Source organism: Rhamphochromis sp. 'chilingali' (genome assembly GCF_963969265.1).
Source record: "Rhamphochromis sp. 'chilingali' genome assembly, chromosome: 2".
In the NCBI taxonomy this organism is placed as follows: Eukaryota; Metazoa; Chordata; class Actinopteri; order Cichliformes; family Cichlidae; genus Rhamphochromis; species Rhamphochromis sp. 'chilingali'.
Window position 1 is genome coordinate 69131464 of NC_137930.1, and position 114111 is coordinate 69245574.

General features: G+C 43.4%; 4 protein-coding genes across 10 annotated transcripts in view; 3 read left to right on the forward strand and 1 right to left on the reverse strand.

Annotated features, from left to right (window-relative positions):
- The first annotated feature begins 36356 nt into the window (after positions 1–36356).
- On the forward strand, positions 36357–39484 carry setd6 (SET domain containing 6, protein lysine methyltransferase). The gene is made up of 9 exons (XM_080876120.1): positions 36357–36432; positions 36724–36804; positions 36889–37033; positions 37108–37249; positions 37804–37998; positions 38093–38225; positions 38527–38707; positions 38791–38927; positions 39051–39484. The coding sequence occupies exons 1-9, from the start codon at positions 36406–36408 to the stop codon at positions 39387–39389; spliced, it is 1380 nt and encodes a 459-aa protein (XP_080732246.1). The 5' UTR covers positions 36357–36405; the 3' UTR covers positions 39390–39484.
- A 4306-nt stretch (positions 39485–43790) lies between these two features.
- cnot1 (CCR4-NOT transcription complex, subunit 1) lies at positions 43791–74928 on the reverse strand. 4 transcript variants are annotated; one of them, XM_080863735.1, is made up of 49 exons: positions 74772–74928; positions 73086–73384; positions 72521–72628; positions 69542–69640; positions 66543–66611; positions 65992–66046; positions 64391–64594; positions 64080–64248; positions 63621–63747; positions 62917–63027; positions 62604–62774; positions 62356–62483; positions 60869–61109; positions 60584–60703; positions 60147–60269; positions 59861–60012; positions 59168–59318; positions 58769–58967; positions 58574–58687; positions 57050–57174; positions 56656–56942; positions 56492–56570; positions 56092–56331; positions 55818–55958; positions 55547–55726; positions 55217–55333; positions 55017–55127; positions 54814–54891; positions 54297–54474; positions 53846–53979; positions 53329–53625; positions 53095–53235; positions 49418–49522; positions 49147–49266; positions 48692–48886; positions 48389–48531; positions 48158–48266; positions 47785–47954; positions 47213–47444; positions 46878–47126; positions 46620–46783; positions 46387–46504; positions 46190–46291; positions 45896–46069; positions 45649–45798; positions 45383–45563; positions 45049–45181; positions 44833–44967; positions 43791–44741 (listed from the first exon to the last, which is right to left on the reverse strand). In XM_080863735.1, the coding sequence occupies exons 2-49, from the start codon at positions 73185–73187 to the stop codon at positions 44663–44665; spliced, it is 7110 nt and encodes a 2369-aa protein (XP_080719861.1). In that variant the 5' UTR covers positions 73188–73384; positions 74772–74928; the 3' UTR covers positions 43791–44662. The 4 variants fall into 4 exon arrangements, with proteins under 4 accessions (XP_080719861.1, XP_080719859.1, XP_080719860.1 ...); XM_080863733.1 differs by having other exon boundaries at positions 53846–54000; XM_080863734.1 differs by having other exon boundaries at positions 56092–56340.
- A 4498-nt stretch (positions 74929–79426) lies between these two features.
- Positions 79427–88534, forward strand: LOC308386912 (uncharacterized protein). Its single transcript, XM_080866742.1, has 9 exons — positions 79427–79629; positions 79739–79825; positions 81380–81453; positions 81629–81752; positions 83932–84131; positions 87236–87514; positions 87633–87803; positions 87976–88215; positions 88305–88534. Exons 1-9 carry the CDS (start codon positions 79568–79570, stop codon positions 88340–88342), a joined length of 1275 nt encoding a protein of 424 aa, XP_080722868.1. The 5' UTR covers positions 79427–79567; the 3' UTR covers positions 88343–88534.
- Positions 88535–108057: 19523 nt separating this feature from the next.
- Positions 108058–114111, forward strand: part of znf423 (zinc finger protein 423) — a 132622-nt gene continuing 126568 nt past the window's right edge. For 3 of the 4 annotated variants that reach the window (XM_080867900.1, XM_080867898.1, XM_080867899.1), the window contains exon 1: positions 108058–109138. In XM_080867900.1, the coding sequence (XP_080724026.1) occupies positions 109099–109138 (40 nt within the window). In that variant the 5' untranslated portion in view covers positions 108058–109098. The remainder of the gene's footprint in view (positions 109139–114111) is intronic. The other variant, XM_080867897.1, reaches the window with a different exon arrangement.

A 114111-nucleotide genomic window follows, 5' to 3' on the forward strand; every position in this document is an offset into this window, starting at 1 on the left:
ATCAGATCAGAATTCTGTGCTCCTAAGGACTACCACATGATCGGCCCACGGTGTCTCTACGTTTATTTTATTAGTAGTTTAAAAAATAAAATAAAATCCCACCACCACCAACAACAACAACAACAGGCGTTTTAGTAAATAAATAAATACATTCTGACAACTAAGGATTCAATTCAGTGGGACAATCTCAGATTTTTCATTGAAAAGGTGTAGGCGGAAACTTAAGCTTGTTACATCTGCACTTTTTACATACATAATATCATAAATGAATTACACTAACACACGTAAAACAAAACACAACCATGAAAAAACATCTATAATAACTTTGCCACTTGGTTTTTGAACTTTAAAAATTGAAGAAAAACTTAATAACTTAACTCCTCATCAAATTTTCCACTCAAAATTTGTAAGCAATATACATTTTTTTTAACCACTTACTTCTAAATTTCTATTTTCTAAATTTCTAATTTAGAAGTACTGATAAGTTCTGTGTGGTTAGAGAATAATTAAATATGTTAAATAACTCTCTTCACAGTCACAAAAGTCAAGTCCAACTGCATGAGAAAAGTAATGATTGCTGTTGTTGTGTGTTTTCATAAAGTGATTATCAACAGTCTGTCTTTGTAAAAAAGAAAAAGAAAGAAGAAAAAGTAAGGGCTCGTCCGGGATTTGAACCCGGGACCTCTCGCACCCAAAGCGAGAATCATACCCCTAGACCAACGAGCCAGTTGAGAACCATACCTGCACCTGGAATTTTTAACTATAAAGACGTGCTGTTGAATTCTTCAAAACTTGTGATGTGGCACTTTGGCCTCGTCATTTTAATCCGGTCAAACATTACCCTCTGGTGGTGGACAACAGTATAGCTTCAACTTGTTCCAATCCCGTCCAACCATCCAGTTCGGGGGGGTGGGCACGTGAAACAGAGTCAGAGTCATCCGGTCGTTAAGTCTGACGTCACTAGCCGTGTCTGGGCCTAAACTCCGCTGCAGGTCCATATATCAAACGATCACTGTGGCATTACTGAGAGTTGAAAAACTGTCTAAAGTCTTTCCTCTTTAATAAAATGATCAGCGTTCTGCTCTACCAGGTGTAACAATTGAGTTTAACATCCAGGCATCCATGAAAACGGAATTTATGACATTTAACGGAGTTAGAAGTTAGCAGGGAGTTAGCTCGCTAGCTTCTATCTAAATACAATATAGCATGTCCTGACTGCGGGGTTTTGGAAACAAATTAAAACGTATAGCTCTAATTAGACTAATTAGTTTTGATAAAATGAAAGATAAATATTCATTAGAAACACAGGATTTTTATAGATATCTACAGATGAGGCATTTTGTCAATAAAAAGCTAAAAGCTAAGGCTGGATTAAGTAAACAGCTGCTAGACGTATTTAAAAGGGCAGTTCAAATAAAAATAGAGGTATTATAGGTGACCTCTATAAAGGATTAACAAATATGAAATTACACTCAACCTTATATAGCAAAGCAAATTGGGAAATGGAGGGAGGAATAAAGGAGGAAGAACGGACAACAATATGGGCATATCAATGGAAATGTAGCAGCTCACAGAGCTGGAGGGAATTTGGGTGGAAAAGCCTGATAAGATATTTTATTACACCTCACCAAAAATCTCACTATGAAGGTAAGCCTCCCACTTGCTGGAGAAATTGTGGAAATACAAATGCAAATCACTATCATATTTTCTGGGACTGTCATGTTATTAAAACTTGTTGGAAGGGAATACATGCAGCAATACAAGAGACATTTGGAAGATATTTACCTTTGGAAAGTAAAACTATGTTTTTGGACTTATGCCAGAAGGATGGACAAAGAACAATAAATACTTGTTTAATATTTTACTGGCAGCAGGCAAAAAAGCCATCACAAAAAAATGGCTTTCTTCAGAGAGCCCAACTATGAACATGTGGATGAACATCACAATGGGCATTTACAGAATGGAGAAAATGACAGCAGATGTGAACTACAAGAGGGACCTGTTTGTATCACGATGGAAGAAATGGATAGACTACATTAAAAAACGCAGGCCAGTTTTTGCTTTTGCTTTAGATTTTGACTTTGTTAACTACTAGAAGACTAGACGAAATATTAGTTACATTAATGGAAACAAAAACACACTCCCTACATTTATTTATTTATTTTTCTTTCCTTTTTCCTTATGTATTTTTTATTTATTTATTGTTTCCTGTTTTGCTTCTTTTTCTTTTCTTTCTCTTCTTCTTCTTTCATTCTTATTTTAGTTGTTTAAATATAGGGAAAAAATATATATATGTACTGAAAAATTGCTGAAGTTGATGGTATTGTATAGTGATTCCAAAATGTCAATTAAATAAAAATAAAAAAAACCATACAGCTCTGCTATCACTTCCAACATAAATGAAGACAGAAAACTAAACAGCAGTGACGTTTGTAGGGTTACTGAAGTTTGGCTAGCTGCTATATAATGATGTGCTACATGACCGCTAGCGACACAGCTATGTTAGCATAATATAAACAAGCTAACTTTTTTCCACTCGATAAAAGTTAACGTGAGTGTTCTCGGTGGTCAGGAACAAATGTAATCGCATGGCAGGATGCTGTAAAAGGACCAAACTTCAGCCAGGAGAACACCCCCCCGTCCCCTTCTGGCTGCCTCTGCCTCAATTTTATCCCACAACTTAGACATTCACATTAGTCACACTCTCATTACACATACATATAGGATCTTGGGGGTGGGCACGATACACGGAATCCAAAGTACCATCAGGATGTACACCCCACCCCTGGCGTCGTTGCCCACCTCTCAAGGTTAAATACACGTAGACATTGAGGGCTAGCAGGAGGGACCATGCGCTTACCTGCTGCTCTCTGGCAGGTAGCTCCATGCCCTCCTGGGTTTTAAATGCACCTTAGAACACACATGCATCAACACTACAATGAGCAGGTGGAGGGAGGTTTGGAGTCTTCTCCCACCCCCATTCTCTGCGACCTGCGGAGTCGGGGCGGTCTGCCTCCCCCCACCGCAGGGAAAAGGGTAACACCACCTGGGTCTGGGTGCAGTTCCCCCCTCCAGGGGCAAGGGTACCTAGACCCGGTTTGTAGAGTACGCTTGGGGAGTGTGATCGTGTGTACAACGTCTCTTTATGTCTGTCTCCACGTTGGTTGAGTGTGGAGTGAGTGCATATGAGAGCATGAGGGTGGGAATGGATGTTTGTGTCTGTGTGTGCCTGTATGTCTGTGTCTATATGTCAGGTTGGGTATCAGACGCCACCTCTCTGGGGACATCTCAGGCCCTCCAAGGTTTGGAGGCCTATCTCCCCCTACCACCACTTCCCCTGCCAGTGGCAGACCCCCTCAGACATCGGTGCGTTGGTGGTTCTTTGTGTCCGGGGATGGGCGTCCAGGTACACACCGGCTCACTCCTTGGCGGCCGCTTATCGGGGCCTGGAGCCTGGGGCTCGCTCGGGCCACTTCGGAGGTGGGGTGCCCCAGGCCGAGAGGCCGGGGGCTCGGTCACTCAGGCACGGCTGGCTGCCGGCGGAGCTCACGGGCGCGTCACTGCAACCCCCCCTGGCTTCTGCTCCGCGGCTGCTGAGTGAGCCCTCATCTGGGACTCTCCTCAGCTCTTTCTGGGACAGTGGCGCGGCTGCCCCTCTGTTGGTCTTCCTTGGTCTCTTGTGTTCTGGGGGCCTCTGGATGTCTGGAGTTTTGATCTCCTCCATACCTGCTTCACGCCCTGGAGGACGGGGCTGTGGCCCCCCCACACCCTCTAGCAGATCATTACATGAAGGAACCTTTTAAAAACAAGCGCGTCCATGCTCACAGGTGTACACACGGGTGATCACACCCACAAACTACACCCTTTTTGGCTCCTACCTCAAAGCACACTGTGTTCTGTTGATCTTATGTGCTGCACAATAATGTTTAACATTTAGTATTTACTGTCATATTCCCATATATCATTGTGATGTTGTTTATTCTATTACTCTTGTTCTCTTCTGCTTGTTTTCTTTTTTCTTTCTCAGCAGGTGACCCAGGTGATCGATATATGCATTTTTTTTTCTTTTTTTTTTTTCTGCCCGTTCTGTTGGTTTTTGTCTTTTGCCCTTCTCCCCCGTCCCTCTTCTCAGCTGTTTCTCTTTCCCTCTTTCTTTCTCCACTTCTTTCCCCCAGTCAAGTCTGTCCCGTATTCAGTAAGTGAAAATAAAATAAACAATAAAAGGTGAATCAAATGGACCATTACGGCAAGGCTGGGATGGTCAATTTGGTAAAGTAAATCCGTTGGGCATCTTTCTTTGCCTTTAGACAATAATTCTGATGCAAAAGAGCCAAACGGGACAGGCAAAAAGAAAAAAAAAAAAAAAAGGAGAACAACTGAGATAATCCATCCACAATACGAGGTTAGTCATTCATATACTGCTGCATGGGCTGGGCTGTAGTTACATCCTAAGGTTTTAAAAACTGAGCTTAAATAAATGATTAGTGGTAATAAAAGCCGAGGGATGTCAACAGTGATCACTGACTGTTTTAGGAGCTTTTTGAGATCAAATAGAAGAAAATACAAAACATTAAACATGTTAACAACACAAAAGCCATATTAAACGCAGACTACTTTAGACCCGGAAGTAGGATTCATCACTTAACGACCGGATAGCTGGACTGGCCATAGGCGCTAGTGATGGGATTTCCGGCTCTTTTTAGAGAACCGGCTCTTTCTGAATGAGTTGAAGTTATGAACTGTTTCTGAGAGACAAATAACACCAGGATCCTTTTCTATGTAGCTGACAGCTGGTAACTGTGCAGGGGCGGATCTAGCAAAGTTTTTGCCAGGGGGGCAGGTAGGGCATTAACAGGAAAAGGGGGCACAAAGACATACTTTTCTTTCTTATTCTCATTTAAAACGTTTCACTTTTATTAAATAATCATCTGAATCTTGCAACCAAAGTTTGTATCTGACATACAATGTATATAAATCATACATATACCAACAAGACAGTGTACATCACTGTCACAACAGCGTCCGTTTTCATTCAAAGGCTTTATGGCTTTTCCTATAATACCTGGGGTCCGTTCTTCGTACCTCGCTAAGTAAGTTAGCTGGATTAGATTGTTGACGATTTCGCGTGATCTTGGATCGTTCGGTTCCCCGAAGCTCATCCGGGACTTGCTGTCATAGCAACAGAGCCGTAAGCGTAAACCTGCTCGGGAGCAGGCTTACTTTATGTAAACAGGATTAGATCGCGGGCACGCAGGTATGTCCGCTTCATTTATACGAAAGCAACAGCGATATTCCACCACTGTTTCACCATAAATAAATAATATCAATGTAACTAAAGATAATGCAGCACTTGATCCTTTTATTGATTTCACACAGATACATACAGGTCATTTCCTAAAAAAGGGAAATGTACTATTAACATTCTATTACATGTATGTGATTATTACAGATGTAATTCATATTTCAGAGTAGTAATTGTAAATTACTTCGTGTAATCAAGATGAGAGACCACGGCTATAAAAGCGAAGGTGGATTTGGGAAGCCTGTCGCAGCCATGTCCTGTCCGTTTACGCGAGCAGCCCATTGCGGAAGGTGCAAGATTGATAAGGAGAGTTTTCAGAATTCAGCGTATATTGCGGGACAGACAGGATCCTTTAGCTCAGCGCGACAGTGTGCTCATAGAGAGATATCGATTTTCCCGTGAGGGTATTATTTAGGCCTACTTAACCAACTTGTTGACGAGGGGGTGCAGGACCACCACCTGTCGTTGTTTGCTCTGCCCTTTTCTTGGTTGCTGTTATAAACAAACAAACAGAGTATTCCAGGGTCTCTTTCCAAGAGACGAAAAGCAATATAAGTGATAAATATTACCATTCTGTAGAATATTCTTATATTTCCCTTTTACTTGTTCCCATGTTCTAGTGGGTCCTGTTGTGGCGCTAATGTGAAAGGGGATATAATATAACATAATGTAATATAATATTGGATAATATAGTGTGATATGATAAATCTACCCTACCACCTACTGGTGTTGGCCAGAGGGGCCGATGGCGCGATATGGCAGCCTGGCTTCTGTCCCAGGGCAGCTGTGACAGCTACCAGTGTGTGAATGTGAGAGTGACTGAATAGTGGCATTGTAAAACGCTTTGGGTGCCTTGAAGAGCGCTATATAGATCCACTCCATTATTATTGTTATTATTAAATTACTTACGAGTTTAATTTGTCAGCAACTTTCTGCCAGCCCTCTCTCCTTGCTTTTGCAGCCTTTGCAGTGTTCCCTTGCGTTTTAATTAGACTCTGAAACTCCTAAAATCCCTCACTCAAGAGTTCTTGCTCTGCTGCCGAAAAATACCGAGCGCGCTCCTTCGACATTTTCGCCGACCAATCAAAGGGTTGCCGATCAATGTTTCTACTATCGATGCGTAGCCCCTGTTGGGCCACCCAGTGATCTCACATTACTTCATCCAGCTATACTAATCGTCAACAACAGGTGTGTTCGGGGAACCGGAATAGCGAGCTCAGAGTTAGCGCGATGATTTGATCTTGGATGTGTCATTTGATCTTGGATGTAGTAAGCGACGTACGAAGAACGGGCCCCTGGTCTCTAGTCAAAATGCCCGGGCCCATTTTTTGTCCCAGTCCAGCCCTGGTCAAAGTAACAGGTAACAATTTAGAAACACCAGCTGACCTAACACCACAAATTTAAACTTAATAGCATTTTAATATATTTGCAAAAGATGCTCACTGCAAATGTATTCTAGTTAAACTGTTGCACCGACACAAATGGTCTACTATATCAGCAATCATATCAATAGTCCAATGAATCACAACAGAAAAGTTTTGACCTCTGAACTTTGGCTTCATAGAGACCCACTGTTGGGCTTCTAAATTTGTGATATATGATACTCTGGCCTCAGCACTTCATCCAGTCCCCTACCACCCCCTGTTGGTGGACAACATTATAGCTTCAACTTCTCCAATGTTTCTATACCACAGAATTATAAACATTCTTAATAAATCAATCAATAAATAAATGGAAACAAAACTTAGGTTTTGGTAGATTTGTCACACTTAAATGTCAATAAAATTCTAATAATAGCCAAAGAAAACCGAATGAACTACAAAATGCTTTTAAAAAAATATGATTTGAGTGAAACAGCAAAGAAACAAGGTCAGTGACGTCTGTCAGTCTCCAAAGAGCTAACGGTGCGTTCACACCGAACGCGATAGACGCGACCAGAGTGTCAGGTTTACATGTAAAGTCAATGGAGAAGCGTAATGAAGCGCGACTGGGGTTCCCACGAAAACGTGGTGGTCGCGTGTCCTAGTAGCGCAACTGACGCGTTTAACGCACGAATAAAAATACACACGTCAGTTTGTGTGGTGCATTTTGTGCATTCGCGCATATCGTGTCAACCGCTCGAGTTGGAAAAATCTGAACTCCAGCGTGAAGTCGCGCCGCGACAACCAATCAGGAGCCTGGTGACGTGGCTCTGACCTAGGTCAAAGGGGCAGGTCCAGCCAAAGCCCTTCATTCTTCATTCAATATGTGCCGCACCCACAGCTATGTAATTGTAGCATCAGATGTACCGCAGCACTGATAACTTTTTACTCGCCCCTTGTGATCACCTGGCCATCCTGGTGTCCCTGAAGAGGCCACACCAGTCTCCAACGGAGCATTTCCTCCTCAGCCTTGTTCCTGCTCTGGAGAGCATGCCGCCTCAGATACGAGTATTAGTGAAATTTCAAATTTAGAAATTAGTTTTTGAAAACAGCTAAGCTGTGTTAAATTTGGAAACATTGGACCCGAGCGATCAGTAGTTTTCTGATGAGGCAGCAGCTCTGCAGGGCAGAAACAATGTTCGTAGTTTTCTCCTCCTTCTCCCTGAAGCTCTAACACTTTAAGCTGGGTCCTTTTTATTCCTGTCTCTCTGTAAATACTTATTGTGGCATGAATAAGACACGGCGGGACCACGGAGCGACGTTCAGAGCCAACTTTATTTGATTCACGTCACACCACACCACCACCAACCCCTGAGTCCCCGTGTTTTAACACGGCGGGCGTGATTGCGGATGCCGTGCAGGTGCGTCCGCACGGCCCCGCAGACCACGCCCCACCACATACCCCCGTCGCCCGATTGAGGCCGGGGAGCAATCTGGCCGAACCTACTCCCCCCCCCCCCCCCCCCAAACTGGGGCGAGACTCGGCCCAAAACATCGGCGCCCCAGCCCAAGCGACGGGGAAGCGTCCATTCTGGTGGCCGCCCGCGCATCCAGCGGCAACGGCGAAGTTGGTCCGGAGGTCGGCCGCGTAGCAAGCGGACACGGCCCCACAGGCATGGCCGTGAGCTCCTGTACCCAGGCGGCTGGGCAGACGTCAGGCGCGCAGAATCGACTGGTGGCAGCGAGGCTGGACTAGCCAGCCCGCCGACCCCCAGCTTAGCGGGGCTGTCCCGCTCCTCTGCCTCCAACTCCGGCTGCGCAGGCTGCCCTGGAACAGGGACCTCCGTCTCCTCGCACAGCTGCTCCGCCACCGCCTCCGCCACTCCCGTTTGGAGCGGCTCCCCGCACTGCGCCTCCGCCTCCAGCAGGCACAGCCCCTCGTCCACCTCTGGGTGGAGCGACTCCTCTTCCTCCGGCAGGTGTAGACCCTCGCCCGCCTCGTCCTCCGCCTCCGATTGGAGCGGCTCCTCCACCGCTCCCGGCAGGAGCAGCCCTTCACCCGGCTGCTCCTCCTCCTCCGGCAGGCTCGGACCCCCGCGTGACTCGTCCACCACCTCCGGCTGCCGAGGTGCCCCACACGGCTCCTCCATCGCTTCACTGTCCTCGGGACACACTTGTGGGGGTGGCGCCCAGGCCCAGAGCAGCGCTGCCAGCTCTGCCATCTTCCCCAGGTGGCGTTCGCTCTCCTTCCGCAGCTCTTCCTGTTGGCGACGCACCTCCGCCGCCTGCTTCCGCTGGGTGGCCGCTATTTCGGCCGCCCTCTCGGCCAGCTCTTTCCTTTCCTGGCTCTGGTAGGTACCCGCCATGCCGCCTCCTGGGTTTCGGCACCAATGTGGCATGAATAAGACACGGCGGGACCACGGAGCGACGTTCAGAGCCAACTTTATTTGATTCACGTCACACCACACCACCACCAACCCCTGAGTCCCCGTGTTTTAACACGGCGGGCGTGATTGCGGATGCCGTGCAGGTGCGTCCGCAGACCACGCCCCACCACACTTATATTTGATATATTTATGTTTAATGTGTTTCTGTTTGAGAATTTTAATATTATTTCAAATAAAAATTTTTAATGACTAATGTCTCAGTTCAACTACACAGCAAATATTGGCACACAGCTTGAAACATGTAGAATTTATCTCATGTTATACTAATGAAAAAATATACTGCTATATAGGAACATAGTGAAGACCAATTATTTAAAAGAATAAAGAGAGGTTAGTTTATTTTGGAGTCAACCTCCATTTATTAAGAATATTTAAAAACAGGCAGGAACGCTCTTCAGAGGTTTGTGGGTGGCTCAGAGCCGTTGTGGGGAAGTTGCTGGGACTTCAAACGGGCTTCTTTTGGCTGCCAAGACGCTGCCCCCTCCACCGAGAAGTGGGCCCTGAACCTCTCCCTCACCAGGACGGCCTCTCTGGAGGAGTTTTGGCTGCTACACGACCCAGGCCTGTTTTGAAAAATTAACCTGTGATAAGACAGCATATCAAGATATATTATCATATAACTAAAGATGAACTGTTCACAGTTTTATCTAGCTCTCAGTTTTAAGAAAGGCTGGTGACCCCTGCTATAGAGTCTGACAGCTGCAGGGATTATATACAAATATTCAACTGAATCTATACCAGAATTAAACCAGGTCTAAATAAAAAAAGGACTTTATAAGATAGACCTGAGTATCACTAGCAATCAGAGGTGGAAAGAGTACTCACTCAAGTACAAGTACTGTTACACTGGTTAAGTTGTACTCAATTACAAGTAAAAGTACTGGTGTTAAAAAAATACTTGAGTAAAAGTACAAAGTACTCTTCTCAAAAACTACTGTAAGTATTAATAACTTTTTAACAGACTGTTTTATTCTGTCGTCAATAGCAGGCATTCGACTCGATTCACCAGTATAAATATTTATGTTCAAAGCACATTTCTCAGATGAACAAGGTATAGAAAGGTAACTTGTTTTGTAAATAAATGTAGATATAAAAGAAGGAATTTTGTTTGTTAAAACAATGACAAAAATGTTTCTGAACATGCGTAGAACCGTTTAAACTTTTCCCCATACACTGAACAACAGGCAGGAGTGTCTTAAACTCTTAGCATTTCTTTCACACTTTACTTTCTGAACCTTTTGTTCAGTTTCAGCACGAGCTGGTTTTCTAAATTAACAGAGGCAATCCGACTTCGTTTGGCTGTGAAGAGTAGACCAGCACAGCTAAAAAGTCGTTCACACGCAGCAGAAGCAGGCAGAGCTGTGTTCAGTTTAAGAGAGAGGCTTTTGATGGCTGAGGAGTGCAGCAGCTCCATGGTGTCTGTGGCACAAGCAAGGTAACCATCAAGCTCAGCTGCACTTTGGTCTGGAGAAGAATTCATCTTCATCAGATGACTCTTTGCTGATCCTCACTCTCATGCTCTGTCGTTTCAAGATGTTGTTTGATGTATGTCAAGGCTGTAATTGCAAGTAGATAACACAATTTTGTTATTTAAATTTCAGTGATTATTCCTGAACACAAATTTAAAATCGGCAAATTCTCAAAAAGGATTGTTTAGTATTCAGGACAGACCATCAATAACTTACAATGTATTAGGTGAAATACTCACTTAAGCATGTGTTCAAATGTAAGATTACACAAAAGTGGGATCACATGAATCCTTACCAGCCTCTATTACATCTGCTCTGTCAGTCCAGGAAGTCTTGAACTTGGGTAAGAGGACTGCAGCTGCAGCCAACTCTGGATCCTCCATCATCGTCCAAAACGCTTTTGAAGGCCATTTTGCAGGGCTCTGATGAGTGGCACGCATGTCATGCTTGATGTCTCCAGCCTGCTAAGTTTGGACAGTAGTTGTTGGATTACTGGCAGGAGCCATCCCATAAAGGAAGTGGACTCAGACTGAAGGATGTTTGAAGCTTTCACCAGTGGCTTCATGGTGGTACAGTACTCCCTTAGGAATGCAACTTCTGCAGGACTCAACCTGTAAGACACAACAACAAAACCCACCATGACTATAATAGGGATCTTCTGATTTAATATTAAGAGTCTGCTCACGTTTTTAACCATCCATTAAGGAAAATTCACAAAATTTGCAACCATATTGGTAGGTGTCCAATTTTACTCACATTTTCACCTTGAACTCACAAATGCTCCTGATGGCATCTTCCTCCTTCTCATCAATGATGCGTATTATCCTTTCAATGGCAAGGTAGGTTGAATTCCACCGTGTTGCATTGGGACAGATGATCTGTAGCTCACACTTGTCCTCTACCACTTCATTAGCCAAATGAGATCGGCCAGTTTTGTTCCAAATGGCCTGGCATTTTGCAAAGGTTGCACGGGAGAGCCTCTTGTAGGTGTCACTCATGCTCTCTGCTAGGGCAGCGTCAGATGTTGCCACAAGGTTTAGCAGGTGACATGCACATCGCTGATGAGGCGGGAGTTGATACTCCAAACCAGAGTCTTCATCAAGAATTGCACTTGCCTCATGGTAGTCAATATGGTCAGTCAGGTCAAGAGTTTCTGGGTCTGCTTCATCTTCAGCTTCATCTGCATCATTTTGTGCCCCAAACACGTGGAAGGCCTTGACAGAGTTGGATCCATTATCAGTTGTGGTTCTTACAACTTTGCCTCTAATCTTGTATTGACAATGGATATCATCAAGCGCACCAGCAAGCAAGTCAAATGTGTGAGACCCTCTCAATCAATTCCCTTGGCTGGATTGGTAAAGGGCAGAGAGCTCCAGTCCCACTCAGACGCCAGCAAGGTGGAGGTGGAGTACTGGTTTGGGCTGGTATCATCAAAGATGAGCTTGTGGGGCCTTTTCGGGTTGAGGATGGAGTCAAGCTCAACTCCCAGTCCTACTGCCAGTTTCTGGAAGACACCTTCTTCAAGCAGTGGTACAGGAAGAAGTCTGCATCCTTCAAGAAAAACATGATTTTCATGCAGGACAATGCTCCATCACACGCGTCCAAGTACTCCACAGCGTGGCTGGCAAGAAAGGGTATAAAAGAAGAAAAACTAATGACATGGCCTCCTTGTTCACCTGATCTGAACCCCATTGAGAACCTGTGGTCCATCATCAAATGTGAGATTTACAAGGAGGGAAAACAGTACACCTCTCTGAACAGTGTCTGGGAGGCTGTGGTTGCTGCTGCACGCAATGTTGATGGTGAACAGATCAAAACACTGACAGAATCCATGGATGGCAGGCTTTTGAGTGTCCTTGCAAAGAAAGGTGGCTATATTGGTCGCTGATTTGTTTTTGTTTTCTTTTTGAATGTCAGAAATGTATATTTGTGAATGTGGAGATGTTATATTGGTTTCACTGGTAAAAATAAATAATTGAAATGGGTATATATTTGTTTTTTGTTAAGTTGCCTAATAATTATGCACAGTAATAGTCACCTGCACACACAGATATCCCCCTAAAATAGCTAAAACTAAAAACAAACTAAAAACTACTTCCAAAAACATTCAGCTTTGATATTAATGAGTTTTTTGGGTTCATTGAGAACATGGTTGTTGTTCAATAATAAAATTATTCCTCAGAAATACAACTTGCCTAATAATTCTGCACTCCCTGTAAAGCTCTGACTTGTATTATGAGTCTGAGTCTGTGGTCTGGGAGAGAGTCTGTAACTCGGTCTGCAGAATACAGTAAATAATGACCAATGTTGGGCAATTAATTATATAGTTACTTCTTCAAAAAAGTAACGTTGTTGTTTGTTATACAAACAACAAAGTTTTTGCAGCTGTTTACCTAAAAATGCAGCCAAGGCGTTTTTTAAACAAACATTTCAAACTATTTACAGAACAATCAGCTGTTCTGCATCAAATCTGATGCCACACAAATTATTTGTGCCACTCCAAAAATAATTTCTGTCCACTATGAGATGAAGGAGAACAACACCTGATACCTGCAGGCCTGACAACAGGAGATGTATCACTGCTGTAACACCTGTAACACTCAGCAGTCGCCTCATTGTCCTGACACACAACAAAACTATTGACTACACTACACACTAACTACACACTAACTACACAAGATTTGCGCTAAACGTCACAAATCTCTCACATCTCAAACACGCCGTCACTCCTAAAACTTCCCCCTCCCTAAACAACTAAATGCCATGTTGCCATATCACGTTTTGATTGATCCACATAGTACATTTGTTCACAGGCTTTCGAGCGTTTTCCTTATAAAACGCCGTTTTTACCGTTTCTTCCTGTAGTAAATATAAACAACGACAGTATTCAGGAAGAAAACCAAACATTGCAGATATTTTTATCATAACTCTGGTTTTACGTGGCCGATCAACACAATTTAAAAACTGGTATAAAGTCCACACTTTGTCCGTCAGTTGTTCCGTCTGTCCTGCTCACATCTCCAATGGTTGTACATGCTGTCATTAACGTGGCTTCACTCGCCGCTTTGCTCGCTAAAACACCGGTGTCGGCACATAAGGACGCTGTCATAGCCTTTCAACCATGTGGATTAGCTGCGTATATACGAATGTGAATCGCATGATTGGCTGGACTGTGGGATAAGGTAAGATAAGAGAGAGAGATAAGATAGAACTTTATTAATCCCTCGGGTGGGTTCCTCTGGGAAATTCGACTTCCAAAAAAAGCACAGCAACGACCGAAGTTAGTTACAGAACTGTTATATATATATATATATATATATATATATATATATATATATATATATATATATATATATATATATATATATATATATATATATATATATATATATATACACACACACACACACACACACACACACACACACACACACACATATATAAATACAGAGACAAATATAAATAAAATATACAAAGGGGATAAATAGAATAAATAGGAATAAAAAATAAAAATACAAGTGAATTGCACATTTCAAGTATTGAGTCTATTGCACTGTTGACTATTTACAAAAAGTATTGCACAAAGGTATTGCACAGTGAGGTGAAGAGGCACTACAGCTTAGTTGTTCCCCCCTCCTTTGTCCTCCTGTTTCCCCTCCCTCTCCCCTCCAGAGAGGAGTTAAACAGTCTGATGGCGTGTGGGACAAAGGAGTTTTTAAGTCTGTTAGTTCTTGTCTTTGGGAGAAGCAACCTGTCACTGAACAGACTCTTCTGATTGTTTATGGCCGTGTGCAGAGGATGCCCAGCATTGTTCATAATGTCCAGCAGTTTCTTTAATGTCCTTTTCTCTGCCACTGTCACCAGAGTGTCCAGCTTCATGCCGACCACAGAGCTAGCCTTCCTGATCAGTTTCTCCAGCCTGGATGAGTCCTTCTTTGCTGTGCTGCTCCCCCAGCACACCACAGCATAGGTGGCATCGTTCTGATCCCATACGGGAGCAGCCAGTCACTGACTAACACTGCAGAACGGAATTGTTAAAGTTTTAATGTTAATTTCAATTCAGGTTAGATTTTTTTCTGTGCGCAGAGACCGTGCCAGAAGTGCGCAATTGCGCACGCGCGCAGCTTAGAGGGACCATTGGTGGTGAGGTCTAGTTTCTTTCATCTGAGGCAGCTGACCAAAATTAAGCACTTTCTTGCATGACAGCAATTTGAAGTAATTCTCTTTATTTTGGGGTGAGTCGATCTCCTGCTTGTCGACTGCAGCTAGCTCAGAATGCTGCTGCACGTCTTTTAACTGGCACTCGTAGATGCGAGCATATCACCCAGTTTTATATTCACTTCATTGGCTGCCCGTGCATTTATTAAGCTGCTTTTATTTGTTTTTAAATGTTTGTCTAATGCTGCCCCTCTGTACCTCTCTCAGCTTCTTCATCCATACATACCTTCCCGGTCCCTCAGGTCGGCAGACCAGCTCCTCCTGAGCGTGCCCAGGACTAATCGTGAGCTCAGAGGGGATCGGGCGTTTGCTGTGCAACACTGTGGCAGCATCAAAACTGTGGAATGAGTTGCCTTTACATGTTAGACAGGACCTTCCTTATCTGTTTTTAAATCACGTCTTAAAACATATTTATTTACTTTGGCTTACAGCAGCAGGACTTGTTGATGTCTCTTCATATGTTTCTTATTAATCATATTATTTTTCAATTTTAAGATATTCTATATGTAATGTAAACTGCTTTCTCTTTGTTTATATTTGTAGTACGTTGGCCAACATTGTTGGATGTAAAGTTCATTATAAATAAAGATGCTATGCTATTCTAAGCAAATATGATATTGAAAATGTGATAAATAAAAATGAATAAAAATAAGACTGCAAGTTTTTTACAGCTGCAAAGTTCACGGGCAGCAGCCTTTTGTGTGTCTCCGTGTGTGCTGCATGAAAAGTTACAAGAAATACATTTTTCAATTATCACAAAATTAACTTTGACACAAGGGGATAAAAAAAAGCAAGGGCTCGTCCTTGACAGTTGACAGATGACTTGACAGTTCATGTGCAGTCACTTACTATACTTGCTTTGATAGCGTTTGTCTTCAAACATCTCATTTTGAGTACAGCTTTTTACAGGAGTTCAGTTCACAGGCAGCAGACTCTTTTGTGTCTTTGTCCATTTGAAAAGTTGCAAGAAAGTCATGTTTCTATTCTCAAATAATCCATTTTAACTGAATTGATTAAAACTTAGGGCTCGTCCGGGATTTGAACCCGGGACCTCTCGCACCCTAAGCGAGAATCATACCCCTAGACCAACGAGCCACAGAAAGCAGCGGCTCACATCTGGACTTCTGACATATACTTGTGTGTGAATCCTGCAAAGTTGTGATGTGGCATTTGGTCCTCACTGCTTCATCCAGTACAACACCACCCTCTGCTGGTGGAAAACGTTATAAGTCTTCATCTCGTTAACAGACGCCCCCACTATATGCTGTAGCATTTTTATGGTATCTATGTACCTTTTTCACTAGAGATGTGTAAAAACAGCATTTATTTCTTCAGTTGCACAAACGTAATTATACAAAAAACATTAAAAAGTTTTTAAGGGACAGGAATACACCCCTGTGGATTCCTGCCTCATCCCCGTGGTCTGCCAGGATGGCGCGCCGCTCCTCCGTGACCCCTGTCCTCCACAATCTGAGGCCGCTGTGTCGGACTCCCTGTAAATGACTTTTCAGAATTTCTAGCTGGGATTATACCCAACTACGATCATGTTCTTATTGTGGGAGATTTTAATATCCAATTCTCATGTTTGTTTTTAAATGTTTAAACGGTCTTGCCCCAATTTACCTCTCTGAGCTTCTTCATCCTTACTCACCCCCAGGTCTCTCAAGTCAGCTGACAAGCTGCTCCTGGAGGTACCCAGGTCCAAGAGGAAGCTCGGAGGGGGCGGGGCCTTCTCTGCCCCAGCACATTAGAGAGGCCCCCTCACTGTCCACTTTTAAAACACGTCTTAAAACCCATTTTTACTCCTTGGCTTATGACACAGTCTGACCCTGATTTTATTGTTTTAATCTAATGCCATGATTTTTATTGTTTTAAATGCAATTCTAATTATCATTTTATTCAATTTTATTATTGTTTTTGCTATTTGTGCCAATTTTATTACTTTAAATGTTATTTTAATTGTCATCTTATTTTTTAAAAATATTTCTCTATTTTATATTATTTATTTTTTTTAACTTGTTTAATGTATCATGTTTGGCATGTCAAGTGTACAGCACTTTGTGTTCAGCTTGGGGCTGATCTGAAAGTGCTATATAAATAAATTGCTTGCTTGCTATTTAAACAAAACACTTATTTACCGAGTAAAGAGAAATTTCTTGATGCATTCTGATTAACGCACTGTCACAAGACAAGCTGTCAGTTTGATAGTACGGTAATTCTTGACTTGACAGTTCATGTGCAGTCACTTACTATACTTGCTTTGATAGCGTTTGTCTTCAAACATCTCATTTTGAGTACAGCTTTTTACAGGAGTTCAGTTCACAGGTAGCAGACTCTTTTGTGTCTTTGTCCATTTGAAAAGTTGCAAGAAAGTCATGTTTCTATTCTCAAATAATCCATTTTAACTGAATTGATTAAAACTTAGGGCTCGTCCGGGATTTGAACCCGGGACCTCTCGCACCCTAAGCGAGAATCATACCCCTAGACCAACGAGCCACAGAAAGCAGCGGCTCACATCTGGACTTCTGACATATACTTGTGTGCAAAGTTGTGGCATTTTGCCCTCACTGCTTCATCCAGTGCAGCACCGCCCTCTGGTGGTGAAAAATGTGATATCTTCAACTTGAACTTTTAAACGTTCTTTTTTTTTTTCTTTTTTTTTTCTTTCTTTCTTTTCTGTGTGTCCCGTTTGGATCTTTAGCATCAGAATTGTTGTCTTAAGGCCAAGAAAGATGCCAAGCGGATTTATTTTACCTAGTGGATCATCATGGCCTTGCCATATTGGTCCATTTGATTGACCTTTATTATAATTATGAATTTATTTTATTTTCAGTTGCTACAAACGGGACAGACATGACTGGGGGATAGGACAGGGAGAAAGAATGAAAGAAAGAGAGGGAGAGAAAGAAAACCAGAGGGGAGAAGAGACGGTGAGAAGGGGGGGAAGAAAGAAAAAAACAAACAAACAAACAAAAAACAAAACACCTGGATCACCTGTATGGAGAAAAAAAACAGAAGAGAAAGCAAACAACAAAGAGCAACATAATAAAAAAAACAGCACCATCACAATAAACTAGCTAGCAGTAGATATCAGTAGATACTAAATAATAAACGATATTGTGCAGCACGCAAGATAGACAGCGCACAATGTGCTTTGAGGCAGCAGCCAAGAAAGGTGTAGTCCACGTCTGTGAATACCCGTGTGTACACCTGTGAGCATACCTGTGTGGATCAGCATGCTTGCATTCCAAAGGTTTCTCCATGTAATGATCTGCTAGAGGGTGTGGGGGGGCCACAGCCCCGTCCTCCAGGGTGTGAAGCAGGTATGGAGGAGATCAAAACTCCAGACATCCAGAGGCCCCCAGAACACAAGAGACCAAGGAAGACCAACAGAGGGGCAGCCGCGCCACTGTCCCAGAAAGAGCTGAGGAGAGTCCCAGATGAGGGCTCACTCAGCAGCCGCGGAGCAGAAGCCAGGGGGGGTTGCAGTGACGCGCCCGTGAGCTCCGCCGGCAGCCAGCCGTGCCTGAGTGACTGAGCCCCAGGCCGAGAGGCCGGGGGCACCCCACCTCCGAAGTGGCCCGAGCGAGCCCCAGGCTCCAGGCCCCGATAAGCGGCCGCCAAGGAGTGAGCCGGTGTGTACCCGGACGCCCACCCCCAGACACAAAGAACCACCAACGCACCGACACCTGAGGGAGTCCGCCACCGGCAGGGGAAGTGGTGGTGGGTGGAGATAGGCCTCCAAACCTTGGAGGGCCTGAGATGTCCCCAGAGAGGTGGCGTCTGATACCCAACCTGACATATAGACACAGACATACAGGCACACACAGACACAAACATCCATTCCCACCCTCATGCTCTCATATGCACTCACTCCACACTCAACCAACGTGGAGACAGACATAAAGAGACGCTGTACACACGATCACACTCCCCAAGCGTACTCTACAAACCGGGTCTAGGTACCCTTGCCCCTGGAGGGGGGAACTGCACCCAGACCCAGGTGGTGTTACCCTTTTCCCTGCGGTGGGGGGAGGCAGACCGCCCCGACTCCGCAGCAGCAGGAAGGCTCCACACTCCAGACCACAGATGAACGGCCAACTCCTCCTAGCCCCCCCGCTCCAGCAGGTCGCAGAAAATGGGGGTGAGAGAAGACTCCAAACTTTTAAACGTTCTTAACAAAAGAAGTCAAAGACTTTATCTTTGATGTGCATGGTATCCATTATTGCAGATCATATATTATATATCCTGTAGTGTTTGTTTTTCACAATAGTACACGTGGAAGTATTAGTAAAACTGACTATGATGTTAACAAAAGGTAGAAAGAATAAACAGGAAGTGGTCAACGTTCCTGCAAGACCATGGTGCTACATATTACATATAGCAGACAATCAAAACAGGACCACATGTGCAATGTGCAAAAAATGCAAAAAATGCATAAACAAAAATGGTGCAGCACCGGACAGAACAGAACGAGACAGACACAAGACAGTGCAGGAACAAGAGTACAATAGAAATTTGCAAAAGACTTTGTATTGTGCAAAAAGTCACATGTTGTATGAAGGTTTGTGTGTGAGAGAGAAAGAAGAGTGAAGAGGTGATGTCATGTTCTCGGCTTTTTAGGAAACAAACATTTGTTCCACATGACTTTTCCGGTAATTTGTGCCCCACCAGTGAGGCATGCCACACACTTTGAGAATTGCTGCCCTATAGCCCAACAAGCAAAATGAAACCTTTATGGTGCTGTGACATGAGAATCTATTCCAACATAATCTTCTGCTGGTAAAGTTTTTCTTTATTGTTTTTTAATTTCTTAAGACATTGGAGACCTACATAAAAACGATTCAATAAGTCGCTGAGTGGATTTCCCACTGTATAGACTATGTGCACCTTAGCATATGCTACTTCCGGTGGGGAAACTCCTGTAGGGCTTCGTTTCCAGTGTGATATTCGCGTCTTGTTTACGGTCGGGTTTTCCAAAAAAAAGGTCAACCAAATGGACGAATCAAGCGGCGATTTACATTTCTCAAGATGTCTTGGGCATTTACCGAATATGTCTGTAGATGATGTTCATCGACTTATCGATATTTTTCCCTCGCACCTCAGAGCAAAAGAGAGAAAGGGTTGAAATTTCTCAGTATTTGTATATAGAGTTCCCTTGTCTTGATGCATGCTCAGTCATCCAGGTAAGTAAATCTCCAAAGGTTGATTCTGTGCATCTGGACGTAGCGTTTTGTGGGAGAAACGTTTCATCCCTCATCCAAGTGACGTCTTCAGTCTCAGCTGACTGCAGGTTTCAATCTTATAAACAGTACATTTGCATAATGACTGGTCAGTTCCTTAATCTTAATTATGCAAATTCTCATGACCATTGATCAACAACCACGCCCAAAACCCACTGATCAAAGACCACTGATCAAAGGCCATGAGTACCTACCCTGGAACACCACCAAGTCATTGGTTCAGATATGTGGATGACACCTGGGTGAAAATCAAATCTCAGGACGTTCCACATTTCACGGATCACATTAACTCATCAAATTCACCAGGGAGGATATGAACAGTGGCAGGTTAGCCTTCTTAGACTGTGAGATTTCCATCAGTAATGGGGGACATCTAAAAGCTGACGTGTACCGTAAACCTGCACATACGGATCAGTATTTAAGGTTTGACTCTCATCATCCACTGGAGCACAAACTGGGCGTCATCAGGACGCTACAACACAGAGCGAACACCATCCCCACTGACACAGCAGCCAGGGAAGCAGAAGAACATCAAGAAGGCCCTGAGTAAATGTGGTTATCCCCACAAAGCTGGGAAGGCTCCTAAAGAAAGCTCCAGCCGATCCAGGAGAGAAGAACAACCGCTGCCTAAGTGAAAACCTGTAGTGATCCCGTACGTGTCAGGAGTATCGGAGCAGCTGAGACGCATTTTTTCTAAACATCAGGTCTCTGTGGCTTTTAAACCCCAAAACACGCTGCGGCAAAAACTGGTCCACCCCAAGGATCGGGTCCCCCGACACAAACAGAGTAACATGGTGTACACTGTTAAGTGCAGGAGGATTGGCAGGATTCATACATCGGGGAAACCAAACAACCTCAGTATTAATCATCAGTATTAATTTTAATTTCAATTCAGGTTAGATTTTTTTTGTGGGCAACGCAGATTTTCTGTGCGCAGAGACCGTGCCAGCAGTGCGCAATTGCGCACGTGGCAGCTTAGGGAACATTGGTGGTGAGTGTTCCCAGACTACAGCCAGATCAACTATGCTATGTGATAGTCAGTAGATGGGTTCCAAATTGAAGATCATATGCAAGTTTTGGAGACTGTTTATTACTAATCACTGTGTAACTGCTGTAAATTCACAGTAACTGCCATCTCCTTACAAATGTTTTTTGGATTAACCACACTTATACAGACTGTATAGAACTACCACCTCTAAAATGTTCGTTTGCAGAGAAAAGAGACAGGCAGACTACGCTTACAGGATGTGATGTGACAACACTAATGAAATATTGATGTGTCATATTTGTTCAAGACGTTTTTCTTATGGGCAAAAATATTAAAATCATAATGAACAGGGGTGGTGATTCCTATGACTTTGTGTATATAATTTGGAATTTTTTACAAATGTGGGCCAAAAATAGACACATGATATCATTTCATTCATTTCAAAGGTTTATTTGCATGACGCACAAACAGACACAATTGAAAGGTACAAATGTGTTGTGCCTGAAACGAATTCAAACGTGGTGCAGATGTGTGTCACAGGTTGATCTGGCTGTAGGCTGTGGCACTTGGCCAGAGGTGGCGCTGGTTGACTCGAGTCCATGTTAGTGCACAAAGTAAACTGCTCGCTTTAGTTGTGAAGCAAAAACGCTGAAATCGGAGAAATAAAACGTGCGAGGGAACGACTCGTTTACTCTTTCTGTCCTGTGAACAACATCGGCGTGGTGTTAATTGTTTGCTGTTTTCGCCATCGCGTCGTGCATGAGACAATCACCAGGTAAACTCGCGACAGTTTTAAACATTTTGTTGTTCAACAGCATCAAGACTGACGGAGTGTGTTTGAGACAACCTCACAAGTGTCACAGATGACACATTTGGCGTTTTTTTGCTGGTTTGTCGGTAGCAGCTCCTGAAACGCAAGTCTGCCGCACACCTGTTCGACCAAATCCAGTTAATCCAAGAGCGTCTGGAACACCGGAAATGTACAACCCTACAGCCGGTCTTAAAACAGGAAGTTAGCATTTTGTCGTGCACAGGGGCTGTATCCCAATTCGGGGTCTGCAGCCTTAAAGGCCGCACTTTAAGGCCGATTACGTCGAAGCGACAAAAGCTGTCCCAATTCGAAGGCTGCTCGAAATGCGGCCCTCAAATGCATCCTTCATTTCCCTGAATTTTAAGGACGTGGCGGTGTAGACTTCGTGGCCCAACATATCCCAGAATGCATAGCGCGGCGGTGGGTGTGGATTAGTGATGTTCGATTTGTGAACGAATCGTTCAATACTCAAGAATCACTTTACTGACTCGTGAATCATGATTCACAAGCCCAACTGACTCACTGACTCAACCCTGTTGCTGTTAGCAAACTAATTCCATTAGTAGAAATATATCTAGCTTATAATTAAAATTGTGGGGGGGGGGACAACAGCCAGTTTCGTAACAAAAGCATTTCTGCTCTGAACTGGAAGAAAAAACCCTGAGTAGAAGCTCACATCAAGAAAATAGCTCTTCGGTTCAGAGTAGCATCGCGCTGCTAACATGCTAACAACACATTTGAGCTACTCACCCCCTCCCTGTGCTGAATCGTAAGCGTAAGCGAATCACTCAGGACTCGCTCACCCCCTCCCTTCCTGTGCTGAATCGTAAGCATAAGCGAATCACTCAGGACTCGCTCACCCCCTCCCTCCTGTGCTGAATCGTAAGCGTAAGCGAATCACTCAGGACTCGCTCACCCCCTCCCTCCTGTGCTGAATCGTAAGCGTAAGCGAATCACTCAGGACTCACTCACCCCCTCCCTCCTGTGCTGAATCATAGAACGAGCGAATCACTCAGGACTCGCTCACCCCCTCCCTCCTGTGCTGAATCGTAAGCGTAAGCGAATCACTCAGGACTCACTCACCCCCTCCCTCCTGTGCTGAATCATAGAACGAGCGAATCACTCAGGACTCGCTCACCCCCTCCCTCCTGTGCTGAATCGTAAGCGTAAGCGAATCACTCAGGACTCACTCACCCCCTCCCTCCTGGCTCACAGCTTCTTCTTCTTCTTGGTTGGCAACCAATGTTAAGGCGCATTACCGCCCCCTGGCTGAACGCACAGTGGACATTTAGATGAGAAAATATATATTTGACACACTTAAGGAAAATACTAATAAAATACAAATAAACAAAATAAATGTTTATTACGGAATTTTGATAGGAAATTGCTTAATTTTAGAAATGTTTTTGCTCTTTTTTTCTCTATAAAATAGTAGTTGTTTTTTTTCTAAAATCATTCATCTTAGCAGTGGGATTTACATGAAAAGGGAAACAAATTAAGTTTGAGTGAAAATGTAAAATTTTTGCACTCTCTGATCAACTGACTCAGTGACTCAAAACACTCGATTCACTTCGGTGAGTGACTCATTAACACTCGACTCAGTAAAAAGAATCAAATTTACCATCACTAGTCTGGATAACTTTGCCGGAAAAAAACGGTGGATGAGTTGCGCCCGAAGAGTAAACTTTAAGTAAGTACTGAATATTATGTCACTTATTTATGTGCAAATGTTTAATAACGAAGAACATTAAAACATTACTGTTGGCCACATGTCGGCCGAAGTGTGCTCTTCGGCCGCCTCTCATCCGCCGTTTTTTTTTGCAAATTTATCCACACCCATCGCTGCGCTATGCATTCTGGGATACGTTGGGCCACGAAGTCTACACTGCCACAGCCTTAAAATTCAGGGAAATGAAGGATGCATTTCAGGGCCGCATTTCGAGCAGCTGTCACTACCTGATCCGTACCAGAAACCCGATCGGTACCCCGCATGCGCAAATCTTACGTCACTTCCTCTCTTTGCCAACATTGCGACATTCAATATATTTGAATGATACGGTTAGCCCCCAGTTAGCTCCTAGCATTTCTCAACAGCCCTGCCTCCTTTTCGACTGCCCGGGACATTTAAACAATGGATAATCCGTATACAAAGAAATTCATGCTTTTCTCCTCAACAGAGAGCATCCCCCGATTGAGCAACAGCGCCGTAAAATAAGAAGAATGGCGCCTAATTACAGAGTTAATAATGCAGACTTCGTAATATCTCACGTGTAGATTCATCAGCCAGATGAAGTGTTTACTGATCATCATCACTATTCCAACAATCCTCTCCTCACAGACAAGCATAAGCACACTCGGCTATCGCTAAATCAGATTTAACACACGTTTGTAATGACGCTAATTCAGTTTATAATAGGGTTTATTCGCTCGGTCAGCAGGTGGCGGTATCCTCGTACACTGGGGAGTACACTGCCATTAAAAGAACAGAAGAAGAAGAAAACATCTGCACATGCGCGGTACGGATCGGGTAGACCCGATTTGTACGGTCAGACTTTACACATGCGCAGTAAGGATCGGGGAGTCCTGATCCGTAACTTTTTTATTTTTCGTTTTTGTCTACATTGTACTGAAATGCTTCATTGTTGCAAACATTTTAAGATATACTTGTTATTCTTAACATCTTAACAGATACTCTGACCTGTAACTATCGTAAAACGCTACGACCGGAAGTAGAAACCTTTCGCGCATGCGGGGTACCGATCGGGTTTCCGGTACGGATCGGGTAGTGATAGTGACAGCAGCCTTTGGATTGGGACAGCCTTTGGCGCGCCGCTGTGACATAATCGGCCTTGAAATGCGTACTTTAAGGCTGCAGACCCTGAATTGGGAGACAGCCACTGTTACACTAGGCAACCTGGGCAGCGCGGGGGAGAGAAAGATGGCGGAATAAGCGGTTGTACAATGTGCGGGTCTGATTAAGAAACGTGATTTTGATGTCCTGTAAAATACTTTACTGACAAACTGTTACTCCAAAGGAAGTAGAACGCAAGCGAAACCCCCTGGAAGTTACTTTGACAGACCTTCAGGCAGACACAAAGATAAACTTAGAGCGATAAAAATGGCTAACCCCAAGCTAACAGGTAGCCTCTCCGACCATGATTACAACCTTGCTGCTATGCGAGAAGCATGTGAGGATGAAGATATGGAAGAGATGGAACTTCAGAAAGAGATCGGAAGACCCATAGGTGACCACACTCCGTTACCAAGTCCCAATCCCAAAAAAATGAAAAGCAAAATAACTGAGAAAAAGGTGAGCATCGAGAATGTATATGAAGTTTTACTTGGCTTCACAAAGAGATGCGAGGAAAGGTTTGATTCGCTTGAAAAGAAGTTGGAAGCCTTCGAACAACGCATTGAAGTAAATACACAGGCGACCCAAAAAAACAGAGAGGAAATTGACAAGCTGAAGACGAAGGTGGAGTCGCTGGTGAAGGAAAACAAAGAATTAAAGGAGAGCTGTCGGGAGAGTGCACGTTACCGCAGAAGATGGGACCTCAGAATTTTGGGTCTGACAGAGAAGGACAACGAGAATACACGTGAAACAGTGATCGGCATTCTAACAAGAGTGGTTCCTGTATCAGTGGAAAAACTGCAGCTCATGGTTGATACAGTACACCGACTGGGGAAGAAAGACAATGCAGTGAGCAACAAGGTGCCAAGACCAATCATCATACAGTTCAGCATGAGGACGGCAAGGGATGAAGTATGGAGGAAATCCAAAGAGGCCAGGGTCTGCAAAGAACTGAACATAAAATTTAAAGAAGACTTCTCCAAAGAAGACCGTGAAGCTCGGATCAAGCTGTGGCCCAAGGTGCAGGAAGCTCGAAACAACGGCAAAAGAGCATTCCTAAAGGAGGGTTATGCAATAATAGACGGTGAAAGGATCGATCTGTGAGATGCACTTGAAGAAGTCACTACAAGTTAACCATAAAATGTGGGTATGTGTGTGTGTATATATATGTTTATATATACATATCTGTTACAAATACACAAATAAAAAATAGGAGAGGGTCAAAAAGCAAAGTCGTAGTTAAATGTGAGCTGTACAGAGCTAAAATTGCCGCATATATAAAGGGGTAGTACTGTGATAGGGTCGGAGTATTGTTATGATTACATAGGTAGGACACTAGGCTTATTCCCGCTTCAAGCACTTTTTTTTTCTTCTAGTAAGTGCCAAGGAAGCCGTTACTGTTCTTGTTTTGTATTTTGTTCTTGCGTTTTTGTTTTTGTTTTTTCTTTATCTTATAGATGGCTGTTCTATTAAGTTCCTTAAATGTTCGAGGCTTAAAAAACAATGTCAAACGTAAGGCCATGTTTTTATTCTGCAAGGAAATTAAGGCAAACATTTTGTTTTTACAAGAAACACATTCTGGTAAGGAAGAGGAAACATTTTGGAAACATCAATGGGGAGATAGTATTCTTTATTCACATGGTACTACTCACTCAGCAGGAGTTATGATCTTATTCAACAAATTTGCAGGGAGAGTTATTGATCATAAAAGCGACGGAATGGGGCATTGGATCATGGTGTTGGTAGAAGTCTGTGAACAGAAAATTATTCTTATTAACGTGTATGGATACAATAACAGGTCGCTAAATAGAAATATGATGTCTAACTTAAGTAAATTAATTGCAAAGTGGAGTACTACATATGGTTCTACCCAGGTGATAACTGGAGGCGATTTTAACCTGGCTCCTAACTCATGGCTTGACAGACAACCACAAAGAGGAAATCAACCAGAACACGATAGCATTATTTGTGACTTTTGTACGACAACCAATATGATCGATTATTGGAGGATGACAAACCCAAATACGAAGAAATATACTTGGTTTAGTCCATCAAATAAAAACGTATGTTCAAGATTAGATTATTGGCTTGTCTCCCAAACAGTATCATCATATGTTACGAAATGTGAGACCCAGTCAACCCCACTTACTGATCATTGTCTGATAAGTCTCTTATTATCTCTACGTAAACAACAAAGATCTGACAACATATGGAAATTTAACAATAGTTTATTACAAAACGAAGACTTCTGTAAACAAGTTAAAGAACTTAAATCAGAAATTAACAATATGAGCATGACTAATGTCAGTAAATGGGAATGGTTTAAATATAGTGTGAAACAATTAGCTATAGAAACGGGAAAGAAAGTGTCTGCCCTACGCGTATGTGAACAGAAAAATCTAATTGAACAAATTCATTTATTATGTGGTAAACCCTGTATGACTGCGGAAGAGTCAGAACGCTTACAAACTTTACAAAATAAGCTAGATGAGGTGTACTTGATTAAAGCTAAAGGAGCATATGTAAGGTCTAGAGCCAAGTGGATTGAGCATGGAGAAAAAAATTCATCTTATTTCTATAGTCTAGAGAAGCGTAGACAAACAAAGAAAAAAATAACTAAATTGAGTAAGGATGGTACTATAATTGAGGAACCAAACAAAATAAGTGAGGAAATTAACATGTTCTATAGTAATCTGTATAAATCAAGAACTGAAAAAGAAAATGCAGATATGTTTTTGATATGATTAAAGATCAGGTTAAAAAATTGGAAGAGGATGATAAAACATGGTTAGAAGAAGATTTGAAAATATCCGAATTAGATACAGCTCTAAAACAAATGAAAAATGGAAAATCGCCTGGAATTGATGGTTTAACGATTGAATTTTATAAAACCTTTTGGCAAGACATTAAAGATTTGTTATTTAATGGCTTTTTGGATTGTTTAAAAAATGAAGAACTATCCCCAACAATGAAAGCAGGATTAATAACCTTATTACCCAAACCAAACAAAGATTTACAAATGCTAGACAATTGGAGACCCATAACACTTTTATGTAACGACTACAAATTATTAGCCTTAGTATATGCAAATAGGCTTAAAAGCGTCTTAACCAAATTGATTGATGAGTGCCAATCAGCGTTTATTAAAGGAAGGCAGATTCATAATAACATAAGATTAATATTAGATATGATTGACTATCGATCCTTTATTAATTCAGAAAGTTTAATACTATTTATTGACTTTTTTAAGGCATTTGATTCAATAGACCATAATTTTTTATTTAGATCTTTAGAACTTTTTGGATTTGGAAACAAATTTTGCAAAGTGATCAAACTGTTCTACAAGCAAATTTATAGTTATGTTTCGCTCAATCCAGGCATAACATCTAGGATAGACATATTCTGTGGAATTCGACAGGGTTGCCCAATTTCTCCAAAATTATTTATTCTTTGCACTCAATTAATGGCTTACCTCATTGTGAACCATTCAGACATCGAAGGAATAAACATTTTTGATATTGAACTGAAAATAAGTCAGTTTGCAGATGACACAGTAATATTTTTAAAGGATAAATCAATACTCGAGAAAGCATTGAATGTCATTTCAATTTTTTCTAAAGCTTCAGGCTTGTGTCTGAACCTAAATGGACTAGTTCTTATATAGCGCTTTTCCACTCTTCTGAGCACTCAAAGCACTTTACACAACTTGTGCATTCACCCATTCGCACAAGCACAACTGACATTCACACTCCGATGGATGCATCGGAGAGCAATTTCGGGTTAGTATCTTGCCCAAGGATATTTGGCATGCAGACTAGGGGAAGCCGGGAATCGAACCACCAACCTTCCGATCAGTAGATGACCTGCTCTACCACCTGAGCTACAGCCACCCAGAAGTGTGAACTTTTGCCACTTTATGATTGTTTGGAAAATAGCATGAGGACGATTCCAGTGAAAAATGAAGTTAAGTATCTAGGCATCTATTTAAACAAAGACATCAACACTAGAGAATCAAAAAACCTAAAAGACAAAATTGATGGCATGTCCAAAACACTAAATCATTGGTTGACGAGAGATATTACAATTTTTGGACGCAATCTATTATCCAAATCAGAGGGCGTCTCAAAGATGGTTTATCCAGCATACTCACTATACATTACCCCGAAAAGCATTAAAAAGATTAACTCTATAATCTATCAATTCATTTGGCGCAATAAAACACATTACATTAAAAAATCACAACTTGTCAAAGATTACGCTAAAGGTGGTATAAAGTCAATTGATTTTCAATCAATGGTTGGAGTATTTAAAATAAACTGGATAAAAGCCTTCCTCTTGAAACCTGACTCCATATGGTTCCATATCCCAAAAAATATTTTCAAAAAGGTGGGAGGGTTGGATTTTCTCCTGAAATGTGATTTTGATATATTGAAGTTGCCTGTGAAACTGTCAGAATATCATAAGCAGGTCTTGTCTTATTGGAAGATGGTGTTTGCCCATAACTTTTCACCACATTGCTCCACCTTGTGGAATAACAGGACAATTACAATTAATAAGAAGTCATTGTTTATTAAAGAGTGGTTTGAAAAAAACATAATCTTTATAACAGACTTACTTGATGAAAGGGGTCAGTTTCTCTCAGTGGGTGTTTTTAATGCGAAGTTTAACATTCAGTGTTCCCTTAGAGAATATGACAAGGTTTGTAAGGCAATCCCCTTACCTCTGTTGAGTTTGATTCAAGGTTATTTGTATTACTCTAAGGCACAAATTAGTCTACCTTCTTTACATCTAAACCAGATTCCTTTGACGGATAAAAACTGTAATAATAAAACCATGAACAAGATATTTAAAAACAAATTATTTCACGACTTTAACAGTAACACAAAACTAAAAGGGAGTAATATTAAAATAACGAACAAATATACGCACTTTTTAAAATGGCCTATCCCCCCCAAAGTCAAAGAAATGCAATTTAAAATAATTAATGGATATTACCCAGCAGCTGAAATGCTTAAAAAAAGGTTTGGGTTTGAGGTAGAGCCATGTGGATTTTGTTCACAAAATGCGGAAAGTATTGATCATTTGTTTTTTTCCTGCTCAGTAACAACTGACTTTTGGCAAGATCTAGTAGACTGGTTGAGTATAAGAATAGATGGGATGACCCCACTGACTCTAACACAAGTTTTATATAATAATGGTGATCCATCTAAGGAACTGTCCATGCTACACAAGGTGGTGATAATTATGGGCAAATACCACATACACAAATGCAAATGGAAAAGTAAAAGACCTTCCCTAACTGTATTGAAAATTGAATTAAAATCTTTTTTGTCATCTTTAGAATTACTGAGGGATTCATGTAAAGAGGCTGCTTTGATATGCGACAATGGGACTCAATCTCTATCCTTTGAATGATTGTGTTTTTGGTGTACTAAGTAAGCCACATGTATGTTAAAGTGTTCGCAGAAAGGAAACTGTTATATGTCATAAAAATGGCCTTCATATATTTATGTATATGTATATATGTGTTTTTGGGTTTGTTTGTTTTTTTGGTTTTGTTTTTTTTCCGTTTGGTTTCTTATTCAACCTTTTAAAGATGTTGTTGCACTAATGTTGTCTCCCAACGAGAGATTGTAATATGTGCATATATTTAATTAAAGTATGAAAAAAAAAAAAAACCTGGGCAGCGCGACGGAGGCTAGACCGCCCATTTCACAAGCCTCGCACTTCCGGTCTTAGCGGTCTTTAAGTAAGCGGCCCTTGTGGACCATTAAGGCTGCGTACTTTAAGGCTGTGTCCAAATTCAGGGTCTGCACGCTTGAAGTACGCATTTTAAGTGTGATTACGTCACTGCCACGCGACGACGGCTGTCCAAATTCGTGTGCTTCAAATGCATACTCCAAATGCGCCGTCGATTTCCCCAAATATCAAGCGTGGTCCGGTGCACGCTTCATGGTCCCATATATCCCACAATTCCTAGCGCGGCGGTGGATGTGGATAATTTTGCCGCAAAACACGGCAGAAGGGAGCGGCTGAAGATTGAACTGTCAAAAGTAAGTACTGAATATGACGTCACTTATTTATGTGCGAATGTTTAATAACAAAGAACATTAAAACATTGCTTTGGCCACATGTCGGCAAAGTTGTGTGACATTAGTGATGTTTGTACTTTCAGCGTTAACTTAAAGCATATTTAACCCTTGTGTGGTGTTCATATTTTTGTTACTCAGCCAGTGTTCATGGGTCTGGTGGACCCGCTAGAGTTTTGGCTTTCCAAATTAACACTATCAAACAATTTTATGTTAAATTACTCAACAGATGTTTACTTCATCCCAATTACAAGACATATGAACAGCAAACATGGTTAATTTTTTCCCTTTACCTTTGAATCACATTTATGAATTAATGTGCTTCTCGGGTTTTTTTTTCTTTTTTTATAAAATGTTATGAAAAAATAAATCAGTTATAATCAAGTGGAGTGAGTGGAAAGACAACACATTTACAGGTGAAGCAATATGTTTCACAACTAAATGGGATCAGCTGCTCATCAATGGTGACATTAGGCCCAGGGTTGTAAAACAGGGGAAGGTGGTGCACACACTTATCCCACACTGTCCTGATGGCAGCTAGCTTGTCTCTCTGCCGTCGAGCTGGTCTATCGTCTCGGTTATCAAAGCGGATAATCCTGGAAATTTTGTGGAAGTTTTCCAGAGACACTGATGCACGGAAAGGTTCTTGCCAGTTTTTGCATCCCACAGGGATTCTGTGGATTCCCCTTTGGACCTGAAAACTCCTGCAAGGATAAAAACCCCAAAATAGGCCTTTGGGGTTCTTAGATAAATTTGGTCTATCTCCTTCCACCTCTCTCCAAAAACACACCTTCCTTCTAGATTACTGCAATCCAGAATAATTTTCTGGATGGAATCTGGGATGAAAAGCTCAAATGAAGACTTGATGTCCTGCACATGAGTAACTGTCAGCCGTGTTGGCCCTGGCTTATCACAGTAACAGCTCTGCAGGGTGGCTCATTTCTTGGGCAAGAAGACCATTCAATTTCACCAGTTATTGACATCCATATTTCTTCACTTGCTGTCTGGTGGGCTTGTTCTGGTCCTGGAGCTGGCTGCAGATGGGGTACTCATCTTCGTTTTGTTACTAAATGGTGCTTAACCTCATCCTCTTCTTCAAAGTCACTGTCAGACTCTGAATTTTCAGAAATGTGAAATATTCTGAAACCTCTTTGTCAACAACATCATCATCAGAAGCCCCTCTCTCTTCCAAAATCAATTGGATGGCCCTCGCAGCAGATAATCTTTTGCCATCTTGATCAGTTGTGATAAGGAACCATATTGGCAAAGTCTTATTTATAGTATTATGCCCCTAATTTGCAGGTGGGAAACGGTATGACAAAATAAAATTTGGATCCCTCAAGAAAGAGGGTAAAATGTGTGGGAATGTCAGAGCAGACGGTGTTGGTAGTTGAATTTTCAACAATGTTGCAACTTTGTGCGGAGCAGGAGGGGAAGAAAACTATCAGCAGCACCAGAGAGGAGGAAGACAGAGTGTGGGAACACAGGACCTACACTTTCAACACCTTTATTAGACCTGGGTCCAGTGGACCCGAACACCTTGTATGTAATGTAAATGCGTGGGGGGAGGTACAGTATGAGGTCACTGAAAATTAGTTCGGATTTATGTTCGGATTTATTAGTGCGCATGCGCCAACCAGCGTGCAGCCTGTTACAGTCGCTCCTGCTTTTCTCTTAGTTTAGCTTTTTTTTCTTACGTATTCTTTCTTTTCCTGACTTGTATTTTCCTCCGTTTTCTATCTCTTACTCAATCATGTGGATTGAGAGAGTTTTTGTTCTTCTGGTGGCCGTGGAACTGTTACTTTTATCATGGAACGGGACCGCGGCACATCTCCTACATGCACGGACTGTTTACTCCAGAGATCAGCTGATCGCCCTGATGCCGGCCGGCTCGCTGGCCAGGCCCGCAGAAGTACCAGCTGAAATTTGGAGGAAAACACATCGGGGATGCAGAGGTCAAGGACAGAAGAGAAGAAAAAAGGTGACGGTGAGACAGCGGAGGCTCGAAGCGAGGAGGAGGTTTAAACCGTGTCTGCCGTCTATCGTGATGGGTAATGTGCGATCGTTGGCAATTAAAATCGACGAGCTCTCAGCACTGGTACGGAGTCAGAGGGAATACCGAGAGTGTAGCCTGATGTGTTTCACCGAATCATGGCTGCACCAGGTCATTCCCGATGAGAATGCTTCCGTGGAAGGCTTCCACACTGTTCGGGCGGACACGGACAGCATCGCTAGCGGTAAGCGTAAAGGAGGTGGGCTTGCTGTTTTAGTTAACAACCGGTGGTGTAACCCTGCCAACATAACAATCAAAGAAAGGATTTGTTGCCCGGACACTGAACTGTGTGCTGTTGGACTCAGGCCGTATTATTTACCCAGGGAATTCTCTCACGTCATCTTGGTGGCTGTTTATGTACCCCCCTCTGCTAACCCCACAGCTGCATGTGACACTATCCACTCTGCCATAGCTCGGCTACAGACTCAGCACCCGAGTGCCTTTATTGTGATCTCGGGTGACTTCAACCATGTATCACTGGACAATACACTACCAACATTCAAACAATATGTGGACTGTCCCACCAGGGGAGAGAAAACTTTAGACTTACTGTATGCTAACGTCAAGGATGCATACAGCTCCTCCTCCCTCCCCCCACTTGGTAGGTCAGATCATAACCTGATTCACCTCACCCCCCGCTATGTGCCAATTGTGAGGAGGGAACCTGTGACCACCAGGACTGTCAGGAGGTGGTCAGAGGAGGCAATAGCGGAACTACAGGGCTGTTTCGAGGTGACCGACTGGGAAACACTCTGTGAGCCTCACGCCGAGGACATCAATGGGCTTACTGAGTGTATCACAGGCTACATAACTTTCTGCACCGACTCCATTGTTCCAGCTCAGACTGTTCATTGTTACCCAAATAACAAGCCGTGGGTGACTAAGGACATCAAAGCCCTCCTCAACAACAAGAAGAGGGCTTTCAGAGGGGGCAACAAAGAGGAGGTGAGGAAGATCCAGGTGTTACTAAAGGACAAGATCAGAGAGGCTAAGGACAATTACAGGAGGAAGCTGGAGTGGAAACTCCAGCAGAACAGCATGAGAGAGGTGTGGAGGGGCATGAAGACCATCACTGGATTCAGGCCAACCAACAGCAGGGGAGCTGAGGGAGGTGAGAATAGAGCCGACGAGTTGAATCTGTTTTTCAATAGATTCGACACCACAGTGTCTGCTCCCACCCCCACAACCTCACCTGCAGTCAGCCTGGAATCCAGAGCCACACCACTGTGCCAGCCTCTCTCTTCACATGTTGCCTCCTGTGAGATTCCTGACACCCCTCCCCCACCCATCACCTTCACTCAATACCAGGTTGAGATGCAAATGAGGAGACTTCACTCAGGCAAGTCTGCTGGACCAGACGGAGTGAGTCCCCTTGTCCTCAAGGCCTGTGCCCCCCAGCTGTGTGGAGTCTTTCATAAACTGTTTATGCTGAGTCTGAGTCTGCAGAGGGTCCCGGTGATGTGGAAGACATCATGCCTCGTCCCTGTACCAAAGACGCCACGTCCCAGTGGCCCCCAGGATTACAGGCCCGTGGCACTGACCTCCCACATCATGAAGACCCTGGAAAGGCTCATCCTGGACCAGCTGCGACCCATAGTAAGACCACATCTGGATCCCCTTCAGTTCGCTTATCAGCCTCGTCTCGGAACTGAGGACGCCATCATCTACCTGCTCAATCGTGTACACCCATCTGGACCAGCCGGCGAGCACTGTGAGGGTCATGTTTTTTGACTTTTCCAGTGCTTTCAACACCATCAGGCCGACCCTCCTGGGTGATAAGTTAGCAGCGATGCAGGTGGATGCTTCTCTGGTGTCCTGGATTGTTGATTACCTGACAGGAAGACCACAATATGTACGTCTCCCACAGTGTGTGTCTGACAAGGTGATCAGCAACACAGGGGCACCACAGGGGACTGTCCTCTCCCCCTTCCTCTTCACCCTCTACACCACAGACTTCAGCCACTGCACAGAGACCTGCCATCTTCAGAAGTTTTCTGATGACTCTGCGGTGGTTGGATGCATCAGCAGGGATGATGAGACAGAGTACCGGGCTGTGGTCGACTCCTTTGTCACGTGGTGTGAGCAGAATCATCTGCAGCTCAACGTGGCAAAGACCAAGGAACTGATCGTGGACTTCAGGAAGACCAGGAAACACTTGACCCCTGTTTCAATCCAGGGGGTCAGTGTTGACATTGTGGAGGACTATAAATACCTTGGAGTACACATTGACAATAAACTGGACTGGGCTAAAAACACCACAGCACTTTACAGGAAGGGCCAGAGTCGTCTCTATTTTTTGAGGCGACTGAGGTCCTTCAACATCTGCCAGAAAATGCTGAGGATTTTCTATGAGTCTGTGGTGGCCAGTGCGATCCTCTATGCTGTTGCATGCTGGGGGAGCAGGCTGAGGGTCGCAGATGCCAACAGACTTAATAAACTGATCCGTAAGGCCAGCAATGTTGTGGGGATGGAGCTGGACTCCCTCAAGGTGGTGTCGGAGAGGCGGATGCTGTCCAAGATAAAGACAATGTTGGATAACACCTCCCACCCACTCCATGACATGCTGGTCAGTCACAGGAGCTCGTTCAGTGAGAGACTGAGATTACCGAAAAGCACCACTGAACGACACAGGAAATCATTCCTGCCTGTGGCTCCCTGTACAACGCATCCACTTAACACACTGTTTGCTGCTACAGCTACACATGTTTCTTTTCCAAATATTTATTTATAAGTGACTTATGTATGTATGTATATATATGTATATATTGTACTATTCTTAGTTAGTGTATTGTCTGTCTTGTCTTAATGTTGGTTTAAAATGGAGCACTGTAACAAAAAATAATTTCCCCCAGGGATCAATAAAGTATTCTGATTCTGATTCTGATTCACAGAAAATAAGCCAAAGCCAATGAATTTCAGGTTGAAAAAATAATTAATTGTTGAATTTTTCTTTTGAGAAAAACTGAAAACGGGTCTCACAGACCCGAACACCATACAAAGGTTAAATCTATAGATAGATAGATAGATAGATAGATAGATAGATAGATAGATAGATAGATAGATAGATAGATAGATAGATAGATAGATAGATAGATAGATAGAGATATATCTCATAATAATCCTGACAATACTATAATATTGGCCATATTATATTTACATTACCACAGTGAGATGATTTTAGTCTCATGAACAACATTAGCTAATTGTTATTTACTAACTAATCTTAAATGACTGTTCAGCACAGAAATGAAGCCCAACAATCATGTTTTACAGTCCTGTGGTCTCAGCCTCAGATACTCAACTAATCAAAGTGATGTCATGACAGAAATGAATGACCAACAAGACATTTTTCCTCCTTCATTTCTGTCAAACAAAGCTGTATGAAACGTTTCTCGCGGTTAGTATCATGGTTGCTAGGCAACCTGAACAGCGCGACGAAGGCTAGACCGTCCCATTTCACAAGCCTCTCACTTCCGCACTTCTCGTACTACGAGTCACCGCGTGGGCCAAACTTCACCTGCACATGTTTCACAGTGCGCATGCTCGAGTTAGCTTCGAGTGTACTTCTGCGGGATGGCAGCAAGAGCGAAACGAGCCAAGGTAACAGTTTGATCCGGTTTGTTTTTAAGCAGCAAACACGACGCCGCGTGTTTCTGTGTACGTGTAACATGCTGTGGTGCACACGCTGGGTTTACGCAGTCGATCGTGATCTGCTACTTAAAACGTGCCGCCATTCAGCTCACTTTATCACTTAGCATTGATGCAAGGAACACAGTTACCTTCTTCTAACTGTAATCACGTGGCTTCGTTTTAGAAGCGCGTGAAACCACGTGCACGATAGCATTAGATAACACGTGCCTGTTCGTATTGCTGATGTTTCTGCGCTGACAGGTGGAGGATGGCTCAGAGCTGAGCCCTCTGCAGAGCTTTTTACAGTGGTGTGACGGAGTCGGCCTGGAGCTCAGCAGTAAGGTTTGTTACGGCGTCGTGCGACTGCATTTACAGCTTCTTAGTCAGCACTAAGACCTGGTTTAGGACTGACGTTTGTACCTGTAGGTGTGCGTGAGTAAAGAGGGGACCGTGGCCGAGTACGGGATGCTGGCCAAGGATGACATAGAGGACGGGGAGGTTTTGTTCACCATCCCCAGATCAGCTCTCCTCCATCAGGGAACAACCAAAGTTTCTACCTTGCTGGAAAAAGGTGACGTGCAACGCTGCAAAGATGCTGCCTGCCTGCATCCCTCAGTTTGTAACTTTCTCCCTTTTCCTTCACAGAGCAGTCGACTCTGCAGAGCTCGTCGGGTTGGGTTCCCCTGCTGCTGGCTCTGCTGTATGAATACACATCCTCACAGTCCCACTGGAAAGCCTACCTCTCTTTGTGGACAGACTTCAAAACACTGGATCATCCCATGTTCTGGTGAGGAACACGCTTCGGCTCCCATCCTATCCAGAGGTGTGGTGTTACTTCCCTGGTACGATGGCGCGTACATCGGCGTGCTCGCTGGAGTTGTGTTATTTGTTTCCAAACCTGTTTAAATAGCTCACTTAATGAAAGAGCAGAATCCCTTTCCTTTCTGTTCTTCTAATATTTTGTTGAAACTGAGCTTAGTCACATTTCTGCACAGAGATCGGTGTAATTAAAACGTCTCTTCTCAGCAGTGAGCACACAGAGCAATGTCCATGTAATTTCTTTTTTTGCTAAAGATTTTCTCTGAGCCACACACATCAGGTCCAAATGTCTGTCCTTCCTAACTGCACGTGCCAATTTTTGAGCCGCTAATTTGCGTTTGTTTAATTGGCCTGATCTTATTTCAATAATTACCCTGCAGGTAATTATTGAAAGAAAGTGACTGTATCTTTGTTTAGTCTTTCTAAATTATACTACCGTACATGAAATAGTGTTAAATTAATATTTTATTTCCTCTCTTATGGGAAAGAGGAGGAAAACATTTGAGCTGTCCATCCTTTCAGGTCTAAAGAGGAGAGAGGCAGCCTCTTGAAGGGAACAGGTGTGCCGGAGGCAGTGGACAGGGACCTGGCTAACATCCAGCGGGAGTACACAGATGTGGTCCTGCCATTCATGACCAGACATCCTGACCTCTGGAACCCTGGCACACACACTCTGGACTTGTACACACAGCTTGTGGCCTTTGTCATGGCCTACAGGTTAGCATGCATAAATACATAAGACAGTTACAGCAGTGCACGAGTATGTGTGTTTGTTTCTTCTTTCCCATCCCGTCTCTCCATTCGTCTGCAGTTTCCAAGAGCCACAAGATGAGGATGACGACGATGAGGATGAGGAGAAGCCTCCCAACCCACCAATGATGGTTCCCATGGCTGACATGCTTAACCATGTGTCCAATCACAATGCTAATCTGGAGTTCACACAAGTGAGGAGACACATCTGTTGTGGCAGCTTTGCACCTTTGAAAATCATATACTGTAGATAAAAAATGGGAGAAGCCAGCGTGATGCCCCCCATTAGTTTTTGATGTCCAAGACAAGCAAGAGGTGGCGAAACACTCGTACAGCACCTGTCTGTGTATGCTTGGACAGTAATGTGGCCATGATGTATAAAATTAGCTTGAAACGAGGGATTGTGGTCATGAACTCATCAGGAAAGCGTAGAATAGAGTCGCTGTGTTTCCAAATTTTAGTTTTGAACAATGAATTTGCGCAACATTTTTTCAGGATAGCTTGAAGATGGTCTGCGTGCGCCCTATTCATAAAGGCCAGGAGGTGTTTAACACGTACGGGCAGATGGCCAACTGGCAGCTGCTTCACATGTACGGCTTCACCGAGCCGTGTTCCAGCAACAGCAACGACACTGCCGACATCCCCGTCGCTAAAGTCTACGAAGCTGCCGCACGAGGTGAACGATAACAACGATAACAGCTTTGTTTCAAAGCGTTGTGACGTGACGGTGTGAACGACATCCCTCATTTTCCCTCCCAGGTGCTCAGTCGGATCTGGACCGGCAGCTGGTTGAGGAGCAGTGGGGGGTGTTGTGTCAGATGACGGAAGAGGAAGCAGCCTTTGTCTTTGGTAAACAAGGCTGCCTTACAGACACAGAGCTCTATACGGCGCTCAAGGTGAGGGAGCACGTAAAAACAGCGCTAGTTATCGTCTGTTTTTACTTATGACAACAGTCGGGACAAACACTTGAAGCAGCGCCGTTTGAGATAAGATTGTTTGCTGATTGACTTTGTTTTCAGGTGCTGTGCATGTCAAAGGAGGAGCTTTCAGAGTTTAAAGACAACGAAGGATGGGAAGAAGACGACGAGGATGATGAGAAGATATCCCTGGCGCTTTCCAACGAGGGTCTTTCCGAGTTAAAGGCTTCATGGAAACGACTGATTTATGAGGCGGCCCATCTGACATTGAGGTCCTACGGAGACGGAGAGGACGAGGAAAAAGTCATGGATGTCGACCGGGCGTTAATGGAGGATAAGGCGGCACTCGCGGGACTGAGCTGCAGGCAGTGGAAGGCGCTGCAAGTACGCTATGGACAGAAGAGCATCCTGCATGGACTCATGGAGCTAACCAAGTCATGAGTTCGGCTCTGACGGGAACCGCAGCCGAGGTTTTTAATCGTATGTGTGCGCCATCGTTTTTAGATGACACGGTTAATAAAACAAATGTCTTACAAGATGGTTTGGGGCTTTTTTGGACTGTTTTCTTCACTATTAATATTGAGATTTCACATTTCATCAGAACATCTCACAAAAACAAAATCAAGTATTAATATACAGAACGTGAGCCGCTTTAACTCGGACTCGCTCCCACCAACACTGACTTCACTGTCCAGTGAAGGAAAATGTAGTAAAACTATTACACTGAGAACTGACCAGGCTCTAACCATGAATGTCGTGTCACGGTACAGCATACATCTGGAATTAGTTTTAAAAAGTTATTTTGGATTTTCTCCAAACCACTGAGGCTCATATGTCTTATCCTCATCAGAAAAATCAAAGAAACAACCGGTTCTGGTATACCCTCCAGTAGGGCTGCCACAAACGATTATTTTGATAGTCGACTAGTCACCGATTATTTTTACGATTAGTCGACTAATCAGATCATCATCCATTGGACGTAAAACTACAGCTTATTGCACCAGCAGCATCTGCTCTTATATAACTATCATTAGCTTACAGCTTTAAGTGTTTAAGGTCTGTGCTAACTAAAAATAAAGACAAGATGATAGTTTATTAAATTTTAATGAAATTTGCAGATTGTTTCGGTGAAGTTTAATAAACTCCTTGCTATCTAAAATATAACAGGACACCGGAGTAAATTCTCCAGCATCTCACACTTCTGATAATCAGCTGTCTGCTTGACGTTTATTCAGCTGTGTAAAAACTTCAATCTCAGACAAACTGATTTACTCAGGAACAAATAAAATACTAAAAAAAAAGCCAAACAATAACATTTTAAGTTATCTAAGTGACTCATATATATTTAACCTGAATAGCGAAAGACGGCGGTTGGTTTGAAAACGATTTGCGGGGAGTCCGGTGTTCTCACGGCGCTAGTGAGCCTAGCCCCCGGCTCGCTAACGAGCTAGTGGGTAACAGATGTCTCCGAAAACGTCGGAGCGCTTTTGAAAATATGCGGTGTCCTGATAAACTGAGCAGATATTTGAGGTTTACACAGCTACATTCTCGCCTGAAAATATGTTAAACGTTTATTTTGTGACCCAGAAAGAATAATAAGAGTAACATTAAAACTAACTAGCTGCCGCCATTGTTGGAAACTGCGCTGGGCCGCGCTATGAATTCTGGGACACAGCTGCTTCTTCTTCTTCTTCGGGGTTTAACGGTAGCTGGCATCCTTGTACATGCAATGCTGCCATCTTCTGTTTCAGTCCGTTATTACACTCTTAAATCCTGCCACTTATTCCTGCGTCTTTTGTGATCTTACAAAGCTTCAAACGACGCGTCGACTATTAAATCAGTCGTCGACGATTTTGATAGTCGACGTAATCGCGACTAGTCGACAAATCGTGGCAGCCCTACCCTCCAGCCACCCGCAGGTCTGTTTCTGATTGTTTGGTCAGGAACATTCTGGTGGAGGTCATTTCTCCTCTCACTCTCTTCAGATGGTGCTGGGAACAGCAAACCTGGCATCAGCATGTATTGATGTGCTATCTTGGGTCCAGATGTCTCCTGTTAGGCATACTGATCTGAGCCAAATGTTGAACTGGTCAAAAAATAAATGTCAGTGGCCTCGACCTGTAAAATCAGTGGTGACGAACTCCAGGCATCGAGGGCCGGTGTCCTTGATCCAACACAGCTGATTTAAATGGCTAAATGACCTCCTCAACATGAAGTTCTCCAGAGGCCTGGTAATGAACTAATTTGATTCAGGTGTGTTGACCCAGGCTGAGATCTAAAACCTGCAGGACACCGGCCCCGAGGCCTGGAGTTCCCTACCGTTGTGTGAAATCATTCCTGTTTTGGGCATTGGCTCATTGTTACCTCTGGACTTAGGGCTGTTCGATACAATGATATATATCGGATGACGATATAAAAACAGCTATCGTTTATTTTACGACACCACGAAACAAACTGTTTACGGCAATAGTTTTTCATCGTTTTGATGGTCACTGTAGCGGCTATATTAATTTCTTAAAGTTCTCTTATATTTAATATAACCACACTACGGACGGACAAGCGCCTGTTTTTACGTGTTGTCGTTAGCAACAACGACAGTAAAACCATCGCGTGGCTCTGCTTTTTTTTGACGTAAACCTTTCACAATAAAGCTCACGATCCTGTTGAGACTTTTCAAAAGAAACTGAATCACGTGAAAGAATGCAGAGAGTTTACGGATGAGAAGCAAAAGCCGTCAGGTGCTAAAAAAAAAAAACCCCAAAAAACCCTTAGACTCAAACTTTGAAAGAAAATGTCGGCCGTTACAACTTGTGTCTAAAAATATAGTTTCATGATCTGTTAAAACACTCGACTCCAGGTAAAGGACGCCAGCTGGAAACACTTCACACAAGTCGAGCTGCCCGAGATTCACAGAATTTACAGAAAATGTTACATTTTTGTGATTTATATCGTCAGGACGATACATGTCTTAAATCAGGATATGAGATTTGTCATATTGCACAGCCCTTTCTGGACCTGTTGTTAACTTTAAGACTAAGTCTGTCAGACTCGGCCCCCACCTGTCCAGCACCATCACACTCAGCACCGGGTCTCCACAAGGATGTGTTTTGAGTCCCCTCCTGTTTACGCTCTACACATCCGACTGCTCCCCTACCCATCTCTCAAACACCATCATAAAGTTCGCGGATGACACCACAGTGGTTGGACTCATCTCAAGGGGGGATGAGTCGGACTACAGAGATGAGGTCAACAGACTGACTGAGTGGTGTTCAGTTAACAACCTCCAACTGAACACCACGAAAACTAAAGAACTTATCTTGGACTTCAGGAAGGGCAGAGCAGACCCGGCCCCACTCTACATCCACGGGAGCTGTGTGGAGAGGGTACACTCCATGAGGTTTCTGGGCGTGCAGATATCTGATGACCTCTCCTGGACTGCAAATACTACAGCGGTGGTTAAAAAGGCCCAGCAGCGTCTCCACTTTCTGAGAGTGCTCAGGAGGAACAACCTGGAGGAGAGGCTGCTGGTGACATTTTACAGAGCCACCATAGAGAGCATCCTAACGTACGGCATAACAACATGGTATGCAGGGTGCTCAGCTGCAGACAGGAAAGTACTGCAGAGGGTCATCAACACAGCCCAGAAGATCACTGGCTGCTCTCTGCCCAGCCTGGAGGTCACTGCAAACTCTTGGTACCTCAGCAGAGCTGGCAATATCATCAAGGACCACTCTCACCCCAGCAACCAACTGTTTGAACTATTAGCGTCAGGCCGACGGTACAGGTCACATAAAACCAGGACAAACAGATTCAGGGATAGCTTCTTTCCCAGAGCTATCACCGTAGTAAATAAGCACAAAAACAACTGAACCTATTCCATACCGTCACTGTCATTATATTATGCTGCTATTCATACTGTCATCATATTAATGCTGCTATCCTGTATATATTGTACTTACTATTGTTTGAGTACTTACGATTGTTTTTTTTGTACTTTTTATATTTTACATTTATATTTATTATTGAAACTTGCACCAAGGGAGTGGCACTCCAATTTCGTTGTACTCTGTACAATGACAAAGGCTATTCTATTCTAAAGCAGCTGAAACTGATTTACAACCCCGTTTGATAACTTAACTTCCCAGAAGTTTTGACTTGATGCTTAAGAAGTGTTTGATCTTTTGAGCAGTGCTCATATACTTAAATCTGTTTAAGTGGTGCCGTCTTAACGTGACACAGCCAAGCCTCATTAACAATCGTGATAGTCTACAACTGGTAGTTTCTCTTTGGCAGCATATACAGGATTTGGCATCAGATTGACCAATACCAAGTCCAAGGACCTTCTCCAACTGAGAAGTTCTCTTTAAACCATCACCTAAACATCTGCAGATCCCTAGATGATCAGTTCAAACCCAACCCAAATGGTTGCCCTCAGATGTGAGGAAACCGGTTATGTTTAGAAACAACTCCAAAGACTCCACTATAAACTGCTGCTGCACCAGCATCACCGTCTACAGTGAAGTATTTGGACTGAGAGTGCGCCAACCAAGAAGCCCGGCTACAAAGCAAAGACATTTATGCTTAACTGAAATTACTAACTGCCCATATGAATAAGCCAAATGTTTTCTGGACAACAGTTCAAATTTAAATGAACTCTGGTCACTCTTTAGCAAACAGACGGCCAGAAACTCGCTGACTACAAAAAGCATTTGGTTCAAAGAGTCCATTTTTCTGGCTTCCTAATATTTAAAAACTAACATGCTTGAAAACTTATTACTGCTAATACAGTTAGTCCCACTTTGTTAATCTTAGTCATGCAGTCCTGAAAGAAGACAGATGAAATAGCAGTTTGAATGCTTTATTTACTGTATGTATGCATACTGCAGTTAAGTAGCAAGAACTAAAGGCAAACTAGAAAGGACTACAAAATACAACACATGGACCAATACATTTACAAAACATTCAAAATGTTACAAAATGGGCTGTATTGGTCCTTCTATTGTTGTTCTTCAATTTGGATCTTTATACAAATTTGTCAAGATACAAGGTTTCCATCACTGCATAATTTTACACGTGCCAGGGAGAGACTTCCAGAGCCAGTTTCAAATGGACAAACCATCAGCAAACGTTCTCCACCAACACACCAGGAGTAGACCCCCACCCCACATGGGAGAACTACATCTTTCTGTCCCACTTGGAGATAAAAGGAATCAAATGAAAGTAGGCAGCTTTTCTCGTCACTCTACCGTTCAGCCGCTGAAGAAAAACAACAACAAAAAAGCCAGGAAAAAAAGGATGTGTGGGAGGGAAGCAAACAGAGGACTTTGGTAGTGAGTGAAAATATGTTTACATGTCTTTACATGTCAAGGTACATTTTATTTGACATGTGCATTGCTTTCCACTTGTCTACTCCCCTATTTTCCCCTTTTTTTTCTCCAATATTTACATCAAAGCGTCAAAAAAAGTATATTAAACAGCATGTCCCGATCCATCTCATCTCAACTCCAAAGGGATATGACAAAAAAGGGGGAGGGAAAAAAAACCTAACTAGATCCATGAGCAGTAGTCCTTTCATCCACAGTCCAAATGACTATGGTTGCCAGTTTATCCAGTGCCAACAGTAAAGAGGGAGGTGTGTATGTGTGGGGTGGTGAGGGGGGTGGATCAAGGCCACAGCATCTCTCCGGGGGGCTACGAGCTGGCTGGTACACAGGCTAACTGGCACCGGTGCCCTCCATCACCTGCTGGGCCTGCTTCTGTCCCATGCAGCACTGGGCGACAGACTGAAACAGCCTGAGGAGAGACGGGAGGAAAAGACAGCGTCGGTTTAAGGCGCCACAACAACAGCTGCTCCCAGACATCGCATATCAAACAGGCAACATACTTTTCAATCTCGGGCGCACAGTGCACAAAGTCGTGGCTCCAGAACTTGAAGGCAGGATTCTTGATCAGCTCGATGAAGGTGATGAGGAGACCCCACGGGTGAGGCCTGTTCACTATCAGCCTCTCCAACAGAACCCTAAAGAACAAGGAGGAAACATTAACCAAGTATTCGCAGACAACGCTCAACGACATCGTCTGGACCTCGGATCGGTCTCACCTGGTGATCTGCTCCTGGATGGCCTCAGTGTTGGCCTCGGCAAACAAATAGAGCATCGTGCAGCTGAAGTAGTGAGTGTGACTGTTGGGGTAACGCAGCTGATTGGCGATCGCATTCAAGAACAGGTAACGCCCTGGAAAAAGACAAAATCAGAAGCCTGATGATTTGCTTAAGGTCAGATGCTCAACACCTAAAAATCCAGCTCCGTCTGCACTACCAAGAGCCAGCAAAGACATTCGTTATTTGGGTGAAAAGAGCTTTAAACACAGTTGGTTTCTAAGGAGTAGTGTCTAAATATCTATGAAAAGACCTTAATTTAATGCTGCTAGCCTACCCTCAGTGTCCAGGTCCACAGCCAGATTCTGGAAGATGTCCATGTGAGCGGAGTGGGTGATGGTGCTCATGGAGGGGGTGCTGCCCTTATTGTGGATGTGAGCGATTGCCTGTGTCCCCACATACAACACTAGAGCATTGATCAGCTGGATGTTGTAGCGGTTTCCTGGTTCATTAGACACCTGGGAGACAAAAGACCGCCACAAGCTCGTCACACCTTTGTGCTTCTCTTACTCCTGATTTAAAGTAAACGGACACCAAGCCTACCTGCAGGTTACTACGGAGCTCCGACAGGAACGTCACAGGTGAGCGCGTCTTCAGATACGAGTCCAGATCCTTTTTGAACTGTGACGGCATCACGCCTGTGAAGTTTGTGAGAATCCGCGGAGCGATGTTGATCTCGCTCAGCATGTCCACCTGCGGCAGGAATCGATAAAGGACAGGCCTATTACATCTTTCGGTCTCGAACCAACTTGGCTCATATCCACGATTCACACCAAAGCGCTAATCGAACCTTCAGGTTGGGTGTGAAAGGGTCAGGAAGCCTCATGTTGCGTGGAAAGGCACTGAGGATGAGGTTGCGGAGCTGGATGCAGTTGGGTGGGATGACGTCACAGAAGCCGTAATGGTAATCGCACAGAAACTCTGGGAAGTCGTGAAGCAGAACCAGGAGCACTCGCAGCGTGCCCTGAACGGATCATCAGAACAGCAGACGTTTTCTACACATCACTCAAAATACTCCTTGCTTCAAGAGCAACATTAACACTTAAAAGCCAGGATATTGATTAAAATGACCCTGAAAGATCACCTTGTAGAGGATTTGCATAGGTTTGTTGAGCTCTACGTTCCTCAGGAAAGGGGCCAGGTACTTGAAAAGATCAATCAACAGTTGTGCGTACATGGGCCAACCCTAGAGGACAGCATCGGTTTAGAACAAATATTCAAAAACTATTCAAACAAAAACAGCCATGTGATGTTATTTATGTAAGATTTCTCCTTAAAGACCTTCTGCTGCGGGGTGTGTGCAAGCATCCTGGCAATGAAGATGCGATGAGAAATCAGTTCCAGCCAGGCGTACACAAACCCAGGTGCTTTGGTGGGTCTCAGGATGTGGAAGGTATTGCTGCAGATAAAGGCAAACGTTGGACGACCACATGGACCGAAGAAAACATCACAAGAACTCGCCGAACTACAGTTTCTCGGCAGGACGAGGCCCTTCAGAAAAAGCGACTACTTACCAGAAGGCAGTGAGTGTCTGGAAGTTGATGGTTTCCAGGACATGTTCAGGGGCGTTGAGCTCCAGCAGCAGCATGATGAAAATGCGGTGATACGGCAGCTGCTGGAATTCAGTCTGACGAACATCGTGGTCCTGGATCAACACGCCAACTACAATACCGAGCACCTGTGGAGATATTAAGGTTATACCATAATGAAAATGAGTGAAACTGGGCTATAAATGATATATCAGAATAATATTCAGTGTGATGTGGGTGCACCTTGTTGAGGAGGTTGATTTTTGTCACTGTGTTGGTGGCCTCTCCAGAGTGTTTCACCAGCAGGGCTATGAGCCTCACAAAGGCATCCAGGTTGTGGTAACATTTGGCTCTGATGATGGCTGCACTGGCTGCTGGGTTGTGCTGTTGTTCAGCTTGTGCCCGATAGCTAATCTCCACACACATTTCTGTGCACAGCCGGAAGAAGCGAGTGATCAGGTCATCTGTCTTCAGAATTCCCTGCTGGTGCATCTAGGAAAAAGAAAACGGGGATGCAAACATGAGTAACAGTACTACTTTTTAATCATTCCCATTAACTAATAAATGCTGATAAAAACCTGGCCAACAAAGGCAGAGAAAGCTTTGGTGCTATCCCTGCCAGCAGCAGCGGAGTGATACAGGTTGACCCATTCCCTCAGGAGGTACTCCGCTTTCTCCCTCAAGCCTGGAGGATCATCATATTCTGACGCCTGTGAAATCCCAGAGTGCATCATGAAGTTGGGTCCACCGTGGGCCCGGTCAATCATGGCTTCATAGTTGGAGCGAACCACATCCATCAACTGGGGAAGCCTGGAAACGAGGTGGTAGAGGGCGTAGGAATCAGGTCTCAGCACACTACACCTCCAGAACTACTCATGCCATCAGAGCAAAGGTCAAGCTAGGGTCTGCCACCTCAGACGAGCAGACCACAAACACATGTTCAGATCACTGAACATCAAACACATGTAAGCGCAGTGAACAAATGCCATCACAGAGCAAAGGGAAACATTACCGTCTACCAAGATTTTGCACTAGCATCATAAAACTGGCCAATGGAGCTGTAAAGCAGCCCTGAAGGTTAATCTCCAGCCTCAGATTGTAGCTATAATCATTCCACTTCTAATGAATTAAAACTGCTGTGGTTCATTACCCCTCAGGTGCATTAGCTCTGGAGTGCGCACAGGTCCTCATCAAAGTCTCAATTGTGTGGAAGAGGTCAGCTTCTGTGACGTGGCTCACACTGCGTTCATCCACCAGCAGCAGCTTCACCAACTGCATGGCAAATGCAACCGCCATGTAGTGCAGTCCATTTTCCATTGACTGGAGGGAGGAGGGGAAAACATTTTGTTAATTTAAAAACACATTGACAGAGCAACCAACAGCAAAGGAAACTGATTCAATCAGAAAAAGCATGTTTATGCCTCCAGAAGTTTTATTTCACCAACTTACAGAACAGATGTGAAGACCAGTTAATGGCAGTGAACAGACAAAGACACTACCCACAGAAGTAGAAATGTGTGTACCTGTGCTAGGTGCAGGTCATACTGCTGCATATTTACAAGATGGTTCCTGATCAAAAGCTCCACCGCCTCGACGTTGTACTTGTATTCGTCACGGCATTCAATCAGACACCTGCGAACATGAAGCAAGTCAGAGACACTAAATTTAACAGATTCATGGAAAATGTTACAATAGCTTTTAGGATGGTGCAGGATATCCCATTCTGCACAAAAACTGTTCCAACATAGACGCACCTGGTGATCTGCTTATTGCACCACTGTGGGCCATAGGCACGTCCATCCTGCAGGGCTTTAAGCACCAACAAGTGGCACTCCCTGTAGCGAAGCAGCAAGTCGGCATCGGCGCCACTTGTAGCATCCAGAAGACCTTCAACAGCCTGGAGGATGGAATGAGCATTAAGACCTGACCTGTCTAACAGCGATTGTGAAGACAAAACGACATCAGTTCTATAAACTGCTTCTAAGTATGCACAAAACGAGAAGCTACTGTGCGGAAGACGTCTACGAGCCAAAACCAGCAACATTTAGTTATCCCACCTTCTGCAGCAAGCCAAGCGCTGCAATGCCATCCCTGGAGTTTCTAGCCAGAGCCACAGCTTCCAGCAAGCTCCGCAAGGCCTGGGTAAGAGGGTTCATGGCAAGCGCTGGAGGGATGGCATGAAGATGCTGCTCCAGGTCTGCTATGCACTTATCATAGATCTGAGCAACATCATCCGTCGCCCATGCCTGTTGCTGAGATAACATGGGGAAAAAAAGTTTGAGTTAAATGCGGCAACACAAGAAGTATTTAGTTAAATGTTGCTTTCTGAGCAACTCATCCACTGAATATTCATAAATGATGACAGAATAATAAATGATGATCTCTCCATGCTACTCTAACCTGCAGGACATAAACTTCTAAACATGTTATCAGTTCTGTAACACTGTGGTACTTTTCAGCATTCAGCTCTTGTGTTTGGGATGAGTGCGTGGGTCCCTGAAAATAAACGTACCTTCATGGGCTGAGCCAAGAAGCCAGTTGGTTGGGAAAGGTCATTACTTGGCAAGAAACCTGGAACGTTTCTAGCAAACTCCTCATACACAGCCAGCTGCTTAGGGTCCACTCCTCCCACCTGCAGCACAGGCACACCGTTACTCAGAGACTGTATCCACAGATTATGAGTTCTTTTTGTTGCATCTCTTCAAATTAATACAAATTCAGGGCAGGTTTCCATTGTTAATCGTGCGTTTTAAGATAAAACTAGCATGTTACAGTGACCTCACCTTTAGCCTGATCTGCTCTGGCATACGTTCAGCCTGGTAAGTCAGAACAACGGGATCACAATAGCGACGTCCCTCCTGGCGTGCATGCTTCCTCAGCTCAAACTCCTGGAAGAGTAAAAAGGAAACAATGTCAAGAAATTTGACTTAAACGTTTCTACACAGTTACAAAGCTACCGTATTTTCGCGACTATAAGGCGCACATAAAAGTCTTAGATTTTCTTCAAAAAGTGCGGCGCGCCCTATAGCGCAGTGCGCCCTGTGTGTTGTAAGGAGGACATAGTAGAGAACACCATGAGAACGCTAAAGGGTGAAGTGTGGGCGTTGATTGTTTATAAAAGAACAGGTATGTGCGTTATGCAGAACATCGTTGTTTTAACAACCCTGAAAATGGCAAAGAGACACGCTTATGAAGCACAGTTTAAACTGAAGGCCATCAGCTACGCGGAGGAACATGGAAAACAAGCTCCGACAGGTCAAGAAGACGCAGCTGAGTTTCCGCGGACATAAGGCGAGGTGGCCAGAGTTGGAGGAAAGACTCGAGCGGTGGATCATCGAGCAAAGAACGAGCGGGAGAAGCGTTTCGACTTCACCATTCGACTAAAAGCAGTTTCGCTAGCAGAAGAAATGAAAATTGAACATTTCCGAGGAGGTCCGTCTTGGTGCTTTCGTTTTATGAAACGGTGCCATTTTTCCATCCGGACCAGGACTACGGTAGCGCAGCAACTTCCAGCAGATTATAAGGAAAAGCTGGCCATCTTCCGCTCCTACTGCAGCAAACACATCGGGGACAAAAACATCCAGCCCAGCCACATCACTAACATGGACGAGGTCCCGCTCACTTTTGACATCCCGGTGAGTCACACTGTGGAGAAGAAGGGGACCAGCACGGTAGCGATACGCACAACGGGGTATGAAAAGTCTTCTTTCACTGTTGTGCTTGGCTGCCATGCTAATGGACAGAAACTGCCGCCTATGGTGATTTTTAAGCGAAAGACTTTGCCTAAAGAGAAGTTTCCAGCAGGAATCATCATTAAGGCAAATGAAAAGGGCTGGATGGATGAGGAAATGATGAAAGAGTGGCTGAGGGAGGTGTATGTAAGGAGACCAGGTGGTTTTTTCCACGCATCACCATCGCTGTTGATCTGTGACTCTATGCATCTCACAGCCGATGTGAAAAAACAAGTGCAGCAAATGAATCAGAATCAGAATCAGAATACTTTATTGATCCCTGGGGGAAATTATTTTTTGTTACAGTGCTCCATTTTAAACCAACATTAAGACAAGACAGACAATACGCTAACTAAGAATAGTACAATATATACATATATATACATACATACATAAGTCACTTATAAATAAATATTTGGAAAAGAAACATGTGTAGCTGTAGCAGCAAACAGTGTGTTAAGTGGATGCGTTGTACAGGGAGCCACAGGCAGGAATGATTTCCTGTGTCGTTCAGTGGTGCTTTTCGGTAATCTCAGTCTCTCACTGAACGAGCTCCTGTGACTGACCAACATGTCATGGAGTGGGTGGGAGGTGTTATCCAACATTGTCTTTATCTTGGACAGCATCCGCCTCTCCGACACCACCTTGAGGGAGTCCAGCTCCATCCCCACAACATTGCTGGCCTTACGGATCAGTTTATTAAGTCTGTTGGCATCTGCGACCCTCAGCCTGCTCCCCCAGCATGCAACAGCATAGAGGATCGCACTGGCCACCACAGACTCATAGAAAATCCTCAGCATTTTCTGGCAGATGTTGAAGGACCTCAGTCGCCTCAAAAAATAGAGACGACTCTGGCCCTTCCTGTAAAGTGCTGTGGTGTTTTTAGCCCAGTCCAGTTTATTGTCAATGTGTACTCCAAGGTATTTATAGTCCTCCACAATGTCCACACTGACCCCCTGGATTGAAACAGGGGTCAAGTGTTTCCTGGTCTTCCTGAAGTCCACGATCAGTTCCTTGGTCTTTGCCACGTTGAGCTGCAGATGATTCTGCTCACACCACGTGACAAAGGAGTCGACCACAGCCCGGTACTCTGTCTCATCATCCCTGCTGATGCATCCAACCACCGCAGAGTCATCAGAGAACTTCTGAAGATGGCAGGTCTCTGTGCAGTGGCTGAAGTCTGTGGTGTAGAGGGTGAAGAGGAAGGGGGAGAGGACAGTCCCACTGTGGTGTCGAATCTATTGAAAAACAGATTCAACTCGTCGGCTCTATTCTCACCTCCCTCAGCTCCCCTGCTGTTGGTTGGCCTGAATCCAGTGATGGTCTTCATGCCCCTCCACACCTCTCTCATGCTGTTCTGCTGGAGTTTCCACTCCAGCTTCCTCCTGTAATTGTCCTTAGCCTCTCTGATCTTGTCCTTTAGTAACACCTGGATCTTCCTCACCTCCTCTTTGTTGCCCCCTCTGAAAGCCCTCTTCTTGTTGTTGAGGAGGGCTTTGATGTCCTTAGTCACCCACGGCTTGTTATTTGGGTAACAATGAACAGTCTGAGCTGGAACAATGGAGTCGGTGCAGAAAGTTATGTAGCCTGTGATACACTCAGTAAGCCCATTGATGTCCTCGGCGTGAGGCTCACAGAGTGTTTCCCAGTCGGTCACCTCGAAACAGCCCTGTAGTTCTGCTAAGGCCTCCTCTGACCACCTCCTGACAGTCCTGGTGGTCACAGGTTCCCTCCTCACAATTGGCACATAGCGGGGGGTGAGGTGAATCAGGTTATGATCTGACCTCCCAAGTGGGGGGAGGGAGGAGGAGCTGTATGCATCCTTGACGTTAGCATACAGTAAGTCTAAAGTTTTCTCTCCCCTGGTGGGACAGTCCACATATTGTTTGAATGTTGGTAGTGTATTGTCCAGTGATACATGGTTGAAGTCACCCGAGATCACAATAAAGGCACTCGGGTGCTGAGTCTGTAGCCGAGCTATGGCAGAGTGGATAGTGTCACATGCAGCTGTGGGGTTAGCAGAGGGGGGAACATAGACAGCCACCAAGATGACTGTGAGCTTGCAGTCATTCAGGAGGCCTGACAAAGGAACTCCAACCGCTGGACATCACTGTGAACCGGCCGTTCAAAGTAAGGCTGCGAGCGGCCTGGGAGCGATGGATGAACGATGGAGACCACAGTTTCACCAAGAGTGGAAGGCAGCGCCGGGCGAGTTACGCCACAATTTGCCAATGGATTGTAGATGCTTGGGCTAACATGTCTGCTGGCACTGTTGTCCGAGCTTTCGCAAAAGCCGGCATCATTTCCGAGGAGCCGCACGGCACGGAAAGTGACTCTGACAGTGAAGAAAGTGAACCTGGCATGTTTGATGGAGATTTAGCGCAGCTGTTCAATTCAGACACAGAGGATGAGGACTTCGATGGGTTTGATTGATGACTATTACCGGTAATAAAAATGTGAGTACCAAACTCAGTTTTGCTCCCGCTTTATTTTTAAATACGCACACTTGTATGCGCCCTATAATCAGGTGCGCCTTATGTGTGTGTTAAATACAGTAATGGCACACATAACTGAGACTGCGCCTTTTAGTACAGTGCGTCTTATGGTCGTGAAAATACGGTACATGTATTCACCACTCCAACTTGGGCCATAGGCCAATGATCAGTTCCATGAAAATCCAAGTAGATTTGTATTTGTGCCTTTTGGGTTAATCCCCTTTAAAGTCTTACCGTGGCTAGTCTCTTGTCCATTTCAGGGCCAGCCTTCTCCACTGCCGTTTTCTGAATGAAACAGCAAGCAAGTTCACAGTTGTCTTGAGCAATTCTGGCTGCAGCCTCTTCCATCATGTCCCTCTGTTGGGGTGTTGGTGCCTAAAAGGAAAACAAGTTTGTTATTTGATGCATGCTTTTCCTCTTTCTTCTGTAAACTAGCAATTTAAATACACACCCTCGTGGAGGCCTTACCCTCAGAGCTGCAGCAAAGCTATTCTTAAGGTTGGTGGCAATGCTCATGAGCAGAGGCTCACGGCAGGTGATCATGGCCATGCCAGCAGTCAGGTTTCTCATCATATGGTGCGCAGCCACACGCATGCGGGACTCTTCAGAATCCAGAGCGAAGTCCTTCCTGATGATCTGCTCACAGGTCGTCATTGCGATTTTGATAGAGCGATCGACCACAGGGTGCACCAGCTCCTGGACGGCACGCTCCACTGACTGACGCACACATTGCTTTAGCTGAGGATGAGCCTGCAGCAGAGGGATCTAAGAAAACAAGAGCAGCCCAAGAATGAGAGAAACTACTAAGAAGAGATCCAAACACATGAAATGATTACTCATTAATTAGTTACTCTCGGTGTCATCAGGTCCCTGAGGGCGTCTAGCGTGCGTAGCTTCATGTGTGCATAGCTGAAGTGTATAGAATCCTGCAACAGTCTACAACTCTGCTCAGACGCCAAAATCATGACGCAGTCTTTATACTTACGTTGACATTTATATTGATGTGGGGAGCCAGGCCTGCCAATGCATACACATTGATGTCATGGTAACTAAACTGCGGGGTGGGCGGCCCGGTCGTTGTACAAGTGGTGGTGGTTGCAGCTGGGGTGGAGGGAGGAGCTGCAAATGGAACAAAGTCTCCTGTTGGTTGAAAATGCTAATTTGATTAAAAAACTCACAAGAAAAGGCAAAACAAACAGCAAGCACACAAAAACCAACGAGCTTCTTAAAGTGTTCTCAAAGGACAAGTGATGGCCCCAACATGACAAGATTACAAGTAACAATAAGATTCTGACATGTTCAAGTATTCAAAACAAAACAAGACTATTCAAGTTTCAGACGTAACAGAAGTAATGCATTTTGTTTCTACGTGACAAAAACAAACATTTGAGATGTTTAAACTACAAAGACAATTTAAAGAGGAATAACATGATCACCTGCAGTAGAGACTGGCAGCATCTCCTCTGGAGGTTTTGCCTCCTTCTTTGGTGCCGATAGCTGCTCCTCGAGGTTCTTTAGCTTCTCCTTGTCCTTCAGCAGGTTTCCTGGCTTCAGCTCGTTGATGTCCAAAGATAAGTTCTTACACAGAACTTCAATCTCAAACTTCAAATTCAACTGTAGTAAACAAAAGCATGGAAGCAATGAACTTCTGATACCTTTTTATTTACCTAAGGAAACGTCAGTCACTTGAACTGTAATTTTATTCATGACGTTAAGTGATAATGACGGTTTAGACAAGTGCAGTTTTCAGTGATAAGACATCCTGCTATGCATCATTGTGCATTTAATCTTAATTGTTAAATATCACTCAGTGCATCCAATCAAAAACAGGAATTATGGGAGGCAGCTCCACTGTTGTTACTGTAAATGTAAAACAACCGGACTGGAGTTTAAGACTACGGTACAAATCCAGATGTGTTTTCTAAATAGCAACACACAAGGCTAACTTATTACCTTCAGGTCATGTTCCTGATGCAGCTCAGCGAGAACATTCATGATGGCCATAGTCCAAGGATTCTGGGGTCTGAAAACCTGTGGACTCAAAAATATAATCACGCTGAGTGGTTTGGACATTTCCCCCCACTGTATATATAGAAAAGTTGGTATATGGGCCATACTGCTTAGGGTCTACTGAGAAGTACACCTATATTTCTCACCATGCTTCGCACGCTGGACTCCAAAACTTTGGCCACAAAGGGAACCACATAGAGCAGCTCCTGCTGGCCTTTCACATAAGCTTCCAGTAGCAAAGACTTTACTTCTAGATCCTAGAAGAGGGGAAAAATAAAAATTAGGCCACTCTGAAGCACAAAAACCAGCAGATAATTTTACGGAGCAAGTAATAAAATGCTCTTACTGTATAAAGGATAGGCTTGTTTTTGGCCAGTGTAATCATGCCTAACCAGTGGCCAAGGTTCTTCAGCAGGGAGCGATCAGAGAAGTTGGCAGCTGCCTTGTCTGAGGTCAGAAGCACCTGAAAGACGCAGGGGAAAAGTACTTTACAAAGGATGACAGTTTACCAGAGCAAAACCAGTTTACCCAACATAATAATGTGACGTGTGAGAAACGTAACTACAAGCGCATCACACTAGGCAAGTTTTTGGCAATAAGACAGCAGAGCTCAATCCGACTTTTGGTAGAGGTGTCAAACATTGCACTGAACTAAATATTCCGTCTTTAAGTCTACCTTGATGTTCCTGTAGGTTTCATTAAGAACCATCTTCACAAACTCGGGGTTTTTCAGTGTGTCCAAAAAGTTCGAGTAGAGGCTGTGAAAGTTGGGCTCGATGCTGACTCGCTTCATCACCAGGTACTGAGACACCCAGGGCATGAACTCCTCTTTCACCGTCTCTTTCAACTCCTCGACCTGACAAAAGAAATGTTCTGCTTTTAAAAAACAGCATCTTTGATTATTAAGGTTGTTCTAATGCAGTAATATTTTGTTTCTTTGTCTTTACCTTCTGAGTCATGTTGGATTGAGAAAGGTTGTTGAAAATAAAAGCAATCTTCTCCTGGACATTCTCCGGAGGTTCTACGATCCTTTCCGTTTGGTCAGTAGCCACCAGCAGGGTGTCAATGTTGGTAGTGTTTATGGAGGGCTGTAGGTAGGAACGGAGACTATTTATTATTATTGTGTGTGTGTCTGTCTGTCTGTCTGTCTATCTATATCTAGATATATCTCTCTCTCTCTCTCTATGCTGCCGCATGGTGTCCGGTCAAAACTGAACTCACAGGCACATCCTTCTTGAAGTTAGTGGCTGTCGGCCTTGCGATCGTGGACGTCTTAGAGGCTGTGGTTGTAGTCGTGGTGGTTGTGACGAGGGTGCTGGGCTGGCCTGGCTGTGGGGCTTTAAGGCCGGCAGGTTGCTGCGACTGTGCCTGGGCTTGTACTAGAGCCAGGCTCCCAGGTGTGGTGATGGACCCCTGCATCTTCACTGGAGGGTCCCGTGACTGTTGTCCATACTCAATATACTGCACACACAGGATATTTGAAGATGCAGAGCGACAGATTTAATTTAGCTGAATCAAAGGCGCGCTTCTCTCTCCAGCAAGAGAGAGAACTAAGTAAAACTTAATGAATGCTGATAACAGAAAAAGGATCACCACAAATAAATTAAGGAAACCTGATTACCTCTTGTAAATGGTGGGGGAATTGCAAGAAGTGACCAATTGAAGCCAGGTGCTGACAGTACTGAGGGTAGTCCTTTAGCCTAGGGGAGAAAAAAAAAAAAAAGATGTCAGCTGTAACATAACGCCTTATACTTACACTTGTTTTGCAAAAGAAAAAGCTAGTACCTGTTTTTGAACCGATCTAGGGCAGCAATTCCAAAGTAATACATTTTGGATCCGTACGGTTTTCGTAAGGCTTCAAGAACATATCGGAGGGCCAAACCCAGGGCCATGTAAGTGACGAGACCTTTCTCGATTATTCCACCAAAAAGACAGGCAGTGATATGCAGCTCCTTGTCTGGGTACTGGGGGAAGAATCTGTATTCCTCAAACAGGTTTCGAAGCATGCAGTTGAACACCTCTCGCTCCCGCTTGATGGTAGAATCCTTAAACCTTTGCAGCATTTCCAAGACCTGCATGAGTCCAATGACATCACATATGAATTGTTTGACAAGTGTGGAAAGGATTCTATTTGAAGAGGAATGATATTCGCAGAAAAAAATGTCATGTAACTACTCACTTCATCCACAGACATGGTTGGGTGAGGTGGGTGGTTGTAAATGCGCTGGAAGTAACTGTTTGCTTCGTCATCTATTTCCTTACTAAAGTGCTGGTTTGCTTCGGGCCACACCTGAGAAAGGTCGGCTGGGAACAGAAAAGCATAAGTGATCATTTTAAGTCCAACAATGAATAAGAATGCACTCATTTTCACTATAATAAAACACAAAAGTGTCTTGGTTTATCTACAACACGCAAGTCACATTGTTTGTGTTGTTTAAAATTTCTTCACACACAAGAAAAAGAAAATAAAAATTCCCGTAGGGGCCCTTTCGGAAATGTTACAGAGGCGAGCAAACACAACAACAACAGCTGAAACTGAATGACCTGATTCAGCCCAAAGTACAGGCGATAGCTGGAGGTCAATAACAGCTGAGAAAACTTCTTTCACCGTTAACCTTAAAACACCAACATCTAGGGCTGCGCGATATGACCAAAATCAAACGTAACATTTTCTGTAAACTCTGTGAATCTCGGGCAGCTCGACCTGCGTGAAGTGTTTCCAGCTGCGCGTCGTGTAGCTGGAGTCGAGTGTTTTAACCGATGCATGAAACGACACATTTTTAGACATAAGTTGTAACGGCCGACATTTTCTTTGTGAGTATTTCTTACACGGCGTGCCGCGGGGAAAAGCCTGTTCTAACGTTTGAGTCTAAGGTCTATTTTTTAAGCACCTGACGTCTCTTTTTTACTTCTCATCCGTAAATAATCTGCTCTTTCACATGATTCAGTTTATTTTGAAAAGTCTCAACAGGATCTTGAGCTTTATTGTGAAAGGTTTATGTGGAACATTAACAAGCGGACACGCGATGGTGTTACCGTCGTTGTTGCTAACGACAACGCATAAAAACAGGCGCTTGTCCGTCCGTAGTGTGGTTATATTAAATATAAGAGAAAGAGAGAAGTTTAAGAAATGAATATAGCCGCTACAGTGACATCAGAACGATGAAAATAATATTGCTGTGAACAGTTTATTTTACGACACCACGAAACAAACGATAGCGTGAAATGAAACGACAGACGTTTTTATATCGTCATCCGATATATATCGTTGTATCGAACAGCCCTACCAACATCAATCATTCATGTTCGTCTTTATAGACTGGATGAAAGAAAACAAGTGTCTCTTCATCTTAGAGGCCTCTAACAATTCAGTACTGTAGACAATTACGTCATGTTGAAGAAGCTGAAAAATATTAAAGTGGGGCTGTCAGCAAAAGCAGACAAGGAATGGAAGACTGATCTGTATTTCCTCTCACACTGAAGTCTACAATCATTTTATGTAAAACAAATCACCAATTAACTTGTTTCAGGAATAAAATCTCACGTTAAGGAAACGTTTTGGTGCGGCAGACAAAGTGCCCTGAAAGCCAATTTCTTTAGTAAGTGATTGTTGTCAAAAGCAGAGGAAATACAGTGCTGAGCAGCGCGGGGCGGGGCTCTCAGTCACACCACTACCACCACCACTTACAGGCCTTCATCTTACTCTGCTGAAAGGTTGGTGGGTTCAGGCCCGGTGTGCTCATCTTCCTGGGACCAAAAGGATCAGTGCTCCCTGCTGGCATCCCTAGACCAGGACCGATGCCCGTGCCCAGTGGACCTGGAAGTAACAATAATGTCACTTTTCTGCTTCACACTTGATAGCATGTTTGGATTGAAATACAAAAACCTGAGGTCATACCAGGGAGTTGTGAGGGCAGGCCGGAAATGCTCCCAAAAGGTGTGCTGGGATTAGGATTGGGAAGTGGTGGAAAGGCTTTTGCTGGAGACTGGGGATTATTGAAAGGTGTATTCACTGGGGTTGGGAAACTTATGCTTGGATTGAGGGAAGTAGCTGAGGGCCCCAAATTCAAACCGCCAATGCCACTCAGAGGGTCCATCTAAACAAAGGGACATAAAGTTAAGCAGGCAGGAATGGAACAGAGCTACTAACGTCAGCTTTTTACAGTAAAAGAAAACATGACAGAACTGTTACAGAAACCCAAAACATTGTACACTTTATAAAAGTGTTAATATCAAAATTAGCATCCACAAAACCAATCATGAAAATGTATTTCAAAAGACGTGATATGCAAGATACCTGTACAGGTGAGATGGCATCTAGGGTGCTGGTGCTCGGGGCACGTCCCTTTGGCATTACACCTGGTGGTGGCTGTCGGGCTTTATTCATTACATTGCTGCAATTAGCCACCATCGTCAGGATAGTCTCCGACAACTCCTGGGATACACTGCTAAGGATTTAAAACAAAAACAACATACATGTAAGACAGATGTTACACTGCATCGAACCAGCGTTGGGCTCCACTCGAAGCTCCAAAAGTCCAGGAGCATCAAACAAAAGCCCCTTTTCCTTTAGCACCTACTCGGATCAACTGGCCACAGTTTTCCACTAAGTCAGTCTCTGGTGCTAAAATAGTACCCGCTCGGCCGAGGTTCAAGTGATCCGAGCAGGTACTGAAATGCGATGTCACCAGAGTGCATGCTACTGATTGAGAGATGAGTCGTGAAAGCAGCACGTTCACGAAAATCACAACCGCCATTTTCATAACCTGGCATCGAGGGAAATGGCTACAACTAAGAAGAAAAAGCCACGGCCCGAGTACGATCACCTCTGCTTGTACCTTTGTTGTAGTGTGTTGCATACCAATTACATCACAGGACGCTCGCTCGCGTTGCTATGATGATGACCACGCACAAAAGGTGGTGCGCAATTGCAATGGAAAAAGCAGTCGATCCGAATAGGGGATAAACACCAGGCTTTAAAGTTCCTCACCCAGCACATGACTGCAAGCAGGCCAGCATGGTGGCTAGAGTCTCTGGAGGCAACTGGGCACTTTTGGGCTGGTCCTTATCAGGAGCCAAACCCCCCATAATGGATGGACAGCGCCTCTTCAAGAACGTCACACAAGCTTGGATGAAAGGTTCCTGTCACAAGAACAAGAAATATAATTAATACAAAACCAGACTTTTCATGAAATACGTTTAATGTTACACTAGCATAAACAGGAAACCCATCTAAAAAGACATATCGATTAGCAATCATTAGTTTAAAGACCTACCCCGTGCTCTCTAATTTTGTCAGTAAGCCATTTATCGAGTTTGAGGTATTCACGACGCGAGGCAAGTGCAGCGAGATCAATAACAAAGGCAAACGGAGTACCATTCAGCAGCATTGATAGAGACTGTAGAGAGGAAAAACACATTCATGTTCACATTGGGTTCACTTAATTTGTCTCCATTTATTACATGAAACATTTAATAATCCACCTTTACAACTATAGACACGGACTCTTTAAATCCAATAATCAGATTATGTACAGAGGTCTGTTATTGCAGCAAATACAATGTTTTTAAATATTAAATCAAAAAAAGTTTCTAAGGAGAGAACCGACATGCTATACAGCGTGTACCTTTACCCTCTACCTTAAATTCAGATGAAATGTTACAAGAGTACAAAAACTTTAATGGTCAAGGAGAACGCAGTATTCTAACCAACCTTTAAGTCTTGGGCCACATCCAGGATGCGAGATAACTTTGCTTGGTCATACTGCTCCCCTCTCATGTACCATTCAGCCATCGAATGCATAATTAGCTGACGTATGGAAGGAGACTGTCCCTGCAAGACAGACAGACACAGTTTTGTATGCAAGCAGGATTTTTTTAGTTTTTGTTTTTGAACGACGCACCAAACTAGTAGAAAACTTGAGAAACACTTAACTGAAGACATGACTTGCCAGACAACATGTTACCCAGCAACACTGATCTAATAACAAACACCAACCTGTCCATGCCAGGCATAGTGCAGGATAATGGCGGAGTTGGGGTGATTTCCCAAAAAGATGGGCATCAGGGTGGAGATGAGCTCGTGGCGCAGTGTGTGCCACGAGGTGGTAATCTGCAGTAACGCCAGCACCAACATGTCGGGGCAGTGTTTGATCGGGAAGCTGAACAGCTGCTTCACCTGCTCATACTGGCCCACCTCAGACAGTCGAAGCAGACTCTCCACCAGATCCAGACTTTTCCTGTGAAGAATTACAAAAAGATGAGCGCTTTGGCAGAGTTTTAAAGTGTCGTGGTAAACTTGATTTGAAGTGATGGATTTTTTTTATTTATTCATTTTTAACGTGAACACTTCAGTACACACAGAGGTCCAACTTTGCCTCCAGTTTAAGAGCCCATCAAGGACACCTCAATTACCGTAATTGTCGGGCTATAAGCCGCTACTTTTTGCACAAGCTTTGAACCCTGCGGCTTTTAGTCAGGTGCGGCTTTTCTATGGATTGTCCGTGATTTTTGTCATATCGTAAGACGATTTGTTTTGTGTGTTCCGCTGTTGTACGGCACTACGTTGCCTGGCGGAAGGATCGGGGTTCAAGAGTGGTATGTTAGTCACATGTCCGTCCGCCAGGCAACGTAGTGCCGTACGAAGTAGCGCGAAAAACAAACTTCAAAGTAGCGCTACGCATTCAGCGGGAGGCGTGGATGATGAGCGGCAATAAACTTGCAAGTTATGCCCAAAAAGCAAGTTATGCCCAACTCCACCGGTGGATTCTGACAGCGTGGAAAAGTGTGAAAACATCCACGATCACCAACGGATTTTGAAGGGCTGGACTGCTGCATGATGGAGAGGAGGACACCGCCATGGCCCTTCTGAGGGTGTTCGACTCTGACACTGACAATGAGGATTTCTTTGGTTTTGAAAGTGACAACGAAGGAGAGAAGAAGAGTGGATGACGAAGCCATCCTGAGCCTGTTTGTATCCGACACTGGAGAAGAGGACTTTGGTGGTTTTAGTGCGTAGGAAGAAGAGAAAGATGGTGGTGAATGACTGACTTTTCTTCTTGTTAAAGCTGTGTCACTGCACCTGAGCCTAAAAGGTAGGCCGAATCTATTGTTCTGGTGTGCTGTAGGTTATTGTTATGTACTACATGTGCAAATATGTACCCATAACTTGTTTTTCAAAATATTAATAAAAGTGATGTCTCCAAACAGCCATCTCTTTCCTGACAATTCCCTTTGTGCATATTCTCTTACATATGATAAGTCAACATTGAAACACCTGCGGCTTTTAGTCAGGTGCGGCTAATGTATGTACAAAACAGGATTTTCCCCTGATTTTAGCTTGTGCGGCTAATATTTAGGTGCGCTTTGTAGTCCGGGAAATACGGTACATTTTTACTGCTTTAAAGCAAAATCTGAAGCCACAGTAAGAAAAATACGCAACGGCACACCGTTCTGCAGAGGCAAGGTGATATTCAATTTCCATACCATGTGGCAATCTCTCTATTGTCATCCTCTGGTGGGGCCTTGAGGATGTCAATGGCCACAGTGTGACAAGGGTAGTCAGCAAAGCAAAACACGTCTGGGTTCATCAGGGAGTGTTGAATGAATGACAACTGGAAAAAATACAGAAAAGATGCATTAAACTACACAAATCTATTCCAACTTGACAAAGATTCCTCTCATAATTTTCCCCAAACACCTGAATTTTTACCCTCTCGATGAACATAAGTTACCTGTCCCTCAGCATGTTTCCAAGGCCGATAGATGAGATCCACAGGAAAACTTTCAATGCCCAGCCCTCTCTGGATCCCATACACCACTACCTGCAGGCCTTTGCTGTCTCGGATTATAAAGCCCGGGTGGTCCAGTTCATATGTCACCTCTTTGAAGTTGAGATTGGGATTCTAGGGTATAGGTTAAAAATAAATAAATAAATAAGCAGTGAAAATTCAGTCATTAAAAAGGATTTTTTATTTTTGTTAAGTTTTCCATCTCAGCGTTTCCTGGAAAATTTCTGGTTTTCAGATGAACTGACAGTTCACTTACCACTTCTTTGACAATGTCGATGAGGACCTCAACGTTCCACGTATGTGTCTGCGAACCATCGTTCTTATCTTTCCCATCGCTCCAGATACCGCTTCCTGGAGCAGAGATAGACTGCAGAAAGAGGAAAGCCATCAATCATCCATCAAAATCTGTGTTTGAGCCACCGTCTCCACCTTTGTCCAGTACCATGGGACAGAGTGCACTCACATTTAAAAACAAGAGAAGAGCAAAGCAGGTACGCCTGGGCTTTGATAAGGTTTCTTTTTAACATTAAGCCCACAGCGTGAAGGCTTAACTAAGAGGGACAGAAAGAGCCGAGTGTCGAAGGTGAACTGCTACATGCTTACAGAACACAGCATCAGACAGAAGGGCTGCTCGGCCTTGTATAACAGGGTACTCTATTCGACTTCATTCTGTCAGTTAAGGCCGACTTCAGCATGAAAATAAAACATGTGCACACGGAGAAGCTGCCTGACATTGAGAAGTCCACAGCTGTGCTAGCCAAATCTTTAACTGGTTGATAATAAAACAGTGTGAACTGCTAGACTGTCTCCTGCACTCAGCAAAAACAACAGCAGTTTGAATCTTCATGTTTGCACTTACAGTAGTTCATGGCAAGTCTGTGTGAAGAGAAACTAACTATGAAGCAAACCAAACAGCGTTCTTACACTTTCCTGTCCCCTCCATCAAATAAAGAGTCTCACCTGTAGTGGGATGCCGTCAGTTAGACCAGAGTGGGTACGAGCCATCATGCCCAGGACCCTGGCTACCTGGCTGGCCGTCACCTCTCTCACCCCATATTGAACGATTATGTTTCTGCACTCGTCCAGACTGAAGAGAGGAAAGAAAAGGTCAATGTTGCCTACAATCCGTCATTACTGAGCACTCGCATGTAATTTCAGACCAGAACTTATATTAGGACAGGATTAAGTAATAACTCACTTTGAGGTTTGTGATAAAGCGTGTTCAAACAATAAAAAGACTGCCAGTTTTCTTTCATATTTATTTAACACAATTTACCAAACACGCAAGAGCTTCTTGGTGCCAACACACGGTCGTTCAAATGATTACTTAGAATTTAGATACAAGACAAATAACTGTAGTCACAGGTTTATTTCTTTTAAATCACTTTGTTCACACAGTTTCAAACAAGCCACACTCACCTAGCACAGAAACCATAGCCAACTTCTTGAATGAATTCTGCAAGAGAACTCTCCATCCTGGTCTTAGCTAACTCCCCCGAGTCAGGTAGGATCCTGTCCATGAGAATGTCCCGTTTTTCAGGGTACAGCAGTGGTGCGAGCACCACAGGACAGCGCTCCTGGGGGAAATCTGACAGCAACACACAGAAAGCGTGGCAGAGTCAGATTGGGAAAACAAAACTGGCCGTTTCACCATATCGAGTCAGTCTGCGTGCATATTTAAGATTTACAATCAGCCCCCCCCCCCCCCCCCCCCAACTGATCCTCCATACCTCGGCAAAGTGTTTTGAGGAAGGCGTCAATCTGCTCTTGCCCTACCCCACTGGCTCCCTTCTGTCCAAACAGTAGATGGGAGAGCAGTAGGTGCAGCACCTCTATGGCAATGTCTTGGAAGCCACCTTCTTGGTTTCCTCCAAGATCTGCGTCAACGTATGACCGCAGGAGGTCTGGAAGTTTCTGCTTGATGAACTGAGCAGCTGAGAGAAAAAAAAACAGTTTATCATGTGCTTTCCTGTGTACTATGTTTGAAAAAAAATAAATAAAAATCATTAGGTGCAGCTAATGTGAAACATTTAAGTGATTAAATGTTCAGAAGAATGATAGGGACAGTACGCCATGCCTTCCAGAAATGACTGCAATCAAAGCACACAATGCTCCTTAATGCATCTCCGCAAGAAGCGTGTTTGTGTGCAAAAGAGATGAACTGAAATCTTGAAACAAAGTCAAGCATTGATTTCAGGATTTCTCTGCATTGGTAAGCGTGTGTGTGACAGGTAGAGCTGCCACGATTAGTCGACTAGTCACGATTACGTCGACTATCAAAATCGTCGACGACTGATTTAATAGTCGACGCGTCGTTTGAAGTTTTGTAAGATCGCAAAAGACGCAGGAATAAGTAGCAGGATTTAAGAGTGTAATAACGGACTGAAACAGAAGATGGCAGCACTGCATGTACAAGGATGCCAGCTGCCGTTAAACTCAGAAGAAGAAGAAGCAGTGTCCCAGAATTCATAGCGCGGCCCAGCTCAGTTTCCAACAATGGCGGTAGCTAGTTAGTTTTAATATTACTCTTATTATTCTTTCTGGGTCACAAAATAAACGTTTAACATATTTTCAGGTGAGAATGTAGCTGTGTAAACCTCAAATATCTGCTCAGTTTATCAGGACACCACATATTTTCAAAAACGCTCCGACGTTTTCGGAGACGTCTGTTACCCACTAGCTCGATAGTTAGCCGGGGGCTAGGCTCACTAGAGCCATGAGAACACCGTAAATCGGTTTGGCTGATGCAAAACGAGGGATTTAGGAGAATGATCAACACCCTAGACAAACGCTACACAGTGCCGTCCCGCAACTATTTTTCTATTGTTGCACTACCTGCTCTGTACACGCAGCATCGAGCAACGGTGGAGACAGAATTTCAAGCAGTACAACATTTTTCGGCAACAACAAAACGTGAGACATTTGTTGTTTTTATGTTTATTTATTGTTTTTATGTTCAATCTCAACTGTTACGAAGTTGATGTGCAGTTAATAAGTGCAATAAATATTTATACTGGAAAAGAAAATCGTGAGAGAATCATGATCTCAATTCTAAGCAAAAAAATCGTGATTCTCATTTTATGCAAAATCGTGCAGCCCTAGCTGGCATAAAGAATGCAAACTGCATACCAGCAGCAGACTACCAGGCTCATTTCAGCCAAGATTTTAAGACAATTCAGGAAGAACAAGCATGAAATGTATTAGTTCATCTTTAGAAATACAAGATTTGTTGGAAATATAACCGTTTGTTCACTTTACTGACAAATACTGCTAGAAAAACACTGTTTATTCACTGGGTTTAAATAAATGAAGGTGTGCTAGAAAAACTTACCAAAGCCACGAAGGTCTGTGTTGCTGGAGTTGAGCAGAGCAAGGCCAAATATAACCTGAGGGGTAAAAAAACAAAACACTTAAAAGGAGAGCCTAATGTTTGCTTGATTTCATACAGAGAATCTTTAGATCAAAATTTAACTTTATGTTCATACAAGTGCCAAAGCTACTATATTGCATTTACATTGTTTTCACTTGATCCTTTACCACCTAGTGTCATCGAGGCCACTTGTCCTTAATTTGTCATTTTTCGCTGAAAAGTTACAAAATACATTCTCATCTTTCAGGAACTACTTAAATTTTCTATTTAGCCCAGAATGGTGGGAGCTACAGTTAAGTAAATCATTGCAAAGTTGACTTCTGTCTGTTCAGACATCAGCATATGTGAAAGCTTTGAAGCTCGTCTTCTCTTCTTTCCAAAACAGTTTGAATTTTGTTTAAGGGAAAAACTGTCTCGGAGTTAGTCATTTAAAGAATGCTTGTAAAATGGGCTCGCTGATGGGCCAATGGTTTAAAATAAAGAAAGAAATAAAGTTGATAGAGCGGGCTTACCTCTTGGACTTTGCTGAGCTTAAGAACTTTGCTCAATTGAGTGAATAAGTGAGCAGATGGCTTCAAACTCTGAAAGACAATTTAAATCAACAATGAAAACCGGTTGTTATCTTGTGTTTCACCTGAAGGTTGAAATACAATTCATTGTTAGTATTCGTAAACACCTTTAACATGTCGGTACAAACATGGGTGTCTCGAGTTTGTCTCTCAGCTACTTAACCCTTTAAGACCATAGAACCAAGTTCGCCAGAGCTTATCTTTATATTTTTCATGCTGTACTGCCAATTTTGGGAGCACTTCAAGTTGCTACGCATCAATACAACCGTTATAGCCCAAATTTTAATAATATGTCTGCATTAAATCCATAGGAACTACAGTGGGGCAAAAAAGTATTTAGTCAGCCACCGATTGTGCAAGTTCCCCCACCTAAAATGATGACAGAGGTCAGTAATTTGCACCAGAGGTACACTTCAACTGTGAGAGACAGAATGTGAAAAAAAAAAAAAAAAAAAAAAAAAATCCATGAATCCACATGGTAGGATTTGTAAAGAATTTATTCGTAAATCAGGGTGGAAAATAAGTATTTGGTCAATAACAAAAATACAACTCAATACTTTGTAACATAACCTTTGTTGGCAATAACAGAGGTCAAACGTTTACTATAGGTCTTTACCAGGTTTGCACACACAGTAGCTGGTATTTTGGCCCATTCCTCCATGCAGATCTTCTCGAGAGCAGTGATGTTTTGGGGCTGTCGCCGAGCAACACGGACTTTCAACTACCGCCACAGATTTTCTATGGGGTTGAGGTCTGGAGACTGGCTAGGCCACTGCAGGACTTTCAAATGCTTCTTACGGAGCCACTCCTTTGTTGCCCGGGCGGTGTGTTTTGGATCATTGTCATGTTGGAAGACCCAGCCTCGTTTCATCTTCAAAGTTCTCACTGATGGAAGGAGGTTTTGGCTCAAAATCTCACGATACATGGCCCCATTCATTCTGTCCTTAACACGGATCAGTCGTCCTGTCCCCTTGGCAGAAAAACAGCCCCATAGCATGATGTTTCCACCCCCATGCTTCACAGTAGGTATGGTGTTCTTGGGATGCAACTCAGTATTCTTCTTCCTCCAAACACGACGAGTTGAGTTTATACCAAAAAGTTCTACTTTGGTTTCATCTGACCACATGACATTCTCCCAATCCTCTGCTGTATCATCCATGTGCTCTCTGGCAAACTTCAGACGGGCCTGGACATGCACTGGCTTCAGCAGCGGAACACGTCTGGCACTGCGGGATTTGATTCCCTGCCGTTGTAGTGTGTTACTGATGGTGACCTTTGTTACTTTGGTCCCAGCTCTCTGCAGGTCATTCACCAGGTCCCCCCGTGTGGTTCTGGGATCTTTGCTCACCGTTCTCATGATCATTTTGACCCCACGGGATGAGATCTTGCGTGGAGCCCCAGATGGAGGGAGATTATCAGTGGTCTTGTATGTCTTCCATTTTCTGATGATTGCTCCCACAGTTGATTTTTTTCACACCAAGCTGCTTGCCTATTGTAGATTCACTCTTCCCAGTCTGGTGCAGGTCTACAATACTTTTCCTGGTGTCCTTCGAAAGCTCTTTGGTCTTGGCCATGGCGGAGTTTGGAGTCTGACTGTTTGAGGCTGTGGACAGGTGTCTTTTATACAGATGATGAGTTCAAAACAGGTGCCATTCATACAGGTAACGAGTGGGGGACAGAAAAGCGTCTTACAGAAGACGTTACAGGTCTGTGAGAGCCAGAGATTTTCCTTGTTTGAGGTGACCAAATACTTATTTTCCACCCTGATTTACGAATAAATTCTTTACAAATCCTACCATGTGGATTCATGGATTTTTTTTTTTCACATTCTGTCTCTCACAGTTGAAGTGTACCTCTGGTGCAAATTACTGACCTCTGTCATCATTTTAAGTGGGGGAACTTGCACAATCGGTGGCTGACTAAATACTTTTTTGCCCCACTGTACATAAATTGCAAAAAAGTGCAATAAACTACAAAAAAAATGGAAAAAAAAAAACAAAACTATTTTTTTTACATATATTTCTAGTTAGAGAAATTTAAGAACTTTATCCCCCAAAACTGTAAATAGAAAAAAGTTGCACAAAATGGTTTCCAGAGGAAATTTGTGCTTCATAGTTTTATTTTTGAGATGCACCATTTTTTATGGACTGCAGGAAAAACCAAAATAAATATCGTAATGCAAATTTGCAAAAAAAAAAAAACAAACAAAAAAACCACCAAACACACAAACAAACAGCATGTGCATCAAAAACTATTTCCAGCAGTTCCAAGAAACAATACAGAAAAGCATAAAGTCAAACAGGACTTTTAAAAACACCAGTATAGGCTTATAAGGCCCTGAAGGTAAAAAACAAAAACTGTTTTCTGCAAAAAATGACAGCACTTCCGGTTTTGGGCAGGTAATGGCGGATATGTGATAGTTCGCGCTGACGTCTATTCCAATGCAGGAAGTGTTTTGAACAGCTGATCGGATCGGCAAAGCCTGTTTCTGGAATATTATGTATTTGTTAGCTTGCTTCCACCAGTGTGTGAATGTGAGAGTGAATGAATAGTGGCATTGTAAAGCGCTTTGGGTGCCTTGAAAAGCGCTATATAAACCCAATCATCATCATCATCATCATCATTATTATCATTATTATTATTATTGTTGCTGCAAGTGCTTTTTACGTAGTTTCTGCAAAGCTTTATGTGGAAGGAAACTGACCTAGGACAAGCTGATGGCACAAGATGTAAGTACAACTCCTCCGGTTTCATATGCAAAAAAAATTACTGCGCTAGCTTACGTGGTTGCAGAGCTACAGGAATTTAAAAATAGTTACACAACATGGAGCGTGCCCACTCCGACCGGTCTTAAAGGGTTAAAGCCCAACATGTAAAAAAGTGGTTTAATAGATCAAGAGCTTATCTTACTGATACGCTGACATTTCAGCATCTTTCCTTACCTTCTGGTAGTGCAGGGGATTGTCGATGGCGTAGCACAGAGTAGAGATAAAATTTGGTTTTGATATCAGCGACACACACTCCTGGATCAGAAACTGTGTCTTTGACAGGTTGGAGGAAAAAAATAAAAAAAGTTTAGGGTGAAGAACAAAATCAGAAAACTCATAAAAACAATAACCAGACTAAGCCATTTTAATTAATGTAACTTTCCTAACAGAGTTACCAGTGACTTATGAAGTATAGGTTTCCCCACTTACAGGGGCACAAACAAAGCTGCACAGAGACCGCGGTGAGCTGTCAACACACCAACCTGCATCTCGGAGAAAGTGTATTCTGTTTTTTAATAACGTCAAAGACACAAACAACGTGCATTTCAGGGGTTTAAGCTAATTTTCTGATTATAATAGCAGTGTCCTAAGCAAGGATTCATCTTTCTTCTGCAAGTTTTGTTTGCCCAACTCCACTATTACCAAATATGAAATGTATAAGATTGTCATTAAACAAAGTGTGAAGGAGTTGATGACAGATGCTTGTGTCTTACAGCTTACAACATCAGAGCTCAGTTAATAAGTTACTGTCAAAGTGAAAAGAAGGTACTTGTACTCTTGGACAGCCACCCACAGTGGACTCACACTTTGCTGCTGGAAGCTGATTTTATTACAATAGTTGCTCCAACAGTTTAAAGGTAATTTCAAAGGAAGATGTATTTTCATGTTTTCATGGCCAACAGCTTTCAGAAAATGACAGATTTAATAACAAACGCTAAGTTCACAAAAGAAGAAGAAAAATAAATATGATACTAAACAGGAATTGATTACATCAGCCTTCTACGTATTACTGGGGCTCCAAGAAGCAACAGCAGTCCGACTCTCAAGAAGAGATGTGAAACTAAACCAGAGGTTAAAACGGATCTTACCAAGTGAAACCATTTTACATTTTAGTTTCCATATTGCAACCCCCTAATCCTAATGTTTTGTTTACACCATTTTTATTCTTTCCAAATAGAGTCTAGTTGAAATTCGAGCAGGATAAATTTTTCTCTTCATTTCTGCCAAATTACTGCTGTAAACACAACCAATAATAAGTTAAAGGAAAGTTTCAGGCAACTTTAAAAGACTGATTATTTTCTGAAGTTGTTTGGAGCGAGAACAGAGTTTCTGGTCATCCACTGCTAAAAGCTTACGTGTCTGTTTGATGTTGGATGATCTGATAGCCTCGTGTTGGTGTTGTTCCCAGACCATCATGAAAATGTTGTTCCAGGTTCAACATTGCAAGTGACCAATCACATTGTTGTGACGTTATTCTTTTGCGCGCCAAGCCATTCGTGCATTTATGAAATTCCAATGTTGCAAGGACAATATCAATTCTGCTTACTGTTTATTAAAGGGTCAGGATCCGTTGATCGGCGGACAGAGGCAGTTTCTCGCAGCTTAAGTACAGTTTTTTGTTTTACGCCGGTTTTTCCCAAAGTCGCAAAAGTATGACGTCACAACATTCTGATTGGTCACTTGCAATGTTGATCCTGGAACAACATTTAGTATGATGATCTGGGAACAACACCAACACGAGGATATCAGATCGTGCTTTGATGTTAGTCATCAAGTAAGTAGATGGCAGTGCAAGGGTCAGAGTCTGTAACTACTGTATTTCTGACACGTCAAACGCCTATATCCTTATACATTACATTAACTGGTGTTCAAAATGGAGAAATTGCAGCCAGCGGTTGTATATTTACAGTTATTATCACTACAGCAAAACAAAAGACCCCCAATGTTGCAAAGGCAGTCTAAGGAGCAAGCACAGACAATTAGTATCAGCCCCATCTCCATCCCTAAGGTCTAATATCTCAACTCTCACAGAGTTCACTGATGCCACATGTGTTCACAGCTGTATAGAATAGAATGCCTTTTACTGTCACGATTCTCACGTACAATGTGATACAGAGCATCTCCTACCCAATGCAAACATGTGGGAAAAGAAAGGGGTGTGAGGTGCACAGTTCTGCAGCACTATATACACATGAACAGTAGTCAAAAAAAATATAAGTAAAAAAAAAAATACAAATCTGCAATAAAATAAATAGTGTTCTAAATTTATGTGCAATAAGCCACACTGTAAATAAAGTAACGCATAGTAGTGATTGTAGTCTGTTTGAAGTCGTTGGATTGGGGGGTGAAGTGTGTGGTCAGTGCAGTGTGAGTTCAGGGTGGTTATGGCTTTTCTGTAGTGCTTGAGTGAGTCATGCTCAAAATACTATGAAAGGAATGGGACATTTTGCTTGGAAACAACATCCCCACTGAAATTTAAAAGAAAACAGGCGCTGTTACTTTGTTATTGGTCCTTGTTTCTGTCATTCTAGCGGTAATAAATGTCAAAGAAAAATGCCAAATTCAAAGAAAGCAATGAACATATCCTGTGTAAACATTTAAATTTTAAAAACACCATGCTGCCATTTGGCAGCCAATTTCTTATCTACATGCTCCATGGAGCATGTCTTTATGGATCCAGCAATTTTTCAGGATCAGGCCTTAAAAAAAAAGAAAGAAAAAAAAATACCCTTGCAGAAACTGAGGTATTCTTCCTAAACAAAGTGTGTGTATGCTGTGAACAAACAGCCACCTTGGAGGATGTCAGTGAAAACATATCAAAGGGTAACAACAAACAAATTTAAAAACATTTAATTAAAATGCCACACCGCACCTCCTTAGATCCCCCATCAAAATCTTTTCCAAGTACGAAGAAGTTGAGATAAGCAATGGTTGAGCAAACTGAAGAACAAACACGAACACTCGGCCACCATGTTAAAGCTAAGTGTGTTTTCCACCTAATGGCTCTGCGCACATCCCTTCTAGTAAGACGAAAACCTGTCAAAACCCACTCAAGAGTTTTGTTTTGCTCCTCTGGCAAAATTTAGCTGCAGCCTTATATGACAACAGCACATATGAAAATCCAGAATTCAAACGTCTCAAATTTAAAGTTACCTGGTGAAAGTCCTTGCCACTGCTTTTACCATCGCCACTGAAATCCACATGGGAGAAGAGACAGCGTAGTAGATGCCTGTCTGCCTCAGGACCGTGACGATTTACAATCTGGGAGAGCACATGAAACACACCAAAATGTCAGAACATGTCACACAGACCATCACAGACACACTAAGCCATATAAAGTTCAAGTTTTCATAACAATGTGGCCACAAGTGAAACATCAAAATGGCAAGACCGTGTCCTCTTTGCTCCTCCTTTCACCGAGGGAAAAAGAGCACTGCCCAGCTGATCCAATAGTATCTTGAAAGTGAGCCAACTTAAACTTCTCTGATACGCAGACCCTGATCAACATTGGGCAGTCCTAGCGTATTAGCATCATAAAATTTACACACACACAGCTCTCTAAAACAGAAGAAAAATGCAATTTTTTGTTTAATTAAGGTTTTAAACATCTACAACTTTAAGTGAATAGAATATCTTGTGGTGTTTAAGTATTCCAAGATATCTGTTTGCAAATTTAAAATTAAATAAATAACGGTAAAGACTTTTCGCTACCACTCACATGCTGTATTTCCTGCTGGCTGGCTCGGTAGTTTTTCTTTGTTAAATTGTCCACCAGATAGCTGATTTGAGACAAAGCCAGCGAGAGCGAGTCAAGATTCATTGCTGGTTGGGGCGGAAGCAGGCGGCCGAGCACGGCGCAAAATCACCATTATTCCCCTTTAGTCACTTCAGTGATAAGTTACTTCTGCTCCCCCCCCCCAAAAGGTGTGAATAATGTTGACTTCCAAGGTAATGGTGGGTGGGTGGCTCCCGGTGCTAAGTAGGTAGAGTCTTTCAGTTTAAAATCAAGTTCAGCATCTGAAACAAGAAAAACAAACACAAAAATCACTTTGAAATATAAGAGAGAAACTTACTTTTGAGCTGCACTAAACTTTATGTGCAGCCTAGGTGCCACTAATGAGGCCTACTTGAATGACAGACCCAACAATGCAGTGAATAACTGCATGGCTACTTATCTGCTAATAAATTCAGAAACAACAGTGAAAGAAGTTACTGCCACACAGTTTGGTACAACATATGCACTAAGATTGTATAGGGTTGCATAAACTACACTAGGCCTTAAAAACACCGTAATGTTTGGAACAGAGTCACTCCGGTTTGGTCACTTAATGAAATGCCCCCCAAAAAAGTACGTGGCGTTAAAAGCAACCAGCCCTGAGTTTACAATGAGAAAAGGACAAGTGTGGAAATCACACACTGAAACAAAGAGCAGGCTAACGTAACTTACCAAATCTTGGAGAGTACCTATGCGCAAGCATGAGACATTTTTATGAGCGTTAACAGATTCATAATTTACCCAAACGTCTTAATATGCGAATAAAGACAACGTTTAAAAAATGTCAAGATTCAGGGACTCGGTTCATGTAGCAAGTAGTGAAACATGCCAAATACTCGAGCTAACTATCACCATGACGCTGATAAACACTTGCTACGGAGCAGTTAGCCCTTATGTTCACCGAATATTAGCTTCGTATTAACATAAAACATGAGATGTATTATTGTTTACTCAGCCAAGTCTAAACGGGAATTTAAATCGGATCGATACCATTAGTCGCTGATTAAATACCAACATTAACCCATTACCAGCCCCGGGTGCGAGAGTACAGGCTAATGCTATCTCATTAGCAATGTGAAGCTAACGGCAACGTGAGTCCCGTTTCATGTTGGTTATTGTTATACAGCAGAATCGAATAAAATGGCATTCCTTTTACACATTCAGATACAAGTTGTTTATGTAAGCAACTACTAAGGTTTGGAACGCCACATTTGGCCGGAAGCCTGAAGGCCGCGAGCGCAATACTCGGACGGGTTTTGCGCGATCATGTCAGCTAACGTTAGCACTAACCTTTTTAACGCTAGCCTCGCTCTCTCTTCGGGCTCCGACTAGTTTATGGAATCGCTAACACTTTACTTAAAACTGCTATCTTCGGACATAACGTAAATCTCACGTGTTACCTGAACAAATACACGTATACAGCGGTACCTTCGCTACACGAAAAACTTTGCTAAATTATGGAATTTTTACTTTTTTGCGTTCACCAATATGACAGCTGTTTCTCAGCAAGTAGACCTCCCCCGCTCCGGGAGCTAACGGCTATTCTCCGTATTAATATCGCTGCTTTTGTGCCAATTTCTCAACCTAAAGCAATCCACGATCATTTGTTAAATACATCACAAGCCTCACCGTGCTCTCAATAAAGTAATTCAGATCCTCATCTCTTTTTGTTTCTCGGAACAAACTTGACGAAATGGAAGGGTTGCCGTGCCTTCAATTCAGTTTGATTTTCAAAATAAAATGGCGACTATCACCGCCGCGGCGCGCTCACGGTTCGAGAGAGACGAGTGCGTGAACTTATTCGCGCGACACACACCTGAAACCGCCACATATTCAGTCAGTATTTTATTCATTTAAAACGATAAAAGAGAAGAAGTTATATACGACAAACAATGAAACTGGCGATATTAAAAATATCTAAATAAAAGGTTTGCTGTGCAGATTTTTTCCCCCTAAACTAGGAAGGAACACATTTTAAAGGGACCTGCGCAAATTTCACACGTGAAGGTGAGCAGGCTGGTGCTCTGCAGCCTGTGCTTTCTGTTTCTTTTGTAATGATGAAAACGATGTCACTGGGGTTGTAAATTCAGGGACATGGCAGACGATTTGGGTTTCATTAGGTTGTAAATAAAAAAGGATGGTACGGCTAAACAAAAAAAGATCCCACCTATAGCCTGCAGGGTTGGCCAGATACCTACAAGGTTGGTCTGACTACAAGCAGGCGGAAAGGCAGTTTGGTGTCAGCGTCAATGTCAAGAAAATAAATGAGATATAGATTTCAGGTGGCACAGAAAGTGGGGAAGCAGGTGTGAAAATGGTCTCCAGCAAGGATTTTACCTGGAGCCAAAACACTTCCTTCCTTCCTTCTGCAGATGTGTGGTTCGTGCATCACTATGTGGTGTGGCGGCTGCTCTGTGACAGGGAAGAAGACTCTACTGAGGGTGATGAAAGCTGCACAGAGGATTGTTGCCAGCAGCTTCACCACCACCACGGACATCTACATCAGCAGATGCAGGAAAAGGACCTGCTGTATCTTGAAAGAGCCTATAGTCACCCAGGACACACACTATTATTGTCCCCCTCCCCTCAGGCAGGAGCATCAAGAGTAGAGTTCCCAGACTAAGAGACAGTTAACACGGTTGAACTTTGGTGGTGCTTTCTATCATCTGCTACTCCCAACCAAAAGCAACAGATATGAGCAATCGCCTGTCTTTGTGCTATTTGCTGCACATGTTGTAAACATGTTCAGTTCCTTGGTTCTGCAAATATTCCTCTTGTGTTCACATTGTTGTTGATCAGTACAGGTGTTGGAATGACAATAAAAATCCTTGAATCAATCCTCAAAGTTTGGATAGCGTTAGTTATCTAACTATCCAATAACATAAATAGAATTATATTGAAAATATTAAACAAGATAAAATCAGTTTTTATTCATAGCTTGGTATTCTTAAGGTGAAATCTTACCAAGTCTTGACATAATACAACATGTTAGCTGTATAGTTGTCCAGAAATGGTAAATGGCCTGTATTTATATAGCGCTTTACTAGTCCCTAAGGACCCCAAAGCGCTTTACACATTCAGTCATCCACCCATTCACACACTGGTGATGGCAGCTACATTGTAGCCACAACCACCCTGGGGCGCACTGACAGAGGCGAGGCTGCCGGACACTGGCGCCACCGGGCCCTCTGACCACCACCAGTAGGCAACGGGTGAAGTGTCTTGCCCAAGGACAAAACGACCGAGTTGGTCCAAGCCGGGGCTCGAACCGGCAACCTTCTGATTACAAGACGAGCTGCCAACTCTTGAGCCACGATCGCCCACAGAAACCTCTTTGGGTGCTCCCATCTTGACTGACAGGTATTGTTTCCTTCATCAAAACCAACATTCATTCGACTGCCAAGTATTCAACATCTTTTTTTTTTATCGAGTCCTTGTTTTTTTGTCTAGAGTTTCACATTTTGTTGAACACAATGAATTTGAATTCATGTTTTGAAACACACTTGCTCGGGGACTCAGAGATGCTTTCTTTCTAGGAGATAAAGGAGGACAATAAATCCCTTAATGAGCAGTTTTAAGATCAACACAGGAAGGAAGTAGGGGGGAAAAAAGCTTGAAGGAAAACACAAGCTTCTAATAAATCATCAGTAAATATAGGGCTTCATACTAAAGCTCATGTGGTAACCCTGGAAGTCCTTCTGAAAAAGAAAATGGTTGAAAAAGAGGGGGGGCAATAAGGACAAAAGCTTCGAACTGGAGATGCAGTGGAAATTAAGAAGGCTCTGCTCTGTGACAAACAGTTTAAACAACAGGAGGCGTGCCAGGAAAAGAAAAACAGGGGTGAACTCTGAGTCAAGTCACGATAGCACACTTAAAATAATAGTTGATTCTCATGCCATCATGAAGACATATCTTCATTAAGGTAACTAAAACATACATATGTATGTTATTAGAAAAGGTCATAGATAGACTTTTCCCCGTGCTGAATAACAGCAAATTTGAAAACAAAATTGGCCAAGAGACACGTGCCAAGGACTGATGGACTTTGATACAATTGCCAAGGGTAATTTTTAAAATGTTGAACCTCACTGAACCATCAGTTACTGATGATATGTCCTCAAATCGAGATTTGGAGATGAACGGAATATAATGTGATCATTGTACTGACGTGTGCAGCTGTCTCAAGGTATCTTGAGGGCTGCATTGTCAGTCGTAACCTATATTAACCTTTCCAGAAACAGGCAACGTGGGACTATACACACCCAAGTCAGCTGCACAACTCAGTGCAGCTGATTTGGAGTCTCCTGGGACGGTACTGTCAGATACACCCTGGATAATAGTTTCAGGATATGGAAACAGAAGAATATGGAGATCCAACCTGGTTCAGTTCAATTCGCTTTTATTTATACAGTGCCAAATCACACCAACAGTCGCCTCAATTAGGTTTTTTTATTGTAAGGTAGACCCTACAATTATACATACAGAGAAAAACCCAACAATCATATGACCCCTATGAGCAAGCACTTTGGTGACAGTGGGAAGGAAAAACTCCCTTTTAACAGGAAGAAACCTTCAACAGAGCCAGGCTCAGGGGGGCGGGGCCATCTGCTGTGATTGGTTGGGTTGAGAGAAGGAAGACAGGATAAAAGACATGCTGTGGAAGAGAGACAGAGGTTAATAACAAGTATGATTCAATGCAGAGAGAAGAAACACCCAGTGCATCATGGGAATCCCCGGCAGCCTACGTCTATTGCAGCATAACTAAGGGAGGATTCAGGGTCACCTGGTCCAGCCCTAACTATATGCTTTAGCAAAAAGGAAAGTTTGAAGCCTAATCTTGAAAGTAGAGATAGTGTCTGTCTCCTGAATCCAAACTGGAAGCTGGTTCCACAGAAGAGGGGCCTGAAAACTGAAGGCTCTGCCTCCCATTCTACTTTTAAATACTCTAGGAACAACAAGTAGGCCTGCAGAGCGAGAGCGAAGTGCTCTAATAGGGTGATATGGTACTACAAGGTCATTAAGATAAGATGGGGCCTGATTATTTAAGACCTTGTATGTGAGGAGCAGGATTTTGAATTCTGGATTTAACAGGAAGCCAAAACAGGAGAAATCTGCTCTCTCTTTATCTTCGGTTGTCTTCCTTATCTGTAACCACAGATGGCATGGCCCTCTCCTCCAACCCACAGTACACAGTATGGTCGTCACATCTTTCGAAGCATAACCAAACCCATTAACGTATTTGTTTCTAAGCAATCAAAGCTTTCTCTAAAAGATAAAAAGAACATGCAGGTGTGCTTATGATTCACTGAAGATCAGACAGGCTATTATCTGTAAAGCCACAGGCAGATCATTCACCTGGATTGCTGAGTGTTGATTAAAGTGAAAAATCCTAAAGTGGTATCCTCACAGATGCTTCCAGCTTCCCTCTTAATTAAACCAACCCAGGTATTGGTTTTTTGTTTGTTTTTTTGTGATACTCAGTTTTCACTTTACTGCTGTCACTTGAGTGAACCTGATATGCAAGGTCAGGGTTTGTTTGTGGTCACTGTTTTTTACATGGATAATTTTGAAAAGGAGTACTGCTAAAAAATGTCAGCGAAAGAAAAACTAAACAGGTAATGAAGAGGAGAGGAGGCAAATGAGTGATGTGAGTGACCTGAATGGACAGGATTGTAAAGGAGAATATCAGAGAAAATACTCAAACTGAGTTATTTGGACTCAAGTATGTTTGGACATGTGCAGTGGGAGGACAGTGCATGTATTTTACAAAGGATGGCGAATACGGAGCTGACAGGCAGGAAGAAAGGAGGAAGACCACAAAGAAAGGAGGACTTGCTGTGAGTTGGTGTGACAGAGATGCATGCTAGTGAGATGGAGGGAGATTATTAATCTGAAGGAGCAGAAGAAAGAAGAAAAACAATATGACAATAAACAGCAGTGTACAAATGTAAATGCTGTACTGAAATCTGTATTTTTAATTCAACTAATTAATGGAGTTATATGTCATATATTTATTTACTAATATATGTGTTTCACGATTATTATCACTTTATATTTCATTTTTTTACATCCTTAGTTATTAATTATTTGTCAAGTTTTAAATTTAACACCTACATTTAGTTAATTTGTAGTTTCGTTTCTGCCTGTTTGTTTACAAATCACTTTTAATGTGTAAACAAAGAGCTACAAGCTGCTAGGAGTTTCAAAGGCGCAACCATTAATGTTATTAGAGGGTCGTCCAGCAGGGGGTGATGGTGCACCTACACACTGTGAGAGCAGTAAAGCCAGAAGAAGAGCTCTTCCCCTCCTCGTTCATCACCACAGGCTGTATCTGGTAACATTGGCGGAATAACACCAGGAGAGCGTCTTTTTCTGGGTGTTTTTAAAGCTGCCTTTTGCTGAGGTGAAGTTTAAAGGCAGGCAAAATGTCGTCTTGGGTGAAATCACCTGCGGGTGGTCGGCGGCCATCCGGTAACCCTAACGGAAGGTGAGTTTCCAGGCTAGCGAGGTTAGCATTAGCTGCTAGCTCACAATAATATAGAAACGTGAAACGCTGTCAATTAGCGGCCCTATAAACCGCCACCTGTGCTGTGTAGTGCTCCACAGCCGCGTGTGTTTCGGAGGGCAGCTCCATACCCAACCAGAGAGGAGAGGACCGAAGAGCTCAAGGATGCCCTGGACAGGTACCAGCCTCGGGCAGCCTTTTTGTTGTCGGCAATGGTTTAAAGTGACCAAAGCTTTATTATGAGTGATTTACTGTGCACCTTCACTTCTGTGTGTAGTGCTACACGTCATTCATGGTTTTGTTTTAGATGAAAGAAAATGCACCGTCTTAGTAAATAAAAACTGCATTTAAAGCCTCCAAGTTGCTATAAGTCATATTTAATAGTTCCTTATAGCTGCCCAACTCTCTTTATGTCAGCACTGGGGAACATCTTACTTCCTTCCCAGCCAGACTTTTCTTTCCTCCCTGAAGGTAAATCATGAAACAAATAATTCTAGGATCTTGTTTACAGGTTTAACTGGTTAGACCAAACTTTGAATGCAGCTCTCCAGTTTGAGTACACTTACAGTTTCAGCTGCCTAGCGAGGTTGTAGACTCATCTTTAACACAGAAATCACTTTTATTTGGGTAAGTTCATAATTGCATGTGCAACAGGCAAAGCAGGTACTGATAGAAGCTTGGTAGTTTGGAATCATAGATGTAAAATGAACTAAAGTTACCTGAACATTAATTTTTAGTGTGTGTTGTAAAACTGTTAGTGCTTAGTTAGAGTATATAAGCTGAAAGCAGCTGTTCTGAGCTCTGTGCAAACTGCACTGACTTTTTTGCGGCCATGTCACCAGACTAGTATAGAAGTAACGTGTTACTGCTGCTTCCTGATGAGAAAAATATTGCACACTGTTCACTGTAGAGCATGTGCTATATGGATGGAAGAATTGGGGCCCACCTTTTATCTTTAAGTGAGGTGTCACAGGTGTGTGCTCCTGGCTGTGGCGTTCCAAACATTTGTGACGGGATGGGTCATTCAAACGAGTACGCTGAATTTGAGCGTCGTACTATAATAGGATACCGTCACTGCAACAGTTTCTTCTCTCCTACATATTCCACAGTCAACTGTAAGATGTGTTTTTGTAAAGTTTAGCAACCAGCCACTCGGTCACGAACGTAAAGTTAGAGAGTGGGGTCACCGACTGCGCTCTGCTGACTCACCAACTCCACATTTCCAAACTTCTCAATGAACATCTGTGCTGACATGCCACTGGAGTTTCAGGGTTTGGGTTCTGGCAGCTGAGCAGCTCCCGTGGGTCTAAAGTGTGGGTGATCCCATACTTTAGTCTCTATTCTGTACTTTGGGACAGAAGACGGATGTAATTTTACTGTCAACTATGACAAAATCAAGTATTTCAACACTTTAGCTGTGAATCCTTTGAAAGTGTGAATGTCAGAATATGCTGACGTAATGTTTTAGTAAGACATCAGGAATACGGTGTTTGCAACAGTCTACTATTGTTTCTGTGTTGTGAGGGGAAAAAGCTGTTTGAGTGAAACTTAAAACTTTGATGCACTGAATGTCGGACGCACAGGCTCCTTCGTGCACTTGCTCTCTGAGTCTCACTTTCAGAAAATCTATTTTTGGATATTTATATGCTCGTCATATTAAGGTGTCGTAGAGGAGGCATAGAAATACCTCCCATATTAAACTGTTATGACACTTTTCACTGCTTTTTTTCAGTTATGAAGAGCTAGAGCAAATCCAAAACTACAGTGGAAGTGTGAAGTACGAGGGCTACAAGCATCAGCCAAATGGTGAGATTTGTTTCTTTGTTTTGTCCGTATGAGCAAAATGGATACGCTTTACACAAGACATGTTTTTAAATACTCTAAAATCTTAATTACACATTGATCCAAAGAAGAAAAGAGTGCAGTAATATTTTTGCCGCTTTTCGAGTCTCTTTCAACGTCACCGTTCTCAAACTTCCAGCCAAACCAGAGGGTGGCACTCCAGCAGACAGACGTAAAACGCTGTATCAGAAGTTCTACAGACAGGTGCAGGAGGAGAGGAAGCCAGCCGACTGCGTGGTTCTCTCTGTTACCAAACAGTGCCTGTGAGTATTTATTCATTGCCAACAGAATTTGCTGGTTTATCCTTTACTATCAGCGTGAGGAGACTGATATCATTCAGTGTTTCCCCACACTCGGGCCGACTCATATTATCTTTTGTTTTTCTATCTTCCTCAGTCTTATATTAAAACCTTAGTTGATGCTAACAACCTTTCCCCGGCTGGTGTTTTCCCTACCGGTTGGCTTGCTGGCCAGGTTACTGTTGTAGTGTTTCTCAGTGTCATTGAGTCAACTGCACCGTCTTGGACTGCAGCTGGCCACAGTAGTCGTCCTCCTGCTTTGGAGCTCTGCTGTGAGCTTTAGGGTCACTTTAATCAGAGCCTGCAGCAGATGGAGGACTGGTTCTTGTGCTGCTGTGCTAAGCTCACAGAGACCGCAGAACAAATGAGTGCTTCCAGCAGCAGCTGCAGACCATGACTGTGGAGTTTTGGTTCCCTGCAGGATGAGACTTATTGGATGAAAGCTGTTTTGATGTGTCAGTAAGTATGAGGCAATGAAAGTGTTAGGAGCAGAAGGACTTATAACTCTGTATCAGATCTTATCCTTTTATTATCACCGTCAGTTTTTTGCTTGCCTTTCTTTACTTTCTTGGTGTGCTGTGCAGGCTGCAAATCGTTTCAGCTACGAGGCTTTGTTCACATTTAACGTGCTGTAACTTCAAATTTGTTCTGGCTACTCAAGTTTAGGTTCTTGTTCCCTTTGGAAAGTCTTTTTGTTGATGTATTAACAGTGTTTCACACGCAGACCCTGTGTGTAAGTGTTCATATAACCACATTTCCAATGCAGATGTCTGCTGTGAAGCTTTGTCACCATGGCAACAAACAAAAAAACAACAAAAACCAAAGTAAAAGCCCACAGGTTTTTTTGCACACGTAGTTTTCTTCCTGTGTTGTGTTGAATGATTGTCTGTTAAATTAGTTGTGATAACTGACAACCACAGACGAAGCAACGTGAACACCAGCAAAAAAACACCTCACTTTGTCACTCACACAAACACATTTACATAAAGTTGGAACAGCTGTTTGTTTTTGGTGTCTTGATCAGTCAGTAACGAAGATTGTATTCATTTATGCACAGTCAAAAAATGTCATGTAGCACATCTTTAAAATTCAGTGTTCAACTACACACTGATTTGCATTGAAGTACATTAACAGATACATACATGTGAAGGTTAAACATTCTTGAATACACCTTTCACATATCAAATGTGCCACTTGGATCACGTTCTGTTAAAATACTCTTTATTTTATGCTTTTGAAAAACTGCCACAGTTGTAAACCAGTAATCAATCAATCAAACAAACCTTTATTTGTCACATGCAAGTTTGCACCTGCAGTGAAATTGGACCCCCCCACCCCCCGACCATGACATTCTACACATGGTAAAAGTCTAACAGAGTAGCGGTCAAAGCACACTAAAAAACTTGCACTCCTTATGCTCTGCAAGATTGCAACATCATCAGTCAATTTTCACGCACTTCTACACTAAAAGCAACGATTAATTTGAATCACAAATATGGCCGCTTAGGCTTGATTTAGGCCATACTCCTGTGTTGAATGGCACAGCCATGCACCCTATACTGGGTATACAGACGTGTCCAAGAAGACTTGCTGAAGTTCAAACTGAGCATCAGAATCAGAGAGAGTGCTGATTTTAGGGGACACATTTAATGTGGAATGGTTTCCAGCACCTTGTTGAACTTGCAGGGTGTACTTAATAAAGTGTCCTACTAGTATAGTCACAAGGGTGTCAACCACTGGAATTGGTTCAGCACAGGAGTATAACTCAAGCTAACTATGAGACTCAGTTGATACAGATGGACTGGCAGTTATAAAATGCTTATTGATAAGTATAAATTGATGCAGCACTTTATTTGACTTTCTCAGTATCCCAAAGACACTAGGAAATACTAGTATTATAATATTTACGGTACAAACATCTCATTAAGAATAAACCCACAATACAACCCTAATCACACCGATGAGAGATTTGAAAATCTGTGTTAGCTTCACATAAAACACTGTTTTTGTTGGGAAAGCACATTTTAAATGAAGGAGTCACCCTTTGCTCCGTCACAGATTTAACTCGGGGTATCTCCTATACGAGGTGAGTCGCTTAATATAGAAATGTCACGTTAACAAAGTGTTTCTCTTCCTCTCAAAGGGATTACCCCAAATCGCTAAGCCAGTGCTTGCAGGAGCGTGGCCTGTCAGTGGAAATGCTCTACCTTCAAGCGGAATCGGGCCTGACCCGGGCCCTACAGGATGTCCGAGCAGAAGGCTCCCCCTTATGTATTCTGGTGGAGCAGACAAACGTAGCTCTGTCCTCCTGCACTGTTATCATATTCTCAGAATCCCTCAAAAGTAAGTTCGTACCCCTCGTATTCCTTCAAACTTACCAAACCATCCCTTTTACTAGGCTCAGTTCAACAGTCTGTAGATTCCACATCTTTAAACACGAGGTCTAAAACAAATTTCTTGTAAAACCAAATAAATTAAAAAGACACACTACCATTTAAAAGACCACTATCTAAAGTTACACAAAGCTACAGTTCTTCAGTCATGCATGCATTTAAAAACTGTGCCGAGTCTATCATATCTACATGTTAATAGCTGGATCTTGGCAAACGATCCTTTGGCTAGCACATGCATATACTTCACACAACAATACATGACAATACATCCCAAAAAAACCAAACCAAAAACTAAAAAACGGTCAATTTATTACAACATGTGTTTCATTTTATGGGTCATCAGTTCTGTCACTAACTGCTATCTTAAACCAAATAACAAACCAGACCAAACCAACAATCAGACTTCTTTGGAAGACGGCACAAAGGCAACGTTGTAGCTACCATTCAGACTATTTGTTAGCTTACACACCAACTTCACTTCATCTTTGATTTTTGTGCGATAACGTGAGTGTTACTCTTAACAAAAACAAATAAACCAAATCTGTATTATTATCAGACGTATGCACGATCTGTGCCAGGTGCCAAACGCAAGACCTGGGCTTGAGGTCAGGTTCAGCTGCATATGAGGTGCAGTCGAGACGTTTAGCAACACAGACCATAAAAGTATTTCTGTGTCACCTCAGTCCTGTGGGAACCAGATGTACCAAGTGTCGCAAAACTACAACGTTTCAGCTGAAACTTCATTTCAGGGAGGACAGAAAATTCTCAGGATGGTGTGAAGTAGGGCTGCCACAAACGATTATTTTGATAGTCGACTAGTCACAGATTAATTTTGTAATTAGTCGACTAATCAGATCATCATCCATTGGACAGAAAACGTACAGCTTATTGCACCAGCAGCATCTGCTCTTATATAACCATCATTAGCTTACAGCTTTGTGTTTAAGGTCTGTGCTAACTAAAAATAAACACAAGATGGTAGTTTATTAAATTTTAATGAAATTTGCAGATTGTCTCGGTGAAGTTTAATAAACTCAGTCGTCTGCGCTTTGCTCCCTAAAATATAACGGGACACCGGAGTAAATTCTCGACCATCTCACACTTCTGTTTAATCAATTTTCTGTTTGACGTTTGTTCAGCTGTGTGAAAACCACCCAGTGGATTAATAAAGTTTTATTTTATCTAATCTAACCTAATCTAATAACTTTAATCTCAGCCAAACCGATTTACTCAGGAACAAATAAAGGTCTGTCATCTCGGTTGTGGGCAAAAGACCTGGAACTGACAAATAAAGGCTATCTCATCTCATCAACAAATAAAAAACACAGAAAAAAGCCAAACAATAACATTTTTAAGTTATCTAAGTGACTCATATATGTTTAACCTGAGTAGTGAAAGACGGCGGTGGGTTTGAAAACGATCTGCCGGGAGTCCGGTGTTCTCACGGCTCTAGTGAGCCTAGCCCCCGGCTAACTATTGAGCTAGTGGGTAACAGACGTCTCCGAAAACGTCGGAGCGCTTTTGAAAATATGTGGTGTCCTGATAAACTGAGCAGATATTTGAGGTTTACACAGCTACATTCTTACCTGAAAATATGTTAAACATTTATTTTGTGACCCAGAAAGAATAATAAGAGTAACATTAAAACTAACTAGCTGCCGCCATTGTTGCAAACTGAGCTCTTAAATCCTGCTACTTATTCCTGCGCCTTTCAGGATCTTACAAAGCTTCAAACGACGCGTCGACTATTAAATTAGTCGATTAGTTGATAGTCCATTATTGTACATTATTGTACTTTATTGAGCCCCGTGGGGAAATTGCTCTCTGCATTTAACCCATTCACTCAGTGAAGCAGTGGGCAGCCATTGGGCGCCCGGGGAGCAGTGTGTAGGGACGGTACCTTGCTCAGGGGTACCTCAGGGTAGCTGTTAAGGGGAATCGAACCCCCGACCTTCCGATCATGGGGCAACCACTCTACCTACTGAGCTATCCCTGCCCTACTGAGCTATCCCTGCCCTGTCGACGTAATCGTGACTAGTCGACTAATCGTGGCAGCCCTAGTGTGAAGATTGTATACAAATCCTTTCACAGTTCCACAGCGGCGTGTATCACAGTTCAGCTGACCCAGTTTTCTCCTTCGAACTCCTACGGTCGGACTCCTACTGTAGGACTGCATTTTCACATCTGAACCTGGGAAGCAGATTTGCTGTGAATGTCAAAAGGAGACCGTGACCATGCTCCTGATGCCTGTGGTTTCTCAAACTGAGAAATTTTAGGTCGAAGCTGAACAAGCAGCACTTTTTAACAGAGAGTAATCCTCGACTCCAAAGCCTGAGCTGAACTTTGGATCTGCATCAGATCAGATACTGGCTCTAAATATGATCACGAGGAGGAAACTGGCTACATTTAAATCAGTTATGGTTTTATGGACCTTTATGATCTAACCTCGTAACTGTGGGGATTTTCATTTTTATCTTTTGTATCCTCCTGGACGAAGCGTGCGGCCGGTTTTACAGAGGCATGACCCAGGCTCTGGATAAAATCAAACTCAAGTTGTAATAATGTGCAGTTTGCTTTAAATCTGCTTAATATGACATTTTATGCTTTATTAGCACACATACACGACCTAATCTTTATAACACAAATGTTAAACACATTGTTAGGTGAATTCAACCAAAATTAGATCAATTCAACAAACACAATTGTCTGTCCTCAGAAACAAAGCTGAAAAAGCGTCACCATTCATTATATTTAGAATAAAATGTCTGGATGCACATTTAGATAAATTCAGTACTTACTAATCAGGTTGTATTAAAGTTACTGATAATGCACGTATTTGCACAAAATGCATGTCCCTCAGTGCCACACATCCAGCAATCCAACACCACCCCCACCCCCCGAAGCATTACTTACCAAAATACTAATTTAATCAGCTGATCCCAACATTGACATCAAAACGATCTCAGCGCGAGCTGAAAGGGATCTTTTTTTCACCTCTTTCTCCTACCTCAGCCTCATGACACTTCACCGTTACCGTTCCCTTTCCCTCCTCAGTCCATCGAAACATGCCCAAAGACCAGGCCATGGACTTTGTTCTAGCAGAGTACAACCGTGGACTGGCTAAAGAGCGACCCCCGAGGGACCCAGCAGACATTGCAGCCGAGGCGTCGCAGCTGCTCGATGACTTTCTGGATCGAGAAAAGATCGCGCGCCACACCGTTCCCTCTGAAACACGTCAGCTCCTCGTACTGTTAGGCGAGGGTGTCCATCTGTACCCCGAGGAGTTGGAAACCATCTCGGAGTACGTGCGCTCTCGGCAGGATCACGTACAAGGTGAAACGATTACACAGCAGTTCCTACAGAAGCGCTGTTTCAGCTTTGACTTCTTGTATCAGCTTTGCTTTGTCCTTAGGTCATATATCTCTGTTTCACCTGCGTTTTATCTCTTCAGCTTCCAACAGTGAGGGTGAGAAAGGGATCATGTTACCTCCAGGGTTGGGGAAACCACCTCCTCTGCTTCCGACTCCATCTGGGCCACCACAGCCTCAGCCTGCATCTTTAACAGGGGGGCCCATGGGAGACCACGCCTCACCTTCACCTGTACCCCTCTTGCCTTCACCAGGTTTGGGTTTTCCCTCTTTGTGTCTTTTTAAATCTGTCAAACCTTTAATGCTGTGAGGCTGTGAAGCATGATGAAAAGTCCTGGTGTCCTACTTTGGTGAGAGTGCTAAAACCTACCACGGCATTGCTAATCATGAACAGCTAGAGGCTGATTTGCTTCTTTTTATTTTTAGTTGCTCATCCCAAAACCAAACCTCCTCCGCTGCTCTCCTTGCATCGCCTTCCTGGTCCGTCGTTAGGGGGCCCAATTGTCCGAGGTCCCCTGTCGTCACACATCCCTTACGGCGGTCCCGGTGTGCCTCGTGGGCCCCTGCTCCACCCTCCTCCTGTGTTCCACCCAGGCCCCAGAGGTCCCACTAGAGGAGCCCCTCCCACTCTAAAGAGTGCTCGCCCTCCACTTCTGTCGTCTCCAGGTTGGTCTTTGGTTTCTTTTGGGGGTTTTTTCTTTCTTTTCTTAAACTTTTGTCCTAAAGTCGTGTTTTTTGCCTCTTTGTTTTCTCAGGTGCTCCTCTTCTTCGTCAGAGTGTCCCCCGGCATTAGGAAATGAGACGCACACACACACACACACACAAATTTGCAGGTTATGAACAGTGTATCACTTCATGTTAGAGCAAAAGCATCCTTTTTTATGTTTTTTATCTAAATTTAGCTGGAAGATAAATGAAAGTTGATATGTCTTCAGCTCACTGTGGGTGGTTTGAGTGGTAATGTTAAGACCCCCCCCCCCCCCCCCCCCCCAAGGCATCGGTGCCTTTTTTATGTTTTGTCCGTCAGGGTCTGTAACTGTTGGTGAGTGTTGCACAGGTCCATCAGGTAGTTCGTTTAGCTGATTGCACAGAAATACAGCCACGCAGTAATCAATACCCAATCACGGCTGCAACAGGACGTCTTCTGTATTAAACGCCACGAGCCTACTTGCTGTGTACAGTTTTTCAACATGGTGCTTTGAATTTCTCAAAGTTTCTCTGGACAACAGATATTTCACTTTATAATGGTTTGTTCTTCGGAGCCGTATTTCTGGTTCAAATATAACTTGATTCATGTGTAATTTTATTTGTGCCACAGAGGAAAACGGTCACTCTGAAGGACTCTGTATGATGCATGCAGTATCTTCATGGCAGAACACAAACACGTGTATTTGTTAAATTGCATTTCCTGCACTGTGCACAGTAAAATCGCTGTTGTGTACAGTACATTTCAGTAAAATAATCGTCCTTGTGACGTTGGAATTGCAACTATCAGCTTTGTTTTGTTACCCAGGCTTCTGACAGAGTCCTTCTATCAAAGCACAAGACTAAGCTCCAACTATTTCCCAGCATAAATGAAAGAAATGCGACTCTCTTCATTATAAGTCCAGTGACCACATATTTTCTGAATGGCAGGTCTGATGTGAGTAAGAAGGCTCCACAGGTTTGGTTACACGCTGTGGGTTTCAGCCTTTAAGCTTAATATCTGTTAAATATGTGATGCAGGCAGAGCACACGAGTCTGGAACAAACAACTACTTATCATATGTGGCTTTTTTTGTCATTGCTAGAATTTCTAGCACACTGTTGTTTTGTTGCTAATATTTATTAGCATTACTGAAAAGCATTTATCTGGTTAAGAAGCCTTTTTCTGTTGGAGCTGCGGGAGGCTGAGGCCTCACAAAGACAAACACTTTGCTTTGCTTTTGTAGATACTGTAAAAATGTTTTTTTTCTTCATGTTTTTGAACCACTGTATGCTTTTCCCTTTGCTGTGCGGCGTGCTGATCTTGAACAGGTTTGGAGTCCCGATTATATTTTCAAAGAAAACATTTATAAATGTTTTGAGACGTTTTTCTTTTATTACGAATTAAAATGAACATCTTGATACAAGTTCACCAAACTGACGCATCTTTCTGTAAGAGTCTGAATAGATGTTAGTGCTCAAATTCCTAACACATACGTATTGATCAGTCTATTTAAGTGAATAAAACATAAAAGTGAACCCTTTGTGTATTTTGTACAACGAGCTGCTGCAGCAGCGAGTGAGGCCTGGACAGGCTTTGGTTTCGCTGCATCGGTTTTTAAAGTTGTATGAGGATTTTTTTAAGCTCCAGTTGAAGCGCTCGCGTGGATGGAGATTTCTGGACTCATTTTTATTTCCATACTGGAAGCTTGCCTGAGCTGCTGTACAGTAACACACAGGAAACAGCTTCCAGGCTTCATGGTAGCGAACTGCATATTAAGTGGCACAGAAGTAGTGTACATTTGTATTGGTGATTTTCTGTCGCGTGTTTGCTGTAATGTTCTTTTGACATCTTAGTGTAGTTTTAAACACCAGAGTCTCTACTTTGCTCTTTTTATACACAGTCATGTTGCTGACCTGTTGCCAGTTGTTCCAGCTGTTTGTTTTTACTGCCACCTGCTCGTCTAGCCTTTATCAGTTTATATATGTTCATATATTCTACTGTGAACAATCAAGATTATTATATATGGTTTTAATTTATTTACAGTCCTGTGCAAAAGGGTTTCGGCAGGTGAAAGGTGCTTTCAGAAATATAAACGATTGTTTATTGGCCCCAAATGTATTCTGCAGGACAACGACCCAAACACACAGCCAAAGTCATGAAGCGCTATCTTCAGCGTAAAGACGAACAAGAAGTCCTGGAAGTGATGGTACGGCCCCCACAGAGCCCTGATCTCAACATCGAGTGTGTCTGGGATCAGAGACAGAAGGATGTGAGGACGCCGACATCCACAGGAGATCTGTGCTTGATTCTCCGAGATGTTTGGAACGACCTACCAAGATTCTTTATTTGTCACGAACATAGTTAAAAAATGGTAAATGGCCTGCATGTGTATAGCGCTTTTACTCAGTCCCTAACAGTGTTGGTCAAGTTACTTGAAAAAAGTAATCAGTAACTAATTACTGATTACTTCCCCAAAAAAGTAATCCCGTTACTTTACTGATTACTTATTTTCAAAAGTAATTAATTACTTAGTTACTTAGTTACTTTTAAAAAACACGATTTACAACCTGAAGAGGTGATAAAGCGATAGATCTTTCAGCCCAATTCTACTTTTTCTGCATAATCCATCATACAAAATGTAATCAAATGGAAAAGTCTCTTTTTAAAACTTGTTTTATTAGTTTTAATCTTTTAACTTTATGCATCAAGCAAAAATTTAATTATCTGCAACATTCTCTGACTGGAAGAAATTAGTTTAACATTTAAACCTATTTTCTGCACATTCCAGCTCATAAAATAAAATATTTTTGTGTGTTTACACTCAGTCTTTCAAATAGATGCAAGTAAAACACAGCAGAAAATAAATAAAGTCAAAGACTCAGCGGTCCTGTTGCTCTATTTTCACCTGTAAAGCAGGAGTGGGGTAGGCGGAGGGTTACCCTGGTGCAGGTGTGCTGCGGTCAGTGGAAGAATCCGTGAGTTTCTCTGTGAGTTTCCCATTACGTCGTAGCTACTCGGTGCTTGTTTGGAAGTTTAGGGGGTTTTTTGCTGTAAAAAGAAGTTTTCTTCCCACGCACAGCGGACACTAATGTTTTTGTCACTTTTTATGGAATCAAACTCAAAGTAAGGTCAGTACTTCCACGCTTTAAACGCTGCACGCTCATACTCTCTCTGCACTCCATATATGATCCATTGTTGATCTGCACACAGCTGTTGTCACGAACGTCGCACTCGCTTACGTCACTGTCGTGAGACATTCTCGCAAAAAATCACGGTTTTAGTAACGCAGTAACGCAGCGTTCCTACGGGAAAGTAACGGTAATCTAATTACCGTTTTTGCAATAGTAATCCCTTTACTCGTTACTTGAAAAAAGTAATCGGATTACAGTAACGCGTTACTGCCCATCTCTGGTCCCTAAAGACCCCAAAGCGCTTTCCACTACATCCAGTCATCCACCCACTGGTGATGGCAGCTACATTGTAGCCACAGCCACCCTGGGGCGCACTGACAGACGGACACTGGTGCCACTGGGCCCTCTGACCACCACCATCAGGCAAACATGGGGTTAGTATCTTGCCCTACAGTGGCTACAGCCACCCCTAATAAAAGTACAACACGCAGGTGACCTGATACGCTCGACTGTGCAAAAAGAGAGAGAACATTATATTCAGTGAGTGAGTTACATTATATAAATAAAACAATCTGGAAATTTACAGTTCAAAATCTGAGCATTGTGTGAGTGGGGTGTTAAAGTGTGCTGTAGTGAAGCCAGAAGGCTCAGCCGTGATATGAGAATGTGGTAACAATGACAGGAGAGAAGCTCCTCTTCAGCCTCTCTGTTGCTCGGGTGGTGTTGCACCTTCTGCCTGATTGCAGAAGTTGGGACAGTTTATTGCTGGGATGGGACGGATCCTTCAGTATGTGAGCTGCTCTGGACCAGCATCTCCTGGTATAAATGTCCTGTAGCGAGGGCAGAGCAGCCCTGCAGCAGCGTTCTGCTGTATGGATAACTTTGAAGAGCTTTTTGGTCCTTACAGCCGAGTTCCTTCAAAAACTGTGTGCCAGTGTACTATTAGATTATTCTGTTATTATATGTTACCTTATATATGTAATCAAAGTAGTTGAATTAGAATACTGCTGTAGATCATATTATACCCTTTAATATAGAGTGTGTGAGCTGTATGTAGTTTAGTTCTCGTTATACTTTTGAGTTAACAGAACATATTCACTTATTAGTTTATTAGATAAGTGTGCATCACTCTGTATCCTTGATCTGCTGTGAATGTGTTACATGCTTAATTGTTGAATCATGAAGAGAAGATTGTAAGCAGGAGACTCTGTGTCTAAGATAGGGGAGATAGAGAGACCACATTCCATACCCCCACCTTACAGAAAGCAGAGAGACAACTGCCGAGGTCATAACTTAGGCGCTGTAACAGAGAAAGAATGTGATGTTTTGGCTTTTACGACTAGATGGGGGCCACTAGAGACTATAAAAAGCTGAGCAACCCGTCACCATTTTGAGACTTGCTGTGACCCTCTTCAGGCATGTCTCCCCATCATGATGGTCCTTATGCTCTTAAGTGTTGAATTGTATGGAAATAAATGATTGTTGATTGAGCATAAATACACCGAGTATTGTCCCTCCTTCAGCCCAAAGATTCAAAGAATTGGGAGATTTCAACAGTACCTAGAAGAAGGCCAAGGCTGCTCACACCAAATGTGGATGTGATTTAATTTCTCCTTCTTTCATTCTCTGCATTTTGTTGATTGATGAAAATAAACAATGCTTTTGTTTTTGAAAGCTTTCTTTGTTTACAGCATTTTTTCCTCACCTGCCTAAAACTTTTGCACAGTGCTGTATTTTTTTAAATTATATTTCACAACTTTTTGCGGGTACTGGGGCATCAGATGTTACACACTCTATATGTTCAACCAAACTAAGTGGACAAGCAGCCTGGTGTGTGCACTCACGCACGCTGTTCAGAGGTTTCATTAAGCGATTTTGCAATAAGATGAGACTTTATCGATCCTACGCAGGGAAACCTGTGCGTTACCACAGCTCAGGTACAGATAGCAGAAGAATACAAAGAGTATACCAGAATACAGTCAAGTAATACAAAATAAACAAGATAATACAACAAGGACTTGCAACAGTAGCTGAGGTTCTGAACATGTTATATATTTTCCATCTACTATCCATATGAGGCTTGTGGAAATATGCAAGTATTAAATTTCAACTATTCTACTCTTACTGTGTAAGTAACAGATAACTATAAGTATAGACATGTACATGCACACATACATGTACAAATACACATACACCAAATATGTAGACATATGCATGCACACATCCATACGTCACCACTTCATGCATAATGCATCAATAGCAAGAGATTTGGGGCTTCAGTCATTTGAGGGATGTTTTTCTTTTCTTTTGTCAAAATAAAAAAAATCTAACGTTACCTTAATCCCGTCATGTGACACTGCGAGGCAATATTGTCCTCTGAAAGGAGAAAAACATCAGTTTCCAAAGCTGCAGGTTAAACTGGATTTTACAGCCCAACATTTTAATTCAAAACATAAAACTGGAATAAAATCGACTTTCTGTTTGAAGGAAAAACGATGCTGCTGCTTGGATTGTATCGTGTGTGCTTTTTTGAGTTGACATGAAGCGTAAACCTGTAGAAATCCTGTGACGTTGCACCTTTTCACCTCTAGATGGCGACACAGACCTGTTCTTTTATTTGATGTCACAGCAAAAGTTTGTCCTGTCAAATTGTTTATTCTTATGAAACTTGCTAATTTAAACACTCCTGAAACACAAAGTTTTCTCTGACAACACGACTGTGTGCCAAACCGAGTGTGTGACCAGCATTTTCATTCATCACTGTGATGCTGGCATCGTGACTGCAGTTAGTTGTTGAGCATCTTTACAGTCAACATCATAGTACCCAGAGTCAAAGTAATTATATGTATAAATAGAAAGTGACATCTGCATTACTGCGTCGTCCTAGCTTTGCATGAATGAAGATGTTATATCGTGGCACGATCTTCCTGCCTCCTCATCTCTCTCATTTAACAACAAGGATCAGGTTTTAAATTGGATGGAACTGGGTGTGGATGTGACGGAGTGCTGCGTTCCCGTCTCTTTCCTGTTCCTGAGAATAAATTGTTACTTTTCTTACTGTATAAAAGTAGAAAAGAAAAGAACAACTTGTGAGATACTTGCTGTGTAAGTAAAAAGTGCATTATGATTATTTCACTGATGACATTATATGTGGGAGTCAAATAAGCTGTGACACAAACACAGAGCAGGAATATGGCTGAATGTGTCTGATACTCTCCTCATGGTGCCTCCACCCCCTCTCCTCCAGCTGTGGCTGCACTGCTGTGAGGAGCCCATCAACTCAGGAAGTAATGGACAACTGTCTTCACCTCATTACACCAGCCTACACACAGACTCTGATTGGACACTGTGTGTGTTTGAAGGCAGTGCACTGTCAAGTAGCTCAAATTCATATTTCTCGTGTCTTACTTTGAAGAATTATTCCAGCCTTTGCAGAAATGTGTGCAGGAGAACATTTCTAAAGAGTTTGATTTAGCAGACTGTGTTTGATTTAAGTTTTCCTTTTAAAAAGCAGCATCCAGAGAACTGACAGCTTACAGATACTTCAGATTATCTGTCATAACTGATGTCGTTTTTCATCTGTGTGGGTATCATGTATTAATAATACCTTAAGCACCTCATGAAAAGGGCTTTTTCTAATAACTGTGCAGTTTCATAATTTAATTGTGCATCATAATTCACAGTATCCTTTGATTGTAGTGCAGTAAAATAAAGCAGAGTTTGCAGTGACTGTGGTTGAGTCAACCTCTGAAGGGAACAATTACTGTCCCTGATTTTCACAAACACGTTTGTATGAACATTTTTCTCATTTGCTGCACTAATAAAAGTTCAGTTTGGGGTACATGCTGCACTTTCCTGAGATTAACATTTGTGCTACATCCCAGTTTATGGTTTACAACACTGATGAGAGGCCAGATGACAGAAACCTTATCATTACTTAAAATAAGAATAGTGCTTGTCATGGTGCCCGTGTCCGCCCAGCCGGCCCCCAAGGCTGCATGTGTTCTGTACTCTTTCTCCCTCTCTCTCCGCTCTGCCTGGGCGGAGCTCACTGCGGGCTCCCGCCCTTGGCCCACACACCTGTTCGCGATTAGTTGTCATTACCTGTCCGCTATTTGAGGCTGGGACAAAGACCTTCTCGTCGCTGGATGATTGTGACACGTTAGTCATCCTCTCAGCTCCCGCGAATCTGTGCTGAAGTGTTTTGTACCTTGTGAGTAATTTCCCTCTCCTGTGCGATAGTTTTCCTCCCCGGACCTGTGACCTTCCTGCTGTGCGAACGTGTGTGAGTTTGGATGTGAAGACGAGAACGAGTTTGAGAGAGCTTCCTCTTGGACCTTTGGAACCCTGGATTTCCCTCACTGTATTTATTCTGCGCTGCTGTTGTAAATAAACTGTGTTTGGAAGCATCAACCTGCTCTGCGCTCGAGTCCCTGCTGTCGACCGTGACAGTGCTGAAGCCTGTCACTCTGGTTTGGTTCCTACCTATACTTAATTAGAGCTTCGTACATCTCTGCCATAAAAACACATTATTTTAAATAAGCTGTCATTTTATGTAGAAAATGATCCTGCTTTAAACTTCTTTAGTTTGATGTGTATTTTGTGCTGTTTGAAACTGAGCCCGAGGCGTCGTCGTCACAGTCAAAAGGACATTATTGAATCCTTTTTGAAGGCTTCCTGCAGCTAAATAAATATCAATTAAAATATCAAAATAAATACTATTCAGTTACTACAAGCCATCTGGTCGCTTTAAGTACAGCCACATGGTGCGTGAGGATATTATTAAAAAGCCATGCATTTAAGTGCATTTATAGATAAATACAGAAAGCTTCACACTCAGCTTTATTAGCAGATTTCATTTTTCTTTTTATTTCTGATTTACCATTTACATTGTTTTCTCGACTAATTAAAATGAAAAGAGTATGGCTTTAGTTTCAGTCACTAGTTTCTGGAGGTCGCTGCTGAGCTTGCTGGGTCAGCACATTAATGCAAAAGCTGCAGCAGACCTGCATACATGGAGTTTGTTTCTAATTGGAGTGCACTGTTGTGTCGGGGGGGGTTATGAATATTATTAGTTTTACAACATCCTTTTTGTATCTAGTATTCAGTAGCTGACATGGTCAGCAGATATTGTAGTTTGAAGAGCGATGTGCTGCTACAGCGCGCCGGGTATCCGCTCCACCTCTGTATATGACATGTCAGCCAATCAAATATGACATCGATACGTAAAAGACAATAAAAAAGGGAAAACACAGAGAGCTTGCGATCGTCTGCTCTGCCTCGCCGTCCTTTAACTGCGTTCCTCTTATTTGTGACCTCAGCCTTCACGCCCAGCCATCTGTCGTATCATTTGCAGTGTGTTTGCCACCAGGCTCTGGTCATTTAAGTAGAAAACAAGCACCCAATTAAAACACTCTTCTCTTCCTCTGCTTCCTCTTTGATGTCTGCACGGTCCACCCCCCAACTTTCCTCGTTCCTTTTCACTTATCACCCTCTTTTCCCCTCCCCACCCATCCACGTTCTCTGCTCCCTACTGGATATCAATCAGAATCTATCACCAGCACCTCTTCCTGCTGCCTTTGTGTCAGAATTCACAGGAACTTCATCAAATGGGAAACTGTTTCATTGTTACATTGGACCCTTACTGTGCGTGTGCGCGTATGTGTGTGTGACAGAGACAAAGAATTAATGGAATGCACACACACCTCCTCACCACCCATCATCACATGACGGCACCACACACACACACACACACGCACGCACGCACGCACACACACACACACACACACGCACACACACACACACACACACACGCACACACACACACACACACACACACACACACACACGCACGCACGCACACACACACACACACACTCCTATCACCGTCATCACTCACTCACTCACTCACACACATTTATACACACATTAGGGTGTTAATTGTTGTGATAACACCTTCCAATAACAAGGCTCTAATTATCAACATGTTTGGCTGTCGGAGTGTGTATCTGGCACTTGTGTATGGATCATGGGGTGAGCGTGTTTGCATGTGTGCCAGTGTGAGGTGTGGCACCAGGGGAAGAAGGTTTGATGATTTTGAAATATGCTGCGTCTGTGCATGTGTGTGTCTGTGTGAGGGGGTCTCCGCTCCCATGTACGGAGCGATGATGTCTCCGTCTCAGTCCACATTTGCATATGACAAGGCCTCTTTTGTTGTTTAGTTAATTGCAAATGCTTTATTTGAGAAATGACACCAATGCAGCGCATGCATCAAGAGCACATTAGAGCAAATTACCAGCTCTTTCTCCCCTGAGGCATCCTCTCTGGCCTCAAGTGCAGGATTTAAAGAAAGGTGCCAACGTTTAAGGTGCTAAAGGTCCTGGAAGATAAATGCGGTGGGCTTTAAGAACATAACCTAGTAAGTATGAATATTTGAGATGGGGCTTGTCATCTTAAGGATACGTATGGATTTCTTTGCAGTCTTAGAAGCATTTTTGAGCATTGTTGCTCAATCTATCAATGCAGCAAAAGTTGCAATGCAGAGAGCTTCTAGTTCACATCCATTAAAATGTGTCTCTGTTAATGTATAAAAAGAATTGATATGTTCCTAAAACCCATTCTTGAACAACTATAAACAGGTGTGCAGCGTTTTTGGTGCCAGACTTCCCTCACTTTTTTATCAGGTACCTGCAGGATCATAGACCTACTGCAGACTAGCACCTCTCTTTATTCTAACCCGAGGCTATCTTTGCCTCAGCCTGTATTCGGGCAGACATTAACCCTGTGTGCAGAAACGCAGCTCTCCATGACCACTGTGTCGATGCAACATGGTGCCGATGGACTGTACTCTCGCAGAAGAAGCAAACAAAAAAGAAACAGAAGAAGAAAATGCAGCTCTGTTAGAACAGTAACAAACCAGTCCAGTTTATTCCAGCTCACATTCATGCTCAGCATCTTCAATGAGTTCTTCTCAGAGAGACGGGGAATATGCGAAAACAGCTTGAAATGACCCTTCTTCCTGTTGTATGCAAATATACTGTATATGCTGTAGAGCTAAAAGTATAACTAAAAGAAGACAGTAAATAATTTCACAAAAGTCAAACCCGCTTTACAGGACTGGCCTAAAGAGGCTGACTCTGCCTGGCTACCTGACAGAGTGCCTGGCTAACTGGAGGCCAATTTGTTGGCTGTTTAGCTAGTAGGTATACTGAGTAGGCAGCTGCTTGGTTTCCTGGCTGGCTGACTGTTTCACTGGCTGCTGGGTTACTGAGTGGGCAGCTGGCTACTTGCCTGCCTGACTGGCTGGCTGTGTGCCTGCTTGGAAAGCTGGCAGTCTTACCCGTGTCCCAAGCCAAGCCCCTGCGCCCCACCAGATCTTAATTGGGTTAAGTTTGCCCGCCACAGATAACATTTCTTCTTTCTTCTGAGAGTATGGAAACAAACAAAAAAAATGGTCTGGCACTAATGACGCTCCTTAACGGGGCTCTTTTCTGTTTAGGTAGAGGGAAATTAGGAAAAAGGGGGGTGGGTTCCCTGCAGAGGCTGATCAACGAGGGAAACACGGCATTGTTAGAAACGAAGCACTCAATGAGAGCGGAGAGTACGAAGAAAGAAAAGAAAATGGAAGAAAGTCAATTTGGTTTGCATTTTAGTGCTGCCACTGTTTCTTTTTAACACTCTCCCATGACTGAAGGCACAGGAGACGGAGACATGTCATTGTGTGTATGCATGCAGATTACACACACACACACAGTTACTTTTTGTTCAAAACAAAACCAAAGAAATGCTTCCACTTTCGCCTGAACCGGGAAATTCAGCAGACAATACCAGTTTACAGGTCTGCACAGTTCACAATAATATTCTTCATTCTTCTACTAGAACATAATGCAATATAACTTGAAAAGCACAAGAATATTCTGTAAAAATACATCATTTCATTAATTCCAATATATATGAAATTATATATATGGGAAATATAAAGGGGTGTATTCATATAAGACACCCTTGGGTTGTATTTATATAATAAAACACAACTTGTTAGAAAACTGTGTAAACAACTGCAGATTCGGGCCCCACTGTGACGTCTCCACAGCTGCAGTATTCTCCTGAACCATAGATTTTGTCACTCTAAAAACTTCAGCATCGGCCATTGTTCAGAGGAGAAGGATTGAAATCCTGTGTTTTTTCCACGAAGTCCCGTCTTTTTCAAACTGTTGCCTCTGTGTGATCTTTGAGCCTCTGAGCTTCTTTACTGATATGTCATTGAAATGGTGGTAAAAACTAGAGATGGCATGATACCACTTTTTTATGTCCGATACCGATATCATAAATTTGGATATCTGCCGATACTGATATGACTCCGATAGTGTTTTTTAATCAATAAAACAGTTTTTCAATATCTTGCTGCATTTTGTATAAGTTCATACTCAAGTTTAAAAAACAACGACAACACTAATGCTATTCTGTTATACCTGCATGCAAAAAAAATAGTTCAGTTTCGCAATACTGATCAAGCTAATAAACTTAAACCTGCACCATCCTCCCTATTCTGGTATTTTAAAGAGTAAGCAACCTAACCAATAGGGCTCCAACTCCCAGCAACGAAAAAAATAAATAAATAAATAAAAATAGGGAACCACCCCTCACGCTCCACCTCATGATGCTTAATCGACATAATCAACCTTAATTTGATGCAGTGTGGAAAAAAATGCACAGAAAACAATTATTTTTCAAGAAATATTAAATAGATTCAACATCTTTCTTCAACAGAACTGCACAGATGGAAAAAGTACTATAGCTTACTAGGGTATATTACACTTAATAGTTACTATATACAGTAATGGACTTTATACATTTTACATCATATTAAAACTTTGGGTGTAAGAGTCAGATAATTATTTATTAAAAGCTCGACAGAATAAGAAAGAAAAGTATGTCTTTGTGCCCCCTTTTCCCTGTTCATGCCCTATCGGCCCCCCTGGCTAAACTTTGCTAGATCCGCCCCTGCACAGTTACCAGCGTCAGCTACGTAGAAAAAGATCCTCGAGTAGAAAGTAATATTAAATACATTCTAACAACAGCTTATCAAGCTTAAACGTGCTGCTGTTGTTCAGCCGCTGGTTTCCTCTTTCTGGTGCAAAGTGGGCCAAAAACAAACAAGAGACACGGACTCGCGACAGAAAAGCCGATCAGCTGATCATTAAGCAGTTTCATGATTGAAGTAGCAGCCGGAGAGCGAGAGACAGAGGCAGTCGCTCCAGGTATCGGTTGTTAAGCTTAACGCTGGGATGCTTTACAAACATTCAGAGATGAACTTACACACTTGCTTTACTTCTCTCGGGGATCACTTCCTCGGAGATGAAATGCCGGGTTGGTAGCGAAGCTCCAAATGTTCAACCAGACCGCAGACAGGTCTCACAGGCCACAACCGCTCTATCACGTGACGCACACTGCTCCGACATGCTAAGATTATGAGGCGAGTTACCAGTGTTGTTCGTGATATTTAATGGATCGGATTACATTTCTTTATTTCCCCCCGATATCCGATCCAGTAATTTAGGCCAGTATCGGACCGATACGATACTTAATATCGGATCGGTCCATCTCTAGTAGACACGATCATCTACTCATGTCTCGTGAGCACTCCTGTATAATTAAAGTTATCCATCCATCCATCCATTCGCTTCCACTTATCCTTTTCAGGGTCGCGGGGGGCGCTGGAGCCTATCCCAGCTGTCATAGGGCGAAAGGCGGGGTACACCCTGGACAGGTCGCCAGTCTGTCGCAGGGCCAACACACAGAGACAGACAACCATTCATACTCACATTCACACCTAGTGACAATTTGGATTATCCAATTAACCTATCCCCACAAGCTGCATGTCTTTGGACGGTGGGAGGAAGCCGGAGTACCCGGAGAGAACCCACGCAAACACGGGGAGAACATGCAAACTCCACACAGAAAGACTCCGGCCTAATGGTGGAATTGAACTCAGGACCTTCTTGCTGTGCGGCAACAGTGCTAACCACCGTGCCACCGTGCTAATTAAAGTTATTATACTATATAATTAAAGACGACACAGTTACAGCCTTTAATGTGCACTCTGTCAAATGACCAGCACGGGGCGACCTCTGGTTGATAGAAGAAGGTATGAAGAAAAAACAGCCCCTTTAATCATTTTATTTATGATCAGAATACTCCCCCCCCCCCAATCAATTTATGGTTCGTTACTTTCCATTTGAAGTCGTTTAATACAGCATTATGCTCGTTTTATACACTGTAGGATAATAAATAATGAAGCACTATTTCCTGAGTTGAATCCTTTGTGATTCTCAGTTAGCTCCACCCCATGTCCATTACACTCATTGTCCAGAAAGTAGGCAATGTTAAAAATGTTCAGCTGTTAAATAGACACTAGTGTGTGACGTCGCAGCAGCTACCTGCATCTTTTGCACACAGTTTATGTTTTCAACTCAAACCTTCACTCTTCCAGGTGGAGAACCACATCGGAGTCGTGATATTTTAAAGAAGACAAAAATACAAAAAATATTAAAAATACTGAGATTTTAGAAAATGTGCTCACTCTTCTGTTAGTCTGCTGATTATTACTCCATAACTGACATTAAGTTAGGTACAGTGGCATAAAGTGTAAGGCAGCAGAGAGGCAGCTCTGATGAGTGATGAATGTAAGAAATCTTATAGAGGAGGCAGGAGGCCTGAAGGACGGGTGAGGGAGAACACACAGGTGTGTTTTTGTGTGTAAATACATACACATATGTCCTGTTGCTCATCTATAATATAGTCTGTAATCTATAAGCCTGTGGCCCACTGACTCCTCTCTCTGTCTCTGCTCTGGTGTGAAGTGCACGTCTTTGCTGCTCGTCACTTCCTGTGCTGAGAGGTGTGGGCTGGCAAATGTCATCACATTTGAATGGCACGGAGCTGCAGTCGACCTGCTGAACTTCACTGCCTGCTCATACATGAAAATGTTAACCACACTGTAATAAGACAGCAAAGAAGCGTCTGTCTATTGATCTATTTTCTTAACTCTATCGATTTCATCGTGTTTTCTGCGGTGTTACAGAAATTTGAATAGTGCATTAAACAGAAACAGACTTTGGGACTTGTTATTCTTTTTTTCAGCTCAGTGTTTCTGTCTGAAACAAGTCTCCTCGACCACTTTCAGTGACACCACGTAGAGTTAAGAGCGAGAACAACCTGAAACTGTGTGTTTACAGCTAATTCATATACGGCCTCATTGTTTGATGCTTTGGTCATGTTTAATGTGAGCGTCAACCAACACGAAGGTGTATAAATGACAGAAGAATAATGAAAAAGATAAAAATTTAAGGCAGAAAGTTCTCCATCACCATCACTGCTGCGTTTTCTCTTCTTGTTGAGCTCCATATAAACTCTGATACCTCCTCAAAGACCTTGGCACAGGAGACTGGGTGTAAATTAACAGGCTAAACAAATATTAAAAGTAATGTTGATCTTTCTTCTGTTTGCACACTGAATATTTAATGAGAAGCAACCGCAGGCTAAAGGTTCTCCCTTGTTTTCACCTTCCAATTGGATAATGAATGCAGCCTACACACGCACGCACGCGCACACACGCACGCGCGCACGCACGCACACACGCACGCACACACACACACACACACACACACACACACCCCACATGCTATCGCCCCCTGTCAGCTCACACAATCACAAACACACATTTCAGTATTCGTGTGTGCAGCACATGCAGCCACATATCAATTATACTGAAATAATGCAGAAGACTGCATTCTGTCCGTGCCACTACTGAGCCTATCTGCATAAAAATCACTTTAGACGGCAGAGTGCACACACACACTGTGCACGCGTGAATGCACGTGCACTTTTTACCTTTGGCATTGTGCACCCAGCGCACATTAAGTTGAGACAAAAGAACACGGCTCAGTATTAGTATTTAAATCAGTTATGTGTCTAATTATTCCCTATAAAAATAGACGCTATCTAGGGCAAAAGCAACGAGATGGAACACTGTTGTCTGCAGAGGGGAGACCTAGTAGAGCTGGCGAGAGTTCAACGCGGCAGAAGACAGGCAGCGAGTGAGACGGGGGGGCTGAGAATGATAAAGGGAGAGAGGGAGAGAGTGTGCTTTAGGCCACATAAATACAACATGAACTCTATCCACTAGTGGCAGGCAAGCAAGCAGCACAACGATCCCGTGTTCGGGAGCAAGAGTGTGGAGGATGGGGCGCTCCTCACCTCGGCAGTCTCGGGCTTTGACTCCTGTGAGACGCAGAGTGGTGCTCGGGACACCGAGTGTGTGAGAGCTCAACACAAAGGGAGGGTTCACGCTGATGTGGAGACGGCGCCGTCAGCCTTTAGCAACGCCTGCACTTAACTAATTGTCATTTTTGCTACGGATGTATGAAATGTGAAAAAACGAGTGGATTAGAGAGAATTTTGGGTTTCACCAACTCTGTGGCATCGACAAACTCATTGAACTATTAGTTTGGGATAATTTTGGGAAGAGGATTCAGCTGAATCTGACAGCCTGATAAGCACTTGGTTTAAAAATTGTAATCAGCCATGCTACCCTCCAGCTGCAACCTAAAGCCAACTTTCAGCAATCCCTTATTTCCCAGGGGCTGCTACAGTGGATTCATCCACGTGCTGGACGTGACATTGATGTCGGATGGCCTTCCTGACACCACTTATCCAGACTTGGGATTGGTACTTGAAGTGCTTCTGATGCCCTGAGGTTGGGTTCATGTCTCCACCCAGTCTAAAACTGGGAATTGGGCTTAGCACACCACTGGGTGATTGATGGTGGCTACATCCATCTTTTATGTACAGTCTATGAGACAAATGCAGAAGGCAAACCTGAGTCTCTGAGAACATGTGAGGTCCATGGAGCTGTAAAGGCTGTTGACTGGTTTTGATTTGAACCTGTGAGCCTACAAGGTCGAGGAAAACACAGTTATCGTCTCTTTTGTTGCACCGTTACAGACATTTCTCTATTTAATTAACCCCGTCATGCCCTTTGTATCATATTTGCTACATGAGTTCCTGAGACCTCTGTCTCTTATCAACATGATCAATACTTGCCATAATTTGGACAAAACTCTTTTTTTGTCTAAACATTGTTGTTAACAAAAAGTTGCCAAAAACGCCCAATCTATCAAATGTGATACAAAAAATATATAATAATATATAAAAAAGATATCATACATAAGATGATACAGCAAAAACATTTTGTGGATTTTGCTATGAGGGTTAATAAATAAAAATGGCTACTACTCTATGGGCTGGGTGTCACAGGGATGACTTTTAACACTACCAATAACACGTCCATTATTCGTTACATACATGAGTGTTGAAGTAATCCAGAGTAAGCGTCTTCATTCTGAACACAGTCATTGTAACAGGATACAGGCCAAAGGCTAGTTGCACATTTACATATATTTTCATTTTGTATTTTTGGAGTCAGAACAAATGTAATCTGATTGTTTTTCACGGCTGAATGATGACATGAAGCAGAACGCTGACTTTGAAATATGTCGTCCGGTTCCTCATTATGTGATGAACACAAAGCAATGGAAGGAACCTCCTGCCCCACACTGACATATTTAGCCTGCTTCATGACCTAAGAGTAAAGTCAGATGGTATACTCGCTGTGGCTCACTGGCACCCCGACGTCCCCGTCAGGAAGCCTGGAATCACCCTCTCCTCCCCCGTTTAGGGTTTGGCTGCGTGAGATGATTCATGTTTGTATATCGAGGAGGTTCTCTGTGGTCTGACTGGCATTTGCTTTACATTTGGTGAAATCTGGGCCCTTTCTCAATCATATTAACATAATTTGACTGCACTTTGTGTAAAACTACACCGATTCCTTCCTGGACTTGTTCCTCACACCTTTCGGACTGACTGAGCGGTGGGTTTGTTTGTTTCTCTGTGCTTGGATGTTGTTGTTTTTGAATTTTTTCCTGTGTCTTGTGTGATTTTATGTCTTTTTGAACTTTAAATCTTATAAATAAACACTAAAAAAAGAGGAATATGCAGTGTACCTGAACTTTGCAGCAATATCACAGGGCAATTGCTTTAACCCTTGACAACATCAATCAGGATTTTTTTACACTTAGGTGGACAACATACGTTCTGACTTATGAATTTGACAGACGAGTCAATAATATACACTGTGTGTTGTGTTCGTGTGGAAGTATATCATCAACACTGACACAAATACAAGACAACGGCCTTTGAATGTGTCCACTGTAGCGACCACCACGCATGAAAGGGTTAAGTTTGTAAACTTCGACTGTCCAGCCTGCGGCGCACGCTGTGACGACAGCTGCCGACGTAGCGTCTTTGTCACACAGACGGACCACTGTGAGAACTGAACTGAGACTCGAGTGCAGAAAGTGGAAGAGGTTCATTACAATAAAACTACAAATCAGAATGACAGCAGTGTAAATCTCATTTTGTCGTGTGAGTGAATAAGTTGAATATCAGACGGGTTAAATGTTTCTACTCTGAGAAATGTAACTGGTGCCGATGACATCCTTGTCGTATTAACAGACGGTGTCCACAGTATTTCTCATCCCGTTAATGTTTCCATTTTTTCACGCAGGCCACTCAGATGCTCAGGTTGATATCAATAAGGAAATCTTTTCGACTGCACTGCTTAGAAGCTCTAAAGCAGCACATGACAACAAGCATGTACAGTTATCCTTTTCCCTCACACAGACACCGCACCGGTTTGTTGGACGAGTGCATCAAAAGTGGGTTTTTCTCGTTGTTTCACAGACACAATGTAACCACGGTAACCTATACAGAATGCATTTATGAAAAAATGCACATAATTCTGGCACCTACATTTCTGCGTCATAATCTCAGCGCTCTCACATTCCACATGGCTGTGAAAGCGACTGCTGTTGAGGTATGAAATCTTTCAGCCAAATCCACATTTTGTGGCTGTAATTCTACATCTGCCCCCAGTTTATTCCATTGATGTGCTGTCTGTATCAATTCCCACCGCACGTCTGTTGGCCGACTTATTCAGTGGCTGCTACTTGATGTTCTCTTGTTGTGTATATAAAAAAGCCAAATCCGTGTGGAGATGACAGAGGGTGTAATCGCTGGCTATGTGAATCAACAATACGACTCTTAGAAGCTATTCAGAGTGGGGCCTGTCCTTGACCCTTAAGGAGCTTGTAATGTGGGCTTTTTTCACACTCTTTGTATTTACCGGCAGAAACGAAGAGGGGGGACAGGGGTGGAAGGAGGACCGACCGCTGAGCGAGGGCTTTTGCCCCTCCGTGCCAGCAGCCGTCACCCTGGGGGAGCTTTACGTGCACATACACACACACGGGTCTCCTGGCGTGCACTCGTTTCATTTGGAGGGAAGGGTGAAGGTTGGAGGGTGAGGAAGAGGGAGACGAGGGAGGGTATGGAGTGCACAGAGATGAGAACTCCCCCCGCCCCAAACCCTTGCAAACCCCAGCGGGGGGTCAATCTTAAAGGCTGCCCTGTCTCTCCATGGGAGGACGGGGTGGGCTGGGGGGCAGGGAGGCTCAATCTGCGGTCCTGCTGGTCAACACAGGGAGCTCCACGTTACCCAGCTATCCATGACAACCAGAGCGAGAGACGGGAGAGGGGAAGTCAGAGAGAGAGGGAGAACATGGAAAAGCTCAGCTGCGGTCAGAGAGCGCTCGGTTGGAGCACAGAGCCAAGAACAAAGCACCCAGTGATTTTCATTTTTCCCTCTTTGTCTGCCGTACATTGTCCACAGACATGTCCCTCTTTTCTTCACTGGAAATAAAAGGAGCTCCAAAGAAGACACACAAACACAGACCGACGCACACACACATTCACATCATTGCACACACTCGTGTGGCTAATTGAATTATGTCTTTACAGTAAGTCGAATGACTTATTTTCACCGCGCGAACGCAGAAAAAGGCCATGTGCGTATCATAAACACAACCACGTTTGTTTCTTGTAGGAAGCAGCTCAGCAGAATTTGAACCTGCGATGGAGATCCACGCCTTTGTGAACACAGCAGACATTTAATTTCACAAAGTCTCCATTGGAAGTGTGGAAATGTGCTGCTGTAAAGACATCAGCACAGAGATGAATGTGAAAACATTTTATGGTTGAATGAATGAATCTGCCTGGTACGCTCACGCTTCTCTGTCATAGACGTAGACCTTCCAAACACGCCTGCACTGACAGGGCGGTGGCACGTTTAACGATCACAGAAGAAGCAAATGTTCAAAATGAACTTAGCTGCAGAATCATGACGTCACAGAAAAGGCACATCGAGAGTGAAAAACAATCAATGTCACGAGACATTACTTTACTCGTCCAGCTTCGTGTAGGTGAAGTCAAAAACATCAGCACTGTCCTCAGCTGGCTAACATTTTATAATCAACATGTCAGAAGAACACTGCTGCAAAGTGATGTCGTCACGGCCTTGTTTCCTGTCACCTTGGTGACGTCACGCAGCCACCGGTACTGATTACCCCTCACGCTATTAGCCTCGGTTACTCGGTGCACCTCTTCCGGGCTTCAATCCAGCTCCGTCTCCTCCCTCTCGACTCTCAGAGCCCCCGGTGTAGTTGTGCCGCTCGGCCACAGCTGGGCGCTGTTGCCTAACTCTCTCCACGCCTCCTCTCTCTCTCCCCGTCAGCACAGCCTGCCTCTCTCCTGCCTCTCTGCCTCAGCCAACCCGGGCTGTGCCGAGCTGCTCCCTGCGGGATCAGAGCGCTCCCCCGCCGGGACCCTTCTCTCACATCCCCCTGCTGGGACGCGGCTACATTTCCAGCCAAGCACTGCCTGCCTTGGCTTTATTATGTGTGTCTGCGCCGCAGCCCCGCCAGCAGAGGCAGGCAGAGGAGGAGGAGGGAGACTGGTAGCCAGAGTCAGGACAAAGAAAAAGCAGGGAGACAGAGGCTAGCGAAGGGTTAGACTCATAGAAATACTGGGCTGCTGTTAACACCGCCGTTAGGACACTGGGAAATATTAACAGAAAGAAAGCGTGGGTTGTAAAAGCAGCATTCCCCGCGGGGTGGAGATGCAGGGGAAGAGCGCAATGTCCATGCCACCAGACCACCACTGCCTAGTGTAGACTATCAGGACGGAACGCAGAAGGCTGCTCGGTTCCTGGAGGGAAACGCAGAGCGAAATAGTTTCGATAAAGTCAAACAAAGCCCGTCGAAGACGAAGCGAGCGCTGGGGAAGAAGCCACGGTCCATTTCCAAAGCAATTTTCCAAACATTCTCACCACCTCCGGGGTTCCGCGCACCCGAAGGTTCCCGCTGTTACTTTTTCTCCCCTCTAAACAGCTCGGGACCTGCTCAGGTGTTTGCCTCGCGCGTGGGCGGCAGCTCGCGCCCTGGTCCGTCAGTGCGCTCGGGCTTCACCGGAGAAGGCGAAGCGAGAAGACGTTTAAAAGCCGCTGTCGGCGTCGCGGCAACGACGGGAAGTTCTCCCCCGTTTATTCTACAGGTTGCGCGAGCCCCGGCCACAGCGGAGGAAGAGCCTCGAAGCCCCCCCCCACTCAGCCCCGGCGTGTTTGGACCAAGGGCCGCTTCGCTCTCAGAGACTGAAGCTGCCGCATTGCAACAGGCGGAGGAGCAGCGGCGGAGTGCGGGAGGACGGACAGCCGGACCGTGTCCGCCTGTAACGGAACACAAACCAACTCAAGAACGAAGAACGCAGCCCCGGAGCAGAGATGTCGAGACGCAAACAGGCCAAACCTCGCTCCGTGAAAGGTAAGAAAGTGTGTACGGGCTACTTCATGTCCACGGGCACTGTGGAGGAGAGGAGACCGTGACCGAGATGCCTTCTGTTGGATCGTTTAGTCCGCGTGTAGTTTTGCGACACAGGCTCGGTTTGGATTTTGGTTTTTTAATTGCATGCAGCTGCTGGCTACGGCAGCGTTCAAGTGAATTTAACCGGAACCTTCCCATCAGCTGAATGTGCTCCGTTGGTTCTGACACAGTGTCCGGTCCACGCGATCGCTGGTCTGTTTCTGACAGTGGGATGTTGTGATTGGCTTGATTAATAATATGTAATTTAAAAAATCAGCTTGTCCTGAGATGCTGCTTTGTATTGATATATGTGACTGTTTGACCCAAATCAAATCACTCGGCCCCCACTCTGCGTGTCCTCGGGGTCACTCGTGTTTATTTTCATTACTATAAAATTGGCTCAAGCAATTTTTTCTTGCACATTTTCTCTTCAAATGTTTCAAACTCCAACACCGTAAGAGAGAGAAAGTCCACGGTGGTGTGTGTGCGTTTGCACTGTTTTATATAATAGCAGGCTTTACTGAGATGTTGAACAGATACTCAGGCAACATGTGAAGCTGGAATTCAGGGTTTGATTTTCTAAAAGTTTGCCAAAGTCTTTATTCTGTAAGATGGATTGAAAGAAAAAAATCTTGCTTCATTTTGCAAGAGGAGGCCTCAGTTTCCCCCATTATCATAAAAATGGTATTCATTGCTGTGCATGGGTGAGTGGGCATCGTGCATGGGGGCATGTGGTGTCCTTGGCCTCCGTGTTTCCTTTATGGGACCCAGATGGGCAACGGGATGAGCTGACCATGTGGTCGCCACCCCCTCCCCCATCTCCACCACCATGCAGGCCTTTCCTTTCTGGGACTGTCTAGGAAGCGAGTGGGTTTCTGACAGTGATTCGAACCGGGCGGTTAGTTTGATTAACAGCACGACTTTCACGGACAGATTCCAGCCTCTCCTACAGGTTCCCAGGATAAGCCGGTTTCATCGGAGGCAGCGTGAGATTAATTTGTCGATAGCAGGAGGGCCACACAGGATGTCCTGACAGAACGCGTGCTCGCTCGAGGGTTGTTTCTGATAATGTGGGTGATATGTACAGGGAAGAAAAATAAGCCTGCTGCTTGTCATTCCATCCAGGGGAGCAGGGTTTATGTTTGGAAGACGAGGTGATCGTCACTGTCCTCCAGATATCTACTCTGAAGCCTGTTTCGATTTTTAGTTGATGCTTGCGGCCCATCTCTGTCGCTATAATACAAATGGAACTGTTGAGGAATAACTACGCCTATCCAATAAAAATAATTGGATTTTGAATTTTATAAAGGAAGCTTTCCAAAAGTGAGGCTGGGTTTGACGTGTGCTTGTCTAGTATGCTGCAGAAAACACTGCATGTGTGGTTTCGGGTCTGCACCTCTGATTCCCAACTTGTCCACACATTGGATGATAACACCATTAAAACAGTTTGGAGAGATCATTCTGGCGTGGCAGGTTTTTATAATAAATTTCCCGTCACTTGTTGATATTTCTTGTCTTTTTACAGAAAATTGCACTGCATTAATCACTCTGTGAAACGTGGGTTGAATACGGCTGTAGTGTTGTTGATACTCGGCACAGTTGGCCAGCGACTACTGCTCCATCGTTGCATTGTGTGTGTTTGTGTTTGTATGCATCATGCACACGAAGGCTGTGTGTGTGTCGCTAAGGCAGCCTGGATAACCAGAGCTTAGCTTTAGTCAGGCAGCCAAGCGAAGCCGAGCAGAGCTGAGGCTGACGACCACCACAAAGGTAACACGGCCCTTGTACTGTAGCTCGCATAAGCACCGTGTGTTTTGCGTACTCAGTCATCTGTGTGTACATGCATGTTGCTATCTCCCCTCCACACCTTGCCCCACTGACAGCTTGGCAAGACCGGGCATTGGGGGAAAATGGAGAAAAGAGGAGGCGAAGGGTAAAAGGTAGGAAAGGTGTTTGGGGCCAGTGCAGTGGCACATAGCAGGTGAGCGGGCAAGAGGGAGGGAGTGATGGAGGCCAGGATGAGGTGAGCATCACCGGGGGATTATCTGTGTTTTCATGTTCTTCTGTCTTTCACCTGCTCACCCAACTCTGACTGGCTGGCTGGCTCTGACTGGGGTTACTGGCCAGCCAGGCATACCGAAACAGCAACAAGGAAGGACCAAATCCACCTTCTCCATCTCCTGCCAGCCACCTTGTGTTTTTATTTGCCATTAAAATAATAAAGAAAACTTGGATCCGATTGCCATAAATAGGATTTGCTCACAGCTTTGCTTTTCATTGTACTTTGTAATGATAGGACATGTTTGTCACACGCACCCATATAATCAAACAGTAATATTGAAGACAACCAGTAAAACCAGTCCTCGTGTTCCTCTCTGATGTAACACAGCCACTGTGTTCTTGCTTGACCAGCGCAGCCTTTAAAGCGATTAGGCCTCGTTAGAAGTGAGGGGACTCGACTAATTGGAGTTTGTTAATTGAACGCGGACTAATGGTGTGATGACGGGCCGTGAAGCTCGCGGGGTGAGAGAAAAAGGAGGAAGAAATGAAAGAGAGCAGCTTTGCTCTTATCAAAATGTTATTTCAGTGGATTAATCCGTTTTTAATGTGTGTCTTTAGCGAGGCTGCAGAAATCTCCTCCTCTTCTTCTTCTCTGTCTGCTCCAGCAGCCTCGCTGTCCTATCTCTCCTCTTCCTCTCGCTCAGCTCTTAGCCCCTGGAGTCTCTCATGCATTATGTAGTGATGATTATTACTTAATTACACATTAATAAATCCGCTTCATTTGCAGGACATTAAACGGGAGTTGAGCGCATGTGACAGGGAGATGGAGGAGAGCGGGAAGATTGGAAGGGGTGGGGCAGGGGAGAGAAGCTCTTACTTTTGGTCTGTACAGAGCGTTGTTGCGGTTGGTCGAGCCAAAGCAGCGCTTTGACCGAGAGGGCGAGTAGTGAGGTCGGGCTCGGCGTTGGTGTGCGCCGAGCTAAGCTCTTCTAGGCTAATGACATCTTTTCCGCCCCATCTCCTCCTTCTCGTTTTCGTCTGCCTTTCACCAGTGTGTAAACCGATCTTCCATCTAATAATTACTGCCTGTGTTCAGCTGACTGACATCATATTGACACTGTAGCTGGAAGTTATTGCTGGATCCTCCTCTTCTTTGGGCTGCCCCTTTCAGGGGTCGCCACAGTGGCTCATCTGCCTCCCCAGCAGCTCTGCATGTCCACCACTGCAGCTCTGCATGTCCACCACTGCAGCTCTGCATGTCCACCACTGCAGCTCTGCATGTCCACCACTGCAGCTCTGCATGTCCTCCACTGCAGCTCTGCATGTCCTCCACTGCAGCTCTGCATTCGAGATCCTTTGTCCGGTACATCCACTGTCCCTCAGCCCCGCCTTCCCAGCATCTTTGATTCTACCACCTCCAGCTCTGTTTTTGTGAGCGCTGCTTTCTCCCGACCGTATATCACAGCAGGTCTCATTCAATGAAGATAAAATGTTCATCACAGTTTTCCCAGACACTGCAATTACTTTAATGTAACACGAAGAAATGCTGCAAATCCACCCACCGGAGAGTCTTGGTGCAGGAAGCGCTCGGCTTTTGTGCTCAGAAAAATGACTTAAATAATTCATCATCAGAATGGCTTCACATTATGTTGATTGACTAATCACAGAACGGACTAATGATACGTCTTGCTTCAATCACGCTAGTAGGGGATGCATAATAATTCCTGTAAGTACATGGCTTAAGTGTAATGCGAAACTCTAGGATGGTAATTATTCATTGCCTGGAGTTAAAGTTATTGTCAATTAACTGCTCAAGACTTGAAATTAACAGCTGCCAACCCGCCGATTTGTGACTGGAAATGTCACTGAGGTACGAGGCAGTGAGCTCGTTTTTGATCATCCTGCTCCCACAAAGGCAAAACGAAAGCACCAATAAACAGCAGGTCATGTGATCTAACTACACGCTGACCTTTGACCCGCAGCTCTTTAGAACCTCGTTGTATTTCTCTCAAACCTTTAAAAACATTTCCTCTGATATCAAAATGAACCCTGAATATTTGTCAAGGTAGAAACCGCATTTTCCTGACAGCGCTGTTCGCTGACATTACGCACTCGCACTTTGGTTAAAGCATCGTCTCTGCCAGCAGTGTCGGTATGAAGGATTGTGTGCTGTGTGTATAATACAGTACACTTATTTTCATCCACTCTCACTTTCCCGTCTATTTTTCTTTCTCCTCTTCCCATCTGGCTTTGACATTAGAGCACTTCTACTCTTTGGCAAAGCTGCAGACTTTCATGGGGCGACTGGCTCTCATAAAATTCAGACACCCTGCACATGTGACCTGAAAACAACCATGTTTTTAGCTTTGGTATTAGATCTGCTTTGTTTGTTTGTTTCTGTTTCTAACAGTACAAAATAGTCCAATCAGCGTGTATACAGCCACACTGAGTTACTCCTGTATGAAAGCCCGTCGTGGCTTTGCATTAAGGCTTGCTGAACCATTAAATAGCTTTCAGAAAGCTTTGTTAAAAATTCCATTGACTGCTCGGCGGGGGGTGGATTTGAGGTTTTGGTGGTTGTTTTTTTTTTTTTTTTGTAATGGGACAAAACAAGCTAATGTAATTGGTGATTGGTGGAGCCCAGCAGTAGCACGCGTTGAATGTAATGGGCTCATGTTGATTTGCACTCAATTAGAATCAAATTACAACACAATTGAAAGCTCAGAATATAAACAAACAGAATATCCCTTTTTGGTTACACACAGAACAAAAGTGCAGGTTTAAAGAATAAAGAGCACTGAGGGCTGGGCTCCCTTTAGCTTCAGTGTCAGGACTGCTCAGGACACTCGAACAGAACAGAGCTCGTAATCTTACATGTGACTGTAACCTGTAGCGTTACTGTAATTAAACGTGGTTATTGTCTGTTTTCACGG

Bases quoted from the DNA above. Each gene is read 5' to 3' on its own strand.
- LOC308386912 (XM_080866742.1), top strand. From the start codon at position 79,568: ATGTCGTCTTGGGTGAAATCACCTGCGGGTGGTCGGCGGCCATCCGGT. The intron at 81,454-81,628 runs GTGAGATTTGTT...TCAAACTTCCAG, and splicing joins CTACAAGCATCAGCCAAATG to CCAAACCAGAGGGTGGCACT. The intron at 81,753-83,931 runs GTGAGTATTTAT...TTCCTCTCAAAG, and splicing joins TCTGTTACCAAACAGTGCCT to GGATTACCCCAAATCGCTAA.
- cnot1 (XM_080863732.1), bottom strand. From the start codon at position 73,187: ATGAATCTTGACTCGCTCTCGCTGGCTTTGTCTCAAATCAGCTATCTG. The intron at 60,013-60,146 runs GTAGGTCTTTAA...TTCTTGTGACAG, and splicing joins ACAAAATTAGAGAGCACGGG to GAACCTTTCATCCAAGCTTG. The intron at 44,968-45,048 runs GTGAGACCGATC...CTTGTTCTTTAG, and splicing joins ATCCAGGAGCAGATCACCAG to GGTTCTGTTGGAGAGGCTGA.
- setd6 (XM_080876120.1), top strand. From the start codon at position 36,406: ATGGCAGCAAGAGCGAAACGAGCCAAG. The intron at 37,999-38,092 runs GTTAGCATGCAT...ATTCGTCTGCAG, and splicing joins GCCTTTGTCATGGCCTACAG to TTTCCAAGAGCCACAAGATG. The intron at 38,928-39,050 runs GTGAGGGAGCAC...CTTTGTTTTCAG, and splicing joins AGCTCTATACGGCGCTCAAG to GTGCTGTGCATGTCAAAGGA.